Here is a 121,896-nt window from a genome sequence, read left to right as displayed (position 1 = left end):
GATGCGAAGCATACTAGAGTAGAAGTACTCCCAGATACACTCGCAACTTCATCCTTAACCTCGGACTCTGTGGAGGAACGCTGCTGTTTAGCCGCGTACTGTGCACGTCGCTTGGCAAGCCGAACTTCTCGTTCTTCGGCCGTTTCCGTGGCTCTTTGTAACTCTTGCGCTTTGCGGTCTGACGAGCGGCCCTTTCCTTTCCCGCCATCGCGCTATACAACTGGCCTCGACGAGAGTGTGCCGCTCTTTTATACAGCGGTTATGACGCCAGTGCCCTAGCGGGAGGAACGGGAGTTAGGCCGCAGCACCGGCTGTGCGACCGCAGGCGAGCGCAAGAGTTGAGCCCGGCTTGCAGCTGTTGTGACGTCAGTGCCCTAGCGGGAGGAGCGGGAGTTAGGCCTCAGTACCATCTGTGCGACCGCAGGCGAGCGCACGAGCTGAGACCCGGCTATGTAGCTACGCGGCCGCAAGCGAGCGCACGAGTTGAGCCTCCGCTTTTGCAGCTGTTCTGACGTCATATGGTAGCTCCGCGGCCGCTCGCGGCGCAGCAAGGAAGAGCGTGGTTGCGCGGCTAGTATGCTTCGCATGAAAGAGCTTGTTGGTACCGTGAGTCAGCTGCGCAACGCTTCTCCATTCAAAAGTATTTCAACTTGGTAAAAGACCGCTTACTTAAAAGAGTTTTCGCATGCTCGTGTGACAGAGGCATCAGTTTCCCACTTGGGCGTCGGAGACGCACTTCCTGAGATGTCCCACGCAAGGTAAGAGTACTGCTGCTAAGATTAGCGGTGATAAGTTCACTGGAAGATTCGGATGGAAGGAAGCGGGCACAGTTGAAGCTTGAAGACAATTTGTATTTACCAATATATTTTGCAAGAAATAATGTATATCATGCAAGGTGGAACTGGAATACCGGTAGGGCGACCCTGTCAGGGAAGAGCTGGCGGTGCATGGGACATTACGTTTCATCCAGAATAACTGGTCGGCCCATCGGGGCGATGTTTCTTATCCCTCGGTGCCTCGCCCTAAACATTTACAGTCGAGTTGTTACTTAGTGGCTTTGAGGATGGTCCACCAGCACACCAATCAGCAAACTTGTACGAGGAACGTCGCGGGAGTGGTGCACTGCATATTAAACCATCGAGCTCCCTTTCCTCTATAACGGCAATATGTAAGTACTCCTCTTCCTGAATAAACATGAAAAAAATGCAGAGCGGGTATCAAGCTTAAAGTAACCGTACGTTGCGCAAAATGCCATACGAGCGCCGCGCATAGCATCGGAGCGCCAACGCAACAGGAGCAATAAAACACTAACAAGTTCGAAACACTTGTAAACTGAGGCGGCCGGATGAAATAAATGCTTTGTCACCACGTCTCAAGAACGTGCAAAGGCAAAACCACCGGATCATCCGCAGGTGTTGCGATTGCTAGTCATGCGTCCCCGAATGCTGCTGCCAGTGGAGCCCATTACGTCACGCGTGTATATCGCGTGTCGGAATGGTGAGTAAACCACTTCCTGGTGGTCCACATCTCCTCGGCTCCTCGTACTTCCCAAAGGGGTTCCCCATAGGTCCCACGTTCTGGGGCCGAACGCAACGACACGTTCCCCTTTCCCCAAGCCGCGCAAACACGGCGCATGCTGGTTCGTAGGCGCATCTGGTCACCGGTGACGCGTTTGTTCCCCTCGATCATTCCTGAACACGGGCCGCTGAAAGATCTTTGGAACCCTGGGTCGCGGACGACCAAGGTCGTAAACGCGGCACTTGTTGCTGGCCCTGATTGCCGGTCCTCGTGCCGTGTAGAATCGGCCACTGTCGTCAGCGGTTCGCCTTCATCATCTCGGGGTGATACACGGCGGTAGACACGCGCCAATGAAAACCCATTATGCAAAGCTGTTTCGCTTGTCAAGCAAGGAACCCCGACAGCATGCTGCCAGCCTTCCCTATACCCTTATATATAGCCATTCCGCTCGCCTGCACCAAACACTACAGTAGCTGAAAAGTAGAAACATTCGTTATGAATAAATGCAGCTGTTCATTTTTGCTAATTATTCTAGCACCATCAATAATAGTGAAATAAAAATTTATCTTTACCTTCCTAACCTTTCTATCAGAAGGAAGCAGGTCCGCCTGCGTCTCTTTCATATAATCTTCTTTACGCATTATGAATGGAAACGCAGATTGTTCTCGCCACTTTGTTACCTTTCATCACGCGTTGACCATAACATTAAAGTTCAAGAGCCGTTCTCCCAGACCGGCATGTACTTCCACTCCTGCGTGCCGAAGACATCATCCGAAAGCAATTGCCTCCCCGCCTCCATCCCCAGCAACCTTGAGCATGCATCATTCAAGACTGCCATGTTGAACTTGTAACAGCACTTTTCTCTGTAACGCCACAATGGCATTGGGTATAAATAAATTATTAAATAAATGTGAAAGTTCATGTGCTTAGCTGCCGCACACATCAATGCGCAAATTCCTTCATGCCGAAGACAGCCTCTGACTGGAACCACCTCACCACCTCCAATTCCGATGAACTTCATTCATGTTCACCATTTCTAAGTTTATTGAAGTGCTAACCACTCCTCTCTACAACGCCCTAGTGGCCCTGAGAGTACCTAAATAAACAAAATACAATAAATAAAGTGGTACGAGTACCAAGGAACGACGCAAGTAATCAAGAACGCAGTGAGCTTCCTTGCTTATTTTAGTGCGGAAGCGCTACTAGTCTATCAACCTGAATTCAGCATCTGTCTGGATGAAGCTTCTCTATACATTCCCGCGCAAACGGAAAATAATGTGTGACCAACAGTGGAATCGAACATTGGCCGTCAAGCACAGCAGCCCGGGGCTGTAACCATAGGCCACGATTTCGTGCATGCTTTTCTCCTTGAAAAGCAAGCAAGCAAGCTCTCTGAAATGCTGTGCGCGCGCACCCATGTCACTTCCTTGTCTTCCTTTGTGACAGCTAGAGCACGACGTCATGAAACTCACCCGTGCTCCTATGAAATGTCCATGCGTGCCATGCCGTTTGGTCGCTCCTCCCTTACGCCTCGCATCGCCTTGCTTTGCCTTGCGCTCAACGACGCCCATAGGCGTATGGCATGAAAAAAAATATCACAATAAATAAAAGCAAAAAAACAAGATGGCTGACTCGTACTGGCTGACGCGTGACTACTAGTGGTGTTTTTGTTGAAGTAGCGCAGTCTTACCCGCGCCTCGTTTGCAGCCAGCGTTGAAAACGATGTGCGAAGCCCCAACAAGAGATAATCGTGATGTGATAAGCGCAGTTGACTTGCGAGTTTTTTTTTTTTTTTTTGCCGCATTAGTCGAACTCGTCCTGAGCAGCGGTGCGTAATCTAACGCCAGTGCAAGGTGCGAGTGGCATCCGTGGCCTCGCTTTCGCGCGTTATTATTAGCAGTTGTGAGGCATATGCAGGAGACATGAGCGCGCCGCCAATGCCGGAAGAAACTCGTGCAGCGGCACACTATGCAAATCACCACCGCACAGGCAAACCAACTAGATATGTCGGCTCTGTGAGCGGCTAGACGAAGTGAAAAGCAAGCACGGGCTGACGGTCCGGCGACACATTTTGTATTCTTAGGGGCGATAGAGCAATCTACGTCGCTCAAGTGCATGTCCAGAATGAATAGCGACGGCTGAACGTCACAAAAGCTATCGCATGAGGCCTAGCATATTCACCTATGGCAAGGGAGTGGGTCATATAGAAAGGCAGGCGGACGGGCAGGTGGTGGATCATTGATTCGCAGATGAACAGTTTTCTGACTCAACAAACAATTCAAGTTCATTCAAACTTGCCGTGCAATCCTTTGACATGAGCCACAGAATCCACAACGCTGCACGGTTGCACCTTTCGGCAGCTAAAACCTTGGAAACTGAAGAAACCTGGGACAAAGCTACCGTTGCTCGCCCATGCGAAGCCACCGCAGTATGCAGGTCTACGTGTGTCTGGCCGTGTTCTTCAGCGTGGTGACGTGTTCTCAGGCTCAGGTCGCGCTACTTCCGAGAAAAAGAAAGTTAGTTGGATTGAAGTTTTAATGCTCCATTAGCTAAACAAATATAGGATGTGCTTCCTGGCACTTCAAGACAATAACGGTACCCACCACATCAGTCACACTGAACGTAACTTTTTATGATACCCCAAAATAAGATTCCATTGTGAAACGGATTCGGAGCCGTTGAAGCCCCTTACAGGACGCGGCAGCTACGGCGTTCGTTCAGCTGCGGTCTCGTAGGATGCTCCTGTAATTTTACGGTCTTTTTACAACAGCATAGACTTTAGTGACAAAGAAATGTCGTTCACTATTGATAGCTGTAATCACCGCCCAGATTGGAACGCGCAGCGGCAACACTTGGTTGGATACTCGGATGACGCCTGTAATGCGCTCGTGCTCCTATACCTGCGATAACATTTTGTTTCACTGGCCTATGAGCAGTGTCATCTCTTATCACCCCTCTTATTCTATCTCTACTGTGATTACGTTGCACTTAGGTTTCGTATGTAACCGCGTGGTTTCTGGTGAATGAAGAGTTGGAAGTTGGCGCCCGTATATGTCGTTTTTCTCTGACTTCGTCCTCGTCTGCTTAGCACCGTAACCGTTTTCTGTAAGCTTTGTTTTGCTATTGTGTTTGTGTAAATTCACTATGTACATGTGTGACATGAATACAGTGAACTAGCATTAACGCAAGTGCACGTGTGCGAGACAGCAGCAAGATTAGACGACGACAGTAACGACTATTACAAATAATCGAATTCGTCTGAACGAGCGGCCCGCAGATACGAGATTGGTAAGAAACTCAGAAATTAAATGCTGGCTCACAGCACCACGTGGTATCACTTAGAGGACACAAGCGGGTGACATGACAGTAATACTGCAGCACAACTCGTAGCCTGTGTCCTTTTATCGCCAGTCGCGTTGGTGGCATGGTGGAATCTAGGCTTCACCTTCGTGCCCTTCGCCCCCTAGGGTGGCGAGATGTATCCAGGGAAGTACGCGGCCTGTAAGGTGGGCAACACAGCAACAAAGAACGCCAAGAAGAATGTCAGAAAGGCTGAAATAATCTCCTGGATGGCGGCAATAGAAAAGAAACCTGCCACGAGTAACTAATTAGGAGTTAAAAACGAAATCCGGAAATAAATAATTTATGATAATTCAAAGGGAAGCGCATTGCTTTTCGAGGCGAGATTGGGATGCCTTAGAAGACGCACCTATAAAGCAAGATATAAGAAGGAAGAAGAAGGATGTGCTTGCTTCGGTAAAGTTAGGGAAACGATGGAGCATGCTTTATTAGAGTCTGAAGACGCCTGCCCAGCAGTCGATTTAGGCATCACTGGCCTCCTTGAAGCCCTTGGGTTCAGGGAGAGCAGTGGATAAGTAAACATGTCCATAATAGAGATTATTAAGAGGTGATTGGGAGATTGGGAGAAGAAAAGTAGGGAAACGACAAAAGGCGGAAACGTACAAAAACAAAGTTCGCAAATAGGGGGCAAGAAAATTTGGTTGTGGCAGTTCGTAGTGTTCTTTTTCTTTCTTTTTTTCTTTTTTTAACGTAGGTAGGGCATTAGGCAGTATAATAGCAAGAGCTTGGTGGCGCAACCCACCGCACCGTTCCAAAGGGGACGCTCATAACATTCATCCATTCATATTGGTGGTTCAATCGGACTGACTGGTTCACAGAAGCAGCTGAATTTATGAGGTCCGGTTACACACAGCTTTTGCTTGTCGTAAACAAATGTGATACAGCTAGGCACACACTGCCCGCTTGTGCCATCGTTTTCCCACACGTGATACCTGTCGTTGCGAGGTTTCCGAAGAGAAGTACCACGTCCATAGTTTCGCACTGGCATCTTTGGGCGCTCCTCGCATTATCTTTATACCTAGAGTGACGCGATAAAATGAGGTGCGCTGTCACTTCATCCCTATCTCACCGCTAAGTTCTTTAGTAAGACTCTTGATTGATCGACTTTATAAGGGGGTTTACACGCCTTCCAACTTTGTAATGCAAGTCATAAGACCTTTCGAAGAGGTCCGGAAAGTCTAGACTCTAGGATTTGTTAGGGCACTTATACGGAAAGGGTTTTCTGTTGCCCTTTTTTTTCCAACTTTGAGCGTATTAAAATGGCTTAATGGGCTTGTCCCATGGTTCACATTGTTAAGACTTGATCGACGAGGAAGTCTTGAGGTCTTGGAACCTCATTCATTTATTATCATGAATTTCTTGGAGGGGGGGGGGGGGGGGTCGCTTGTAGTTTTACACCTATGCGATAAAGTTTCAACAAGCGCGATACGTTGCATCCAAGGATTTTTTATTTGGTTTTCAGTATGACTAGACTAGAACGTGATCTACATAGAGCAAGGAGATGCAATGCAAGCGCTTACGCAAGCACCTTTGATTTTGATAAATACTTTCCCATTCCATGCGCAGAGGTGTAGAGCAAATAGGAGGAACAGTTTTTGTATAGGAAGTTAGCGACAGACGCTGACTAAGTGAGTCGATAAAGTCGTGTACTCACCGCAATCTTTCATCATGGGGCAAAGAATAGTCGTATCACTTATGTCTTTGAGTATCTTTCAATGCCTACTTGAAAAAATTGTAGAATTTATCAATAATTTCCATAGTTTCTGTAAGTGAAGCGTGTTTATGTCTACCAAAGTTCCTTGTCACATTTTCGCGTGTTGTCTACTGTTACGCGCGGGTCACAATAATGCAGAACGAACCTCTCACCACAACCAAAGTCGAATTGATGGGGATATTGTAGGCCTCACAATTCAGGTCAATATTCAAATTAAGCACTCATAAATAAACCAAGAAAATTGTTCTTGGCGTTAATATAACAAGAACTAGGAACATCGGTTACAAATTATGAAAAATATGAAAATAAACAATACGTTGTGCGGACGGCGTTGCAAGCGTCACCGTTGACTTGTGTGGGAGATTCGGAGAATAAAGGAAAACCGTACGTATTTTTCAGCGGCAAAATAGAAAAATACATAGGCCTAGCTTGCATCTGCTGTCCGTTCCACTAAGGCCCGTGTATCTACCGCGCACTCATGCAAGCAGTTGTAGCAAGAATAGTGCCCCTGGCTAGATACAGCTGATTCAGCGGATAATGACGGTGCATCTTCTTGGCTTCGTCGGCTTTGTATACAAACACCTAGTACGTCTGTGGGCGTGCCGTCGAGACCCTTCGCACATGGGCCGCGTGGGTGCCGAGAATAGCAGAATAGCACGACGGTGCTGACATTGACACCAGTGGCAACGGCACAAATGCGCGTCGAGCATCGTTTTAAATGAAATTAAAGAAAAGTTATATTGGTCACTGGTCCTGATGGTGGCGCTTGGCGTGTGGACAAATGCCTTCGGTATGCGTAGGTGAGGCAACATCAACTACAATATAGGCACGAACGAAAGTAAAAAAAAAACAGATAAAGCATGCCACTTTCACGGAAAACCCTATCGATAAGACAAAAGTAATAGGCAACTCGCAAGCAAACGCAGATCTAGGAGCAGGTTAGTAAAGCTGGCAACGTGCACACCAACATCAAATCTCCCCTCCAAAATATGTGTGGTTACGTAAAAATTGGCCTTTAGAACATGCTTGGTTCCCTTCGCGCTATTGTCTGTGTGGAACAAAAGAAGTCCAACGTATTTGTGTCGTTAGCCCATTGCTACCAGCTTTTCTGCGACAACGCTCGCTCGTCAAACTCTGCTCTCTTCAGTACACGAAGAAAAAAAGGCATCGTACTCAGTAGATCCTGAAGAGAATAGAAGATGGATGTCCAGAAATGCCGAGAACAAAGAAGACATACCTTGAACACCTGAATTTCTGGCAAGGTCCCAAAGTCCGTCTGGACAAACACGCGCCATCTTCTGTTCTTGGCTGAAAGCACAATGAACATGCAAACGAGTGTCCTTCTCCTGTGACATATTTTAACTGTATTTGAAAGAAAAACCACCTGGCTTGACTGCCACGAGTACTTGTTTCAGAATTTTAGTTACTCCGACGATATCTGAGGTAAGAATTAGATTTTAGGTGTATAGCCAGCCAATGGTGCTAAATTTGTTGCCATGATATTTATTGAAAGCTTTTAAGACATATGGGGCGCAAAAGTGGACGGCATTGACATTTCACAAACAGGAAAGAGCCGCGGCCACGTTTCAAGCATACTTAACACGGAAATGTTCAATCTAGTACTCAACAGGCTATAATCACTGGAGAGCAGAACCGTGCATGATGCGAAGACTTGAACTTTTAATGTGGACCTGGTCTTTCTGACAGGCAGATATGCACTAAGACTCATTCCAAGCATGAAGCTAGATATCTTGCAGCGACATGTGCCCCACTATTCTATATTATCTTAGTAAAGTAGGAAAAAGAATACAGGAAGTGATTTCGAACTTCTCGCACAAAAATGAACAGTTAAAAAAAATGATTCGTTTTCATTATTTATATTCATGTTATTTTGGAAATTTACTCGTTTACGCAGAAGCCTAATATTTTGTCAGGTATCTTTAGTTTAGATTGCACAGTATTCATTAAAAGATAACAATGTTGTGGGTCTTTGCGCAGGTACACAGCAATGACTTTGAGTTACATTTTCATCGCGCTTCTTGGATATTTTGCCGGTACGGCCACGTCTCAGAAAGGACACAATGGTAAGTAAGCAATACATTTCTAGTAATGTATAGAAATGGGGTTACAATATATTTATGAGAAAGGTTATTTGAGGCAACACAGAATTAAGAAACATATCCCCGCACGGCATTGTGCAAGTTCAGTGAGAGAATTCGTGAGACATCTTTCTTAACGAAAACACAAACGACGAGAGTAACGGGTATGAAAACGATGATCTTTTGTTTATCATTGGCCTGCGTCCTAAAAAAAATTAACGGTAGCATGACTTCAGAAAATATTTGTTTACATAGTATAAAACATGCCAGTGTTCAACGTGATACTTCAACGTCGCACAATCCTCCTGAAAATATTTGACAGATGTATAAAAGATAGCCAGGACTTTGAGTACGGTTTAAGCTGACGGATGTATTTTCGTGAGTAGAGTTCGTAATACGCTAATCGTTCTGTCAACGCCACGAGGACGTGTAGATCTCAGCCATAGAATATATATAGGAGTACCAGATGCTTACACCAAGTTTCGCGCACCCGGCTAGACCGTCAATTGCTTCTTGGCTTTATAATTAAGAAATTCATATTTCGTATCTTATAATGTGTTTAGTGTATTTAAACGAGCAAATTTCTTAGATAACATGAACATAAATAATGAAGAACAAATATTTTTTCGAACTGTTTCTTTTTTTTTGAGCGCAAGAAGTTCGAAAACACATCCTGTATTTTTGTATGTTTATAAAATACAGGTATAAACTGATAGAACTAGTAATTTAGCCTAATAAAAACTACAGACTCAAAAAAAGTGGACAATGCCAAGCGCTTGTATATGTCCACCTCTCTTGCATCTCTGGTTCTTATTGCGCTAAGTTAGTTTGTTCCATTATGGAAAACCAACTAGCCCAACATTCAACTCTTCTAGAATGTAAAAATAATTTATGCCCCATAGGTATTTACTAATTTAGACTTCTTTACTCATGGTCAATGCGTATGTTCTACAGTGCCAGACTTTACTCCTTTCGTCGACCATCGTCTTCAACATGGCGTGCCCACGCACCTTCCGGACTACCCTCTCCACCCTTTATTCCACCACGCCTGTGAATCAGCTGAGTGCCCGGTAGGGTATAAGATATGCTGCCTTTTAATCGGGGGCAATTGCGGGTGCAAATGTGGTAAGTACATCGTAGTTTTGTAAATGTACCTTATTATTGTTTATAACGTTTGACAAAAGTAGATTTTGACGTACAAACAGATATGTTTAAACAATATCGACACTTCAAACTTCATTGAGAGCGAAGTTGTGGGTACAAAATGACGCTGAAATGGGGAACTAATACAGCCAGCTATTGACTCAAGCTTTCTCAGTGGAGATTTCTATGCTTCCGGTAGTAATGTTTACCGATTTCTTACGTTTGTTATGGTAGGGAAGTGCTCGCTTTTCAAGCAACAGTTGCCTACTGGCACCATTATCAACTGTGCAATTTATGCAGATGGCCTTCTCATATTTTTAGCCCCTTTTTCAGTGCAGATTGTTTGTGGAAGAGAGTAGCAATTCCAGCGACACCTCGTTGATTTTACTCATCAATGACTGTATACGACAAGGAATAATTTGAAAGCTGAAGTCACAGCATAAAAATGTTTGACTAGAAAAGGTGATGTTTAATTACTCAGTGCATTTCTTATGAAAGAAAAAAATATATATGCTCGTGTTATTTTTTAAAGACAACTGGAATTTTCATGCATCGCAAAAGAAATTACATTTAATAGTGCACGCAATATTGTTTGAAAGGGCCAGAAAAAATTCGCATTAGACACCAACGTGCAGTCACGCCAACGCGCAAGCTGCAAGCGTTAGCTGAGTTGCAATCTGTCTGGCCGCATAGCAAGCTAGTCTTGGTATCGTCGTCGCATATTGGGCACAAACATTTAGACGCCGGAAACAAGCAATACAAAAATATTTCTCACATGTTGCATTCCCAAACGCGAAGACGCGCACTTTCCCCCCATTGAACTCTCAATGCGTAATATGTCGCGTTGGTAACTTCCAATGGGACATCGTTAGAGGCAGACATCGACCGCGTTGGAGATATAAAATGTCTCTTCGACAATGTGGGAATGTTGGCCAACTTCCAAACACGTTCCGTAAGAATAAGTGAATAATGCTAAGTGGAAGCAGATCAGAATAAAAACTACGCGTGCGCCCCCGCGATGCGCTACGTTCAACAAAATATTCTCGCGAAAATTCATATGTGAAGTCACATTAAACTAAGAAAATAAAGCTGAGGAGAGAACTGGAAAATTTACTTGTAATTTTTGAAATGTAGAATTGATAACGAAAAGGCAAACGAAAGACGCTTTATTAATTACTTGGCGCACTGTATATACATTACAGTAATCATGTTGATGACAAATATATTTATCAAGGGATGGCTCGAAGGCCTATAATGGGGAATAGAAAGAGGAAGGGGGAGGCGTATGCAGGGCCGTCCTATAAATAGCGCATCCTTGGCGAAAGCCAAGAGAGAGTCGAGAATGACCTTGTCGAAATCCATCGAGCCAGTTGCCGGTCTAATCCACTCCTCGTAGGACGACACTCGCACCGCCCTCAGGTGGTGGTCCCGCTGCTGAGCGTGTCGCTGGCACTCCCAAAACGGATGGGCTGCGGATGGCCGCGTGGCCATGTCGCAGTCAGGGCACCTGTGTGGCGCCTGGAGTGCTTCTTGGTCCGGGGAGGCTGTGGCAGGGCCGGGTTCCTGCGATAGAAGGGAGTTGGGAGAGGGAGATGGAGGGTGTCTTGCCCGGCGTGGCCGGTACTGCCGTCACCGCTCTAGCACATCCGGTGGGAGGACAAAGCCGGAACGGAGCCTGTGCAGCAGCACCTTCCCCGACCTGGGAAGACCCGCGGGAAGTGAGTCTGTGTCTGAGGGCACACTCGCACGGAGTTCCCTCTTGCGTCGGTTGGCTGCTGCTCTCATAGCTCTGTCTGGGTCACACGGGGCTCCATTTGTCGTGCTGCTTGTTCTGGTTGTGAGGGTTTCTGCAGGATCCCGGGAGACCACGCGGTTGGAAAGAAGGGCGCGCGCCACCTCGCTGGCTCTCTCATTTCCCTCGATGCCCTGGTGACCAGGGATCCAATCAAGTGTTGCAGTGACCCCGTGGGCCTCGGCACGACGGAAGCCCTGCTTGACTAGGTGTATTTCCGATGATGCTGTGTGGCGCAACTTGCAGACATGCAGCGCATACTGAGAGTCGGTGTATATATCGATGTGTTTTGCTTGCGTGGTGCTTGAAACTCAATCTAATGCCCAGACTATTACGCGGAGTTCAAGTTCCGTTGGGTCGTGGACATCAGCAGTTGTAAAGATAGAATGTGTCTCACAAGAACCCACTACGTGGTAGGCGACTGCTCCCTCGCTGGTGCATGGGTCGAAAGCTGCGTCAGTGTGCACTTGTTCATGGCTTGGCGGTGCTTCTGCCAATGTCTGCACATGACGCGCAGCGAATGCTGCCCGGCAGTACGCATGTTGGGCGCCCATGTTTCGGGGCGTTGGTGTAGTGTCGACGGCCGCAATGTCATCCCACGGTGAGATGTCGGATGGCAGTTGTGGCAAAGTTGATGTATCCTTTCCAATGTAGGCCAGTAGAGTCCTCCCTTGTCTGTTGTGCTCCAGGCGTTCCTCGTGTCCTGCCTTCGATGCTTCGATGGTTGCACGGAGGGTAGGCAACTTCGCATAGCGATGTAGGTCCTCGACACGTGCATGTTTTGGGAGCCCTGTGATAACACGGAGAGCTGATATATGGAGTACCTCAAGCTGTGCCCAGTGCTGAGCAAGCAGGTCATAACAGCGCACTCCGTATATCGCTCGGAATGTCAGCAAAGCAATAACATTACAGTAATAAAAAAGCTTTCTTCAACCTTTTTATTTTTAAGGCGAAGCTTTCTTTTCCTTGTGATTCGTACTTTAGAATGACGTAGGTAGGTAACTTCTTGTCGTCCCTCTCGTTCTGAAAAAGAAATCAATGTTTGAATCCAGCTTCTACCGTCGAGCAATGTAGTCGGTTGCTGCGACCATTTGGCCACTTTCTTGATCACGGTGTTTGTTTGAGGCCTGCATGACTCCTGCGGGAAACAAACGAAGAAACGAGCTAAGAAGTCCCTTCTAGTTTCACACCAATGCTTCCACCGTTCTAAACCAGCCAGCTCTTCGGAACACTCGACCGGTACCCCGCGCCAATTTTTCGTCTTTTTTTTTGCTTGCGACGGCTTGCACCTTTTAAGCAGCGTGTAAGACTGCACCATCTTGCGGAACGGCCCAATTTGCACAGTAATTTCATCGTTGCAAATTATGCTGTGTAGAAACTGTTCAATGTTGTTCAAACTTCATCATCCTTCTTGATAGTCAAAGCTAGCGAGTATTTGCATTTCTTCTCCGAAATACAAATGATATCTGACGTAACTGTTCTGCGGAAACACGCAAGGTGGGGAGAAGTAATTAATAAAGAGAAAATCAGATATCCACCAATTCGTAGCAATTGCTACAAAGGAAACCCATACCGGTTCCTCGGAAGAAAAGCCTCGCAGTTGAAGAAAAATTCGACCTGGTCAGGGAATCGAACACGCGACCACTGCCCTTCCGTGGCAGCCGCTCTACCATCTGAGCTGACCAGGCGGCTAGCAGATTCACAACTTATCTAGTACCCTATTGCATTTATGCCGTCGGTTTATGTAGAAGGCCGGCGTAAAAATCATGCCATTGCAGTCATACGATCGTTTACAACGAGCTTCTCGTAGTGCTGGTGTCGTCACAAACACATATACGCTTGTGACATACACAAGAAACTACTCAATTCACAGGAGCACGTTGGCCAACCTGGTTTTGTTTGAAGAACTCCAAACAATGCTGGATGGCCAGGTACTTCCTAAATACTCAGCGTAACATAGATTACCAGAGCGCGAGGGATGTACACAATATTAAACACGATAGCGTTGAGAGCCCCGTGTTGCGGAACATACGGCGTCGGCGTCAGGTGTTGTCCGTTAGAGAAAAATAATCCCGAACCATGGATCTCGAACCTTACAGGCCCTCCTGGTGGCGCAGAGGCGTTACTAAACTAACTGAATTGCTCAAATTAATATGCGTTAGAAAATTCGTTCAGTACGACTTAAACAGAAACTACAGACATGATGCTGTCGGTTTGTAGTTTAAATATACGAAAGAACACAAATCTATGACGCGGAAACTCAAACGCAAACCACTTTTCGAGCTGCTGTTTGAGGCCTGTTTTAGCGGGAGTGGCGCCCCTCACTCGGTTCGTTGCCGCAGCATCATCCAGATGCGCTCGCCTCTCCCCAGTCTGCGACCATCCTAGTGCCCAGAGAGGGGGGGGGGGGGGGGGCAGTAGTAGAAGAAAGAATAAGAAAGCTCGCCTACGTGCATAGCGTTCACCACCAGCGTCTCCAAGAAAACATTATAGTCACTTAAACTTCAGTTGCGGGGAAGCGTTAGAAGCAGTCTTTGAATGGTATCGCGTTCCACTCGTAAATGCGAAGCTTAGGCGTCCTCCAAGTTTTAGATAACCAAATCGTTATAAATTGTCATAGAGCCCTGATATTCTTCGAGACTTGTGTGACATCGCCTCATTTCATGGTAAACGATGGGCTTGTTTGGCATGGAAATCTGTCTACAGCTAGCCTACTGTTAAAGCCCTGATGCAAGTAGATGTAAGTCAATTCCCTGGAGTCTTAGATTTATGGAAATGAGCGCAAGTATGTACATACAATGGCGAAATAAAGCCTAAATGCGTTCGTGCAAGGCACAGAGCCTTGACCGTGGTAGGTGAATGGATTACTTCTATGCGATAAAGGTACTGAAGCTGCGATTTCAAAAATGCGGCTTGGGGAATAAACCTCTAAAAATCGAACATCCTCCTTGGCCGCCCAGCCTCATTACGCATCACAATTTTCCTCGCTTCTCCTAACGAGTCAATGCAGCACGGAAGCTTGACCGTCGGAACATAAACGCCGTAGTCAGCGCTTCGTTTCCTTCGTATACCGCAACGACGGTAAGCAGGCTCAGCAAGCGTGAAGTCCAAAAATTTGTTTATTACACGCTACTTTGACTTCCATCTCTTAATACAGTATTCATATTTGGACGATGCTTCAGGATGCAAAATAGGAGAGGTACATAACGCTTCAGTACCAGATATCACACCAAGTATTTCACAAATTTCTACATAGAAGATGTGAGATATTACCCTGCATAACGGGCTATTTTTGTTACCTGATGCCATCACTGTTAATGCGAGGAACCTAACGTTGCTAATGACACGTTAAGTAATAAAGCGTGTCTGTCTTTTTTCAAAGAGTTCTTTGAATACTCAAGAGCCTATGTTATTTTGTTTTTGTTTTCAATTTCAGTGCCAATGCTCCACCACTGCAGCTACGCATGGGAAGATGAATGCCCGTTGCCACATCGCCCTAACTGTGCGCATACAGACGCAGAAGACCTCTGCCACTGCGGTGAGTACGCATTGGATTGTGCTAGATATGAGGGACCTCTTGCGACCACGGAACAGCTTGGCGCGAATGCTTGGTGTGTGAGCTGTACAGCATATATGAAGGCGATCTCAGGGCGACAATATATATATATATATATATATATATATATATATATATATATATATATATATATATATATATATATATATATATATATATATATATATATACATGTATATATATTCCGTCCCGTCTGACGAAATGCATTCCCGATCAGAAATGACAGCGCTGCGCTGTCAGTTCTGACTTCTAGCTTGAAACTACTCGCTTTAAACCACTTAGAATTGAGCGACACTTCTAGCTGAAACTACTTAGAATCCAGCGGGTTGCCATATTTCTTATTCTCAGAGATTCTTTGTCACGAGCTACAAGCAGGTGTAGAGTGTGTGTTGCCTCGATTTTCCTGTTGAAGTAATATAGACTATTATTTCCATTTTATGCAGCACGTCTTAGGGAATGTTGCGTATTTTACCAATGTATGCAAAACGCATAAGAACGGTTCTCGTCATGTGAAACTTTAAACTTAGGCATTATTTAAAGAAGACTACTGAGTAAGATTTTGTCAGACATTCCATAATGTCTGAGTAGGTTGCATGGTGTCTTGCTTATTCACTCCATATCGTAAGTGTCTTATTCTTTATTAACGATACTGCAAAGAACATTCCTTGAATTTGACATGTGCTCAAGCTTCGTGGAATGGCAGGCTGGCTCTCCATGAAAACCTGAGTGACCAGCTTCATTCAGGTTTTGAATACCTTTATGTTTGCTTTTTAGATCGCGTAGCTGTAAGGCGCATGATTACGTCAACCTTTCGAATGGTTCCCCACTCCCAGTGTCGTCGCAAACGTTGGTGATATCTGTGTCAGGACATGAGCAGTCTCCAAAAATATGATTTCTAATTATACTCACGCTCCTTAACTTGGAAGCCTTGCGAAGCATGAGCACTTCATTCATGGTAAGGATACAAAAGCTGGTGGCATTATAACTTATGCGCTCCACCTACCTTACATTGGCTGGATTAGCTCTAATCTTTGTAAATGTATGACAGCTGGAAAAGTGCAGTGCACATAATCAAACTATATAAGTTATTAAGTGAGGTATGGCGCGGTGTGTGGCAACCAACTGCACCGCATGGTTGGAAGAATGTAATTTGTTGCCATAGTGAGTGGCCCTTGAGGCACACTATATTAGTGATTACATCATCATGCCGCCTAGGAGCGCACATACAAATAATAAAGGACAAAACTGTGATGGTATCTTGCGCGCGTAACAAGCGGAAAGTGAGGAGCATACATGTTGCCTTTTTCTATTTATTTAGTCCTTACCGTGCTTTCTTCCCCTTTAAATTTGCAGACTTTGCTGGATTCTATGCAGTGCTGGGCTTATCCAAGTAGAATGGCCCGGCTTTGCGGTTGAATCAACATGACAACCTTCCATGAGCTTCGAATGTATCCACAAAGGCTCAGAAAACGCTAAATAAACCTCCGGCTTTTGGCTTTGTCTTCTTTTTTTTTTTGTACCTCGGTAAAATACTTTTACTTATTTAGCAGTAACTCGACAAGAGCAAACGTAAAACCGGAAACATTCTTTTTCTTCTCAATGGGCTGTAATGTACCCAATATTCAATATTCCTGTGGGAATGTTTCGAGCCGTTGTTTACACTTGTGTGTCAAATCGATAAATCAAAGCAATGGCACGTTGAACATCTATGTTATCTTTTCAGCGTTGCAATACCCTATGGATTAGCATGCCTACGCCTCCATATTGCCGATTGTATTGCAGATTTATGCCCTAGTACGAATATACCAACACATTAATTTCGAAATGCACCAAGAGACCTTCTTACTGAACCGCAAACAAAAGTACTTTTTTTTTACTGTGGCTCTACAGGAATTATAAAAAAATGAGTCTGCAACAGATATAACATGAAACATCTTGGGCACACAATCCGTATAAATGATTTTTCTTTCAGAGAAAAGAGGACAAGGCAAAAGCAGGAGCCAACGCTTCGACAGGTGAACTTGTCTTTTTCCACTTTTGAGAAAGACAAGTCCACTAGCCGAAACCTTGGCTGCCGCTTATAGCTTGTTTTCGTTTTGCTCATCGTCAATTTAAATCTCCCGCCTTTCCCCTGCTTTCGCTGTATTTCTCTTTTAGACGAGAGACAGCGCGACACCCTCACTGGCGTAGCGGATTGCGCTCTTTAACCTATGGCTGACCGGAATAATAATAGCAGTTGCCGCATATATAAATATAAAGCGGTAAAAATGTATCAATAAAATCATCTAGAAAATCCACCAAATATCTTTATGTAGTTATTCTGCGCACGTGAAAAAGTCGTTCAGGTACAGCGGAAGGGAAAAAAGGTTCAGGTGAGGTCTCTCGTTCCAGGACGTTTGTTGCTGCTTCCCGCGTTTTACTTCAATGTATGTACCGGGTGTTTCAGCGAACACTTTCAAAAATGTTTAAAATTGCCTGTGGCATTCTAGCCCATGAAATGGCCTACTTGACTAGGCGTACATTAGTTGCAGAAGTTAAAATGCATATTGGAATATTTAGGAAAAATGCATTAAGTTTTTAACTAATTGCCTTATGTCACTTATTTCAATTTAAAAATTTTAGCCTGGGTACTCATAAGGTGGATTCGTTTGGAAAGAATATTCAGAATGAGGTCAAGTTCGAGACATTAATTCTTCTTGTCATTCAGACAGACATTCTGGAATGCTTTCACGTTCCATTTACTTTTGCACTCCAATATATAAAACAACGTTTTGTTTAGAAAGTAAGTGGAACGACTGGTGCGTTTTTACCGCAAGTTTGACGACACATATCTCCTAAATCGTGTCCTCCACGCAGTTATTTTCAAATGTATATGCCTTGTATATATGTAATTTGTACATTGCAACATGTGGCATAATGGGATTAGCTAAAACTTATTTAGTGAATCTTTGTTAATTATTCAACTACGCATTTCAATTTCTTGAGCAAGTAATGTCCGCCTCTGCGTGTAGACCAGGTCACAACCTTGAATTGTGCTATCTGCTATAAGCAATTTAAAAAAAATTCGAAGTGTTCCCTGAAATACCTTTTGTGGTAAGTAAATAGCTTTGCAGAAATGCTCCTATAACAACTTTGTGGAGGCATGGATACTCAAGTTACACGAGTACACAATGAACTCCACAACGGACATCTAGTGGAAGTTTCGACGATGTAGACTGAAAACCTATTGTTCAGCTTGGGTTACCCTAAGACCGGTTATGTTTGCCCAACTCCAAGATTATGGCACTTTTTAAGGCACCATTGCTTGGGACTTCAAGGACTAGAGGGTTCAGTAAGAGCAGAGTAGCAGGAACAACCCTTATGACAATGCTGTTCGCTGATGTCTTTATTTATCTTGAGAGTATCATGCGTTTGGTTTCACATACGTGTTTTTGCCTCGGGATAGGGTATTGCTTTAGGCGAGTTAGAATACGCATTGTATGAGGCCAGATTTGGAGCACAAAACACCGGACATGATAGATGACGAGACATACGCGAGCGCGAACTTGAAAGTGAATTTCACTGCTGGGCAGGATGGAGTTACACAGTCATAAGAAGCTGTAGGCCCGGTGAGTGGCACGAAAATATAGATTGCGTGTGTCGGTAAGATTCGCATATTAAAAAAAAAAGCGTTATCGTGCCCAGCACGAAGGGCACAGAGAAGCTAGTATGGCCCCGGATCTGGCGATGGATCGACTAATTCTTCCTTTGTGAACCCAACTGAGGCCCCACTGACGTAGTTCATTCCCAGGCGAACAAGCTCTGCAGCCTCAAGTATTTTTCTTGTGGCTTGGTTGGCGTTCTTGGTCATCATCGCGCTATCTTCAAAAGCAGGTTTACACACCACAATGCTGGCAATGAATTGCCTTGGGCCGTTCCATTATCCTATGAATCTTATAGCCATGCTCGCGAAGCCTATTTTTTAGATGTTTCCCTGTCTGACGCATGCACCTTTTGCCCAACAATAAGATGGTCATGTGCAGAATGTTTTGGGCTTTTCTTTTCGGCATACTCCAGAACTTCTTCACCAACTTCACTGCATGTCTTGCACAGTGATACCATGTGTGAGACAGTGCAAAACCGTCGATACTTCAGCGCGTTTGCCAATCATTTATAGACAGTGGGAAATGCGTTGATAGCACACGATCACAGCCTTCTTTTGTCTCTGCTTCTTGCTGCTATCGGCTATTTGTCGGCCTAATCTTGCGCGAAGCACGCTTGATGGCTTGCGGTAGCGGCTCCACGAGAGATACTATGAGCGCGGCAGAGTAACCGATTTTCTCAAGGCGGCCCACCTGCATCGGGAAGCTGCCTTGCACCGTGCAGACTCACAATTTCTGCAACACATTCATAAGCATTATTTCTACACTCCTCAAATGTAGAAGTTGCAACTACTCGATGAGCATGGCACCAGAGACAAAGTCTGAGAAGAAGGGTCTATTTCTTTTGTGGATTATGAGTTGATGTTCTCAGAGTGGCTTGTCTGCTGGAAATACCAGTCACGTGCCTAGATGTATCCTACACGCGTCATACGAGAACTATCCTACAGCTCCTTGCAAGAGAGGCATGACATTCATCTTCGACACGATCTTGATGCGAAAGTGTTCGTCCTTTGGCATATTACTAAAATTCTCCTAAGTTGAGTATAAAGCTGAGTAATGAACACTTGCTTACATTTATTGGTATTCAGGTTTCACAAATGTTCATATTAAATAGCATTTTCATAGGTATATGAGAGAAAAAGAAGCGTTTCACAAGAATTTATATCTTTATAAAAAGAAAATCAACCCAACCATAGCTAAGTGCTACAAAGGACACCCATGCGGGTTCTTCGAAAGAAAAGCCTCGCGGTTGAAGAAAAATTTATCCTGGTCCAGGACTCGAACCCGGGACCACCGCCTTTCCGGGGCAGCCGCTCTGCCATCTCAGTAGTACCTGGGCACTTCTTGAAAGAAAAAATTACGCATTCCTTGTATAATAAAGGAAGTGCAAAATTTTTTTGTGTATCCTAAATTATAACATGAAAAATAAAGACAGCATTGTTAAGAGCGAAATGTTGTACGATATGACGTGCTTTTCCTTCCTTTCAAAAACTCTCAAAAACACGCATGCGCAGAAGAACTGAAATGTGGGAGAGTGACGTGCACAGGTGGAGGCGATTTAAAATTTCCCGTTGACCTTACCTTCACTTATTTGACTGTTTGTTTCGGAGAAAAAGGAGTGAAGATATTATCGGAAAAATACTAGCTGCAGATCCTCATGTAGGCGGAGCGCAATATATTGTGTGTTTACCATCCCTTACAAAAATACCTATTAACGCTCTTTAGAACTCCTACCTACTTTTTATTTACTGACAGTCTATTTACATTTACATTCTAGTAACGTTTGTTTATACACGGTAAAAATACTTCTTTGTTACTTTTTTATAAAGAATATTTTCAATACATCTTTAACAGACTTTCTTCTTACTTTTGTGTAAAGAATGTTTTAAATACACCGTTAAAAGACGTCCTTCTTACTTTTGGGTAAAGCATGTTTTAAATACACCATTAAAACTTCCGTTTTACTTTTGCATAAAGAATATTTTAAATGCACCGCTAAAAGACTTCCTCTTTACTATTGCATAATTATAAAGAATCTCTTTATTACACCGCTGAAAGACTTCCTTCTCACTTTTGTATAAAGAATATGTTAAATACACCGTAAAAAGACTTCCTTCTTACTTTTGTACGTACAATATTTTAAGTGCCCGGTTAACATAACTTTTTAGCTTTTGTGTAAATAACAACTTTAGTACTCCGTCAAAAGGCCTTGCTTTTGTTTAAAGAATGCTTTACTACACATTATCAAAATATTTTTCTTCTGAAGGACATGTATCCTCAAAACGTCCACAGCTCGTACTGTTTGGGGAAAAATATTCTAAATGGGAAGTAACTTGAGAGTTCTCGATAAATTCTTTCCAACACACAATAATGCTGATACATGACATACTCAGGAATCAAGCTCTTTGTTTGAAATAACAGTTTCAATCCAAGTCAATGGCGGACTGTTGACGGAGTGCCACTAAAATGTTTAAAGAAATGTGTTCGTTAAGTCTTAGAACTAATCTTTTTAAAGGTTCTACTGTACTACGCGAGCGTGCGGTGACGTCAGCACACTTCGAGAAAATTTGCTTGCGCTACGCCACCTGATTGGTGTGATAGCGGAGTACTGTGCTGGTCGCGCACCAGTTACGCAGCTTTATCCAGGCCTTGGGGCTGGTTAATTGAAGGCTGACTTACGCTTTCCTTCCAAGGGAAGGAAAGCGTAGCAGAGGGCGGCAGAAAGTTAGGTGGGCGGATGAGATTAAGAAGTTTGCAGGGACAACATAGCCACAATTAGTACATGACCGGGGTAGTTGGAGAAGTATAGGAGAGGCCTTTGCCCTGCAGTGGGCATAACCAGGCTGATGACGATGATGATTACGCTTGAGCAGTGACACCACGCGCTTGCCGCACGCGTGCGGTCGTGCGGTAAAAGTGTGCATTTCGCACACTGGTTCACAAATTTTGGTATACACTGGGCTCGCACATGCAGTGTAAACCGAAATGCGTGTACCAGTCTGCGAAATGTGCAAGTTCTCACCTAACCACATGCGTGCGGGCAAGCGGGTGGTGTGGCGTGGGGCTCGAGTGTAAATTGACCCTTACCACGCACTGCTATTGCAAGGCCACCAATTACCATTGCAAAGAGATAACCAGATCACTGCACTCCGCGATATAAACAGTACGCCCTAAGCTGGGACGTGTGAGCACAGTAGCGTCACGATATTTGTTAAAAAGAACAAAGATATCCCAAACTCACGGTAACACGGCACTGGAACATTGTCGCTCAAATATCCAGAAGGCTGCAAAATACAGCTGCTGCTGAGTCTGCGCGAGTGTCGACCTGAGTAAGTGCACAGGTCGAATAGAAACAAAAGATGAACTCTGAGAAAGATGTTGCTTTGTTCGCACCCGTGCTCGCACGTTTTCGTCCCTGCCTCCTACCGACAGCTTCTGTACATTAAAGGAAACTAATAGGACGTTGCATCAAAGTGAAGGCAAATTAACTATGTCAATCGATCCGCTTTACGGCGATGGTTGCTTGCTGTGTGAGAAAACAGATCGAAAAGGGATAATTATGCAATCTTAATTTTCAGTGCTTTCGCTTCATAACACGGGGACTAAATTCTGAACTTCGACAAGGTGTTGCGGTGCCCTTACGGCATCCGTAAGTATGGCATTCCGGATACTAGGAGCCAGGATATCAAAGGCCACGCTTTTACCGTGCTTCGGGCGTCTGAAAATAGGTAACGTCACAGCCACCACGCTTTGGACATTAATTTGACAACAAAAAATAGTTCTACAATAGACTTCAGCATTATCTTGCACTACGCGCCATGAAGCAAATTTTTGTCTTTGAAAGCGACAAGTGCTAAAGGATGTTTTTGTGCAAAATAGAATACCCAATAATTTACCCTAAATGATTTCGTTTTTTTATTTTCATTATATTTTGAGAAACAAGTCGGTTTTCAGAACAATAATTGTCTCGAAAGATAAACTACACAGCACCTAAATGCACAACAAAATTGAGCCGGCGGTCTTGTCAGGCTCTTTTTCAACCTCGGCCATAAGGTACATTCCTCCCTCTAAGTACAGTTCCCAGAAAGGGATGCGCACACAAAGGCCCGCCGCACCTGTCACCGAGAGGCGTCGAATGACTACATATCAGTCAGCCTTCTCAAGGTAGGAGGGGGGAGCGGATCATGATTCGGCATAAAGAGGGGCTTTAGATCCTCGGTGGTCAAGGCGAAGCGGGTGGTTGTAAAGGACCTCGCATGCCGCTCCCGCGCATGCGCACAAATTTGACAGTCGAGGCAAAGAGGGAGACCATCGCAATCGCCACCAGTTCCTTTGCGACGCCGGCATGGTAGGGTCGGAGCGATGTCGGTGTTTGGTCGCTTATTGTAGCAGCAATCCAGCTATTTTATTGCTGTTTATGCTTATGCTGCGTTGTGGCTGATTCATCGATGCGAGCCCACCGGCAATGTGCTTGTGAAGCCCACGGCGCTTCCTTCGTTCCGTGATGTGAATGTTTGGGCAACTTCTCTGCCAGCTGCGATGCAATATCGTGTGAAGTGATTTAATATTGGCAGTGTCCGTGTTTTAAACTGCACACTGCACAAATAGCCAACAGCTGTTCCTCAAGACAGCACTGCGCGGAAGTTTTGTCTGTATCCAAATTATAACGAAAGGTATGTTCTTTTCCGTCATTTTTCGCACGCATATTATTTTGATGTTATTTTAATGTCAGTTTCTTATGCGGCATTTTGGGAAGTTATTATCACGCGAACTCTAATGCCGTTGAATGTTTCAAGAACTATTGTCTGACATTTTTTAGCTACTCCGCGTTATGTGGTTCGCTTGAAGTTGCTATAAGCACGAAGCGTACAAACAAACGTTTTCACAGCGTGTCGCGATGACCTAATGTGTGGTAAATATTGTCCCAGCATGTACATGCTTTTTCCTGCTTTGGTTGTACAGGATGAGAGATATTGAAATATTGAGCGTACAGTTTCACGGTTCACAATGACATATGTTTCAGTGAACCAGTTCACAAAGACATAGGTTGCACTGGCTAGACAAGTGCGAGTGTGAAAAAAAAAATCATTCACACTTGTCTAACCACTGTAACCTATGTCCTTGTGAACCAGTATTTTTAGACACTGATATTTTGTTTTCGAGTAAAAATAAACCAACACGTGAAATTACAAAAGCGTTCCATATAATAAGGCGTGCTTAAAAACGCATCAGTCAGCCATTGGTTGTTATCACTGACAAATAATTTCTATCCTTGAGTACTGCTTCAAGCTCCGTAATCTGCTTATATAAAAAAATGGATGACTGGTTTTGAACATGCTCGGTGCAGCTAGCTGGTGCTTTTACGTTCTTTGTCTTTCCAAAAATAAACAGGTGAGAGTAAGTTCTCGCCTGTCAACCTTCTCTGCTTCCGTCTCTATTGTGTGCACCACAAATTGCTCAATAAAAAACCATGCACTTCACTTCTTGAGTGAGTAAATTATTTATGCCGATACTTGGTTAAGAAAACATTTTGGGAAACCGAAATTATTCGGGCCACAACTTTGGGAGCTATACCAATAGTTTTAGGCTGTTCCCTTTTTTGCGGAAACGATCGGAATGCCTCAAATCACCGCCCAGTTTTCGTTTAATGGAAAATAAATGTTTGTTCCATTTCTTCGCAGGCCACTGTGAATAAACTTGTGAGGATTTGACTATCTCGAGAATTTTTTTGCATATTGCCACATTATAGGTGGTGATTTAGGAAAAATGTTTGTTCAAATACCAGAATAAAAAAAATTACTAGGCTATAGAGAAAGTATGTCCACGAATTTTATTTTGTGAAGCTATCACTCCACGAAAGGCGATTGGCTTACAAGGTATCGAAGCGGGACAAAGATATTCCGAAAGATTAGGTTTAGCTCATAAGGATTGCACAGAAAAGCATTTATGAGAATGGTGTTTTAGTTTCATAAAAGAACGGTTCCCTAATTTAGTCGAAAGAACACGGAAGCTGAATAACTGAAATATTCCTTCCTAATGGATTCCAGTACCTAATGAAGTGCGCCAAAAGCTTCGTTTTTGGAATTCCTAGGTGCAAGTGGTGGCGAACTACAACTAGACTCTATCTTTACAATATTTTGTAATAATTTTCTAGCAGAACAGTCGTTACACCTTCGCTGGCGCTATAAAGCCTAGCGCTCTCATTATTGCAGCTGCTTGTCTAAAACGAAAAAAATCTATACACATTGTTTTCCATTTTTAATGCAGAACAGCTGTTTTATCGTTCGTTCTTCTCGTTTCATTCGAATGTGATAGCTCCAGAGAGGAGTGTATTTTTTCTGCTGTGGTCGTAAGCCCTCTGATGTCTTGCACTAGCGGTTAAACAAATGTGGTTTATATATATGTGCTTATTATCGCCCTCGTAGTTAGGAAGAGGCTGTAATTTATTAATAAATCACCATCTACATTGTGGGTAAATACGAGGAAAGCAGGAGATAGAAATTTAAGACGATGAGCGAAACGAGAACAAGGTAAAAGTGAGAGCCAATGATTCGACAAGGGGGCTTGTCTTCTTCAAGGCGACATATGCTTTTTTTAAAGCATATGCCGCCTTCAAAAATACAAGTCCACTTCTCAAAACGTTGGATCCCGCTTTTACATTGTTCTCCCTTTGCTCATCATTTACAATGTGGTAAGGCAGTTATTAAGTATTTATTTTATATATATGGATACGTGCAGGTGGTTTACAGAATACTGCGGATAGGTACCTACGAGCTGTTACTTAGCTTCGCGAAGAGCGACGATTCCGTTTTTGCACAGGTAAATTGTCAGTGAAATTGCGACTGCCAGAAGTAGGTTAAAACCAAAATTGTGTAGTTTGTAAATTTTTTGTAAGGTTAACGTGCCAAACAAGTGCTTTAATATTTACGAGGAGAGGTAACTAAATACTAGAACTACGTTTGTGGCTGTGCTTTAGCTCTACCTATATATTCGTTATTTATTTAATATGTACTGACGGCACTGGGCAGTGGGCATGGTGCTGGTGTGCTTGTGAAAAAGAAGACGACGAGAAGTGCTTGCTTCCCTGTTACGATATAGCGCCGACCTGTTTTAAGCCTAGCGCTACAACCGATAACTAGTGACCCTTTTGCTAGGTGAACACCCCCGTTGCATTTGGTGGAGGTGCTGGGTTTCTCTTCTACATCCTGGAACTCCGCAGCCGAACGCTACCACCACCTGTTCCAATGGATGAACCAGGACCGTCCCAGGCTGCTGCTCCCGTGCCCCCCACCATCGTCTGTTCTGGCGTGATCCGCCAGCGCGATCCGGCTATATTTAGCGGCACAGACGACCACGACGTGGAAGACTGGCTCGCCGAATATGACCGTGTAAGCGCCTATAATAAGTGGGACGACCGCGCCAAGCTCACAAATGTCATCTTTTACTTGACTGACGTGGCAAACCTATGGTTCCGCAATCATGAAGCCGATTTTACCACCTGGTCCGCTTTCACGGCGACTTTGGCAGAGGTCTTCGGCCGTCCCGCCGTTCGCCGGCTTCGCGCTGAGCAACGCTTGCGTGGTCGAGCTCAACGCCAGGACGAGACCTTCACCAGCTATATTGAAGACGTCCTCTCGCTATGCAAGCGCGTGAACTCATCTATGGACGAAGCTGACAAGATCAAGCACGTCATGAAAGGCATCGATGACCATGCCTTCCAGATGCTCGTCGCGAAGAGTCCGCGGACGATTGCCGAAGTCATACAGCTATGTCAGCAGTATGACGAGCTGCGCAAGCAGCGTGCTTCAACGCGCGCTGCTCAGCAGGACACCACGGATCTATCTCCGTTGGATTTAGGCCGCGACGCTGCCGACATCTCTGCTTTAATGCCAGAGATAAAGCAGTTTATCCGTCTGGAAGTTGCCCGCCAACTCTCTCTGGCGAACAGCACACCCGAGCCGTCGACAACCTTGGCTCCTTCGCTTCGCCACGTCATTCAGACCCAAGTTGCCGCGGCGCTGCCATCTGCCCCTCCTCCGCAGCCTGCAGCTGGGCCGCTAACGTACGCTGACGTTGTCGCCCGGCCTTACGCTCCTCCGGCTGCTGATGCCTACCGGGCCACGGGAACCTTCCATGTGCCGCCGCCACCTTCACGCCCGATGGTCGTCCCTTACTCGGCCGCTGGAGCCCCTGTCGTCAACCCGTGGCGTACATCTGACAACCGGCCAATATGCTATTTCTGCCATCTTCCGGGCCACGTAGCACGATTCTGCCGCCGTCGCAGCCCCCGTTTACCTGACAGTGGGGGCGCCTCAAGCTGCAGGCCTGCTCGACTTCCACGTCAGGACCCATCTAGCCTTCCTCCGGACTCATCTTACAGTCGCCTCCCTTTCGATGCCCGTCGGTCACCTTCCCCACGTCGCCGATCCATTTCCCCGATGGTTCGCCGACCCAGCCCAGCCCGAGAGGAAAACTAACAGTCGCAGTTCCAGAGGCAAGAACTGCGTTTACGTCGAACATTTCAAGGCCTCATTCTAACCCGGCGAACGAAATTGAACTCTCCGTAGATGGCGTCACCGTACACGCACTTATCGACACCGGAGCCGCCGTTTCTATTATTAGTGAGAAGCTTTGCCGCAATTTGAACAAAGTGACCATTCCCCTTACCTCTCTTTCTCTGCGTACGGCAACCTCGCATCGCATTCAGCCTTCAGCGTCGTGCACAGCCCGGGTTGTCATTCAAAACGTTATGTATGTTATAGAATTTGTCGTCTTATCGCGTTCGTCACACGACGTTATTCTTGGATGGAATTTCCTATCTGTCAACCAAGCACTTATCGACTGCGCTCGTGCCGAACTTACATTATCAGTGCCGTGCTTCGACCCTGACGACCATTCTTCTCCTAAAGTTGTTGCCGCCTCTGACATCGATATCGCACCTTTCTCCGCCGCTCTGGTTCCTGTGTCATGTAACTCTGCTGCAAACTCATCAGTTCTGTTTACACCGTCGGCCACTTGTGCGCGCCGCCGGAACTTTCTGCTTCCGTTTGCTGTCGTCACTTTTTGCGACGGTTCTGCTGCCCTTTACGTGTGCAATCCGTCCGCCTGCCCATCATCCCTACTCCGCGGCGAGTGCCTGGGTACCGCTGAAGCTTTCGATAGCGTTCTCCTGGCCACCACGTTTGGTGCTACGGCATCACTTCCGATTTGTTCCGTCACTCCTCCCGCCGCGACTGATGCCCCTGTAGACGTCTTCGCTCGTGCCGTCGACGCAGAACTCACACCTGCGCAGCACACAGAAATTATCAAGCTCCTCCAACGCTTTCGTTCCTCATTTGACATTGACCAACCAGCCTTGGGCCGAGCGTCCGCAGTCGTTCACCGTATCGACACCGGTCCACAAACACCATTGCGCCAGCGTCCGTATCGTGTGTCGGCTGCTGAACGCCGTATCATCGACCAGCACGTTGACGACATGCTGGAGCGTGGCATCATCCAGCCCTCTAACAGTCCCTGGGCATCTCCGGTTGTCCTCGTTAAAAAAAAAGATGGCTCCATTCGGTTCTGCGTCGACTATCGCCGCCTTAACCGAATAACGCGCAAGGATGTCTATCCTCTGCCGCGCATCGACGATGCCTTGGACTGTCTGCAGGGAGCGGAATTCTTTTCCTCGCTGGATTTGCGCTCCGGCTACTGGCAAGTGCCAATGGCAGAGGCCGATCGTCAAAAGACAGCCTTCGTAACGCCTGATGGGCTATATGAATTTACTGTCATGCCGTTCGGCCTCTGCAACGCGCCTGCCACTTTTGAGCGAATGATGGACGCCATTCTTCGAGGGCTGAAGTGGAAAACGTGCCTCTGCTATTTGGATGACATTGTGGTTTTTTCCACCGACTTTGCGTCGCACCTCAACCGCCTCGAGCAAGTACTTGCGTGCCTCTCCACTGCAGGACTGCAACTAAATTTGAAGAAATGCCACTTCGGCGCTCGTACACTTACTATTCTCGGCCATGTAGTGTCAAAAGACGGTATCCTTCCGGACCCCACAAAACTTAGCGCCGTATCCGAGTTCCCTAAACCAACCACCATGAAAGAGCTTCGCAGCTTCATCGGCCTGTGCTCATATTTCCGACGCTTCATCCGTAACTTTGCCTCTATCATTGCCCCCTTGACGCAGCTTCTCACCGGCAGTTCTGACCTATCAGCCTGGTCCTCGGCGTGCGACGACGCATTCCAAGAACTGCGACGCGTTCTCACCTCGCCTCCAGTGCTGCGACACTTCGATCCCTCTGCTCCAACTGAGATCCATACGGACGCTAGTGGTGTCGGGCTCGGCGCTGTTCTTGCACAACGCAAGGATGGCTTCGAAGAGTACGTCGTCGCGTATGCCAGCCGCACCCTTACCAAAGCCGAGGCGAACTACTCGGTTACTGAGAAGGAATGTCTGGCCATCATTTGGGCTATCGGCAAATTCCGTCCTTATGTGTACGGGCGTCCATTTGACATCGTGACCGACCATCATGCCCTATGCTGGTTATCTTCACTAAAAGATCCAACTGGTCGGCTTGCCCGTTGGGCATTGCGCCTACAAGAGTACGACATCCGCGTTGTTTATCGCTCAGGCCGAAAGCATTCAGACGCAGACGCTCTATCCCGGTCACCCCTGCCCTCTGGCCCTGTCCACTCGTCTATTTCTACCTGCGGTGCCTTCGCCCTCAACATTTCCGACATGCCATCAGAGCAGCGCAAAGACCCATGGATCTCTTGGCTTATTGACTTCCTGTCCAGCCAGTCGCCAGCACCGACCTCTCGGACGCTTCGTCGCCAAGCCACGCACTTCATCATTCGAGATAACCTGCTGTACCGCCGCAACTACAATTCCAGCGGCCGTAAGTGGTTGCTTGTTATACCCCGACACCTACGCTCCGACATCTGCGCCACGTTCCACGACGACCCACAATGCGGCCACGCTGGTGTATTAAAGACATACTCTCGCCTCCAGCTTCGGTACTACTGGCGCGGTATGTACCGTTTCGTTCGCCAGTATGTCCGGTCATGCCACCTATGCCAACGACGCAAGACGCCACCTCAACATGCCACCGGCCCCTTACAACCTTTACCATGCCCCGCGCGCGCGTTCGACCGCGTCGGCATTGACTTATACGGTCCGCTTCCCAACACTCCAAGCGGCAACCGCTGGGTTATTGTTGCTATCGACCACCTCACGCGGTACGCTGAAACTTCAGCCCTAGCATCTGCCACAGCAAAAGACGTCGCCAGTTTTATCCTTCAAAACCTGATTTTACGCCATGGAGCACCTCGCGAATTACTGAGCGACCGCGGTCGCGTTTTCCTCTCAGACGTCATTGCAGCATTGCTAAAGGAGTGTCGCATCATTCACCGCACTACCACGGCATATCATCCTCAAACTAATGGGATGACAGAACGTTTCAACCGCACCCTTGGTGACATGATGGCCATGTATGCTTCATCTGACCACTCGAATTGGGATCGCATTCTACCTTTCGTCACCTACGCTTACAATACCGCCACGCAAAGCACCACTGGGTTCTCCCCTTTCTTTCTCCTTTACGGACACGAACCTTCATGCACTATGGACACGATTCTACCTTATCGGCCAGATGCCTCGGAGTGGACGACTGTTTCTAGAGCGGCTGCTTACGCCGAGGAATGTCGCCAGCTCGCTCGTTCGTTCACATCCCAGGACCAGTGGCGCCAAAAGCTTCGCCACGATTCATCCACTACGGCTACGTGCTTTGCGCCTGGCTCGCTGGTCTGGTTGTGGGTGCCCTCTACTCCTCCAGGCCTTTCCTCCAAGCTGCTCTCCAAGTACCACGGTCCTTATCGGGTACTGAAACAAACATCCGCAGTCAACTACCTCATCGAGCCAATTGAAACGCCTTCCGACCAGCGTCGTCGGGGCCAGGAAATTGTCCACGTCTCCCGGCTCAAGCAGTGCCATGACCCCCCTGTGTTCCCCTGTCCTTAGGTCGCCAGGATGGCTACTCTTTCGGTGGGGAGTGATTGTACTGACGGCACTGGGCAGTGGGCATGGTGCTGGTGTGCTTGTGAAAAAGAAGACGACGAGAAGTGCTTGCTTCCCTGTTACGATATAGCGCCGACCTGTTTTAAGCCTAGCGCTACAACCGATAACTAGTGACCCTTTTGCTAGGTGAACACCCCCGTTGCAAATACATTGTTTTTACCATTGTTCAGGTTCTCTAATATTTCAGACTGCTTTATGGACATAAACGAAAAGTGCAGTCAGATTCCTCTCAATACCAGCACGGCGTGATGAGGCGTTGTAGATACATCAGGTATTTGACAGGTTTCTGCAAGCATGTTCTTCTTCCCAGAAAAAGACTAACGTCTGTATAATCTAGTTTTGAGTTCGGATGGTTCTAACTGAGCTTTCAGCTTTCAGCCTTGGATAAAAATTGTTCGACATAGTCGGCTAAGTGACTTCCAGAAAGTACGTATCTCCAAGAGGCATCTGGTATGCGGACATTTGTATCAGTAATGGCCGAATATGGTGGGGAGCGTAAATCTCTAGCAGGATTACTACACGTGTTTGCATAAAGCTTTCGTTTGCATAAGTATGCGCAATCGTAATGTTGCAAATTCAATCCACGACATATTAAAAATTGCTTTTAAATGAAAGCTGAGTTCATTTAAGTTATAAAAGCATTTCACAGGTTGATATGAGAGGAATTCACGTACCTTTCGCTGGTATCTTGCTTGCCTCGCTTTATTGCGTATACGGATCGCCGATTTCAAGATGTAAGTATACAACTTCATACAGGTGACACTGAAACATTTATTTCTTTGTGATTGTTTATTTGCTTTGTTCATTTTGGTTCAAATTACGTATTGTCAGATATTAGGTGTTGCAATTCATAGTTGCCGAGAGTGTAAATCTTGAAAATGTGTATATCTCTGTGGATGATGCGGACGTGTTATCACCGTGCATGAAAACACCAGCGTTCCTGCTGAGCTGCTGTGTGTAAACACAGCTCTGAGCGGTACGGGCAATACACGTCAAGGTTACGTTATGTAGTAATTTATGGGGCGCTGACTTAGGCTGACCGTTTCCTATAGCTCGAGGCGCGATGCCTGCAACACCAGTGACGCTCCCCATAACTCGAGCGTCGTGAGACGCTTGGCAGCGGCCTGGGCTCAACCCTCGCAGTCGTACCTACTTAAAACACTGTCCGAAGAGCCACGCAGAACCATAAACCTTGTTATCGCTGTCAATGATTCGCTTTTCGGGCAATACTGCAAATTTGTCTAAGTGAAAATGTCATAAAAACAGCTGTTAAATTCTGATTCAACACCGTCATATGTTGGTAGCTACATTAATGACGCTCAATTCGTGGTCAATTGTAACTAAATAGTGAATCCATAGTACTACCAGGAAGATGAAGTTGCCCTGCACTAGACACTGCAGCAACCCGGGCCTCCTTTCTTGCATTAATGTTTTGTGGGGGAGGGCGGGGGGGCGGCGGTGAAGGGCAACGTTGATGAGAAATTTTTGACACATATTATTTCTCAGCTTAAGAATTGAAATATCTGTCCCTGATCGTGATAAGGAATAACGAATGGCATCCACATACAATAGCTCACGCACTAGTGAGCATTGTGACCTAACCTGAAATAGGTTATTGTGCCGCGCGCTTCAGTAGGCTCCAATGAAAGAACTCAGCATGGAAATTGCGGGAAATTTTTGGCGTTCTGTAATTATTTACTCTTAAACAAACAGGTAAAATAATGCGGAGGATATATTGCCACGCGAAATAAATCCATTAGGGGCCCTCTCGGATGGTCTGAAACAAGCGATGCAAATGCAGTTAGCCACAATATCTTAAAATTTAATTATGGGGTTTTACGTGCCAAAACCACTTTATGATTATGAGGCATGCCGTAGTGGAGGACTCCGGAAATTTCGGCCACCTGGGGTTCTTTAACGTGCAGCTAAATCTAAGTACACGGGTGTTTCCAATTTCGCCCCCACCGAAATGCGGCCGCCGTGGCCGGGATTCGATCCCGCGACCACGTGCTTAGCAGCCTAACACCATAGCCACTGAGCAACCACGGCGGGTAGCTACAATATCTTGTCTGCCTCCTCATCTCGCCTCCAATGAGGAGGCGACCGTAATTTTTTTGTGTGACATGATGATGGCAGTGATGGCAACGCATTTTTTTACCCATTGGTGAGCTAGTGTGCTCTTAGAATGAAACTAATTTGGCGGTAATAACGAATTACAAGTATTGTTTTGGTTTCAGAACACAAGTTTGTAAACTCCGGCTTAAAAGGGAAGAGAGCTTTTATCTTACTACAAACTTTTGGAAAGCCTTGCAGTACTGATTTCCAACACTTCGAATATTTTAGTCAGTGAAAAAATTAACGCACACATTAATTCATGGTATCTCAAGAAAAAAATTTTTTCCTTGTTAAATTATCAAATCTGCACAAAATATAGCTTTCTGTAAGAATAAGTGACTTATCAATTCAAATTGGCGTTTCAGATCCCGATGAGTGCGAACCTATGCATTGCTCTAAAGGATATGCGGTTTGCTGTTTCCAAAGCGACAGAAACTGCTCCTGTAATTGCGGTAAGAGCAAGAGCGCTATGAAAGTTGGAAATTTAACAAAAAGTGTAATTTGCATTGGTGTGTCCAACTTTCTGATCTTTCATGAGGCATGGAGCAGTGATGTCTTACAGCAGAGCCGTTAGTAGGGCTAAAAGCGCTGGAAACTGTTATATGCGTGTTTGACGGCCTCCTGACAGAACAAGGTGATTGATGAAGTTTATAGTTTAACTGTGGGCTACGTTTGGGGCTATGCACCTGAAAATTCTTAAATGTATTGCTTAAGATGTGGCTACATAAAAAACGCTAAGCAATGCTTTTTATCCGCTTAGAGGTGCTACATGAAACTTACAAAAATTTGCCGCGGATCTTCTGGAAGCAAAAGCAGCAGCAATTTTTTGTTGCATAGAACCATTGCTACGTTACGGGTAACGAGCGCCCAATGCTAGAAGTCTGTAGGGTAAATAAAGCCTTTGCAGAAACACTTACACGCGTTGAACACCTTTGCAAAGTTATGTTACAAACCCAGCGTACGCTTTGTCCAATGCCCTCAATGAGTTGTACACTCCAGAAATCTTGCACAAAGATTGGAAATCTTACGCCTAATGTATGTAAGAGCGTCAGATAATTACAGTTCTTGAAAAATATTCCTTGAAGAGACACTAAAGCAATACACTAAATCAGTTTAGAGGGATAATGTGTTATTTGAAAATGCTGTTTTCGTTTATTTCAAAATAAGAGGTTGAATGTTAGAAGCGAAAGGAAGTTCAACACTTCATTTTCTGAATTGCGCGTCGAATCCTCAGCCCCGGTAAATTACTGTGACGTCACCTATTTTTAGGAATTCTTTTTTCGTATTTCGTATTTTTTGTATTTCGCGCTGCCTCGACAAACATTCCCCAATATTCTCGTGTTCAATGTTAGAGTGCTATGTAATGCAGTGATGACTGTGTTTACCGCTAAAGAATTAGCAAGGCCCTAAAGGATGCTGTCAAAATCAATGACATCACAGCAAGTACACGCGAGAACTTCAAAGAGGCGTCACCACCCATGTCTTCTTACTCAGATGTTTCTGGCTACTTTATCATGTGCTAGAAAGCGTTATATGGTAAATCATAATCATCATCAGCCTCGTTACGCCCACTGCAGGGCAATGGCCTCTCCCATACTTCTCCAACTACCCCGGTCATGTACTAATTGTGGCCATGTTGTCCCTGCAAACTTCTTAATCTCGTCCGCCCGCCTAACTTTCGGCCGCCCCCTGCTACGCTTCCCTTCCCTTGGAATCCAGTCCGTAACCCTTAATGATCATCGGTTATCTTCCCTCCTCATTACATATCTTGCCCATGCCAATTTTCTTTTGTTGATTTCAACTAAGACGTCACTAACTCGCGTTTGTTCGCTCACCCAATCTGCTCTTTTCTTATCTCTTAACGTTATACCTATCATTCTTCTTTCCATAGCTCCTTGCGTCGTCCTTAATTTAAATAGAGCGCTTTTCGTAAGCCTCCAGGTTTCTGCCCCGTACATCAGTACTGGTAAGACACAGCTGTTATACACTTTTCTCTTGAGTGGCAATGACAACCTACTGTTCATGATCTGAGAATGCTTGCCAAACGCTCCCCAGCCTTTTCTTATTCGTCTGATTATTTCAGTCTCATGATCCGGATCCGCAGTCACTACCTGTCCTAAGTAGGTGTATTCCCTTACCAATTCCAGTGCCTCGCTACCTATCCTAAACTCCTGTTCTCTTCCCGAGACTGTTAAACATCACTTTAGATTTCTACAGATTAATATTTAGAATCACTCTTCTGCTTTGCCTCTCCAGGTCGGTGAGCATGCATTGCAGTTGGTCCCCTGAGTTACTAAGCAAGGCAATATCATCAGCGCATCGCACGTTACTAAGGTATTCTCCATTAACCCTTATCCTCAGTTCTTCCCAATCCAGGTCTCTGAATACCTCCTGTTAACACGCTGTGAATAGCATTGGAGAGATCGTATCTCCCTGTCTGACACATTTCTTTAGTGGGATTTTGTTGCTTTCTTTATGGAGGACTACGGTACCTGTGGAGCCGCTATAGATATCTTTCAGTATTTTTAAATACGGCTCGTCTAAACCCTGATTCCGTAATGCCTCCATGACTGCTAAGGTTTCGACTGAATCAAACACTTTCTCGTATTCAATGAAAGCTATATATAAGAGTTGGTTATATTTAGCACATTTCTCTATCACCTAATTGATCGTGCGAATATGGTCTAATGTTGAGCAGCCTTTATGGAATCCTGCCTGGTCCTTTGGTTGACGGAAGTGTAAGGTGTTCCTGATTCTATTTGCAATTACCTTAGTAAATACTTTGTAGGCAACGGACAATAAGTTATAAGATTGGTCTATAATATTTAAAGTCTTTGGAGTCTACTTTCTTATGGATTAGGATTATGTTAGCGTTCTTCCAAGATTCTGGTACGCTCGAAGTCATGAGGCATTGCGTATACAGGGTGGCCAGTATTTCCAGAACAATCAGCCCACCATCCTTCAACAAATCTGCTGTTACCTGATCCAACCCTGCTGCCTTCCCCCTTTGCATAGCTCCCAAGGCATTATTTACTTCTTCCGGCCTTACTTGTGGGATTTCAGATTCCTCTAGACTATTCTCTCTTCCATTATCGTCGTGGTTGCCACTGGTACTGTAGAAATCTCTATAGAACTTCTCAGCCACTTGAACTATCTCATCCACATTAGTAATGATATTGCTGGCTTTGTCTCCTAACGCATACATCTGATTCTTTGCTATTCCGAATTTCTTCTTCACTGCTTTTAGGCTTCCTCCGTTCCTGCGAGTATGTTCAATTCTATCCATATTATACTTCCTTATGTCAGCTGTCTTACGCTTGTTGATTAACTTCGAGAGGTGCCCCAGTTCTATTCTAGCTGTAGGGTTAGAGGCTTTCATACATTGGCGTTTCTTGATCAGATCTTTCGACTCCTGTGATAGTTTACTGGCATGCTGTCTAACGGAGTTACCACCGACTTCAATTGCAGATCCCTTAATGATGCCCATAAGATGCTCATATCTTCAACACTAAGGTCCTCTTCCCGAGTTAAAGTGGACCACCTGTTTTGTAGCTTGATTCGGAAATTCTCTATTTTCCCTGTTACCGCTAACTCATTGATCGGCTTCTTATGTAACAGTTTCTTCCGTTCCCTCCTCAAGCCTTGGCTAATTCGAGTTCTTACCAACCTATGGTCACTGCAGCGCACCTTGCCGAGGACGTCCACATCTTGTATGATGCCCGGGTTACCGCAGAGTATAAAGACTATTTCATTTCTAGTCTCGGCATTGGGGCTCTTCTCCGTCCACTTTCGGCTATCCCGCTTGCGGAAGAAGGTATTCATTATCCGCATATTATTCTTTTCTGCAAATCCTAGTAATAACTCTCCCCTACCATTCCTAGAACCTATGCCATGTTGCCCCACTGACTTGTCGCCAGCCTCCTTCATGCCTACCCTGGCATTGAAGTCACCCATCACTATAGTGTATTATAGTAAATAGTAAATATACGTACACATAGTAATTATGTGCACTTAAATTCATTTTCAAATTTGGTGGGTACTAGAGAAACGATGTGTGGAGAAAAATATCTGGTTGATTACAATGGCTACAAATATTCAAAAGAATTCACATTTTCCGAAATTATTGTTATATAAAGCTCCCATGCTGTCTTGATTGATCTAACCTAGTCACAGAGTTTACACCTAATGGAAATTTCGCGCCCACTAAAATGCGATCACAGCGGCTCAGAATTCTTCCTACAATCTTGTAATCATCTCACCACTGAGGTAACCATCTTACCACTCCCAAAAAATCAGACAGTAAAAATATATACCTCGTTAGCAGGTGCACTGTCGTCTTAGTATTGGTGCGGAAATTTTTGGTTCAATATGTCGCAGGTGGCTCTTGAATCACTTCTAGTTTCCTGTTTTTTTTCTACCGGTGCGAACATAGTCATACTAAAGCAGCGCAGCATTAGCGCCAATGTGAGAATGTAATTTTTTTCTGGGTTTCAGCGCCGAGTACAACACCATGTGAAACTATTTTTGAAAAAAACTGCCCTTTACCTAAACGGATCATGTGTACTGACATAAGGTCAACCTGCTTTTGCCGTAAGTAATGACATCCTGTGTATTACAGAAAAACAAATTAAGAGAACGGCTCATGTGCATCTCGCAGATTTTTCGGGAACAAAATGTGTGTATATTTTTGAGAGTGCAATGTAAGGGCAAAAACGATTCGGGCAAAGCTTATTCGGCGGGAGAGTTTATTATCGCGTTTATAAAGTGGGGGCACACGTGTAATTTGGTAGGTTGAGATTCATTACTGAGAGGATTGGTGAAGTTTTCGTTTATTGGTATTTACTTATGTAACTATGACTTCAACTTGTTACGGCGTGATGCGGTTTAAAGGTCGCTAGAGAGAACTGCAATAGCCGTGTAAGAGCCGAAGCCGAAAGACGTCATGGATGAGTTGGTTACGGCAGCTGCGCTCTACTCTCACGCTTTCGTCTGGACAAGCAGCCACGTGACCTCCACACGTGACCTCAACTGTCACAGCTGCGGTGCTCCGGTGCACGCTACTAACACCGACAAATAACCCCTCGTTGCGCAATAAGCAGTCGTTGCAAACGAATACAGAATCGAGGTGAAGGGATCGCAGACTCAGGTTCGATTCCAATCAGTACCGAAGCTTTTCGTGCCTTTCTTCTTGTTCTTAAGACCACAGGAGTAAAGAGGCCAAAATAACCATAGAAACAACAAAATGCGGGGAAGTCAGCTAATAATGTTAATCATAATAAAATACAGAAAATTGAAGCATAGTAAACCTCAGGAATCGGTTTATTACTTCGCAAAACTAAACCTTCCCAGCCAGCTGGATATTAACCGTTTGATGGCAAATATATTCCCCATTGTATATTCGCCATTGTCACTGATAATTGCGCTAATGTAGCAGGACGAGAAGTAGTCAGGGAAAAGCTAATAAATTTATAGCATGGTTTGCAGAAGACTCAGTGATGCCGTCAAAAAAGGGCAGCCGATTTTTAACTGCCAAACCATTTGCGATGCCCACTACATTACTGCTGTTCACAAAATTTCGCAAAATATTTCTTATTGCTTTTCATTAAAACAGTAAAGCGGACGTTCCGATGATTTGTGATTTACGTCTTGGTGAGGAACATGATGAACTGTTCCTAAATCACAAGACAATGTCAAAGATCCCTAATCAGCTATTTAGAATAAGAAAATTATAGCTAACCACTCACGGTGCATGCTCTCATAGACATATCTATCGCATTGTAGGTCCCTCAGCAATGTAGTCGTTCTTTCATGGTTTAGAAACAAGGCCTAATCGGCAAGTAATATTGTACAAGGCTTATCCGACGAACAGGACTTGGTTCGCAGTCTTGATGAGTCAAAGAACCTTTTTTTTTTTGGCATGTTGGGGTCAGCATGACGAAACCGCCAGATTATCTGGTCAAAGAAGATAGCTAGGTTTTCTTTGGGAAGCTGCGCCTGATGGCATCAGCCCTATGTCGCCGAGCGATGCTCGTAAAAGCCTATGGTCCTATGAAAACAGGTCCTATGATGTTATGGTAGCCTCTCAATTCCCGAACCATGTGCAAGCAGCATGCTGGTGCTGCACCACCCTTTAAAGAAATAGTCTGTGGCGTGCTCTTCGGAGAGCAGACTTCATTACGTCAACATCTAGGGCGCAAATTCCTCAAGGAGAGCCTGCACCAGCTGTGAATTGACGTGGCTGCTGTGCCAGCCCTTGTGCCTTGCGAAACCGCGCATACTACGGTTCTAGGCGCCGCAAAACAACACTGTAGAACTCGCGGAATATTATATTCACCGCCTAACGAATGGCGTCAAAAAGATTGTCCGCGCTTCTGTCTTCAGCGGATGTTAGCCAGCCTACACAAAGCAGTGGCCACGTGCTTCTCCAGAGCGATGGCTCTGCGCATGTTCGTGTCCTGCCATGCTACGGATTTGGACGCACGCACAATATATCATAACGTACACCTACTCAGTCAGACGTTTTCCTTGAATTCAGATTCGGGAAAGTGAGGCAGCATTTCTTCATACCTTGATTGCGCTCGCGGGTGCGACCACACATGCCATTTACGGGAGCACAGCAGAACGGCCGTGGCCACGAGTCAATCACACTACCTTTCAACGTTCTCTCTTTTGTGTTCGAGTACATCAATGTCTTGTAGCACGCCAGGTACTTCCATCTGCTTAACGTGAGGCGCCGCTTGAAAATAAAGAGGAAGTTGTCGAGCGCTTCGTCCCCATCGCAAGATGCAGTCTTCCTCAACAACATTGCACAATTCGCATCACCTGATAAAAGCTGGCAGTACGCAAAAAAAAGCAATAGTGCACACAGGGCCCTATAACGTAAAAATATTCAGTATGTTGTTATTCCAATCTCCTGATGAAAAATTTCCGTAACCGCCGAATTAAGCATCGGGCGGTGACCCGCAGGGTTGTCTGAACAGACCAACCAAACGCTCTCCTCGTTATAGAAGGTCACTTTTGTCTGCATTAAAAACGAATAACATTGCCTACGGTGAGTGCATTGTCTTATCTAATTGGTTTACAAGAGGCGAGGAGCACGCTCAAGTGGAGAGGGATTCCATAGGGCCGAGTCAGTCCACTGAAAATCGATAACCGAATGCGGAGAGTGGTGCCGGTGTCTACGATTGGTCCCCTTTCCCTTACTTAGCTTGAGGAGACTGGTCTATAATCGTGGCGGCATGCAACGGAAGGTTAAGAATGCACTGAAACGGACCCTCAGCAAAGTAGAGTTGGCAGAGCGACATCGTAAACGTGCCGAAAGTGCTCGGAAACGTTTCACTGCCACGCAAAAGTTTTATTGTACGCAACAGAACCATACTCTCCGGCATGTGCGAGCAGACAGTGCCTTAGCGATCGGCGAAAGCCATCTTTTATTCCTTTCGGAACGGGCACCTTGCGGCTATTCGGAAAAAAATTCAGTTTTCTAGGGCGTAGAAACGCATCTTTGATGCGTAAACGTCACTTCAACACGGTGATTTTTCACGGTTTTTTGAGGTCGCATGACAGGCAGGTGAAGTAAGTACAGCCCAAAAAATTTTGCCCAATATCCGACGCCTAATGGCGAAAAGGCGTCTAATCAGAAATAACTATTTTATTTTTGTTCGGTCCAATCATTCATAATCAATGTGTATGCGTCATATCAGATGAGGTGCCATCATGGTTTTCTTGACGTCGCGGGTTAGATAGGCGAAGTGGAGGTATTTCAAAAAAGTTTTTGACCAATCGAGGAGGGCTGATTGCAGAATTGGAATAGAAAAGTTTGGGATAGCTTTACGTTATAGGTACCCATAGTCCCGCAAAAAAACACTCGAAATGAACAAATAACAGGGATCAACGCTAGTCAACAACGCACACGCTCACTTAAACATACCAATCCAGGCATGGATTGTCTCGGCTTTCGTACCAACCGTAATCTGGACTTTGGCCAGGAGTCGGCAGACTTGCTCTTACTACTGCCAAAGGCGGTCAAAGCAATTGAATCCGTATGCTCAGAAAGTTCCGACGGTAACGCGGCGGACATAGCCTAGAGAAAGTGAATATTTATGTCAATATAATTAGGAAGAACAGTTAAACAATTATATTTTCATTAGCAGTACTGAGTCTCGCGTGACCTGCTTAACAGCTCCAGAACGGCACTAACTGAGCAGTGGTTTCCCCATGTAACACATGTCCATCTGTAGTTGGCGGTAACCACAGTTCAGTCCTGTAACTAAAGTGCGTCTTAAGTTTGGTTAGCAGGCCTGTGTAACTAAGATGTAAGAGCAGCATACTAAAGAAAAAAACATACCGCAGGCGCGACGGGGCAGTGTACTATTAGGCGACAGCGGTGGTGACTTCGACAGCAGCATAATTCACTGTTATCGTACAGGAACCTGTGAGGCCTCACTAACTCGATTAACAATTCGGCGTTGAAATTTCCTTCGGTGTTATCCATGTCGCACATTTCAACACCACCAAAACACACAGCTGAGTATTCAATGGGTCAGACGTGGAATTCAGATCTAAACAAAGTTGCAGCCGTTGCAGTCGCTGATGTTGCCAGCGTCAGCTATGTAGAATAGCTGTGTTTAGCGACGTATTCGTTATGTCTGATTGGTCTATTTTGCTACGGTGGGGCTCTGTCACCATGCCGGAGACAGAAACGTAGAAGCTTTAAATCACCGGTGGCCCGTATTCGAGGTAAGAACGATTCGGAAAGTCTCTCCCCTGAAAAAATGCAGTGCCCTGATGGTGACGCGTTGTAATGTGTGACAGCTGTGCGAATGAGGCCTAAGAATGCGCACTCGTTAAAACGTTTCAAGACGTTATGTGTGAGTGTTCACTTCGTTTTTAACAAGAAAGCTATATTGTTTGTCACGTTTATATTTGGACTACATAGGTGCGTCCTTTAGGTCATCTGTGAGCAAAAGGTTATTTATTTTTGTCTATCAAGGGCTAAATGGTAATTGCTCTATCTTTCTCCTTTTGTGGAGGTGCAATATTACCCTACCCAAACGTTTCCTCGCGTCCCTCGGAGAAGCAAACAAGTGAATAGTTATATATTCTCTCAGAGAAGCAAACATGTCAACAGCTATATATTTCGAGATATCACAAGGCATACAGAGCGTTTCAGTTCACTTCCTTCGCAAGCTACAATAATCCTCGTCTGCACTGAGGAAATGCAACCATTTTTGTAGGGTTCTCTATCTTCCACTGCAAGACAAATTAGTTTTACTATGAAAGCAGATCAATTCTTATCAATAATTATTGAATCAGCTCAGAAAATAATACACTAAATGATACGTTTTCAATGGAGAATTTGTAGAACCTATTGAGCACTTCTCAAGTGATTTCTTTTAGCAAGGATTCTTGTTCTGCTGGCGCTCGGTTATATTAAAATCATTAGTAACAAACTAGCCGGAATCTAAGCTCTAGTAAAATTCATCAACAAACAAACCAAAAACATGGCGTGCCTATCGTGTTTTGAGACCATTACAAAAATTCTTGTCTGTTTGTGCGTAAATTTTTTTATTGAATATTGACCACCGACTAGAAGTACCATGCCACAATTTTGTCCCCTGCGGTGTGAGCATTGTACATAAAATTCCGCTATTTTATGGCAAGCAATTATCCGACAGACAAGTATATTCGAGACTTATACGCCCCGAAGACATAGTTAAGCCGTAAAAAATAGGACCCTTCCTCACTTGCTTGCACGTTGCAAGGAGTACCCGTGCAAGTGATTCTGCGCGTTTACTAGGGTGCTCGGAATGTACATGCGCAAATAGAAGCGTACTTTTTTTGCCGGCTTGGTGACAGGCGTATGAGTGCCACTTCTCTCTACTTTCAGAAAACAAAATTTCATTTTCAGTTTGAATAATTAGCTTCTTTGAGTGCATTTCACGGATTCTTCTGTTAAGTGTGAGCATCTCTGATAACGAGAAAGAAGTTTTGTTCTGGATCGGCTCGATTCATTGCGCATCAATTTCATATTAACACCCTTTCTATGTCCTCCCTCGTCCTTGTAAAATTTGGCGCCCGTTCCTTCTCTGCAAGTACGTTGCGACTGGCATTACAACGCACATCCTATTTGTGTGAGAAGTAACAGTTTCGTTCACAAATATTTATGGGTGCTTCGTGTCTTTATTTTCTCTAAATATTACTCGAAAGTCTCGGTATCCCGAATTGTCAACGAAAACTACTGCATACAAAGTATATCACTAGACAGGCAGGCGGTAAAAGTGTTCTAAATGGCTACACCGCAAGAACCTCCTAAATAATTAGAAGTGTTGAATCCTATTTGTACAATAACAGTTTGCTTATACACAGAAAGGCCAACATCTTCGGTGATTCAGGATTCCGTGACAAACTGCATGTTTTCAACCTCTGGCGAAGGAAGCGCTTAGTGTCGAGACAGAGAGAGAGAGAGAAAACTTTTATTGCTATCGAGATGGGAAGACTTCCTCCTAAGGTGGAGCCTTTAGTGCAGGGCCATTTAAGCTGAGATACATATCAATACGCAATCCTAAACACTTGCTTTCGCTCAGAACTGGTATACATTTTTTTGACTGGCCTCTTGCAGATCCCGTAAAATGTTTGTCCTGCCATTACGTTTTCAATTAATTAGTTTACAAGTTTATAATTACAGCAGTTTTTGTACAGCATATATAAAGCAAGTGTTATGTTGATTATTTCCAGTTTCGCCCTCTGCATGATAGAGATTACAGAATGACCACTTACTTATGGCTCACCAATGGTCACTGACTATTAGCAACGGCATTATATGGAAATACTTTGTCAAATAATGTAATAAACTTGTTTTCTGAACAGATTGTATTTCTTGCCCCAACATTGTATCCAGTAAAAGCTTTTGATTGTGTTTGATAGATTGTGCTTGTTTTTGATACAGTTGCTTTGCAGCATTCCGCTCCTAAGGAGCGTCAAAAATTAAGGGTAAGTACAGGTATGCTAATGAACTGTACCCTAATAATAGGCCTGTTGAGTGGTTACCTACCAGATCGATATGACTGACCACATACTTGTACATTATTTCGAATAATTTAAGAGCAAAATGGTATTACCAGTGCAAGTAGACATAACAGAGGGCCTAAAAGTGAGATAGGTGACGCACAAACAGGCATCAGCGGTATTTAAATTTTGTCATCAGCCTTGCCGTCATTTCACATATGTATCAATAAAAATATCAATGAAAACCTTCAGCGCATTTTACTGTCCGCTTCAGGGCATAGGGTATTCCCAGTGAAAAACACAGGAACCCTCACCCATAAGATGTAAATATTCAAGGAAGATAAATGAATGGAATGCTTAAGTGGTTATGCCAGCCTTGTTTTTGATTGGACCGGTAATTGCGTATCAGTAAATCGCTGTCGCGGGTAGGAGCATTCAATCCCTCGAAGAGACCAATAAGTTATTTTCACAGCAGTCATCAATCCCCAAATAAAGACACTTCTCAAGAAAATTATACAGCAACGGAAACTTCAGCAAGGCTGTCGAAGCTAAGGTACTGCACAATTACAAGACGGAACTGATCAAATTTGCACCTAAGCTGCCCTTCTTTCATGTTTCATTTGACACGTTGTACAAGAAAATAGCCTTAATTACTTCTGAAATACACTATCACAGCGACAGATAAACATCAAGTCTTCAGGAAACCTCTCCTGTAGGATTTGGGCACTCAAAGAAAGATGCTAGTAATCATGACGTTAGTACAAGTTAGATGAGAAGAAATTGAAAGGACACTTTGTGGTCAATACACTGTTGAATGCGAAAGCACTGCTATCACCGCGTGATGGCTCTGCTCGTTCAGTAGTTGGGTAACTAGTTTGTGAGAAACCTAGTTCTTGGAAAGAGTCCAACCAAAGCTCTAGGGGATGACTCTCGACAAACGTCTTGGGTTCGAGTACCTAATAAAACTATAGTTTATTTACCTTTACTTTAAAAAACTTCGCCTTAATTAACATTGAAGGTTGTGAGTTCAACTCGCACCGAAGGTCGGGGGTTCGAGTGTTGTAATTAACCATATTTGAATTAAATGTGCCTTTAATAACGTCCTCTTATTTAACAATAAAATTTGTTGTATGAGTGTCATAATGAACTCTTTATTAATTATACATCGCCCTTAATTACATCTACCTTAATAAACTTCACCTCACTTATGACCAATGGCTGTCAGTTCGCCTCCCACCAAAGGTTGGTTTCGGTGCCCTAATTAACTGTTACTTAATTGAATGAATGCCACTCTCGGCATTCAGCCTTTCAATGTCAAATTCGGAAGTATTAGAAACGCTGGCCAAGAACATGCCGGCTAGAAGCACTTGAGGGCACAGGCTGAACTTCAGAAGCGGGAGGACGACGTTGATATTAGTAATCGCTACTTCGTATGCGGAAGAGCAACGTTCCGCTTCAAAAGCACGTCGATGATGGAGCGTAGGACACATTCACCGTCTGGAATCTGTGCGGTCAAAGCGACTTAAGTGACTTCCTCAGGTGCCTGACGCACATCTTCAAGTGAACACAAGTGCGGTGGAGCGGTGCTCGGAGCATCGGCGACTTAAGGCAGTTCCAACTGAACGCTGGTTGCGCAGTCGATGAGAGCGGAATGATAGGATAAAAAGTCCAATCCAAGGATAATGTCGGGAGGGCAGTTGTCGATCACAGTAAACAGAACAGAAGTAGGGCGGTCGGCTATACTTATACGCGCAGTACACATTCCAAGTACAACCACCACGCCGCCGTCGTCAAGACGAAGCACTAGGGCAGCTGCTGGGGTGAGGACCTTCTTTAAACGTCTACGTAGGCTCGCGCTCATCACAGATACGTGGGCTACAGTGTCGACGAGGGCTTGGCCAGGTAAGCCGTCTATGTTAACGCCAGTTACACTACTCTTTGCGGGTACAGACAGATGATTTGCTGTACTAGTGGGCAATAAAGCGCGAACTCCGAGGGATGCATTTCTTATACCTCTGTCACACGGGAAGATTTAATGCCGTTCGAATCGAATGGCACTCGCATATAATCCCACTAATCGGGATTTACACGAGAAAATTTAATGTCATTCGAATGGAACGACATTTGCCATCGAATGATTTAGGGGAACTCATTCGCATTCGATTTCGAACCGAATGTATACCCTTGACCCAAGATAGACAACAGCGACACGCAACGCGAAATAATAGTGCGTGCGTCATTAAAGTCAGATAATATTTTTTTAGACTCTCAAAAAGGAATAATTATTTTTGCCGCGATGATATTTTCACCACAGGCTGTGGTCAAGCCCTATTACTCTTTGTATTAGGAGTGTCGTGGCGATCAGCCATATTGAACGTGTTTGTTAAGTAACGGCAGCAATGGTATTGTGTACTGTCGTGGTGGTTCGTCGGTGTTTGACGTGCGGTGCCATGGGTACAGCTGCAGCGGCTGCGGACCCGAGAGAAATTATGTTCCAGATCGTCATTGCAATCATTTGCGAAGGCCATTACATTTTACTGTGTAGCCCCGCAAGAGACCGAATGGCATTCTATGTTACAAATGCCATTCGATTAGAATGACATTAAATCTTCCCGTTCGACAGGGGTATTAGTTTTCCGAAAGGGTGTGGTCAAAAGCCACAGGGGACGAAAGGCGACGTGGCTGCGGCGAGCGGGAAGATGGGCGACGCGTTTCTGGTTAACGAGACTGATGTCCGCGCGGCGATGGTGAGCGACTGTGCCACGTGTTCCTAGCAGAGTTGTCGGTAGACTCGGCCGTGGGCGAAACATTGCGGGCATTTCCAATAAAACGGCTCAGGTCGGTCGGCGTGCGACGTGTTGAGGGCCACGACTTGCGACAGTATTGGGCGACATGACCAATGCGGTGACAGGTGAAACATATTGACTGGCCGTCCGCGGTGCTCCACTCAGTCGGGTTGCGATAACGCTGAGAGAAGAGTTGACTCTGGGGTTGGTGACAGCACAGAGAGAATGTAGGCCAATGTTTCAAAGTTTCAGTCGAACGATGGCCAGCGCGAGGGGAACTGAAAAAGGGGTAGCATCAGGGCTACGCGAATCGAAAGCTGCAGGCGCCACCGTGGCCAGCACACGTATAACGACTCGCACCACGTCCTCTGATGGCGACGCATGCTGCTGTGCGGGCTGATCACACATAGACGTTGCTGCAGTATTGGAAAGTCTGGTGAATGGATGCAGGACGCGTCGGTTTTCGGCCTGCTCAAATTGTCGGCACTCTTTGATGATAGCATCAACTGTAGAGAAGCTTTCGAACATCAGCAGACTAAAGGCGTCGTCAGCGATTCCCTTTAGCCTATGCCCTACCTTCTCAGCTTCTGTCATGTCCTGATCGCCTTTACGACAAAGCGCGAACACGTCCTGGATGTACGAAACATACGACTATGTGGGGGACTGGGCACGGGAGGCCAGTTCCTGCTTTGCGGCAATTTTACGGCCGGCTGGTTTGCAAAGCAACTCTGTTAACTTCTTTTGCATTGGTCTCAGCTGATCTGCTCCTCTTCATGATTTTCGAACCATACCTTTGTCGTACCTCTTACGTAGAACAACAAGTTAGCTAGCATAGCTGTAGGGTCCCATCTCTGGATTACACTCTAACGTTCGTACACAGCCACCCACTCTTCAACGTAGGCGCTATCAGTCGTCCAGAAAGTTCCGGGATCTTGGGTCGCACAACCACAACCGAAGGGGACAGCGTGGACAAGCGTGCGATGGTGACGTTAGAGGCGGCAACGACGTTGATCCCAAGCATGCTCACCGTCATTCATGGTGAGGACGATGATGCGACGTCCAGTGGGGAGCTCCGTTTCCAGCCGTGGTACCCCGCACCTCCCACCAAAATGTTACGGTGATGTTGGGAGTATAAAACTATATTTGCAATGTATATACAAGGAGAGTCGATTGGGTTAATATGGCTGACTAGTAACAGCACGCAGCAGCCAGCGTATCGCGATCTTCTTCTTCTTCTCTCCCTTCTTTCACCCTTCCATAACAATATTCTGAAAGATTAGGTTTAACTTATAAGGATTGCGCAGAAAACCATTTGTAAGAATGGAGCTTATATTAAACAGAACGGTTCCCTAATTAAGCCGAAGGAACATGGTAGCTGAATAACTGAAATATTCCTTCCTAATGGATTTCAGTATTTATTGAAGAACGCCGAAAGCCTCATCTTTGGAAATCCGAGGTGCATGTGGTGGTGAACTACAACTAGACTCTCTATGTGAAATATTTTGTAATAATTTTCTAACAGAACTCTCGTTACTCCTTCGCTTGAGCTATGAAGCGTAACGCTCTCATCATTGCAGCTGCTTGTATAAAAGGATAAAATCAAGACAGTTCGCTGTCTGTTCTTCAACAGCTGGACTATGAGGTCTGCTTTAGTGAACAGCGGAAACATCTGTGTGCGTTCTTCTCGTTACATTCGAATTTGTTAGCTCCAGAGAGGAGTGTTTCTTTTTCTGCTGTGGTGGTAAGCCCCCTGATTTCTTGCACTAGCGGTTAAACAAATGTGATTTATTTATATGACCAATGTCACGCTCGTTGTTGGGAAGACGTTGAAATTTATTCATGTACACCATCTATATTGTGGGGAAAGACGGGGAGAGCAGAAGATGAAAATTCAAGACGGTGAGCAAAAGGAGAACAAGGTAAAAGCAGGAGCCAAAATTTCAACAAGTGTACTTGTTTTGTAAAACGCATTTTTTTTTTCAAAAGCATATGCCGCCTTGAAATATAGTAGTCCACTTGTCGAAACATTGGCTCCCGTTTTTACTTTGTTATCCTTTTGGTCATCGTCTTCAATGTGGTAAAAGGTATTTATTAAGTATTTATTTTGTATATATCTATATGTGCAGGTGGCCTACAGAAAACTGCGGAAAGGTATCTACGAGCTGTTAAACAGCGTCGCGAAGTGTGACCATTAACGTTTTTACACAGGCAAATTGTCACCAAAATTTTAAGATTTCTTGTAAGGTTAACGTGCGAAAGAACGGTTTATTATTCACGAGCAAATGAAATTCAATATGAGAACAAGATGTGTTGATGTGCTTTAGCTCGACCTAAATATTCGTTATATATTTAAGACGTCTTTTTTACCATTGTTCCGGTTCTCTAATGTTTCATACTGCTTTATTGACATAAGCAAAAAGTTCAGTCATATTCCCCTCAATACCTGAACCACGGAATCAGGTGTTGTAGATGTATTAGGTATTTGGCAGGTTTTTGCAAGCATGTTCTTCTTCCCAGGAAAAGAATAACGTATGTATAATTTAGTTTTCCGTTCGGATGGTTCTAACTACGCTTTCAGCTTTCAGCCTTGAAGAAAAATTCTCCGACAGAGTTGGGTAAGTAACTTCCCTAAAATATGTACTTCCAAGAGGTATCTGGCATGCGGACATTTGCATTGATAACGATCAAATATGATGCGGAGTGTAAATCTGTAGTAGGATAAGTGCACGTGTTTGCATAAAACTTTCGTGCGCATAAGTATGCACAATCGTACTGGTGCAAATTCAATCCAGGACCCATAAACAATTGCTGTTAAATGAAATATGAGCTCATTTAACTTACAAAAGCATTTCACAGGTTGATATGGCAGGAATTCACATACCTTTCGCTGGTATCCTGGTTGCCTCCCTTTTTTACTTACACGGAACAGCGCTTTCAGAAGGTAAGTATACAACTTATAACAGGTTACATGGAAACTTTTATTTCTTTGTGATTGTTTAATCGTTTTTCGTTTTGGTTCAAATTACATATTATTGAATATCAGGTGCTGCAATTCATTGTTGCCGAGAGTGTAAATTTCGAAAATGTATTGTTACTTGGTAGTGGCGGTTAAAAAAGCAGCCAAACTTGGAAAGCCGAAACTAGAGTTTTATACTTGTGCCCTCAAAAACAGGCTACACTCAAAGAAAGGCGACAGCGGCGAACACAGTCGGCGGCCGTCGGAAATCTGATCTATGCTTCGGTTTTTGTACATCAATCGCTGAATGTTCCAGACTAAGCGCTGGGACCCGCGTGTCTTGCACAAAGTTCTACTCTATTCACGTCGCGCATACATGCAATCAGATTACACAAGGTTTGGTGAAAGACGGCGGATGGAACTATCGATAACATTCGAGAAACTTCCGATAGAATCAGGCGCGTCCTGCGCTGTGCGATAACATTTGTTAGACGGTCGTACATGTCGCCCGAAAAAGACAAACAAGTACACGTGTCAATATGTATCTCCGTGGCGATGTGAAACGGATAGCACCACGAATGAAAACAACGTTCCAGCTGAGCTGCTGCGTGTAAACACTGCTCTGATAGGGACGGGCAATACACGTCAAGCTTACGTTATGTAGTAATTTATGGGGCGCTGACTAAGGCTGACCGTTTCCTGTAGCTCGAGGCACGATGCCTGCCACACCAGTGACGCTCCTCATAACGCGAGCTTCGTGAGACGCCTGGCAGCGCCCAGGGCGCAACCCTCGCAGCCGTGCTCAGGTAAAACACCGTCAGAAGAGCCAAGGACAACCATAAACCTCGTTATCACTGTCAATGCTTCGCTTTTCAGGCAATACAGCCACTTTGTTTAACTGAAAATGTAAAAAAAAACGGCAGTTAAATTCTGATTCAACGCCATCATATGTTTGTAGCTGCTATAATGAGGCTCTATTCGTGGTTCATTGTAATATAACAGTGAATTCATACTACTACCAGGAAGATGAAGTTGCCCTGCACTAGACTCTGCAGTAACCCGGGCGTCCTTTCTTGCATTCATTTTTGGGGTGGAGGGGGGGCGGCGGCGAAGGCCAACGTTGATGAGAAAGTTTTGACGCATATTATTTCTCAGCTTAAGGATTGAAATATCTGTTCCTGGTCGTGATAAGGAATAACGAATGTCGGCCACATATAATAGCTCATGCAGTAGTGAGCATTGTGACCAAATCTGAAATAGGTTACTCTGCAGCGCCCTTCAACAGGCTCCAGTGAAAGCAGTCAGCATGGACATTGTGGGAAATTTTTGGCGTTCTCTAATGGTTTACTCTTAAGCAAACACAAAAAAACAATGGAGGACATATTGCCACGAGAAATAAATCCATGAGGGGCCCTCTCGGATGGTCTGAAACAAGCGATGCAAACGCAGTTAGCTACAATATCTACTCTGCCTCCCCATCTCGTCTCCAATGAGGAGGCGACAGTAATTTCGTTGTGTGACATAATGAGAGCTTCCTTAGTGACTGCAACGCATTCTTGTACCCATTGGTGAGCTAGTGCGTTTTTAGAATGAAACTAAATTGGTGTTAATAACCAATTGCATGTATTGCTCTGGTTTCAGAACAGGAGTTTGTAAACTCCAGATTAAAAAAAAGAGAGCATTTAAATTGCCATAAAACTTTCCAAGCACTTACAGTACTTATATGCAAAATTTCGAATAATTTAGTCCATATAAATATTTACGCACATCTTAGTTCAAGAAATCTTGAGAAACAATTTGATTTCCTTTGTTAACTTGGTCAAATCTGCACAAAAACAGATTTCTGTAAGAATTAGCGACTCATCAATTTAAATTTTGTGTTTCAGATCAAGATGAGTGCGTATATCCGGAATGCGATCTACAAGATAAAGTTTGCTGTTTGAAAAATGGCACTGACTGCGACTGTTATTGCGGTAAGAGCGAGATCGCTATGGATAATCGAACGTTAACGAAAAGTGTAATTTGCGTTGGTGTGTCAGACATACTGTTCTTTCATGAGGCATGGTGCAGTGATGTCTTACAGCAGAGCCGTTAGTAGGGCTATTAGCGCTGGTAAATGTTAGATGCATGTTTGACGGCCTCCTAAGAGAACAAGGTGATTGACGGAGTGTATATTTAACCTTTGGGCTATGTTTGGGGCGATGCGCCTGAAAATTCTGAAATGTATTGCGCGAGCAGTACCTAAGTAAATATAGCTCAGCAATGCCTTTTATCCGTTTAGAGGCAATACATGAAACGCTTACGAAAATTTACCGCTACCCTTCTGGAAACAAACGCAGCAGCACTTCTTTATCGCAGAGAACCAGTGCTTCGTTACAGATTACGAGCACCAAAATCTAGAATTGTGTAGGGTAAATAAAGCGTTCAACTTACACTTACACGCGTCGAACAGCTTTTCAAAGGTATTTTACGAGCCTAGCGTAAGCGTTGTCCAATGTCCTCAATGAGCTCTACATTCGAGAAAAATGAAATTTTTCATAAAGATTGGAAATCTTACGCGTACTGTATGTAGGAGCGTCAGATAATCATAGTTTTTGCAAAATATTCCTTGAAGGGACACCAAGCAACACACCAAATTAGTTTAGAGGGATAATGCGTTCTTTCAGAATGCTTTTGGCGTTTATTTCGAAATCATAGGTTCAATATTACAAGGAAAAATGAAGGTCAACGTTGAAGTTTCTGAATTGCACGTCGAATCTTACACCCCAGTAAATCACTGAGAGGTCACATATTTCAACATATTCCCCCTTTTTCATATTTCGTATTTTTCGTATTTCGCGCTGTCTCGACGAACGTTCATCAATGTCCTCGTGTTCAATGTTAGGCTCCGTAATAACGCAATGCTGACTATGTTTACCGCTAAATAATTACCAAGGCCCTAAACGATGCTGTCAAAATCAATGACATCACCTCAAGTAGGCGCGAGAACTTCAAAGAGGCGTCGCCACCCGTTTCTTGTTATTGAGCTGTTTCTGGCTACTTTATGATGTGCTGGAAAGCGTTATATGATAAATATGTGCACTAAAGTCATGTTCAACATTCGTGAATACAAGAGAAATGATGTGTGGAGTAAAATATTAGGTTAATTACGATGGCTACAAATATTTCCTAAATTTTTCCTAAATTATTGCTATATGAAGCTCCCAGGCTGTCTTCAGTGATCTAACCTAGTCACAGAATTTACACTTAATGAAGATTTCGCGCCGAGTAAAATGCGGTCGCAGCGGCTCAGAATTCTACCTACAATCTTGTGCTCATAAGGATAGTGCTCTACCGTTGTTGGGCGTTGAAATACAAAACTACTTCCTATATTAGGCATAATAAGCTAGAGTTTCATTTTTGGCAATGAGTACGTACACGAATAAGCTACGTGCACCATAGCCTCCGACATTACGAGCACATGCGGAAGTCGGTCAAGCTGCCCGAACCGGACAAAGAAAACGTAAGTTCTGCACTGGATGTGACCGGCTTCCTCTAATCAACACGGCGCTCGCACAGGTAATGGTTGTCAAGCGTTCCAGCACGGTCGCGGCAGCTTGGATGGACGCGAGAATAAAATTATTTGACGCTACTATCCGATTCTTTGCGAAGTCGCAATTGACGGCTGAACGTGCGCAAGCGACAAAGTGTGCGCTGACGCCAATACAGTCTTAAAGCTGTCTATTCGTTATGTGCACCAGCTATGTTTTGTTGAAGCGGAGATCCTCAAGATATCACTTTGCGCTTATATATGTGCCAAAAACATGTTAGCGCATAACCTTCCAAGACCATATTACCATGTCCTGTCCAATCCCTCGCATCTGCTCGCACGTGAACGCACTTAAAAGTTGCGCCAAAGAAAAAAAAAACAAACGTTGCATGTTCAGCGTGCCATTGCCTGCTGTGTACAACAGTGCCAAGTCTAGATGGAACAGGAATGTATGCACAATGTGGGACGTTATAAATCATATAGCTAATTTTTTATGAGTATACATGCTTACCGCCCAAATGGGAGGCATTGTGAAGGAAATAACCTTTAAGGTTATTTAAGGTCGTATGTGTACAATGCAGGTAACGAGAATGAACGGAAAACCTTTGGTGACCCTTCAATCTTTCCTGAGCAGGACGACACAATTCGCAAGAATTTTGGGTAACGTTGTTGAAAAACACGCGCTGCACTCATTTGTTCTAGCTCCACGCTCATCCTTTAAAACTCAGTTTGCGCTCCGCCATACAAATGAAGAATAATTGAAGACTGCGAAGCATTTGTCTTTCAAAGCGATAGCCAGCCATTACCAACAGTTGTCCCCTACTCGTACGGATGTAAAGCTATGAAGTGACATATCTAGGCCTCTATTTTAGCATAGATAATAAGAAAATTATGGTCTTTATTGAATATACGGCTAATGACGGTATCAATTTATGAGCATGTCTTCATACTATAGTCAAGCAATTTTAATACATCGGATGTACCAAAAAGAAGGAAGCACAAACTGAAACGTCTATCGGCGTAATCTGAGAATAATGTGGAAGCGGAAGGTGGCTATAGTGAAGGCGACCACTTCCGGGCTACGATGAATAGTAGTTAATGTCAGGAATTTCGAAAGTAGTAACGGCGCCAGCGCTTCTACGCACATACCTTTCTGTGCCTGAAATGCGATAGTTCATTGTATGAAGTTCACCGAAGGTTGGTTGCCCTATATGTATCAGGGCCGACAATAAAATTACAAGTAATGTGGTGCAACTTCTGAAAGTTTAGCTGCTTTTGAAATGGCACAAGGCGAGATTATTACTTGTTTTGAACAAGGATTCAGGAACAAGAATGAAAAAAAATTAACGGCTAAAGTAGACCGGATTTGACTCCTTTAGGACCAGTAAACACAGGAGTAAATACGCGGAACAGGATGACACATGTGTCAGTTGCTGAAAAAAATAACGTCTAGAGATAGCCCAGCACATTTTGATGGAATGCTAAATATTCGCTCAGCCATGACAGAAGGAAACGTTCACCTTCAGCTATATTTTGGGTTCAATTCAGACACCAGAGTAAGTGGTCAGTGATCAACAAGAGCAAGAGGGTGCCAATCTCATTATTGGCATATGCAACAATCCGACATAGAGATATAAGTTGTAATGGAGAGAAAAACAACTACGCAGAAACTGCTCTTGTAGTTGCCTAAGGACTCGTAAGCATTGCTCCACTTGCTAATCTCTACTCAGCCCGGTGTCATCAGTGTTTTAAAACTCGATCCAACCAGTACAAACGACAGCGCTGCAGCGACATGAACTGGTGCCAACGGCGGCACAAAGTTTAGTGATGACGGTAGAAAAGTATTGCAGGTGGCGGCGCCATGTGCGCTGATGACGTTCCGATAATGACTAGCCGTTATCGCTCTTTAGCACCTGATTCATCCGCGTCGTTCCCTTGTGAACTGTGATCAACCGCCCTACTGTGGTGGCAGCGTCTTGCGTAGCCGCGAGGGCCTAGTCTTGAAACCTTAGCTGATTACAACCTCGTGTGCTCTGCCTTCTCGCCGCATAGTTCGCGGTGATAACAGACGTGCTGTCCCGCCTCTTGAAAGCGATCTGTGATGGTGGCTCAGTTGGCTCAGTGCGGCGAGTGCTGACAGTTTCGCTGTGCTCTGTGTTCAAGAGAGAGGCAGCATGAAGGTGGATTTACTCGCTGCTGTTCGCGCTTCTTCGAAAGCGATCGTTTTACGGGACGGATGGATGGTTTTCCTCATTGGGCAAGCTTGTAAAGGGTGTAGGACACTATGAAACAATCAATGCAAGAAATGGGAGCATATTGTTTGGCAATCTTGCGCCCTCAAGAGAAGCTAATGAGAATTCGGTGGTGAATTTTTTCTAACTACGGCAAGCTTCGTGATCGTAAGAATAAGTGGCACTGCTTGAGTTCATCTTCTATTTGTAGGTGAATGTTTGTAAATGCCAATATAGTTAGTTTTGCTCAAGTGTATTTGACTGCGCACTAAAGTGTTTGCTGCACGCATAATAGAGACCGACGATGCCATCATATACGCTAGCGAATATGGCACTCAAGAGATAAAAATGTGATATGCGATGACCATGGCCACGTCTGGCACAGCAGTGAAAACGGGATGACTGTTTCAGAACAGCATGCACAGTGGCTGTAGCAGTATACAGCGCATTCCTGAAGAACAGGAGTATATTTTTTCTGATGACCACGCGAGATATAGCTCTTGCAATGCAAAAGTGCTGTTCAATAGATTATTCTACAATGGGTCATGTAGCAAGGAATCTTGTATGTCACGATAACATTTTGTGTAAGGCACTACCCGTCAAGTTTATAATGACTTTTAAATTTCGTGCACCCATACTACAATGCCCTGTTTGCGTTCGTTTGTAGACCTTCCTGCGTTCCTTTGTAAAACCGGTGGTTTGCGTCCCAAATTTTTGGCCTGGAAACTTAAAAGCCCTTGTGCATCTGTCTTAGAGGATGCCGCCCTTGCTTTTAAGGCTCTGAGTGAAATTACTTTACCCTATGAAGTATGTTCTATAAAAGCATAATTAGGTGAAATAGCTGAAAACGTGAAACGCTGGGACAAAAACTGAGTAAATATTATAATAAATATCTGCGAACATACGAACTGCCATTAGGATGTACGAAACAATACCCTTGCCTATTTTTTTTGTGTGATAAACTCGCGTTTACGGACTATAGAAGACTCCATATTGTTTGTTACCTTTTTAAAAGCAGACAGATGTACTCACACGCACACTTGATGCCTTTCGCTACGCATTTCACTCATTGTTCACACATATATACTGCATATTATATTCCGTAAATAAAACGTTGCTAATTATTCACCACGTAGAAGGAAATATGTGGACGTGGATGCACGAACACAGCAATTCAACAAAACAGACGGGCGGGCTAGTTGGTATTGCATGTTAAAAGAATTTTGTGCTTTCGCTTGGAAATAACAGCGGTTGCAAAAGTGCTCAGATACGTGGATGAATATTTCCTGAATTTAAAACAAGACAGTGATTGCACGCCGGTTGCCACATCGTCAATCCACTCCGTTTTCCGCAAATGCCTAAAAGCTTTTACCTTAACATGTCAAGAGTATCTTGACAGACATATTAGGTTCATAGACCTCACCCTTCATGTTTTAAGCACCCGTATATTATGGTGTTATGAGCCAAGATGAAAGATGCTTCTTCTTCCATGCGCATCTGCACACTCGAAATTATTTAAAACGGGCATCTTTAACCAATATTTTAAAAATTAACTTGTGAACTTCTCCATTATCTTGTGCAAAATAGTTTCGATACCCAGGCTTTACGACTCTGCGCCATTTGCAGTTGCTGATTGCGATGGCTAGCTGCATGTTAAGAAAAAGCAAACTAATCTTCCTGGTACCGACTTGCAACCATGCAGAAGTAGGAATGTGGTCGTGGTGCCGTATCTACGAAAGTTGACCACAATCTAAAGATTGAAGGAAGAGTTGCAGTGAGCGTTGTTTTTTCTACCCCAAATAAACTTTCTAGCTTTTGCGCGAAAGTTAATAATGCCAAGCAGAAAGTTACGGCATATGATACAAAACATCCCGAACAGTTTGTTGTCCTATGTATGGAAGGTGTAGCTTACTACATTACATTTTCATATATATATATGTATTTGTATACTGTGACCAGGCGCAATAAAGAATCATTTGTTAGTAGCGTTGTATGCTGCGCCCCTATGTTGTTTCGTAGCTTTCTTTTTGCTAACAATTAGTAAAACCAATTCATATAAAAGCGAGTTTTAGACAAATCTTTTGTGGATTTTGGGGTAATAATCTGACCATTCAGAAAAATCACCCAGTAAAAATATATACCTCGTAAGCAGGTGCACTTTATTCCTAATAAGGGGGCAAAAATTTTTAGTTTATTATACCGTAGGTGGCTCTTGAATCACTTCTCGTTTCCTGTTGTGTTCTAAAACGTAGTCGTACTAAAACTGCGCATCATTAACACGAATGTGAGAATGTTATTTTTTCTGGCTTTCAGAGGCGGGCACAACAGTATGCGAAACTTTTTTTCAAGAACACTGCCCCTCTCCTAAAGTTATCGTGTGTGATAAGAATGGCGGAATTTCAACCTGCTTTTGTGGTAAGTAATGACACCCTGTGTTTCACTGAAAAACAAATTAAGACAACGGCTCTTGTGCAACTCCCTTATTTTCCGGGAACAAAATGTGCGTATATTTTTTTAGAGTGCAGTTTAAGGGCAAAAACGATTCGGGCAAAGCCAACTCCGCGGGAGTGTTTATTATCGCGTTTAAAAGTGGAGGCGCACATGTAATTTGGTAGTGTGAGATTCATTACTGAGAGGACTGGTGAAATATTCGTTTACTGGTATTTAATTATGTAACTACATCATCTTGGTATGGTGTGGTGCGGTTTTAAAGGTCACTAGGGAGAACTGTAACAGCCGTGTAAGAGCCGAAGCCGAAACACGCCACGAATGAGTTGGGTTTGGTAGCTGGGCTCCTCTCGCGTTTTCGTCTGGACACGCAGCCACGTGACCTCCACACGTGACCTCCACTATCCCAGCTGCGGTGCTCTGGTGCACGCTACTAACACTGACAGATAATCCCTCGTTGCGCAATAAGCAGCCGTTGCAAAGGAATAACGAATCGGGGTGAGGGGATCAGAGACCCAGGTTCGATTCCCATCAGTACCGAAGCTATTCGTGTCCTTCTTGTTAATAAGACCACAAGAATAAGGAGACCACAATCTCCATAGAAACAACAAAATGCGGGGAAGTCAGCTAATAATGTTAATCACAATAAAATACAGAAAAATGAAGCATAGAAAACCTCAGGAATCGGTTTAATACTTCGTAGAAGTAAACCTTTCCAGGCAGCTGGATATTAAACGTCTGATGGCAGATATATTCGCCATTGTTTCAGGGGTGACTGATAATTACGCTAAAGTAGCAGGACAAGAAATAGCCAGGGAAAAGATAATATGTTTATAGCATGGTTCGTAGAGAACTCAGTGATGCCGTCAAAAACAAGCAGCTGATTTTCAACTGCCAAACAATTTGTGATGCCCGCTACATTACTGCTGTTCACAAAACTTCACAGAATCTTTCTTATTGCTTTTCATTCAAACAGTAAAGCTGACACCCCGATTATTAGCAGCTTACGTCTCAGTGAGGAACATGATGAACATGTTCCTAAATCACAATAGAATATCGAAGATCCCTAATCAGCTATTTAGTATACGAACATTATAGCTAACTACTCAAGGTGCATGCTATCATAGACATGTCTATCGCATTGTAGGTCCCTCAGAGAAAATGTAGTCGTTCCTTTAGGATTTAGAAACAAGGCTTAATTGGCGAGTAATATTGTACAAGACTTACCCGACGAACAGATCTTGGTTTACAGTCTTCATCAGTAAATAAAGCTTTTTTTTTTCTTTTGGCATGTCGGGGTTAGCATAACGGAACCGGTGGACTATCTGGTCAGTGAACACAGCTGTGTTTTTTTCGATATGCTGTACACGACCGCTTCATCCCTTTCTCGCCGAAGGATGCTCGTAAAAGGCTCAAGGTATGTTTTGCGAAACAGGTCCTATGACGTTATGGTTGCCTCTCAATTTCCGAACCATGTGCAAGCAGCATGCTGGTGGTGTACCGCTCCTTATAGAAATAGTCGGCGGCGTGCTCTTTCGGAGGGAAGACTTCAATGTGACAGAATCCAGGGCGCCGATTCCTCGTGGAAATCCTGCAACAGCGGTGAATTGAGGCTGCTGCTGTGCCAGCCCTTGTGCCGAATGGAACCGCACGTTCTACGGTTCTATGTGCCTCAAAACAACACTGCACAACTGGCGAGATATTATATTCACCGGCGAACGAATGGCGCCAAAAAGATCGCCCACGGTTCTGGCTTCAGCGGATGTTAGCCAGCCGACACAACGCAGCGACCACGCGCTTCTCCAGAGCGATGGCTTTGCGCATGTTCGGGTCCTGCCATGCTATGGAATTTTACGCGCGCTCAATATATCATAACGTACACCTACTCAGTCAGACGTTTTCCTTGAATTCAGATTCGGGAGATTGAGGCAGCATTTCTTCATACCGTGATTGTGCTCGCGGGTGCGACCACACATGCCATTTACAGGAACAAAGCAGAAAAGCCATGGCCATGAGTCGATCCGACTGCCTTTTAACGTTATCTCTTTCGTGTTCGAGTGCATCAATGTTTTGTAGCACACCGGGTACTTCCATGTGCTCACCGTGCGGCGCCGTTTGTTTAGCGGCGAACATAAGGAGGAAGTCATCGAGAGCTTCGTTCCCATCGCAACATGGACTCTTCCTCAACGCCCTCACACAGTTCGCGTCATCTGATGAAAGCTGCCAATACGCAAAAAAAGCAATAATACATCCTAGTCCTGCTAAAACACACCAGCAATGAACAAACAACAGGGATCACCGCTAATCAACAGCGCACACGCTCATGAAGAGATACCAATCCAGACATGGATTATCTTGGCTTTCGTACCAACCGTAAGCTGGACTTTGGCCAGGAGTCGGAAGACTAGCTGTAACTACCGCCAAACGCCGCCAAATCCATTGAATCAGTATGCTCAGAATGTTCTGACGGTAACCCAGCGGATATATTATAGAGAAATTGCAGTATTTATGTCAATGTAGTTAGGATGAACAGTTACACAATTATATTTTCGTTCGTTGTACTGTGTATCACGTGACCTGCTTAACAGCTCCTGGGCGTAACCAACTGAGCAGCGATTTCCCCATGTAACACATGTCCATCTGTAGTCGGCGGTAACTGTAGTTCATTCCGGTAACTAAAGTTCGTCCTAACTGTGGTTAGCATACCTGCGTAACTAGGATGTCAGTGCTGTACCCGAAACAAACATACCGCAGGTGCGACGGAGCAGTGCACTAACAGGCGACAGCAGTGGTGACGTCGACAGCAGCATAATTATCTCGGTTATCATACAGGAACCAGTGAGGCCTGACTAACTCGATTAACAATACGGCGTCGAAACTTCTTTGGTGCTGTCCATGTCGCACCCATTTCAACACCACCAGTACACAAAGCTGAGTATTAAATGGGTCAGACTTGGAACGCAGGTGTAAACAAAGTAGCAGCCGCTCCTGTTGCTAGCTTCAGCTATGTAAAATGGCTAGATTTAGCGACGGCTTCTTGATTTCTGATTGGTCCATTTTGCAGTGGCGGGGCTCTGTCACCGTGCTGGCGGCGGAAACGTATAACGAGGCTCTGTGTGACCGGCGCCCCGTTTACGAGGAGAAAATCGCTCGAAGAGCCTCTCCCTTGAAAAAAAAGCATTGTCCTCTAGGTCATGCGATGGAACGTGTGAGGGCTGTGTGAATGGGGCCTAAGAACGTTTCAGAACGTTAAACTTGTGAATTTTCACCGCGTTTCTAACAGGACAACTACATTTGTCACGCTTATACTTCGAGTAAATAATGGCATGCTATTAGTTAATAACAAATATTAGTAAATGTTAGTAAATAGAGGCACGCCCTGACTTCGTTTTTTAGTGGCGAAAACAAAATGCTCTGTCTTTCTCCTTGTGTGAATATGCTATATAATCCTATTTAAAGGTTTCCTCGCATCCATTGGAGAAGCAAACGTGCGAACAATTATAAGTTCCCTCATTGAAGCAAACGTGTAAGCAATTATATAATTGGAGATATTAGGAGCCATACAGAGCGTCTCAGTTAAATCCCTTCGCAAGCTACAATAATCCTCGCCTGCCCTACGGGGATGCTAATATTTTTGTAGGGTTGACTGTATTCTTGCACAACCTGAACTATCTTTACTATTAGTGTAGATCAATACTAATCAATAATTATTGTGTCAACTCTGAAACTTTTGCACTAAATGATAAATTTTCAATGGGGAAGTTGGAAAGCCTATTGAGAAATTTTCAACTGATTTCTTTTCACCAGGATAATTGTTCTGGTTGCTCTGTTATTTGAAAATCATGAGCAACCAACTAGCCGAAATCTCAGCTCTAGTGAACTTCATGAAGCGTGACCCGATCTCAAACAAGCAAGCCAAAAATATTGAGTGCCTAATGTGATTTTAGGCCATTACGAACATTCTTGTCTGCATCTGCGTATATCATTTTAATTCGAAATTGACCCCCGACTAGAAGTACCATGCCACGCCTTTTGTTCCCTGTGGTGTGATTATTGTACATGAAAACCGTCCATTTTCTGGTAAGAAATTATTCGGCAGACAAGTATATTCATGACTGATACGCCCCGAGAGCTTGGTGAAGCCGTAAAAAACAGGACCCTTCCTCGCGTAGTTGAACGTTGCAATGAGTTCCCGTGAAAGCCATTATTCGCGTTTACTAGAGGGCTCGGAAAGTACGCGGGCATCTATAAGCGTACTTTTTTCGCCAGGTTGGTGAGAGTTGTATAAGTGACCCCTCTGTTTTCTTTCAGAAAATGAAATTTCATTTTCAGTTTGAATAATTAGCTTCTTTGAATGCCTTTCTTGGATTCAGTGTAACTTGGATTCTGTGTCTATTTTTATTTTGCCACTGTACTAATTTGATGTTCCGTAATTTTTTATGTGCGTTCATGCCTGTGTGTATATCTGCGCGGTACCGCTGTCTGTCGGGCCCTGCCAGTCAAGCCCAATGAGGCTTTGGCAGGCCGGATGTTTGTACACCTTTATAATACTTGGCGCAATAAAGTATTATTATTATTATTATTCTATTAAGTGTGTGCATCACCGTTAAGCAGATAGAACTTTTCGACCGGCTCGATTGTTCGTTCATCAATTTTATGTGAACACCTTTCCTTTGTCCTCCCTCGTCCTTCTAAAATTTAGCGCTAGTTCCGGGCCTGTAAGTATGTATCGACTGGCCTAACAACGCACATGCTGTGAAACTATTTATGTGAGCAGTAACCGTTTCATTCCACATCTTTATGGGTGCTTCTAATTTTTATCTTTCTCTGCATATTACTTGAAAGTCTCGGTCTCCCGAAATTTCAACTAATACCATTGGATACGAAGTATATTACCTGACATGTAGGGAGTGTAAGTGTTCTAAATGCCTGCACCACAAGAACCTCCTCAATAATTGCATCCTATCTGTAAAGTAACTATTCGCATATATACAAAAAAGCGCCACATCCTTGGTGATTTTGCAGCGCGTGACAAACTGCATACTTTGCGCGCTCCGACGACGGAAGCGCTTGGTGTCGAGAGAGAGGGAGAGAAAGAAAACATTTATTTCTATCGACATGGGGTGACATCCTCTTAAGGTGCAACCTTAAGTGCAGGGTCATTTACGCTCAGATGCCTGCAGATACGCGATGCTAAACGCTTGCGTTCTCAGAGAACCAATATATATGTTTTGGCTGGCCGCTTGCAGATCCAATAAAATTTTTGCCCTGCCATTACGTTTGCAGTAAATTAGTTTACAAGTTTATAATTATTGCAGTTTTTGTACAGTATATATAAACCAAGTGTTATATTGATTATTTTCAGTTTCAACCCCTCAACGATAGAGATTCCAGGTTGACCAGTTTTTTTATGGCTCACCAATGGTCCCTGATTATTACCAACGGTATTCCATGGAAATACTTCGTAAAATTATGCAATAAACTTGTTTTATGAACAGATCTTATTTCTTGCCCAACGTTGTGTCCAGTAAAATTTTGGATTGTGTGTGATAGACTTTGCGTCTCTGATACAGTTGCTTTGCAGCATTACGCTCCTGGAGAGTGAAAAATTAACGTTAAGTACAGGTATGCTAATGGACTGTACCCGAATAATATTTCTTGGGCCTGTTGAGCGGGGACCTATCAGATCGCGATGATTGACTCTGCACACGTACATTATTTCGAATAATTGAAAAAGCGAAATGTAATTACTACTGCAAGTAGACAGAACAGAGGGCCTAAAGATGAGATAGGTGATGCACAAGCAGGAATCATCAGTACTTAGATTTTTTCATGGGCCTTCGCCTCATTTCCCATATGTTTCAATACAAATATTCATAAAAACATTCAGCCTATATTATTGTCCGCTTAAGGGCAAAGGGATTTCTCAGGGATAAACACAGGAGCACTGACCGTCAAGACGTCAGTTTTCAATGAAGATAACTGAATGAAAGGTTTAAGTGGTTATTCCAGCCTTCCTTATGATTGGATTGGTGATTGCCTATCAGTAAATGTCTGTCACGGGTAGGAGCACTCAAACCCTCGAAAGAGAGGAATTAGTCATTTTCTTCTTCGGCGCTCCGCGCATGCGTCAGTCCCCATCACCTGATGCTCCTTACGTCGTGCAACCAGCAATGGGCGCGGATTCTTATCGCGATTGTTTGTTTCCCTTGCTGTGTCATCTTCTTTTTGAATAATATGACGAAACTTGCTTTCCGAATGTCCCTCCTATTTACAGCTATTTACAACGCATTCAGTGGCATACAAGATGAAAGACAGTTTCCGCGACATCAGCGAGCCTCGTCGTCTTCTTTGCTGTTGGACTCAGCTTCGTCTCTGGCTGTGCTTGGTAACCTGACTCCCGGTGGTGAAGACGTCGTCTCGATTCTCGCTAGATCGTCCGAGTAGTATCTCTTATGGCGGGTGACGTGCACGACATCGGTGGAATGTCAAGATTGGAGGAATCTAGAGGCGTTATTTTATATGTGGTACGTCGGTAACTAGGCAAAAGACACGGGACAGGCCAGCGTAAGTTGAAATTAGGCTTTCGCAAAGGCCCACTCGCCGTGAACATATTCGAAGAAGGACCATATCACCAGGGCTGAAGTGGGCATCGCAGTGGCGGGCGTCATAGAAGCCAGTTGCTTCTTCAAGAACCAAGAGTAGTTCAGGATCGTCAGTGTGCATGTTGTAACGCTACAAGACGCGATCCTGCAGCACAAACATACGCAGAGAAAAGAAAGGTGTATCAGAAGCCACCAGAAGAATGACGTCTCGCAAGAGGGGTCACGGCGTTGCTCATCTTTGATGTTCTGAAACGCAGTAAGCGACAACACGTAGGTATACTCGCTGCTGCAGGGAAGCTCCGGAGCGTATAGTGGAGGCCGCGACAAGCCGTCGGTGTCTTCATGCGATCGGACGCTATTATGAACAGCTGCGTCGGAATACCTCTAGAGCCGTAGAGCCCACCGACACAGACTTCTAGTAGGATCCTTGAGGGATGGAAGTAAGCAAACGGCGTGCATGAACGCTCTTTTGGTTGAAGGCATGATGGTGGGTGATAACTTGGAATGCCGTGCCGTACAAGAAAGCGTGAAATTTATCTTCCGCGCAAACGTGGTAAAGGCACTCGCGTTCAGTATTGGAACAATTAAGCTCCGCTTCGGACAGAAAACTGCTAGCGTGCGCAATAACGTCGTGGCAACTTTGCTGGCTCTGAGCCACAACAGCACCGATTCCACTACCGCTGGCATCGGTTCAAATTTCCCTGGGAGCGGTCACGTCCCAATTGGCGAGAATTGGTGTGAAAGGTGCGCATGGTAAGCTCAGCGAGTGCAGTTGCTTGTTCCGGAGCCGAGGCAGAAGCCGCGTCCTTCTTGAGAAGTTCTGTGAGAGAACGTGTAACGCTGGCGAAACTGCGTACCAGCCGGTGGAAGTATGAGCAGAGGCCCACAAAGGCTTCGAACGTCGTTGGCACAACTCGGCACTGGGAAATTCTTGACGGCGCAAAATGTCTCCGGATCGGGACGGAGGCCGGAAAAATCGACGAGGTGTCCACGCACAGTAAGTAGCCGGTGACCCAAGTGACATTTTGATGTATTTAGCTGAATCCCAGCCTTGGAAAAAACCGAAAGAATTGCCGAAAGGCGGTCAAGCTGCTATAGGCAAAAGTTGTTGAAAATACGGTAATGCCAACTAGATAACACAGGCAGATTGCCCACTTAAAACCGTGAAGGAGAGAGCCCATCATACGTTCGCATGTTGCTGGGGCATTACCTAACACGAATGGCATCACTTTAAACTGATAGAGGCCATCAGGTGTAATAAAGGCTGTCTTTTCACGTACCATGTCGACAACTGCAATCTGCCAGTACCCGGAGCGAAGGTTTATTGATGAAAAATATCAGAATAAAGATGTATATGGCTAGACGATTCGTACGTTCGTCTGTCCGTCTGTCACGTGGACGCTGAAAACCCGTCCGACGCATCCCCATGTGCATGCATGGTGTTGCGCCGGAGGTTTTTCTAAAGAAACGGTGTTCTTGAAAAACTTTGTTTGTCAAGTTTATATTTGGACGAACGGGGGACACGCTGTAGTGACCTATTAGGGGATAAACGATAATTAGTATATTTCTCTTTGTTTGGAGGTGCTATAAAAATGATTTCAAAGTTTCCTCGCGCCTCTCGGAGAAGCAAACGTGTGAACAATTATGTATTTGGAGATTTCGAGACATTGGATTGGAAAAAGTTTTAAACTCTCAACTGGCCTCAAACCACGTGAAGCTTAAGGTCACAGACAACAGGCACGCCTGGCAGCGCTTACTTACTCTTGGCTGCTCTTGCACAGACGCCTTCGCAGTCTTCGCTTCGCGTTGAGCTATTCATGGCGTTTGAAAATTCACGTCTCATATCGCTGTGCTAGCCGTCGGTCAAGCTGGTACAGGGCAAAGCCGGTCCGCGCCACGTAGTGCGGTCAAGCTGGACCATATGAGCGCGAGCATGCAATCAAGGCCAGTGATGCACAAATCAAACGCTGCGCATACGTACGCACTGCAGTTGCATGAAGCCGCGGTCTGCTGCGTAAGGTAGCTACCATGGCCAACGTAGCATACCGCGACAAGTCTGCTGGCTGAGCGCACTGCGGCTCGTTAAGCACAAAATCGTAGATAGTGGCGTCTACGTGCACATCCTAAATCAAATTTTAACTGTGCGCCACGGTCACATACTGTTGTGGGCATTCCCCGTTCCGCTGTAGCCTTCACAGTGCAAGTCACTGAAGAAGGAGCGGAAGCACCACGACCGGGATATTTCATTGTCAATAAAGTAGCTTGTGGCGAACACTCTGGGGTACTTTCTTGCGATATTAAGTTTGGAAAGTGTTTCTGAAATAGTCTAACTTCAAACGCGTTTGTTGACTTCGATAACAAGTGGTTCAGGTCTCCTTTAGGATGAATAGGAGGGAATCAGTTGCCCTACGACGGTTACCTGGACTTTTTTTTCGAGAAGTTCATCGTATGCGCTGATCGCAAGAAAGGTTTCTGTTCGAGCGTCTGAAATTTCGAGCCTAAATTTGAGGTCACATGAAAGCTGATGTGAATACGTCCACTGTTCTTGCCACACTAATATTGTCGAGATTCAGCAAAACTAATAATTAAGCGATGCCTTGCAGAGGGGCACAAAGCCTTCTTGCGCTTTCAATCACAGTTTGAGAAACGAGTGGCTCTTGCACTGAACAACTAAGTTCGTCGTAGTGTCACTCAATGACGCTATATTAGATGTCACCTTCAGAGCAGTGCCCAGAATGTAATGCGCTTACTTCAGCGATGCTATTTGCAAAAGCTTCCTTACGATGCCAATGCGATTCGATGCAATTGTAGTGTCAGTCTATTATACACCTATACCGTCCTTGACCTGTTAACTCGAACAAGATTAAAGTTAGTTTTTTTTACACTAGCGGTAGCAATGGGCCTGATGGGCTCCCTAGGCGTTGTTGCGGAAACGCCGATCAACTAAGCCGCACCCATAAGTTTTGGGTTGTACAAAACGCGATGGTCCGCTTTTGAATGCACGTTATCACGGTATATCTGCTCGTCTCAGCTGAGCTGAGGAGGTAATTTTGAAGAATTTCGTGCATGGGAGGCATTGCGGCACGCCTCCCGTCGCGAAAGAAGACAAACGCCGCGCAAAATGCGTGCACTGCGCACGAGAAGTTTCAGACGCCGTATCGGTGCGTGGACGAATTCAGTGCCTGTGCTGCTCAAGTAGCATGACGCCAAGCCGCAACAGCAGACTGCTGAAATACGTGTGTATTCGCTTAAGCATGCGCACCAACTCAGAACCGTGGCCCAACAACAGTGAATTAGTTAAGTAATGAAAGTAATATAATAATCTGCTGGCGTTAGCACCTCATTCAGGTTGAGCGGCTCTGGTATGTCTTGACGCTGAGACTGCGGGCCACATGCATGCTTATGCCGCAAAAGTGAATTTCAAGACATGGCAATCTGTAAATACTGTGATTGAGTGTCTATCCATAGCGCTGGATGACGCGCTGTGGCTCTCTTTTTTTTATCGGAGGAAGAACGACGCAGCCGCAGGAACAGTCTCGTTTGTTGTCATTCCTTTATTTACAATATCATATAATGTGATAAAGTGTGTTTAAACACCGCTTTTTACGTACAGTTCCCTATTCCATTGCTGCAATTGACGGTGCCACGTCAGTAGATGCATTCTCTTTCGCTTTTTCTTTCAGCAACGCGTTCCGAAACAGATTCAATGGCTCTACATGAAAGTTCGCTTAATTAGGTGGGCCATTTCACCATAAGAAATTACTTTAGGTCCTGTAAATTCATGTACGTGACAGTTTCCTAAAAAAAGAAATAATCCGCATGTGCCTATAGAGACGGCTGCGTTTTTCATAGTTAAGCTGAAATTTCATAAGATGTTTTCATGGCTAAGCACTTTCGACGAGAAGATCCACAGGCTGCTTACTCACAGCAAACGCAGGTGCTTTTTCCGATAGCTTAACAACAAAATAAAGCAGTAAATGAACCCTGAACACACAAATCAAGCGAGACCGGCTGTATAGGGCCCCCTGACAGCGAAGCTTAATTCGGGGAGCTGCGACTGGTATACTACCCATCCAATTTCGTCTATCGCGACCAAGTCATGGCACTGTGTGTTGAAAATTCCAGCGTCATGACAACCCTCATGACAATTCACCATGCACCAACAACGGCGGTGACGATGCTTGGTCATAGCGCGCTGCTCTGCTCAGCGCAGTCTGGCGTATACTCTCCGGGTCTTCCCGCCTCCAGCACGGTTTGTCGGACAAAAAGCGCCCGCACTCTATGACCTGTGCTGCACTCGGTAGCGCAAAACGCCCTATCTACGTGTCGAACACTTTTCACGTGCGAGATGTACGCACAAAACGAGTGAGACTCGTGTTACTCTACCGGTCGGCGTATTTTCATACTACACAGTTAACTTCGCGGACCGCCGCCAGATCACGCCACGGTGCGTTCAAAACTCCAGTGCGTCAGCCCCATAAACTTGAAAAACATCACAGGGTCTCTAATGTGGCATATATGCGACTTGAATATGTAGTTCTTAATGGCTGCAATTTTTACACGGACATGGTAAAAGGTTCCGTAGATATTCCGTAATAAATGTAAGCCAACGACGTAGTTTTTTCGCTCAGATTGTTTCACTTCGCTCAATGTTTTGCACTACTTTTCCGGGAAAATGTTTTCTTACACTTAATTTATATTGGCAACTGCGTAGCAACAGTCTTCGCGGCAAAGGTTCCAGGAAACAAGGCTCATGTCTAAAGAAGTCGAATTGGAAGGAAATTCGAAAGCAACACCTGAGTTACAACGAGAACAATGCATACGTATTTTGACGCAAGGGGCATTGTTCATTGCCGCAATTTTTTTTTAGAACTGTGCTATTGTAGTACACGTCATCTCGCATACTGTACTGCTAGCGATATCCATGAGCAAGAACGTTTTCTAGGGCTCTGTATGTATTTATTGTCAATAGTGAATTCCCTGTAGTTGACGCAGGTACACAGTGTAAGCATATACACTCCTCTTTGCATTGATGCTATTTCGTTTCGTTTAAGTGCGGCCTGCCAATTATCAGTGTCCGTGAAATGCTCAAATCTTACAATTGAGGAGTCATCTGCATGTGGAGAAGTCCTTCGCGATCGCTTTTTATAGTTAAAAGAAGTAACGAGTACACTCACAGAAGTGATCGACAGGTGAGATGTTTATCTTCTTTTATCGGCCGTCGTGTTATATTTTTGGAGCATTTATTTTCACATTCATTTTGCTTGATTCGATTACATTGATATACCGCAGGTCCCCCACCCCTGCCAGAACCAATAGCAAAGTGTGCCATAGAAAAGAGCTAAATTTGGTTCGCGTTCGCTGATAAAGCCGAAGTATCTGAATATATTGGAGTTGGTGATATTGATACGATGTACCTGAAAATACTGATACTAGTCCCATGACTGCGTAATGTAGTAGAAAATATGGTTGGATCGATCTAGTGGAGATGAAAGTATTAAAATGTCGGAGGTTGTAGCACTTTTATAGGATAAGGCTATGCTCATCTTGCCTATTCCAGGCCAGCCTTACTTACACTGACCTTTAACTTAAATTAGCAACTTTGATATATTTCTGTTAGGCGTGTATCAACCAATACATTCCCCTTTTTTGCGAATTAGATCGAAAGCACATCTATGTTGTGTAATCAAGTATCTACGACATTTAATTGCCCATGTTGCTAAGCAAGAGAAATATTTCGTATCTGTTTCACCCGACTGCCGCTGTGTACTGTAGGGCTAGATAGGCTTGTCTTATCTTTCTCGTCTTGGCTCTCCGCAATCAAGAACGTGAACCAAAGTCAACTCTATTCAAATTACAACTGTTCATGTCATTGCGCACCAGAATTTTCACAATTCACCGACATGCACTAAAAACACAGGGCTTTTCAGTAAAAAAATAATATGACGATTCCTCTCACTGCTCGAATCAAAGTTATGCGAAGCATTTTCCAGATAGCTAGCTGTGGCATCATCCCTGCAGCAGTGTATCTCAACGAGCTCTTTGACTCTCTCGAAGACGTCGAGAAGGCGCTCATCGTAGTGTTCGCAGTTACTTGCTTAGGTCACATAGAAGAAGCGCTTGACTAGCAGCTCGATCATTGCGGAAGACGTTTTACGTACTATTCAGTTACTCTGTGACCAGTAGTAACGCAGTAATACGCCATCGTAAAGCTTCCCAAGTAAACGACTGAGAAATAAAATGTCCGAGTTGACGCATTTCTCGACAAAACCGCGGCCTTCCAAGAGCCTGTCTGTGAGCGTCAGGAGCCGGTTGGCGTGCGCGGTGTCGGAAACATGCTGTTCGTGCAGAAGCAATCAGCACATGGTGTTCCACAGCTGACATACCCTGATCTTCTTACGCCCTCCACGACGATGCCACAATCAGACCGACAACGTGAACATGCGCATATATCAAACAGCTAAATTGTTAGGCACCGCCCGCCCCGCTGGCGTAGGAGGCTTGATATTTATCTTGGCCATCTTGGCTGGCTATTTAGGAGGCTAGATAGATAGATAGATAGATAGATAGATAGATAGATAGATAGATAGATAGATAGATAGATAGATAGATAGATAGATAGATAGATAGATAGATAGATAGATAGATAGATAGATAGATAGATAGATAGATAGATAGATAGATAGATAGATAGATAGATAGATAGATAGATAGATAGATAGATAGATAGATAGATAGATAGATAGATAGATAGATAGATAGATAGATAGATAGATAGATAGATAGATAGATAGATAGATAGATAGATAGATAGATAGATAGATAGATAGATAGATAGATAGATAGATAGATAGATAGATAGATAGATAGATAGATAGATAGATAGATAGATAGATAGATAGATAGATAGATAGATAGATAGATAGATAGATAGATAGATAGATAGATAGATAGATAGATAGATAGATAGATAGATAGATAGATAGATAGATAGATAGATAGATAGATAGATAGATAGATAGATAGATAGATAGATAGATAGATAGATAGATAGATAGATTAAAGACTCCTGAATGCTCCATAATAAAAAGCGTTTGGTTACAACCGCTAGGCACTACTGAATATGTAGGTCCTATGTACTTTCCTAAATTTGAAGCTCTGATAACTCAGGAACCTCTCTGCTGAGCACTGTGCCTTGATAGACACCGCAGATAACTGTAAAATATATTATGTATATAAAATTTTTATTTTTATTGTCTCGTAGGAAAGGTAAAATGACGTGCTAAACATTGCGCGCTCATTTGTTGAACTTATTGGAATGTCCTCAATAACCGAGTGAGAAATATGTACCCCGCACGGGTTCCTTACAGCCGAACAATGTGTATGAATTTACGCTTGGCAAGCCTACTGCTGCTCGGATTCTTTGCAACTGTCGCAAGAAGTCAGAAAAATATCAAAGGTATGTTTATTTTATGTCCATTGCTAGCAGACTGAGGCTCAATCCTACCTGTGCCGTTTCCTCTATGCTTGTGGTACGTGCTTTCAATGACACCTTGACAGCTAAAGAGCTCTTTTCGCAAACACCTGGGGTGACTGTTCATGTAAGTACTTCATACAGGCAGGACGCTCCAACACTTTGGAAGAGATGAAAATGAATTTGCTTGTTTAGAGCAGATAACAATACAATGAAAAGGAATAATTATGTACTGTAGAGAATATGTAAAAGATCTCAAATTCTAGCATGAAAAAAGAAGAAATAAATCGCATTTGACTAGCAAATATATAGGGCCTCAACCTACAAGTGCGAAGATTTAATTCCCTCTTTCGACATTACTGGTTACGGTGTAGGCTTTCTTTCTTTCTAAAACCTAAAGACCGACAGATTCGATGAAAACTTTTAAAGCGTTATGTTCCGAGATACGCCTATTAAAACGCACCTCCCTTGCATTTAAAGGCCGAAGTTATCACACAGAAATAAATTAACTCAAACCAGATGTCATTACCTTGCTGCTGTTACCGTTCACTATGCCACTCTTAAAAGCTAATAAAACATATAGCGACTACGCACTGGTTATGGTATTAGAGTAAAATATTCGTTTTCCCTTTTTAACGAATTTGCTTTCGTTATCTCAGAGGTTCGCCGTTTTTGTCGAAACTGCCGGTTGTCAGTGGGAAATAACGTTACTGCACGTTATCCTTTAGAGCAGACATCTGGCAATGCAAACGCGCATCACATGTATCAAACAAAATGAATTCGTGTTCAAACTACATAATCGCGTAATTCAACACGTGAATAACAAATGCTTTCTTATGTGTTTCATAACCTGTCAAAAAAAAATGTGCTCACCAATGTGCATAAAACACTTCGGCGAGCAGGACTTGCCTAGCTCGCATAAAATTTTTATTACCTTAATGAAGAGCGTAACATTGAAAGCATTGTATACTCGGCAGAAAACAATCAGAAAGCAATGATGTGTTAGCTGTAAGTTAGCTCTTGAAGTCATCAGCACTATATTCAGTTACCATTAAATCTTAACATCTTTCAGGTTTTCTAGTAGGTAGCATAATACTTCAGTGATAAGCTGCAAAATGCTGTTTTCTTGAACGCAAGCTGGCAAACAAGTCTTAACGATAAACCACACAAATAAAACACAACGACGGAGGGAATCATAGAGAAAGATAAGAAGAAAATGCTGCGTTGTCAACCAAGATCTCGCCTGGTTGGCTACTGTACGCATGCAGAAGAAGAAAGAAATATAAGAAGAGGCGTTGAGTATGAGCCAGCAGATAAATGTTCTCTAACGTACATGTTAACTCACGATGAACTTTAATCCACTAGCCTTCCCTAATCAGGGTTCAACTTGTCCGGTCGTGTTCACAAAAGTGCATCACATCTTTGGTGGGCTTGTGCACACTTAAAAGTCTCCGACCAAGGTCCGAGGATCTAACCTTCGGAGAGAGTTGGGAGCTGTCGGTTAGACGTTGCTATGGAATGTGATCTATAGTCTCCTCCCTTGCAGAAAATTTGCATACGATGCTGTTGGCAATGAATTTTGGGAAAGAATGAGCAGTCGTGAGTGCGGCGCCGAACCTCCGGAACTACACTACAGTTGTTTCACGACGAGAGAGCCCGATGTCAGGCGAAGCATCATCTCAGGGTGCAATGAATAGAACGTGAGTTAGTGAAATCCTGCGAATTAAAATGTTCTACGTGCAAGTTACTAAAGTTGCCACGGTGCATACTGCATCGGTATGCACTGATTCTGCTGGTGAGTCGAGCGCACTGTTTCGTCTGCTTTGTGAGTAACATCACGGCAGCTAGGAACACAAAGACGGAGAGTAAAAGACGAGCAGGTAGTTTGAAGAGCGTGGCAGACAGACTATAAAAAAAACGAAATAATGGTGGGGATTTTATACAGCAACGTATGTTTTCACCATGTATAAGGCACCAAGAATTAAGCACTGCTGCTCGCCTTCTTGTCGTTCATGCTAAAACTTGATTTCATTGAATTTTCGTAAGTATGATTCAGTCATTACAGTTCATTGACAGTTTTAACAGAATGCAATAAACATATCGCCACTTGCCTGTTTCTCGAGGCTTCGTTTGCGTAACTGTTACTTTTCGGCATGGTCGTGTAAAATTGAAGGTAATTTTGCAACACAGCCTGAAGGAGATAGTGTCACTGTTCTCTTAAAGCTGGATTACATGAACCGGTAGACATTACTGGCACAAAAAAATTGAAATGCATATTGGACTAAGTACCAAGAATTGGCTATTTCACCTTTAATTATTTATTTTAAGCCAAACAGTTCAATTTGCGTATTGCATCGGGTGAGGTTGCAAGGAATATCCACTTAGAACCGATTCTAAGCGTCACACGAGTCAATTAAGGGGAAAATGAGACATCCATGTAATCGTAGCAATTGCAACAAGGGAAACCCAAACGGGTTCCTCCAAAGAAAAAGCCTCGCAGTTGAAGAAAAACTGGTCCTGTTCCGTGACTCAAACCCGGGACCGCCACCTTTCCGGGGCAGCCGCTTTACCATCTGAGCTAACCAGGCCGCTAGGAAGTGGCAGGGCGAAGTCAAATTCGTCAGCAACTCGAAGCAAAGGCAAGACTTTTACGTAATAGTTCTCCGGAAACCCGCAATGTGAAGAGAAGTTATTAATTAAGGAAAAAAGGAGACATCCAACAAATCGTAGCAATTGCTACCAAGGAAACCCAAACGAATTCCCCGAAAGAAAAAGCCTTGCAGTTGACGAAAACAAATTACGGAGGTATACGCACGAAACAAGGCAAAAATTCACTATGAGTCTACCTGCAAAAACAACTGGACCGCCCACGTGTTTCGTTGCACACTTTTCGATTTATTTATTCATTTCGATTACTTTCCTGACCGGAAGGCATTACAGAAAGAAGTAGTAAGTACAAAAATAACAGTTCCTAATTAAACTATAATAGGTTTTAAAGAAAGGGTGACAACACAGTATTCCTGAAATTGCTAACGTCAGAAATGGCAGCGATGCAGGAACGAAGGTCATTGCAGTTGGCACTGCTCTTGAGAATGGAAGAACGATAACACATTTTCCCCGTAAAATACCGAACACCAACTTTAAACATGTGATCGGAGTGGGATGAAATGTGTGAAGGGCGAGCAATAAGATGATCCTTCAATAATGGGTTATGGTGATACATTTTGTGGGAAAGACAGCCTGAAACATTGACGGCGCATTGAAAGGTCCAATAAGGTAAGTTTTTTTTTTTTTTTTTTTTTTTTTTGCACGGATATTATGCTGGCATAATGAGAACAGTTAGATAAGATGAAACGTGCTGCGCGATTTTGGATGAATTCTAGTATGTTTATCTGTGTGATTTGATAGGGATCACGTACTGTGGATCCATTTTCTAGCTTTCGCCGCACTGATGGTTTATAGTGGGTTAGCTTTATCGGCAGAGGCGCAGCAAAGAAATTTCTACGCAAGTATCCAAGAACCCGGTTAGCGTTATTAGGGAGGCGTTCGATATGCGTATGGCATGAGAAGTTACGTGAAATATGAACGCATAGGTATTTGTACGAGTTGACAGATCCAAGGGAGTTGGCGTGAAGTTTGCGTGTTGGTAGTGTTGTTTGGACGATGCGATACATGCATTGTTTTCTGTTCATTAACTTTTAGTCGTATCAATCACTTATTCACCAGTGACATGTGCTTTTGAGATCGTCTTGAAGCTTATCAGAATCAGCGTGGTTAGTTTTTTGCGAGAAATAACCCAGTAATCTGCGAAAAGCCTGATAGTTGATTGGAAAATGCATTTAGGAAGGTCGGTAATGCAAATCGGGAAGAGAAGTCTCAGTACGGATTCCTGGGGCACACCCGATGTTACAGAAGTGTGAGAGGATGAATAGTTGTTAGCAGAAACATACTAGGATTGACTAGATAGAAAGCTTTTTATCCCGTTTAGTACCTTGGGGTCGACGTTAGGCTTGTTAAGTTTAAAAATGAGGAGATTATGTGAAACAGTGCCGCAAACTTTCGCATAGTCCAAGAACACGCAGTCAACATTGAAGCGCACGTCAGTATCGGTAAATAGCTCATTAGTAAAACGCGTCAGTTGAGTTTCGCATGAAAATGGTTCCGATCAAAAAGGAAACCGATCACATGAGGATGTATAGTATGTCCAATATTTCACATGGTATACTTGTGAGTGATATAGAACGATAGCTATGGGGGGAATGAATGCTAGCTGATTTAGGGAATGGAACTGCCTCGCCAGCCCTCCAATCGCATGGAAGTACTCAGGAACCTAGACTGGGAAAAGAGCATTGAAAGCATGATGGGACAATAGAGTTCAGTAATTTACCAAATTTTACTGTTGATTTAATCCTCGCCTGATAAAGAAGAAATCTTGAGGCTTTCAATCCGCTTTTGTATGCCGACCCAATCTATAGTATTGGAATTCACTTTGGGGATGAATATCTCGAAAAAGGCTTCATCCTAAAAATTGCTTGCACCTCATGCCCGGACACATCATGTGTAATTTGTACGCTAGGGTTGACGAGTGGACGAGTTGGTATTGCATTGTAAAAGTGGTACAGCGCAACATACAAAGGAAGAAACAAACCAAGCCGGCCAGTTTAACCTTGCATGACAGAATTGCGCCTTCTGTGACTCATGATGGTGTAGTTGGTGTGAAGTTTTGTGAAGTGCTGTGATGACATGTCCTGATGCTTTCTTGTAGCTATATATTTCGTGCAACTTGCCAATAAACCAGTTGGAAGTCAACGCTCTGTTTCTTTATCTGGCCTGCTTGGCATGTTCCTTCTTTTGTATGTTGCGCTGTGCCAGTTTTAAAGTGCGATTTGTCGATCTCCTTAGGCTTTTTCAGCAAAATCACTAGAAATATCTGCCACAGGCGATTTTCAACATTCTGTATGCTGTAGAAAAACATCCGGTATACTCTTACCAACCGGCTTTAAGTCATCGGCCTTAAAACAGCAAGAGCCTTAGAAGTCCTGCTCAGAAAAGCAGCTGTTCTATGAAGAAAGATGCAAATTTGTTCCAATAGCGGTTTCAGGCTGCGGCATCTCTTGCTTGTCGGCTTGACGTAGACATAACGCTATTTTCTGAAAAACAGCTGTTCTTTTTATAGCCTTCATTCAGTGCTAATAAGTCCGTCTTTTGTCCGTTTCGCGCTGGGAAAGCTTATTTCGTGACGAAACGCTAAAGTTGAGGAAAAGTTGAAGCAATTAATTTTGCTTCTGTGTATTTGTTCGCTGCCACTTTTAACATGCCATGCAATATTTCTTCCACAGACAAGCCTTCTTGTCCCCCTACAAAGTGCCTCCAGGTTGCGGAACCGGAAATCTGCTGCTTCGTAGGTGCACATAAATGCGCCTGCCACTGTGGTCAGTAGTTCAGGAATAAAACAAAGTTGAGATACGTACTAACGCACGTATTAAATGATCCTAAAGGGTAGTATTTATTATGTATGTTACTTAATGTGATGGGCTCTGTGTCAGTCAGGTAGACGCGTGAACGATCGCAACATAAACCAATGAAGTAAACATCGGCCAGAATTACGGCAGATTTATTGATCTGCAATGCCGTATGCCGCGTTTGTAAGCAAACTTTGAAGACCATCTTTGCTTCGCAAAAAAGTTGTGGCAAACTACTCAATGTATTTGCTGCCGCCAAAATCATAGGCTTAATGACCTGTCTACACTCATGCCTTCAATTGCGCCATCAGGGGAAGCAAATGTGATTTTTGGGAACTTCACGTATTAACACCTGGAGGAGGTACGTACGATCATATATAAAAATAACTGTGCAAGTGTACTATAGCATGCTTATATTGTGATGAATATGAGGCCACGACAGCAGAGCGTGCATGCGTCGCGGGCGACCCTGCGCATTCTCATTTATCAATGTCACGTTTCCCAACTACTCGTACATTTTATTTAAAACTTCGGGCGCGCTGTGATGCCCATTTCTGCACACTCCACAGACTTCAATTTTTCTGTTCGAATGGTTTCCAAATGCTTGAATACTCGTTATATTACTGTAAAGAATGCGTGACAAACAGTCTGATTTAACCTGTCTTCCTGCGCAGCGGCTCGCTGGTCCTAACATTAAACCACTATTGCTCGTACACTTCTCTCGCACGTGTAGTTCATGCGTCACGGTAAGTTTCTCGAATTCCTCCCTCGTGACAGCTATAGGTTTGTGAATCTTTGTTAGGCTCGACTGCTTTCGGGATGGGCCTCCATTTACAGAAAGAACACTGCATTCTCTGCCGGACTAAATTTTTTCGCCGAACCTACAAAGTTTGCGAGGTAGACTGATATTGCTATGACTGTAATAAAAAAAAAAAGAAATTGTAGGGTAGCTACCATGTGTCTCCATAATTCGGCTTTTCTGCTGACAGTTAACTACTACTGCTCCTATTTCTACGGGGAATGAACTGATGGAAAAAAGGTAGCATGTTATTGATCCTGGATAGAGACGTTCTGGCACAGGTCTTCCAAGTCAGTAGCGTCATGCTAAACCAACCTGAGAGAACAATACAGCAGCGTGTATCTAGGTTGCGGAGGGAAATTTTTTCTGTCCGTAGAGCCATCAATAAAGATGAGAAAGGACCACAAAGCCTGTAAGAGCGCTGTTGTGATAAGAGATCACATATAAAACAAAGCAAGCATAGCTTATCAGTTTCCAGCCCGAGTGGTCTTAATAAAGCGTTTACATCATGGGAATGTGAACGTCTGACTAAATTAAAAAAGAAGGGTCCCACAGATTTTCTCAGCAATAAATCAAAAGTTTTAATCACGAACTGACAAGAAATCAGTGTGTTGTACCTGTGGCGTTGTTCTTCAGACTTCCTAATTCACAACTGGGACGGTGTTAAATATGTCCACATGTTATTTCAAGACGACCTTTCAACCACCGAAGGCAGTTTAAACGCATCCGGCTGCAGGCTTAAAAAAATTGTGCGCAGAGGCCCATTCCCAGCAGAACGCGACGCATTGATATTTATAAATTTTCTGCCATAGGAAGATTTGCCGGTGGCCCAAATCAAGATAACATATAATTATGATTGGTCGCATTCAGATTTATGTTAGACGTGTTCTTTATTTTTTCGCTGTAAGTTATTTTGCCCAATATATTACGACTGCTCTTGAAATAATTGAACCGGAAAGGATTAACCCTAAACTGACGCGATCATCTCGGTGGCTTTTTTGTTTACGTGCTTCCTAAGACATTGTTGAATAGAGAAAGAATTCTGCGATAAAGATGTGCCCTTAGAACAATACGGTTTTCATTCCCCAAATATTATCTAGCCTGTTTTTCGTTTCATTTTGTCGCAACCCAACTAATGGATAGCTCGTTTTATTTTTAGGCGTCGCAACAAATTTAGAGCCGTGAAATACTCATTTTCGTATTTGATTATCAATTACGTAATAACAATATAAGAACCCCCGTTTTTTGTTCATCGAAAAGCACAGTTTTGCGAAAGAAGGATTGTTATTTGTAATACAGTGTATTAGAAGGTAATAATAGTAGTACTAATAATAATGGAAAGTAATAGTAGGTAATAGAAGGATTGCCAATAGGAGGACTATAATTGTGAGAGGAAGAGATTGGTATACCCAATTTGCTCTTAGAAGCATATAAAAATATAGAAGCAATAAAAAGATATAAAGATGATATGCTGGCGTGCACTTGTAATGACGACCGACCAAGGTGTAGTTGTGTTTCTGTTTTCTTGTTTGGCGGCTGTTTGTTGTACCTTTAAACAGAGGAAGTGACTTCCATTGCTTGATAACGTCCCCCGCCCCCCCAATTTTAGTTTTCCGGGATTGAGGTGGAACTTATTGTCTAGCGTGCTACAGTTAGGATTAGTATTATATGCAGAAACGATATTATTTTTTATTTGTTGCAGTTAAAACTCCAAGACACTGTACAACTGAGTCAACAAAATACTGTGGGAAGGCAGCCATACCAGTTTGCGCCAAGGAATCAGGCAAAACGATCTGCCAGTGCCGTAAGTGATTTGTTTCAGACTTACAAGACAAACTTTAAAGAAAATTCTGTCAGATCTGGTTAAGGCACTTACCAATTGCTGGGTTACCTGCTCTACCTTTACCAAAGTACTCAATGCACAAGGCACGCAAGAAAGAACGAAGGAAAGAAAGAAAGACAGAAATAAAGGAAGAACGAAAGAAAGAACGAAAGAACATTCACGCAGGGCATAAGGTGCTCGAATGTGTTGTTGAGGAGGTCGACGTACAGTGTCATACGTTTACTTAACACTGCGGCTCATTATGTCTTGCAAGAAGCTTATGAAGACTGACGTATGCATGGCGTATTATTGCTGACGTACGGCTACCGCACTAGCACGCGTGCAAGCAAGCTTTCACCGTCACGGATGCTAAAGTGAAAAATCTTTGTGTCTACCTTATTTTTTGTAGCGCGAGCTGAACAAGGACAACAGAAATGCACCTCTGTAACACACAGCGCTAGTTTTCAACACAAGCTTTATTTCCAGTTCACGTCGCTATGTATACACCCTCGAACCTTCATAGAGCACGTGTAAAATTGTGAAGAGGGGAATCGCGAAGATGTGTTTCAGCGAAGCACTGAAAAAAAAAAAAAATATGCCAACACCTAATGCGTGATAGGTTCGAATGGCAGGCCTCGCATTTAAGCAGCGCTGGTTACCCGAGCCACATGCTGTGTCAGTCGCAAAAGGACTGCTTAAGAAGGCATAACAAAGCAGTTCGGAGCAGGCGCATGGTTCAAGCACTGACATGAACAAAGGAAAGGTTGCTGTCATCGCCTACATACACGGGTTCTCCCATATAGTAAAGAAGATTGCTGGAAAAAATTAAATTATGGGGTTTTATGTGCGAAAGCCACTTTCTGTTTATGAGGCACACCGTAGTGGAGGACTCCGGAAATTTCGACCATCTGGGGTTCTTTAAAGGGCACCTAAATCTAAGTAAACGGGTGTTCCCGCAATTCGCCCCTATCGATATGCGGCCGCCGTGGCCGAGATTCGATCTCGCGACCTCGTGCTCAGCAGCCCAACACCATAGCCACTGAGCAACCACGGCAGGTAAGATTGCTGCAAGGAGCGGCATCAACGTTGTATTTTCGGCGCCTAAGAAACTGGTCAGCCTGGGTAGAAACACAAGGTCACAAAGAATTCCACCTACCACGAGCGAAAAATAACATAAAAACAAATTATTTGATTGCATCACGGGTGTGGTATACCACATTTCTCTCGGTGTGGACGAACCTACATTGGTCAAACAGGCAGATGCGTGAATGACAGGCTACGAGAACACAATAACAAAGTAAACAACTTGGCCGCTGACGGCTTTCTTGCCATCCATTGCCAGAGATGCAAATGCAAACCTAGATTTAAAGAAACAGTCATCATGAGTAGAAGCAGGTGTGCGATGACGCGCTTGATAATAGAAGCTAGACACATAACATTTGGTGACACATGCATCAGTAAACCTTCCATTTCATTGTCCTCAAAAGAACTCAAGTACCTTTGTTCGCGGTGAACGTGTAGATGTCTGTGAATTTGTGAGTCAAAAATTGCTTACGTGTCCTTCGCAGTTTATATATTTTTGTTCATCTTTACCGAAATATTACACGTGCTGTATGACGGTTCGAGGGTGCATACATAGCGACGAGAACGGGAAATAAATCTGTTGTTGAAAGTTGGCGCTTTGTGTCTCAAATGTGCCTTTCTTTGGTCCTTGTTCAGCTTTCGCTACAACAAAATAAGATAAGCCGTACCGAGAAACCCCTACAGTTATCGTCATAGACTTTGTGTGTACACCAGCAAACACAATTATACGGACCGTGGAAGTAGGTACCAGACCGCACCGGCACGCCTTCTGTCGGCGGGCCACCTGCAGTCAAAAATGGCCTCATGGCAATGGTGTAAATTCGCGTGGCACCATATCGGCCAGATTTCCATGCTGGTTTCCCTGGCGAGGTAACGCTGCTCGCCGGCTAAACGGCAACGGAATGCCTCTCGTTCCGCTCCAGACATCATCACCTCTGTTTCACTGAGAGGATGCGGCAGTTGGCTCGCTTGTCCGTCGAGCATCGCAATTCTTCTCTTATTGCGCGGCCTACTGCCTTTTCTCGCGCCTTTTGATGAATGACGCACAACGCTTAGCTTTTTATTGTGGTATTGCATTATTGGAAAAGCTTCCAACGTTTCCTGCCACGCACTGAAGCCTGCTTTTCAATCAGTGTCCTTTGTCGCGAAGGTTCAGTGCAACAGAGTGTCAGCATCATTGTATCTAAAAGCAACAGTAGCACATAGGCTAGACGTAAGAATTCTAAAGAGACAAATCTGCCGGTTGCCCCCTTCGCCGGTTACGCAACGTAATCTACACTCTAGGGGCGCATGTGAAATAAACTCTATAGCAGCGTGTGGTATAATACTGCGCTGTTCTTGTATTTTGACCCGTGTTACTGTTCCCGCAGTGTCATTGGGAGAAATTTACGTGCATCACTGGCTGTCGTGTTCATTGAAGCGTTAGAAGATAATAGCTGCGCGGTGCCTCTATTGCAAGCGAAAGTCTTCGTCTTCAAGTCTTCAAGTGGTACATAAGGGCCCCATCAGTATTCAGTGGCAGTACATTTGGGCGACAGCAACATTGATGGCAAGACATTGTTTGATTACGCGGCAGTAAACGTTGGAAGCGTTTCCGATTGTATAACGCCGCTGTAGAGAGCAAGGCATTCTGCGTGAATCATCAAAAAGGCGCCAATGGAGGCTGTTAGCCGCATGGCAACCGAAGGAATTCAATGCGCGATGAACGTGCGAGCCAGGTCTGCCACAGCCACTCAATGAAACAACGGCACAGATCCGACGGAGCAATGAACACGTAGTCAACGAACAGCGTAACCTCTCCAGGGAAAGCAATAGGACACGCCGGCAGATATAGTGGGACGCACGTGAGCACCATTGCTTTGGCGCAGCGCTCTACAGTACAGCCGCCAGGAGTCGCGTCGATGCACTTCGCGTCGATGCTCTCATGGGCAGTGTTTGCATTTCTTAAATTGTATTTTACGGCCTGCCTTCCACTACTAGAATATGCCTCTGTAGTGTCAAGCCCAACATGCAAACCTAATTCCAACCTCACTGCACGCGTCCATGATAAATTGATACCTGTTTTCAAGCCCCGCTTTTACCGTTCTGGTGAGACTAGTCCAGCCATCTTCAGGATACTAAACTCACACCTCTAAAATATACACGCATCAGCCACTCTGTTTTCTCCATGGCACTATATATTCTCCAAAGCTTCTTGATTGCGTGCAACTTTCCTCATCGCAATGGCCTACGAGGCAGTATTTGTCGTTTCCTGTGCCGCCTTGTTACACTAGGGACTTGCACATGTTTCGGCAAAAAAAAATGTAATAAATGGTCTGCCTGTATTAACATATCGAAGAGGTCGTTTCCTGTGTTTTGTATATATGTAGATAATACTGTCTCCTAAATAACTTAGTTTTACGCCTGCCTTCTAGTATTCTGTTTCCCGTTTTCTTTGTGTTTCCCTATCTCACATTGTACTGCCGGCCGCATTTCTCTTCTGTGTTCACTTACTTCTGTGTTCACTTACGTTTTAAGTGAACCAGTACGAAGGTCCTGGTTCACTAAAACGTGTATTGATTGAATGATCAATACTTTTCGTATGTATAATTGTTATAATAATAGAGGTATTATTTATGCACCAATTTATGCTGAGGTTCATGTTTTATATCTATTGTTATCCTATCAATGTTTGCCTTGCTTCTATTACCTTCATTACTTTTGTTTCATTTTGTTTCTGAGTGCGCTGTATTCAGACCTCCCGTTGCTGCTGGACGGTGGAAGCAGTGGGCTGCCCACTGCGAACATTGTTCAAATCCTGCTCATATGTGTTCACACGAACTTTTCTGTGTGCACTGGTGCTCAAGCATTGCAATTATGAAGGGCAACACAGAACGGCGAATCTTGCGGGTTTCCCCAAAGTGTGCGGCAAGAAAAGTAGAAGCCGTGCGAGACCCAGGCGGTTATAATTGTTCTAATGTTAATGCATTCCCCGGCCTCCTTAACAACGGGTGAGCTACGAAAATTTTTAAATGGCACTGCTGGTTAAAAACACTATGAGCACGATGCTGTGGATATTGCCTCTCTGGGTCTTTACAGTAATTTTGCCAAAAGGTTCACAAATTATTTATTGTCTGGCAAAAACAATGTCCCTGCTTTCACCGCTCTTTATTATGGGTGGCCAGCCATGGTGTAATTTACTTACGACGTGAAGTTAATATGCCTGTTTATCTGCAGACGAAAAGAAAACATGGCAGTGGTTTAGTTTGGCAAAGAATGTGTTCATGTAGTAGCAGGTATTCTAGCGAAAGGATGTACCTATCACTATGGAGGTATGCTACTCATGTGGTAATTATTGCACGAATCAATTCCATGACGCTGTAATTTATCATCGACGTGCAAATAACTTTCCTATTTATTTCTGGAGGAAAAGTAAACGCAGCAATGGTTTAGTTGGGGAGAGCATATTCTAACAGTGTAACATGTATTCTAGCCCAAAGAAACACCTATCACTATCAAAATGTAAAACTAACGGGGGGAATCACATTTGATAATATACATCTCCTCTTCCCTTATTTTCCTTTGTTGGACAACGTCATGCCTTCGACACCGTGAAGTCAATCGTGGAAAACAGAAACCAGAGCTTCCACCCAAAAAGCCCGAAAGTTCAGGTAAGCTAAAAAGTAGAAAGGAAAGTACAAAAGTATTTGTATCTGCTTCATACAGCAGTAGTGCACAAGGTACCTTTATGTTTGTGCACTAGTAGGATGGCTGAGACGTGGCACAAGAAACACGTTAACGTTCACATTTCGTAATATTCAGGAAAAATTACCTTTAAGAGGCAGCTTTAGCTCGGCCGCTCTTATCTAAATGCATGTAAAAGGATCATTCCTTTTTCTCGGCAACCACTGCACCAAATTTGGCAACGTTTGTTGCATTTAAAAGAAAAGTTTAATATCTAGTGACTGTTGGTTTCGAATTCTTTATCTAGATTGCCGATATTTTTTTGAAAAGTTGCAAAAGTCGAAAATTTTCAGAAAACCAAACTATAAAGTTCACAACGCCGCAACTCAGCTATGAAAAATGATATCACAATTATGCGAATTGCATCTAATAGTACATCTGAAGAGGACAGAATTGATATGTTGCACATGAAGATCAAGATCTTTAGTAATATGCAAATACCGCCTTTGTGGAACCCTTGTAGACAACGTAACACATTTGCGTAAGAAATAAAATACCATATCGAGTTTGTCCGCTTTCAATAATCTAGTGGGTGCCGTTTACAGAACCGCGATATACGTTCTTGATGCTGAGCTACTAATTTATGAAGTGTGTGCTTCTATTTTTTGTAACTTTTGAATTTTTGAAAATATTCTTAACAAGATTAAGGCCCTAAATGGAAATTTCGCTTCCAAGAGTCAATAGAACTTAAATTTCTCTCTCAAATGGAACAAACTTAATTAAAATTTGTCCAGCGGTTATCTTATGAAAACGTTTTTGATTCTTACATGTATTTGAATAGGCCACGTCCGAGTTGGGCTCAAGCTAAAGCTTCCTCTCAGGCACAAATTACGCGCAACAAAGCCTCCACCACCCATACGCCAACATTGTAAAAAAGTGTTGTATGTCAATTTACTTGATAAATGGTACAGTTGCGCCCGAAGGGCGAAGCACTGATTGCGATAGCAAATTATTAAATAGCTGTACGAATTAAGGACAGTATCTTTATCGGCCGTGTAAACTTGTAAACATTCGCTAAATAAATTAAAAGTGGTAGAATGTGCAAGCGCGACTGAACGAGAACGTAGAAAGACACACATAGACAGCGCTGTCTCTGTATGTCCGTTTTTTTCTACGTCCTCGTTCTCTGGCGCTTACACATTATATCATGGATTCAAACCACCTAGCCCGCCAACTAAATTAACAAGCACGGTGCCACGCGCGCACAGGTAAACATGAACACATCTTGCTCGATGAGTGCGGAAACTCGCTGTCAAAATTCTAGAGTGAGAAATCGTGCTGCAGCAAGGGAATTGGTCTTCATCCATCTATCGCTTGAACGCGTACGAAACGTCGAAAGCGCAGCGCATACGAAGCTGCCGGCGCGACGCGCACTCTGCAAACATCGCCGATCGCTTTGAAGATGAGGCCCGCGAGGGCGCGCACTTTGACTACGTCGTATATAGATTTCAAGATACACGAGCGCCGGCAACGCGCCCCTACGGTGTCCGCCAAAAGCGCCTACTACGGCGTCCGCGATTCGCGTGGCCAACGCCGCAGTAGACGCCGCGGGAGAAGAACGCGGCTGCTACTTTCGCGGACTTAGCTTCACATGCTTTCACTGACACGGAAGCTCACGGCGACGCCGACATCAGAAATGCGCCTGCAGTGTCCATATAATTGCTGTTTGAATAATATAGTACGCAGGTGCAAGCAACCTCACCTGCACGTTAGATAAAATGGAGTCTCATCACGCGTGCCAACTTTAAATGTGCAAGCTCAGCCACTGTTTACGTACATAATTGTACAGCAGACTACGGTTTGTTTGAAGCGGTGTGATTTACGTATCCAACCATTTCCAATGCATGCGACAAAAGAAAGTTCGTCAGAGTAGGTCCGCTACATGCTACGGCCAAGCTCATCGCACCAATCAGTGTTTGGTGCAATTCCTGGTCGCCGACACCAGCGCAAAAAGAACACATAAAATAACATCCTTGGAAATCGTGCAGAGAGCTATTTTGTGTCTTTTTGTCGTTGTGGTGGAGGATTGGAAATCACTTCTGGTTTTCACAAAGTCCTGAAGATTGCAACTAAATTTCGAAGCCAAGCATTCGCAAATCCGGTACGTAATTCAGCTCCTGCACGCGAGTAGGAAACATAACATTCTTTAATGAAGTTTTAAATATTGACATAATAGTTCTGCGGAAACACGCAAGGTGGGGAGAAGTAATTATTAAAGGGAAAATCAGACATGGATGTCTGATTTTCCCTTTATTAAGTTTTAAATATTTATTGTAGGGCAGATGTAATTGAGAGACTGAAGCAGGGCAGCGGTCAAGTCCTGTTTACTTAGCGCAGTTTTATTTCACCGTGCATGGTTGAAATTTAAATACAGAAAATCATCACAAAAAGAGAAATGGAGGTCACCCAAAGGCTAATTGTATCTTTACCGCTACTTTCGAGATGTATGGCCTAAAGCGTGCTTCAAAGACATTGCCGCTCAAACAGACAGTTTCACATGAGCGTGCATTCTGTTGCTCAGGAAGACCTTATCTGCAACGCTCATTTGTGGTCAAGGAGGTTTCGGATCAGCGTATCCCAAAAGTGTTTCTATTTTAGGATTTCTCTTAAGCGGACAAGATCTCCGTATTGCTTGGCTCCAATTTGGCCACTCCAACATATTTCCTAAAGGGAATATTCAGCGATGTAACAAATAACGCCCAAGTCTTTAGTAAATTGTCTCAATCAGACAAATTTTGCGATATACTCCGTATGATATTTACGTCTGCTGCCGCTACACTTAAATTATACGCAGATAGAAACTCCGAAACATCTGCGCTCAACTAAGTGTCGTAGAAAGGTGTACATGTAGATCTCTGTTCTAATACATCAGATAAACTAAGAAAGAAAGTTATGAATGACAACGAATTCAATAGATACGTTTGTCTAGCGTTCTGTTTATGCAAAAATTTTTGTTACTCTCATTCACATAGAAGATTGGCTAAGGGACGTATTATCGGCGTCATAAGTGACTTACTTCTCGCTTGTTTCTAATAATACTTATAAATTGCCTCACGGGTAAATTAATCTTCCTCAGGCCAACCATCATGTAAACTGACGAAGTGCTATAATCCTGCGATGCCGCAGAACTGCTGCTTGATGAGTAACGGCCAGTGCTATTGCAACTGTGGTAAGTGTTATTAAAGTGTGCTTTGATTTAAAACTATTCACTTTACTTGCCTAGGTGATACAATTCCAGCATTAAGCAGTGACACATGCCATTAACATGCGCCACTTTGCCTGCACTGTGTATTTCTCAAAAGTCTTAATTTCTGCCTAGATATTAAACCCGTAATAGCAATGATTTACATCTAGGCCTGTGAAGCATTCAACCTCGAAGAGTGTCGAATTGTTTTAATATCTTTCGCTGCATTTATTTACCTTTTGAAATTACAAGCAATAAATGCACAATCATCTTTTCACATAACTTACTGTGGTAAATAGGGTGTATGAGCGTTCGCCCTAGGCCGCAGGAGTGTTCAAAGCTTTCGGTCTTTGCTCATTAAAACACAAAAATAGATATTCCTTCCTGTAAAGAGATGTGTTGATTCCTCGCTCTTCTTGTGCTCCTTATCTCTGCAATAATCCTACATGAAAGGGGAGATGTCTTCGCGGGTTTAGGAGGAGCAATCTCCACCGTGGCCTAATTTGGAGAATGAGAGAGAGAGATACATTTATTACGGTAGGCCTGAATTTGAACTTTGTGCTCTACAAGTATGAAGTTCCAATCTATAATACTTCGCCGCACGTGCATCATTTGATAAATATGGGGCGTGTAACAGTCATGGCAGGAATTCACTAAAGTATGACCATTCTTGTCGTTGATTGCAGTGGCGGCTAAAACGGAATGCAAGTCCGTGTGGGCCAAGTCTTGTGGCGCCAAAGCCGTGCCGGTTTGCACGGTTCAAACGCAAAGAACCATATGCAAATGCAGTGAGTGAAAATCTTGTAGTTACAGTGGTCCTACATGACACGTGCAGTACTTTAACGGTGGTATCTTGTAACTTTAGTAATAGATAGCCTTATATCATTTCTCAGTCATAAGTATTACAGGGCACCGTCATCAGTATAAGTTTTCGATATACATTTGTAATGTTAATGGTGTAGCGATTACTTCAGTAAAAAACAACTGCCGCGGAGCTTGAAATTCATCAAGTTATTTTACATATCTGATTTGGCCTACGCCAGATATCCCAAAACCACTTAACATATGCTTTCAGTGTGTTGAACCAGGCTCTTCATTTTCGCGATAGCTCAACTACTCTTTTTTCCCGAAGCATTTCACATTCGAGTCGCATGCGAATACTTAATCATCGTTGAATCCAATACTAACCGGCATAGCACCACGATAACCTCTCTGCATAGGGAGGAGAACAAAATGGGGCAATACTTTAGTGTAGCAAAATTTATATAATATATACTACGTGACTTCCAAAGGCCATCTATTAGGTCTGGCGAACCTCTACAGGGAGCCGCTCCAATAAAGACTCATGAATTGGAGGAAAGCATTGTCTTAACAACGTTCAAAAATTGCAAAGAGGGGATTATCTTACAAACACTACGGTTCACTTAGAGTGACAGGTAGTTCACAATAAAAAATATAGCATATATTGGTATATATTTCAGGTTTCTAATACCAAGAAAGAGAGAGAGAAAAGGTACAGAGGTTAACGAAATGCTAGTGTTCTACACCTGAAATGTAACTTTAGAACCTATAAGACGGGAGAAAACCCTAAGAAAGCACCTGGCGAGATACTCATTTAGTGATTTGCGGTTTAAATGTGTAAGCATTCTCCCCGTGCTTTAATTAGAAAGGAATTTACACACACTAGTATTGTGCAAATTACTGGTGAATCTCTCACGCATAATTATATATGATGACATCTATGGTAGAAATGAACTAGACACGAAAGGGAAGCATAATGGCGTAAGCAAGGCTCTGCTGGCATCGCGCAATGCGCGTCGCAGACAAGTTGCAAATAAGTGGCTCAAGGCATACACAACGTCGTCTTCTACGGGCGCTTGAAGTGGCGTTTCACATCAAGAACTTTCCTTTTTTTTTATAGTGGCTACTATTTGCCTTAGGTCATAATGATTGGCGTGTATGGTACGTATGCAGCAATGTCTCTGCTGTGTCTCAATTCAAACAGTATTTTGTGTTATCCGTTGTCATGTATCGAAAGATGGGAGCATAGCGGGTCTTGTTGTTTTCTATTCAAGATTTTCAAAAAAGAAAAAAAAATAATGAAACAAATGAAAATACTGCCCTCAGGTGCGTTTAATTCATGCTTCTGTCAAACTGTCGCCCATTTCGTGTATCTATTTAAAGCGCATTGCTCTCTTCAGACGGGTCATACAGCTCGTTTAACCAAAGAATTTAGTTTATCAAACGAGATTCGTAAAGTCAATGATATCAGCAGGAAGTACACACCGAAAATCGCAGCTATGTTTATCAGAACAGCGTAGTACTGGCGGATTAGATGCTTTATGCGCCCATCTTCCTATGGATTTCGATACGTCGACGAGAACAAATTCAAAGGTAAGCATCCTATACATGATGACACTCAACAACCTTTTGTTTGCACGGTCCCCTTTAGATTCAATATTACGTCTGTAAGCCTAAACTTTCAAATATACGCTTGGTCAACCTGTGTGTGTTTCTTTCTGTGATGTCTCTCATTTTTTTTGTCGGCAAGGTAGTTTCGAGGTCCTGCTTTCTTTTCTTGAGATGCCCAACTGGGGACGTGGCTAATAGTTGTAGTATTAATAATATTAGCTCAATCTTTGTCAAAAGGGCCTTTCACACGTGTTACATTCTGCCACTATCCACAGGGTATGGCTAAGAAGCGCAATTAAATACATTTAGGTACAGAGGTGCCTGTCGAAATGCGATATTGTTCAACTCAATGAACACCCAGAAAAAAACTGGAAATTAAGATATTCAGCTCGCATATCAAAGAGATATAAGTTATTGCTTAACAACGGCATAAATAAATGCGCAAAGCTATGTTGAATACTCGTGCCACTGAGCCAACAAACACATACTGACAGCAGTTTCCGCCATGGGTTGTAAAAATGCGAACAGGAGGGTGGTTTTTTTGTACGTTCCAGGAGACAGGTTCGTGATCCATCTTCAGTAGTGTTTGTAATTCCAGGTTACGTATGCCCCTTTCATTTAGTACATTCCTTTGCTTTTCGCTTGTTGAACGAACCATGCAGGAAAAAATATTATCAAGCACTAGTCGAGGGATACTGACGAACCGTACGCTTCTAGAAAACTCCATATACTACTTTTATGAGAATCACCAAATTATTTAGGAGTGGGTCGTTCCGTCTGCAGCGATGGCTGGTGCCGCATTCGAGTCGCTTTAGCATTTCGCCTTGGAAACAGCCATCCACCGAGAGAAGTAGTCTAGCGTTGCTGCTATCCGATTCCCAAGGCATGCCCAACTCCTAATAGTTTTTTTCTACTTTGAGGTGTACTGACCACCACCAGCTAATCTGATCACTTTTTTTCCACAGTTCCAGGCCAACAATTGCCAGCACTTCCGCCTAGTACTGGTGCCGGAAAACCAGGACAAGGTGGCAATGAACAGGGCAAGAGCCACTTCTAATGCGATTATCATTATTTGTACACTTGTGGCGTTTCGAATCTATCTATCTATCTATCTATCTATCTATCTATCTATCTATCTATCTATCTATCTATCTATCTATCTATCTATCTATCTATCTATCTATCTATCTATCTATCTATCTATCTATCTATCTATCTATCTATCTATCTATCTATCTATCTATCTATCTATCTATCTATCTATCTATCTATCTATCTATCTATCTATCTATCTATCTATCTATCTATCTATCTATCTATCTATCTATCTATCTATCTATCTATCTATCTATCTATCTATCTATCTATCTATCTATCTATCTATCTATCTATCTATCTATCTATCTATCTATCTATCTATCTATCTATCTATCTATCTATCTATCTATCTATCTATCTATCTATCTATCTATCTATCTATCTATCTATCTATCTATATATGTGCGCCCACACAGTGACCCAAGTTGTATACTACCTTGAAGCACTCGGATTGTGCTCGTGGTCGAGATGCCGGCATGGTCGTTCTATCGTTGTCATTCCAGCTTTGTTATCTTACTCTCGCTGTGCTGTCTTTGTCACGCATTCAATTTCGACCCAGTCACCTGACTTGTCTAAAGCTTGTGTCACTAGGTATGTGCTCTTAGTAGTGATGCCATAGTGGTCCTTGCGTCGTTGTCATTGTTTGTCAGCCGACTCTCCTCACGTCGTCATCGTCACACAGTCGTCATTCATTCGTTGCCACACTGCCATCGTGAAGCCGTCCTTGTCACTCCATTGTTCTTACTCTAGCTTCATCATCCGATTCTCCCAGTGGCGTTTTTATCACGCCGTGGTCGTAACGCAGTTGTCGTCATATAACCTTCGTCGCTCCATTGGCGTTAATTATTCGGCATTCTGTCGCAATCAAGCTGTATTATTTCTTCGTGGTTATGCCACCCTTGACATTCCAGTGTCATCCTTGCACCTTCGTAAAAGAGTTACTAAAATGCACTTATTGTCAAACTCTCGTCATCATGCCGTCGTTGTCATGCCGTTGTTGTTACTCAGAATTCGTCATCCGACTCTCATTGTGCCGCCGTCGACGCGCCATCGTTGTGACGCACGCTTCATGATACGGTCGTTATTACGCCGTTGTCCATTCATACACCTGTCATCCCAATGTCCTTAAACCTTTATAATGCGAACCTCGTCAATACGTCGTCGTCATACAGTCGTCGTCATGCTATCGTCATCAAGGAGTCATCATTGCGTGGCGTGGTTCTCATACAGTCATCGTCATGCATTCATTGTCATACCATTGTCATGATGACGTTGTCGACATAAAGTCTTTGTCGATCCATCGACGTCATTTTTTTCTTTTTCAGTATTTTATAATATTGATTTTTTCATTCAATCGTGATTGTACCACCGTTGTTATAACATTGTTGTCATAGTCTCACTGTCAGACATTCGCTATTGTGCACCCTGTGTCATGCCGTCGTCATGCCATCGTGATGGTGGCAATGTCATTCCGGCGGTGTCCTTCATTCGACGTCATACTGTTATTGCCAGGCCCTCCTCGTCATAGGCTCGGCGCTGTTAAACTATCGTATTTATGAATTGTCATACCAGTGGTGTCATCCCGTTGTCATCAAATTACCTGTGTCGCTCTATCGAAGTCATTCTTTCATCGCCCTTTTATTATCTTCTCTCCATTGTCGTCATGCCGTCATGCTCATGGGTGACCTTAGGAAAGCAATGCCATAGTGAATTATAGTGAACGAAAGCAGAGCATGTTGCATGTAGCCGAAGTAGCGGCATTGTCGTTATGACCACCATGCATGTTCAGGAAATGTGGCTTAAGAAAACGGTGTGCCGCTACATAGCTCAAATGCCAATAACACTAGTGTTAATAGTCATCGTGAAATGCGTATTGCCGTAATTTATTATTTTCCCTTTCCAATTACATCATACCAGAAGTAACTATTTACACCTACACACCTACCTGTTGCTCTAATATGAATAGTCTTTTGAAATATTATAAATCAGCTGTTTGAATTTGACGCAAACACGTTACGCATTTCGAACCTCTCAGCAATCACATAATATGGACATTGGAAAATGTACGGTTGCCAATTTTGCTAGCAAAGAACAAGTTACTTTCATTTGCGTTCTCATATAGCCATTAAGAAGCGATAATTCTTACCACACGATGTTGCGTGCGAGTGAGTACCATTTATATAAATATAGTACAACTTATTTTATCTTCTTTACAATTTATAACTCAGGTGGTACTCTTCCTTCTTCATGTCCTTCGACTCAGTGCACTGCGAAGACAAACAAAACCTGTTGCTTGGTGACCGAAAAGGGTTGCAAGTGCGTTTGTGGTATGTATTTGGTGCCATTGCACGACTATCAATATTGCACTTTAATTGACGCTAGTGCTGATTGTTATGAATACTTATAAATAACTGCTTCTGTCTAATGATGGCTGGTAGATATCGCGTCCGAAACAAATACTATATTTCAACAGACACTCCACATCCCTAATTAAACTACGCTTTGCCCATATTTACATTTGAACACGTATATTGTAAGGGACGTCGTGTTAAATGTATTTCAAACCCTTGCAGTGTTTCAGAAGAAAATTCAGTATTTAAGTTAAAGGTGGGCTTTTTTACGTGAGTTGAGCAAAAATGTGAGCGTCCCCTTCTGGATTGCTGCAGCCCTTCTTTCGCTCATGCGATGGTGGCTTTGCTAGCTAGTCCGACTGTCCGTGTGGTTATATCTTGCGTGAATTAAAATATGGGGTGGAGGTGTAAGTACCAAATAACTGTTGAAGCGTGAATACAGCATATTTTCTCTGTAGAAAACACAACCTGTTATTACGATATCATCGAGAGATGCTCAAAAGACAAGCTGCCGCGAGAACGACAATGAAGTTTGTCTGTGCCCTTGGGGCGAGCTAGTGTCGGCCTGGCTGTCTGGCTCCAGTGTAAATAGCCTGTAAATAGCATCTTTCTTCTGTGTCTTTCCACACGTAACAATATTGTTCCCCATGCAAATACTACGATTTTACCTGACGGAGCTCCATGCTGATGGTTTAAGCATTAGACTACGCAAAAAGATACGTTAAGGCGGCGATATTGAAACACCTACCCCACGCCACTGCACATAATGACCGAGGCCTGTTTGTCGATATTGACACCATACCGTTGTGTTCTAACATCCTGCGTAAAATCTGTTGTCTAGTGCACCCGTGTGCACATCATATTTATCTCTGTTTATTTGTGCTCCCGGCGCTGTTATAATGGAAGTGCAGTGGTTGTGAGGTATTTTCAGTGACCATTTTAATGGATTTAGCATATGAGACACCTAATCAGGCTGCTTCCAACCCTTTAGACATCTGCGAGGCTGGTCATGCTACATGTTTTATTTGGAGCAAAACTAGATTTTCAATATCCTGTGGTGCGCATAAGGCAGTTACGCGCGATATGATGCAGATTTCCTGGCCATGTAAGCTTCGTATAAGACGAGACCCATGCGCGGCTGTCGTGTTAGGCATTTCGTAATTTATATATTTCACTGCGTGGTTTTAATCAACAACGGCCGGAAGCTTTATCTAGATATTTCTTTCCTTAGGTATTTTTTGCTGTTTTTTGTCATGGCAGGTTATTAATACCTTCTGTGAGCAGCTGGCCCTTAGGCGACCAATTATACTAGGCACACACCGTTATTAAACAATATGCATCGTACCTCCCAACCTTTTTTTTTTTTGCAATTTCAAGTTAGCTAGCCGAAGTTTTGTACTGTTTGTGCTCTTTGTTATTCGTCAAAGCTGCAATACCCGGTCTACGTGGCAGGCTGCAAATGTATTAAAGTTATAAGCTAAGCTGTATACCTACATTCCGGAAATTGGGCTGTTTTTGTTCATGTCAACTGTAAGTTTATCTACAGTATCCCATTGCCGTAGATGAGAGTAGACAGAACCATCGCAGCATCGGCATGCTTAAAAATATTGCACTGTATCTTCTAATGTTTTCAGTACACTGCAAAAAGTATGAACTATTTCAACGTTCCCCCCGTGCTGCTCTAAAAGGTTATAGATAGCGCATTGATCGCTCAGTGGAAGACATGTCTCTAGGCAAATCAATGTTTAAGTAATTAACAGTTGGCGAAAAAAAGAGGAGAAGACGGGATAGACAGGACACGGCATTGTTCTCATACTGACCTAAGATAACACGCGTGCATTGCTCTGTTTAAGGTGGCTGCGTCCGTTTTGTTCTGAGGATCATAATCAGAGATACATGCACGACGGCATATGTGATGAATTTCTGCATATCATTTCCTTACAGTAATGGTCGTGACAAGTTGTTCGATGGCATGGAAAGAGACGTGTAAATCACCCAGTGTGACGAAATGCGACAAGGCAAACGGCGAGCGAATGTGTCAGTGTGGTAAGCGAAAACTTCGTCTAGTTACTAAAATATCCAGTCTGAGGGAAGGCCAAGATTGTGCTTTATAGCGCCAGAAAAAAAAAAAAACGGCAGCGCGAGTCAGACGAAGATTGCGACATAAGGCAAAAGGAAATGTGCTCATTCCATTGTTCTTTCACGAAACGCTGTTTTAGGCAAAATAAGTCTGCCATCTTACATCATATCAAAAAGATGAAAAACCGCCGTAGATGTCAAGGGTGTTTAAAAATTACAAACTAACTATAAGGCAGAAAAGGCAGGTGCGATTTTCACAATTCATGTCCTCCACATTCATTTAGCTAAATATTCAATGTCACCAGAATTTTATCGGTGACAACGTTATGTGAATGAAATGTAGACTGACATTACAAATCTACTTACAAGTTTCCTAATTTAAAAAATTAGGGTATGGGGTTTTACGTGCCAAAACCACGATTTGATTATGATGCAGGTCGCAGTCGATCAGGCATAATTTGTACCTTCAGGGGTTCTATAACATGCACCTAAATCTAAGTATACAGGTGCTTTCGCATTTCGCCCCCATCAAAATGCGCCGCCATGGCCGTCATACGATCTCGTGACCTCGTGCTTAGCAGTCCAAAATTAGTTTCTTTGCAGGATCTTTTCGCGGATGCGTTCCGCACTCCAAGTGTCCGATCGACTTGCGCACTGTAGATCCTCGCTAATATCTAGCGCGCTATAACGTAACGCTATTCCAAACTTTTCTATTTCAATTCTGCAATCATCCCTCCGGCATTGGCCAACAACTTTTTCTAACCACCCCCACTTCACCTGTCTGTCACGCGAGGTCACGAAAACCGTGGTAACTCCCCATCTGATATAATGTGAACACAGTGATTATTCATGACGGCAAAGAACAAAAAAAAATAGTTATTTCTCATTCGACGCCTTTTCGACATTAGACGTTGGCTATTGGTCGAAAGTTTTCGAACTGCACCCACTTCACCTGTCTGTCACGCGACGTCACAAAACCGCGAAAAGTCACCGCGTCAAAGTGACGTATATGCGTCAAAGATTCATTAATATGCGGAACAAAACTGAATTTTCTATGAGTAGCCGCAGGCTGTCCCGTTTCGCAAGGAATAAAAGATGGTTGCCGCCGATCGCTCAGGCACTGACAACTCGCACCTGCCGGAGAGCATTGGTTTATTTGCGTACAATAGAACTTTTTGGGTGGCCATGTAACGTTTCTCTAGCACTTTCGGTACGTTTACGACCTCGCTCAGTCAACGTTTATTTGCTGATGATCCTTTTTAGCGGCATTCTTAACCTTCCGTTACATGCCGCCGCGATTTTCGACGAGCCACCCCAAGCTAAGTAAGGGAAAGCAGACCAATCGCAGATGCGACACCACCCTCTTCATCCGGTTGTAGATTTTCAGTGCACTGGCTCGGCGCCATCGAATCGCTCTCCACTTGAGCCGTGCTCCTCGCCTTTTATTGTCGAATTAGATAAGACAATTCGCTCAGTCTAGGCAGTGTAAGTCGTTTTTAAAGCAAACAAGAGTCACCTCATATAAACGAGGAAAGCATTTCACAGGTCTCTTTAAACAACCCAGCAGGTTACCGCCTGATGCTTGCGTCGGCGGTTACGCAAGTTTGACGTCAAGAGGTTGGAATAAAAACATTGTAATAGTTTTACGTTATAGGGCCCCTGAGCACCTAATATTTCTTTCCTATATGAAAACCTCTTAATGAACAGTGTATCATAGAGGTGAAGTTTGAGGTTTGTGTTGCAGAAAAGACTTGAATACGTTTGTATTTTTATTATCAAATTCTGTTTTTTCTCTAATGCCGTCATCGGAAGGCATATGAACTATATACTTTAAAAGGCCGCTTATATGCTTATCCAAAGAAGGAGCCCTAAGTTTACGTTCAGGATGAAGGTAGAATATCACCTTTCCCTGTCGAAACCTTGAGCTTTTATATTGTTTTCACAAACAAAAACTACAAGATTGTTTAAAAATTTCGAGCTTTAAACATGTGTTATAGCCCAGCTCCTAGGTACCCGTTCCTACGGGGGGCGTCGGCGTATCTCGGCGTACTTCGGCGTCGTACCGCCCAATCGAGCGATCGAGCACAGCGAAAGATGACAGCGAACGCGGGGCGCAGCGGGAGATGAAAGAAGAGAGCGCGAGGAGGAAAGCGATGGAGGAGTCTACAGTGAAAGCTCGAAGCGGAAAGCGGAGGAAGGCAGTATGGCGAAAGTGTGAAGAGGTAAGCTGAGTACCGCACGAGACTACGAGATGACGCCAGAGTATTCGTAATCTGATTCTTGGCGTGACACGAATTGTGCACTACTTTCAGGAAGCCACGCGGGTTCCAGCGATTACGCTAGAACCATCGACGAGTCATATATAAAAGCCGACACGCTTCACCTGCAGATCCGTTTTCAACGATCGCCGACTTCGTTCACCGTTGTCGTTGCGCTTGAGCGTTACTTGATTTGCAACGCTTCCCTCTGTTTGCAACGTGCCGCACAAAACAGATTGTCCGCGCCAACTGATGTATCGCGAAATGAAAACACGCATAGAGCTGCACTCATATTTCGCATTGGGGAGTGTCGCAATTTTCAGTGAATTTCTTACGCAGTAAAACTTCTTGTAATACCGATACCATGGCTTTGTTGGCTTGCACCAGCATTTAGCTCTCTATCACACCTTCCGAGTGCTCACACAATGAACAAGCAGCCTTCGGGGCAGTATGTATACACAATGCGACAGCTCTCCGACATCGCTACCGAAGTATGAAAAAAAACACATGCCGAGCTCAAAACACGCACGCTCCACTAACGGTCGCCGATGAGTCGTTACTGCGTAAAAGTATGAAGAGATTTAACAGTGAAATCGCCACACGCCTCTCCTGTATATTTGCGTTTTCCACAGCAGATGGAATAATAGTAGTGACAGTGCTAACTAAGTTGCGAAACGTGAATTCGGTATTGATGACCAACAGCACGAACTTGCCATCCCTTGATATCTCTTATGTCACGAAGGAAGTTTCTGTTTCTAGCACTTTATCACTGTTTACTCGATAATGAGGACGATGTGGTGGTGCACATTTAGGAACAGCCAACTAGATTAGTTCCGCAAAAAGTTTCGTACCTGTAGTAGGTTGAAATAATTTTTGCTAATTGAGCCGTCAAGGTTGACACAATAAAAATTTATCAATGTTCTGGCCATGAAATAGTACAAGTCCTGGCAAAAGAAACTAACGGTATGCAAGTCCTAGACGCATTTTGACTGTAAGCTTTCTTTCTTTCTTTTAGTATTTCTTCTTGTGCTAATAGTTTTCATCGTCCATACAGTGTGCATCACTGGAATTTATGTGCCTACCCAGGAGTGATACAATCCACAAGCACGAGCTAAATGTCACGCAAGCGAAGGCCACACTTTGCTATGAGATGTGACTCTTTAGCAGAACCGAACGATGTCATACCCAGTTATGATACGTCATGTCTTTCTCATATTGTGTAAGATAACTGAGCAGATGACTTGGCCTCTTTTACTAAGATTGGATTTTGGGTTTCGATGGATGCTCTGGGAAAAAAATGTCGGGCGTGACATACCAGATTGATTTAAACTGCGCAGCAATAGACAGTATTTCCATGTGTACGTGAAACAGAGCAACGAAGCCACCTCATGGATTCCTGTCCTTGCCTCTAAATATATTGAGGTTACGAAGTCTTGCGAATTATTTAGCAGTCATTCCATCAGTTGCCTCAAAAACTACATGGCTGCGTCAAATCTTGGGTTCAGATCATGAGGTATTCTGGTGCATTGCAACGATAATAAGAATCGTTGCGATACTATTGCTAATAGCACACTTTCTGTCGTAATGATCAGACCCTTCTTGGCGGGAAATTAAAAAAAAATATGTGGGCAGTTTTCACTAGAGGTGGAAGGCTCGGTCACAGAGGAGCCAGTTCCAGCTTTTGCTAACTGTTGCTAGGTTTCGCTAAGTTTTGCTAGGTTATGCAAGGCTTGGTTAGGCTCAGACTAAGCATTGCTAGGTTTTGCTAAGTCCTACGAGCTTATGCATGGCTTAACTATGCTCATACTAAGTGTCGTGAAGATTTGCTAAGTTTCGCGAAGTTTTTGTGAGATCATAAACGGCCAGGCCGGTAAGCCACACAAGCCCCAGCAAGTCCCACGCATACAAGTCACAGTACGTGTATCAGAATTTATTACCTACAGTGCTTCAGTACCTGTCATCATCATCGCCGATCCTGTCCTCGTCCTCGACCTACGACCGTCGTCGTGGTCGTCGTCGTGGTTGTCGTCGTGGTCGGTGGTATCGGGGAATGCTTCGAGAATCACTTGCATAGCAGAGCTCTTCTGTTCAAAGTTCTGCACCTAACTCACCGTGGAGAGATTCACGTCGAACCATAACCAGTCATAGACGCGGCAGCTGTGCCTGAACTTTGTGCCGAGCAATTCACGGTGGAAGCGGCCGTTCGCACTTCCGATGGATTTGTGGACTTGGCCTTGGAAGTTTTCGGTGACGCGCCGGCCGGGAATCGATTCCCGGTGGCACCGAGCATTCAGTCGGCAGCGTTCGTTGTCTCTCGTCCGAAACTCGGAATCCTCGGCTCGGCGATGGCGTTTGTCAGCGACGGCCTCGGCACGTTTGACACGATCGGCTCTCCTTCGTGGATCATAGCATCGCTGAGCGGGCGCCGAGCTTGCTTGTAGGTCACAGAGGCGGCAGCTGTGCCCAAACTCTATGCCCATAAATTCGCGCTGGAATCGGCCGTTTTCCCGCCCTTGTCTCGGCGGGCTTGACACTGGAAGTTGAGAGGCGTGCGCCGCGCCGGTCCGAGATCTTACACGCCTGTGACGTCACGAGTCTACCTTACGCACGTGGGGTGCGAGGAGGTTACGTGACTCGGTACTCTCGCAGGTGGTTGCCAGCCAACGCGAGGCGGCGCACAGCTGGGCTGAGTTTTCTGGTAACGCTCCACGGCAGAACGAAAACTTAAACAGTGCCGCTGTTAAAACTGTGACTGAGGTGCCGATAAATACTCACCTTTATAATCTTCTCACAATAACCGTGTTCCTACCATCGCACTTGATAACAGAGCTTTAACTTGCAGAATTTATTTAGTTTATCACTGTATAGGGAAGGATTCCTGTCACTGACCCTATTTACCCTGGAATGCAAGGACATAATAAAAAAAAAAAACTACACTAGTTCAACGCTAACTAAAGAACGTGTAGAATGTAGTTGCTTAACTTATATTGCGACCTTGAGCCTTCTGTCACTGTCTCTGATATTGCAGCACATCTATAATACTTAAATAGACGGAATTTCTACGTCAATATTTCAATAACTACTTACCAATATATGAGTATTTTCTTTCAATTCACAATAGATTCCAACGGTTTTCTTGGTTTTGTCCTCATGACAACATATTGGCGTTTTCTGACATAAGTGACCTCCATAGCACAGTATTTGTATGATGAACTTTAATGAAGTTTTGACTTCTCCGAGACACCGTTATTACCATTATTATAAATTGTTTTCCTTCAAAGGCCCCAGTGGCGCATTACATAAAGGGGGAGGAAATACAAAACAAATTCGTAAAATGAGAAGCATAAGGCGACAAACGCAGAAGGCTTAAAATGAAAAGTATATATTTAAAGAGCCAAATAAAGAAAAAGAAAGCTTTTGCGTAATATATGAATATTTAAATATGACATATTGGTGCTTGCATAAAGTACTAACTCGTTATCTACATATTTAGGGTTTATTCTCAGCTAAAATGTTTTGTGGGAGTCAATTCCTGTCTTTAATGACACCAATTAACAGTGTCTAATTAAATGAGGCTGTTTAGCCGAGTACGCTCTGAACAAATAAACACTTGGACAACTGCTTTGAAGTACGTGCTAGAAGAAAAAGAATGGTAATACTCAAGCCGAAGGATTCATGAGACGTTCTCTGGAAGATTACATTTGTTTTATGTAATTTTTCCTCAAGCGTTTTTTTTAGCATTGCTTGCTAGCGTCACTGATAATGCGGACTGATGGCACGTACTTGTCTGTCAGCGAGAGCATTTAATTTTTGAAACAAAACCACCTACGTTAGGAGATATATGATCACAAGTTTTCACGAAAATTGTAGTAGAAATCGAACGGCTCTTCGTTTATTGCAAAAAAAGAAATTCTTTTTTTTTGTAATAATGAATGAATTCCGTCACTGGCTGACATATAGACACGGCAATAAATAACTTTAACTACAGTGCTTTGGGTTAGCTTAGACCGTGGGCGCAGTGGAATGAATTCGCGAGTTCGAGGTTTGAAATGAAGACTAAGCGTAAAATTATGACACCCCGAATAGGAGCTGTGACAGTTTGCGTAATCTTTAAAGTGAGCCTCAGGAAAAGAAATACTTTTTAGAAGGTGAATATGCTGTCAAGTTATTCCAGTCGATGTCAGGATAAGGTCGCGGGATCAAATCCCGGCCACAGCGACTACATTTCGAAACGGGCAAAATGCAAAAAACATACCGTGTACTTAGATTTACGTGGGCGGTAAAGAGCTCTAGGTGGTCAGAACTAATCCGGACTTTCTACTACCGGGTGCCCCATAATCATATCATAGGTTTTCGTACGCAAAACTATAATTTATTATATTCTGAGGATATTAATTTGACGTTGTGGCTACAACTCGCGACTCTTATTAATCTACAACTTACCTAAAATCAACGACAAATTTTCTCAACGTCAAAAACATGGGTGGTAGAGCACTATTCACCTTTTTCACCTAGTCACCTTTTTAATACCGACCGCCAGTGCTACTTCTTCACTGCGCCTTGATAAAAACGATCATGCATACTCGCATTGTCCTCTTCATCAGAGTACAGGCGGGGAAATATTTTATCTCCACTGGACAACTAAAACGTCTGTAATAAGATATTAATCATTATTTGCTCTGATAACCCTAAGGCTTTAATTTATTTTTATCCGGTGACTACACGTCATCATTGGTCGCTGACTACGCAGTTCCTCTATGTGGGGCACAATGCGTTGTTCGTCATTCCGCTGCTCTGTAAGTCCACAGACACCATAATAAAGTTATTTTATGACGATTTAGCCATATTTCGTCGTCTTAGTCATCACTTCAAAGCCACATATTCACTTTCTACACTTAAATAGAGTTATGTTTTTCTTAAGGCTATTCTGGTGATTACCCTTGGCAAACACAAATACTGTCAGCCAGGTTATGAGCTTTCTACCAAATATAAGGGCCAATGACAGAACTCGAATAACGTGCTGGTCATTTGTAGTAACTTCAATGACAAACAGCTGTACGGGACTTTGGAATGTATATTATGTACCTAAACCCATTTCAGTTGTACAGTGATCTGGTTTGCAGAGCGCTTATCTTCATAATAACTTGGCATTAAAATGCATGTCCTCCCTGCAATGAGGCACTAAGCGTTATTCTACTGCATGAGTTCACCAAATTATGTGGCATTAAATTGCCTTCCTGCGTTGACAATACTCTTGCCTATAGCGGATAAAATGCAAAAGCACTCGTTTTTATCGAATCGGGTTCGCTGGACATATTTAGGGGAAATATTAAATTTACAAATAATGTTAATTTACCAGAAATTTACTATTGCAACTGCTCTTGCTGCAGGTGAATTAGGTTGATTTTCAGATTGCAAGAGGGCGGTTGCAAGGCTGCAAGCCAGAAATGCATTTTTATATCATCTACGTCTCCCGTACGAAAGCGTAAGGCTCCCCACCACTCAGACGAAGCTCACTGTGCAAGTCGGTGGCGACTTGCAACTGGTTTCACTAAAGCCGTATGATTAATAAAATGTCACCAGCTGACCGCCTGCCACAATATTTCCCAGTAAAGAGTGGCCAACCATCCTAAAACGTTTTTTTGCAACCGTGAAATGAATAACTAGGCAGTGGTGGTCTTATTGAGTGACACATTTTTATTCTTCTATACTGTCCCTTCCCTTGTTTTTCGTCTTGAATCTGCTCATTTGATTTTTTTTATGCTACCGCTCGTTTTATTCAATATTTATTCAAGTGAAACAGCCACAATCACAACAAGGAAAGCATGTTCAAGGAACGCAAGGTGGACTTCAAGGGACGAACTTGGGCAAGTACCATCATCGTTCAGTGACCTCTATCACAACGCTACGTTCACAGGGATTCTACAATCACCTTGCATAGACAAGAAAAGAGGATACATAAAACCGCATCTGAGTTAGTAGAGGGCGCAGGAACATTTCCCACCAAGGGGCACTTTCGCTATAGTAGGAATGCCGTGTATTTTTCGTGGGACGGAAACATTGATTGACCTATTTTAAAAGTACAATGATAACATCAGATTTTAATAACGTCTGTTATGCTTATGCCACATTTTCACTGTCGATCAGTACGAAAATACAACGCAATTGACTTCATGAGCAATTCTATTTAACATGCAAGAGTGCTACCGACGATCTGTCGGGGTGTTAGAAGTGCAGTGCGTTTAAAAGACACGAATCGTAGTCTTCACCACATTAAACCGTTCCCAAGCGACGTATCATTCACGGCTATCTGAAGCAAAGCAATGGCACAGGGGAGTGCACTGCCTTGGTAAATACAATGTAAAAGAATGGTGCGTACATTTGTGTTTTGTTAGGGCCTGAGGGGACTACAGTTTGTCGATATGTTAGCTAAATATTATATTCTTACGTCCATTTACTTTACGCAATCACAAATATCTCACGTGGCTCACATCACCCTCGCAGGTCGTCAGTGTGTTTCCAGTGGCTGCGAGAAGGGGCAAAAGAAATGCTGCTTGGTGTCTGCTCATGGCTGCAATTGTCGATGCGGTAAGCCTTCACTGCCTGTGAAGAACCATGCGTTATAATCGTTCCTTTTGTGTCCTTTGTTTGTTTGTATTTCTTTACTTCTGCAAGATTCACCCACCAATCCGGCATGTGAAACGTGACATTCATTCCACTTTACCTCAAATTTCTTGCGCGAGAATATTTTTTTTAGTATTATAGCTACTTAAGCTAACAGCCTTTTCTATACGACGTAGATTTATTTCTGGAAACCAGTCAACTTTTCCGCCATATTAATTTATTCGATTCTTGAGCGTACTTCTGTTACTGGGACCACAGTGCAGAGGCATATGCTGGTTTTGGTTTTTCCGTCCGTCCGTCCGACCGTCCGTCCGTCTATTTCATTACGCTGACGGTGATCGCTGTCTTCGAAGACATTATTGTTGCAGACAATCCCCGCACTAGCAGAACTACTTATATAGAACTAAACATTGAATTGCACAAAAATACCACCGATAGTACGCCTGGCCTGCATAACAAATGATAATTGAGTGTATAATACTTCAGAAAATGTATTCACTGTCTCGTGGTTTTTTTTTGTATGCGCATATAGCAAAAATATGAACCCCATGATGTGCAACATTGTCTAAAAGAGCTGGACACTCCATGGTGTTTTAACAAATCAGGTCGTAAACACAAGCGCTCGCAACTCGTGCGGATGGTAGCAAAACGCGTGCTTAAAAAAAGTTTATTATTCCACTGCATTTTTCAAACGGGAACAAGACATGCTGGCTGCTGTTCTATCGCGCAGCATGAGTGTCGGTTAACTGAGTAACATATTGCACTGCACACAGATGGCGGGAGCGGTGACGTTCGTGCATACGCTTCAGAGGCCAGACCACAGTGCTGTTGCAAAAAAAAGGGGGGGGATGCAATGTGCCTGCATCTTGCTCATGAGAAGATGGTGCCGGGTTGGCGTGACATTCTTCGCCATCATGATCATCAAAAGGGAGACGATAGCAGAAATAAAGCCTTTCCGGCAATCGGTATGGTGATGCTCCACGTCACAGTTAACCAGAATCGAGAACGACCTAGGAAGCCAGCTGGTGCCGCAAAACAGCACAGGAAGCTTCGGTGACATCAATGCTAACAATGACGGGCCAACGACAACATTACAATTTCGTTCGCTTGTTAGCTAACGCTATGCTGCGCTGCCGATTGCCCGCTATTTGAAATTGAAAATGTACTAGTAGAGAAAGGTACATTTTATTGCACAAACGTCGTACGTTCCGCAGACTAATTTCACTCGGAGTATACGCTGCAGAATAAACTTGTTTTGAGATGAATAATCACACTGACGTACTGGAATACGCTTTACCAATGAGAAAAAAAGAACTTCTTGACGAAACAAGTCATAAAAGGTAGTGAGCTTTCCTGACGCAATTACCTTCGGTTGCTATAATTTTCTTCCCATATTTTTCTGCATCCCCATAAAAACCACCTCATACCCAAAGGAAACTTGACTATTCAACCATTGCGACAAAACACCACCATTTCAGAATAACCGCAATTTTTCTTGGTGGGTCTCTACTGTGAGATGGTACTGTCCGAGTAAATGCGTTCAGAGTTATAGGAATCGCTGAAGCTTCCTCTCTATGTTTGATATGCCTTTAATATCCTTCCGACACTCAGAAAGCGCTAAGTCATTTTTCTAAACCACGAACTCTACGCATATGAGCCATGCCCTGTTATTATGATAACATTTCCCTCATGTAGGGTTTGCAGTTTACGCGTGGTATTGCCGTTCTCTCTGCCTGCTTATATTATGAACATCTGCTCATTTCAATATAAATAGCAATATATGTTTGGTTTCTACTGTTTAGGGGCTGCTCACAAGAATTTCGTTCCCTTAAGTTTCTTCTCTTTATTTCCTCATCAGTTTGCAGCCATGGTTAAACTGACATCGCATCGCAATTTGATTTAAGCTTTGCATAACATCTACCTAGTTAGGCTCGGAAGCAACATCAATTGTTCATGCTAGAATCGTCGTGGAAAAGTGTAACAAGCGAATATTACCGTTGGTTCTGCGTACAATGTAGCTCGCCAGAAATGAAGAGTGGCTTCTCTTCATAATCAGCAAGCATAACTATGAAATGTGTGAACCTCAATTTGGAATTTGCTAAATTTACAATAAAGTGAGAATTCAGTAACTGAACATAATCAATGATCGCCGTTGTTGCGGAAACGAAAAAAGGAACAAAAAAGCGAAACCGCGAATCATTTTGCAACAACTCTGTGGCATCCTCATTCAGTCTTCGCTTACGAAAACATTAACGGAGACGACATACCTCCACCCCCCTCCTCCCTCCATAAAAAAGCAGACATACTTAAATTAGTTATTTAAACTTGACCGTAACACCTTGAGAAAAGATACTTGTGCTACTAATTGCACGAAAGCTTACTAATCATCATTTCTTTTTTCTCCGCAGTATATAATTTAGTGCGGTGCTCAACTGCTTTGCTAGGATCGTGTGCCGACAAACAGGAGCCTAGATGCGAAACCAAAGGTACCGAAGAGGTTTGTGCTTGCGGTGAGTCTAAACTGCCATTTCTGGTGAACGCAATTTCAGAGTAAACGCTGCATGGCATTTTGATTGGGGACTGCTCTCTTTTTAGTGGCTGTGGGGCCGCAGCCATCGTGCATGCTAAATGAAGTGATCTCTCTCTCTCTTTAAATATATATATATATATATATATATATATATATATATATATATATATATATATATATATATATATATATATATATATATATATATATATATAGAGAGAGAGAGAGAGAGAGAGAGAGAGAGAGAGAGAGAGAGAGAGAGAGAGAGAGAGAGAGGACGTCACCAGGCCGACGTCCACTCCATGGGCTGCACCACTTCTTTTCGTCCGTAAAAAGGACGGCAATCTAGGATTGTGTGCGGACTACCGGGAGCAAAATGAACACACCATACCCGATTCATATCGGCTTCCGCGTATTGACGACGCTATGGATACTTATGCAATGTGATATTTATTTAGTCTCTAGGTTTGAAACCGGGGTGTTGGTAGGTAAACGTAACTGACGAGGATATGTACAAGACGGCCTTCCGCACACCTTTCGGTTGTGTGAGTTTAGCCAAATGCCTTTCGCACTGTGACCAGCCCCACGTACGTTAGAGCGCGCCATGAACACACTGCTGGGTTCGCTGAAAGACCACACCTGCGTTGTGTACCTCGACGACATCATGTCTGTCTTTCCAAGGGAACAACACCTGCTAAATCTCGACAAAATACTAAATAGCTTACATGACACTGGATTTCGACTAAATCGCAAGGAAATGCTGGTTTCGGATGACTACAATACCTTCTCTCGATTACAAGATATCTTACTATGGCGTACAACACTTTCATCAATGAATAAAGGCCGCAGTGAACTATCCCGTCCCGGCCTGTATTAAACATCTACAGGTATCTTCGGAATAGCATCGTATTTGCGTAAGTTTGCTTCCGACTTAGCGTCAACTGCTGCTCCTCTAGCAGACCTGTTTAAAGAAGGAGCTCAATTCCAAAGAGGACCATCACAGTACACAGCCTTTCGAATCCTCAAACACCAGCTGACACAGATTCCTGTTCTGTGCCGCATTATTGAAGATTGGCCCTCAGGAGTGCGCAACGATGCAACTCAGGTTGCCGTAAAAGCTGCGTTGGCTCAGCGTGACCCGGACGGGCGAGGGAACGTCGTCGCCTACGCCAGCTGTAAAGTCTCGGACGTCGATTGCCATTACCACTCAAACAAACTGGAGTGCCTGGCTTTCGTTTGGAGCTTAGGCAAGAGATTTCGTTCTGCTTGTTCTGCCGACGATTCTCGGTCGCAAAGGAAAATTCCTCTATTGCATGGATGTTTCAAAAGCAACACCTCAAACACAAGATCGCACGATGGATTCTTCGGCTGTACGACTACACTTACGGCATCCGTCAAAGTGCTGGAGCCGAAACCAGGTTACGGATCGCTGTCGCGAAACGCAATCGAGAAAGGCTCCCCACGGAACCGAGAAGGCTGGATCATGTTCTCCCACCAAGACGTATCCAAATGCCCACCGCTTAGTAAAAGATTTGGTGTGCATTGTGAATTTCCCTACAGATAAGGGACGTAATGTCAGGTTTGTTTTATGGGGTGGTATGTTGTATCATCACCACTGGGCCAAAAAGACGACCACCACCTCCTAGCCATTACTACCTCCTCGCACTCTTGTATTTTGCGGACCATACACGACATACCCGAAGGACGCCATGCCGGCCATTACGCTACCCTGCACGATCCACAATAAAAGCTTTTGGCGGCCCAGAATGGATAAGTATGCGCGCCCGTATCTCGCCAGCTGGGAAGTGTGCCAACAACGCAAACGGCATACTGGGTGTCAACCTGGTTTCCTTAAGCACATTACGCCTCCTGAGACAAGCTTCCACACTGTGGGGATAGCTAACGTTAGACTGATGCTGTTGCTGGCAAAACGCGAAAGAGCATCAGGTAAGACTGCGTCATTCTAAGTAAGAGAAGAGAAACAACACAAGTTCACTGGGTCGGCTCTTCTTCTACTTCCCTAGTGAAATGGCGCAACCCACTCTGGGGGATCGGCCATGAATCTCAGCGCCAGCGCCCATTGCCGCTCGTCATTATAACACACACACACACACACACACACACACACACACATATATTATATATATATATATATATATATTGTCACAAAGAGGACAAGTGACGCACGAACTGCCGTGGGGGTTGTGGGCGGCTTCCTTTAAGGTATTCAATCAAGGGCTGGAGCTCGGAATCTTGGCGTTGCTGTTGAGCAAGGTTTAAAGACGGGAGAGTACAAAGAAAACCAGAATCGTCGTCAGTATCTAGTGGTGCGGGTTCGACGGGGGCGCGGGAGAGACAGTCGGCGTCAGTGTGTTTCTGACCAGACTTATAGACGATGGTCACATCAAATTCCTGCAACCGAAGGCTCCATCTTGCGAGACGGCCTGAAGGATCTTTGAGATTCGCCAGCCAGCAGAGAGAGTGGTGGTCGCTGACGACACGGAAGGGGCGTCCGTACAGGTATGGGCGGAAGTTCTGGATAGCCCATATGACTGCCAGACATTCTTTTTCAGTTGCTGAGTAGTTTTTTTCAGCAGCAGACAAGGTTCGGCTGGCATACGCAATAACGCGCTCAACACCAGCTTGAAACTGTAAGAGTGTCGCTCCGAGACCAACGTTACTAGCATCAGTATGCACTTCTGTGTCAGCCTCGGTGTCAAAGTGACCAAGGATCGGTGGTGTCTGTAGACGTCGCTGAAGGTCGTGGAAGGCGTCGGATTGTGCCGGGCCCCAAACAAATGTGACGTCGTTCTTGATGAGTCGTTGCAAAGGGTCGGCAATTTAAAAAAAATTGGGTACAAAACGGCGGTAATACGCGCAAAGCCCTTAAAATCGGCGGACATCGTGTTTTGTCTTCGGTATCGGGAACAGAGCAACTGCCAGGGCTTTGTCAGGGTCAGGGCGCACACCGGTGCTGCTGACAATATGACCTAGAAATTTGAGCTCCTCGTAGCCAAAGTGACATTTTTCGGGCTTCAGGGAGAGGCCGGTGGTGCGGATAGCTTGAAGAACCGCCTCAAGCCGCTGGATGTGTTGTTCAAACGTGGTGGAAAAAACAACTACATCGTCTAAGTAGACTAAACACGAGTTCCACTTGAGGTCAGATAAAACTGTGTCCATCATGCGTTGAAATGTGGCCGGAGCGGAACACAATCCAAAAGGGAGGACCTTAAATTGATAGAGACCGTCGGGTGTTATAAACGCCGTTTTTTCCTGGTCCCGTTCGTCAGCTCCAATTTGCCAGTACCCACTACGCAGATCCATTGAAGAAAAGTAACGGGCATGTCGCAGGCGATCCAAGGAGTCGTCAATTCGAGGAAGTGGGCAAACGTCTTTTTTTCGTGACCTTGTTCAGTTTGCGATAATCGACACAGAATGTTAGTGAACCGTCTTTCTTTTTAACTAATACAACAGGTGAAGCCCAAGGACTTGTCGATGGTTGAATCACATCATCGTCGAGCATTTGTTTCACTTGATGACGAATAGCATCCTGTTGTCTTTGCGACACGCGATAAGCGTGTTGGCGAACAGGTTGGACGGTCGGTTCAGTGATGATTCTGTGTTTGATTAAAGGAGTCTGTTTGACCTTCGACGTGGTGGCGAAACAGTCGCTAAATGACGATAGCAGAGTAAGGAGCCTCTCCTTCTCGTTTTGGTCTAGCTGTGGGTTGACGTTGATGTGACTGGTCAAGTCCACATCGCTGGGTTCCGGAATCGAGATTGTCGTTACCGAAGCACAGGCGTTGGACTCGGCCACCGTTTCAAAGTAGGCCATGGTGGTATGTCTCGCAAAGTGCTTGTATTCGCCACTGATGTTGGTAACTAGAATCGTGGTTTGCCTATGTTGGAGCTCTACGAGACCTCTTGCGATGCCGACTTCGCGATCCAGCAATATGGTGAGGTTACCTTCGGCGATGCCTATTCCTAGTTGTTCTTGGGGGCATTCAACGAGGACGAAGATGCTACTTCGAGGCGGTAACTTCACGCAGTCATCGACCATGCGTAAAGCCACGCGGTGATGTTCATCCTCCACACTCGAATCCGACGAAACATAGTTAGAAAAAGTCACGAACAAGTCACGAAGGTTAATGATCGCCCCATATTCCTGGAGAAAATCCATGCCCAGTATAACTAGCCGAGAACACTTGGGCAGCACAAGGAAAGACGCTACGAAAGTCGAAGTAGAAATTGCAAGTCTGGCGGTGCATCGTCCAATGGGTTACACGAGGTGTCCTCCAGCCGTAATCAGATGTGGGCCGTCCCACGCTGTCAGCACCTTGCGTAGCCGAGTCGCCAGTGAGGCACTCATAACCGAGTAGTCAGCTCCCGTATCTACAAGTGCAGTTACCGGATAACCGTCGATTGAAGCAGTAATAGCAGCAGAAGTTCTTTTTGCAGTTTCGAATGAAGGCGTCAGCGGTACGTCGCGAGGGGATGGCGTCGGAGGAGGATTTTTGACGGTTCGCATGACAGCGGCCTCACCCCCGGAGGTCGCCGTTTTCAGTTTCCCCGGCGCGGGCTTCCACCGTTGACTCCAGCGGAATCAAAGGCGGGTCGAGCACGGTTAGGTGACGCGTACCGACGAGGTGAAGGCGACCGTGACTGTCTTCGCTGTTGGGCAGGAGGAAGCCGGTTACTTTCTAAGTATTGCTCGATTTCGTGCGGGCGTTCGCCATAGCACGGGCAACGGGCGTCCGGATGGTATCCCCGCAGACCAATCCGTCGGTACTGGCAATCGCGATACATGTGACCAGCCTCCCCGCAGTGATAGCACAACGGACTGTTGTCGGGGGCGCGCCATACTGTAGATTTGCGCGGACCAGGATGAAAGGGTGCTTGCGGATTCGTGTGGTGGATCGGACTTGGGGAGCGTCGAGAAATCCCAACAGGCGGCTGCGAAAAACGGCCCGTCGACGGCGCGCAAGCCCGAAGAGCATCCGCGTACGAGAACGTGGGAGGTTCGGGTCGTGTTGGCGGCGAGGGATGAACCACTTTGCCGATTTCTTCCCGAATGACATCCGTAAGAACCGCGGCACCTCCCAGTGTATATATATACACTGGGAGGTATATATATATATATATATATATATATATATATATATATATATATGTATATGTATATATATACCAAGCTCTGAGTAAATTAGATTCGTGTGTGGATCGTCACTGATTGGGCAGCAGTCGGATTTCGTATGGCACCCTGTAGACAAAGCAAAGCAGGATGATATCATGTAAAAACAGGAAACAATGTTTGCGTCAGGCTGCGCATTGTAACACCCGTCTGCAATAATAGAATGCTTACTCTAGGACTTGCTTGTAATTAGGTTACCGCCTACTTCGTGATTTTTGTTGCGTTGGCTCGCGCCCATCTTTAATCAGAGATTTCACGTACAATTTCCATTGTAAGTTGTACTTCTATTTTATCGGGCACTTTTCATACCACAATATGATAACAAAGAAAACTTTTTCATGTAAATTATATTCTTTTTAGCGCCAGTGATAATGTTTCCGCACGCATACTTTCTGCTATAATGTTTCTATACGCAGCACCTTTACTCCGTTCTAATAATTACCCCAGTGCACAAAGCCTGATCTGTAGGCATAGTGTTTAAGTGCCAAGTAGTGAAGAGTACATATGCACTACATTGCATAAGCAATGCGATACCACGATACCCGGATAAAATGGTACAGCATGTGCCCTTTCAGTTTGCGGTACCAGTACTACTGTGCTACAACTGGTAATGTAACTATCACATAAATCAGTATTGTGCTCGTCCTAGTTAACTGTAGTTTGAAGGTGGCCAGGAAGCACAATCGTATATGTTACAAAACTCTAGGATTAGGTTGCGTAAAGCTTTGAGATAATAATTCCCGAACCTTCCGAATAACTACATTGGCGGTCTATTTAGGGTTGTTCTCAAATGCATAAAACAGTGTTTTAAAGTGGTAAGTAAAACGACAGTGCATTTTCAAAGCACATTTTATGGTGCATATCACGAAAATTTTGTCCTCCACACATTTCGTTGCAATTGGAACGAATTCCTCTTTATCCCTGAGTTAATCGATCTTGCTGTTGTCATTAACTCTCGCAACACAGCAGGCCCCACACTATCTTTATGTAGGACAGCTAGCATTATCATTTGAAGAGATATTTATGATTAATGGTGCTACGAAGCAGTGTAGCCTGTAAAGAGATTATTATGCTGGCTCTAAATGTGGCTCCTCTATGGAAAACAAGGATCTTCTTTCCCCACAAAACAACCAGCAACTTCGTGCTGCATCACATAAAATAACGCGATTCTTTCTTGCCTAAGAGAATAACCAGATTATATTTCTGGTTCAAAACATTGAAGTACGCTGGCGAATAGCAAACACCATTGTGCGTAACAGCATATTGTAAGGCAATAATCGGTGCAATCTTTGTAGAAATAACGTGTTTGTTTATGAACTTCTTTTTGAGGCTCGTGGCGACGTACTCGCACACATTCGTAAAAGAAAAAAAAAATCCTAACAGACCTTCCACAGAGATAGTTGCTACGTTTTTATAGCATGACGGGACTGGAAGTCCATGTGCAGTATTTTCGGGACTACATTTAACCGACTATGTAAGCTTAAAGTTAAATTTAAGCCGGGTTTCGCGCCATCTACGCCTGCTGACTGTACGTGATATCATTTTTGGTTGAAAACAAGAGCAAACTTTGGCTCATTTTTGATCGCATTGAAGCAAACAAAGCAATCATCATCGCTTTGAAGGAGGAATAATTGCGGCTCGTACCGACAGTTTCCCATATAAAACAGAAAATTACACCCATGCGTAGGGCATCTTGTGAGGAAGTCAGCAAGTGGGTAGTTCATTCCTGGCGCGCCAACCCATGTCAAGTTGCCGTGAACCTTTTCATCCGCTAGCCTAAAGACAAAGCAACAAGGATGTCCAATTCTGAAGGAGTAGAAGGTATTGAATAGCTGTTCGTCGAGTCCGACATGCTTCACTTGTTTTGAACTGACAGCACCGAATAGTCGTTATAGTTGGGATTTATATTCGGCTGCTGTATATTATCTGGTAATGTAGACGAACTTTTACGGGTTGTTAATACATTTTTAAATATCTAGTGTATACGATTTCCAAGCAAGTCCTGAATCCTGTCTTCTGTTCAAGTTTGTCCATGTGGATTGTACAGCGTGGGCAAGCTATCCAAAAATAACCTGTTTTAAGACCATATAAGCCACGGCGAACTATATATTGGGCGCTGCCTATTGTCCAGAAGATATCTGAAGTGCGCCAAATTATTTTACTCTAAGAGGTGAAAAATATATATTTTTTGTATCATATCTAATACACCATGCGGTAAGCGGTCACCACATTTACCGGCGTTAATGTAACGTTGTAGCCTTTGGTGCTGTTTTATTATTACGCTACCTGCTTGCTACTTCTGTAACATTTATATTAAATTAAATTATGGGGTTTTACGTGCCAAAACCACTTTCCGATTATGAGGCACACCGTATTGGAGGGCTGCGAAAAGTTCGACCACGTGGGGTTCTTTAACGTACACCTAAATCTAAGTACACGGGTGTTTTCGCATTTCGCCCCCATCTAAATAAATGCTGCCGCCGTGGCCGGGATTTGATCCCACGATCTCTTGCTCAGCAGCCCAACACCATAGCCACTGAGCTACCACGGCGGGTTCTGTAACATTTCTAGCATTTCCATTTTCTGACATATTGGTGACAATAACTGTGTCAACAAACATAATATTCTTTAGAAATGATTTATTTTGGCATTAAATTCGCTACGTTCTGAGAAAACAAATACTGCTCTCCCCTTACCAGAACAATACCCACATGTTGCACAATATATGTCATAGACAAAAAATTTTCATTAAGATAGCAAAATGAATGTATTTCTCGTTATCCACAATAGAGTAATAGAAAATTCTTCTCTCCCGCTTAAGGATAGATGAACTAGCTCTGAAGATTGGCGCCTTTTGAAATTTCAGTGTGATAATACTATGGGAATGTCTGTGCTAAAATAGTGACCGGTGATCTGCTACAATAGTACTGTTTATTATACAGTCCACTTTAAAAGAATAAGTTCATTCTACACAGTTTTCCATTGTCCATAATTATAGCTGATCTACTGAAGGCTTCACAAAATATGAACAAGACCAATAGCAACTCTGTGCCAACGCCGGCAAGACTGAAGGTGACGTAACTGAAGAAAGGCAAGTAACAATATTTCACCCTATCCCTTGTGGTAGCAGAACATTGAGCGAAGTTATGCCATCACTGCGAGATTGCTGACGTCTTTATTATTTTTAAAAGGCCATGGCAGAGTTAGAGCAAAAGCAAGTTGTATTCAAAGGCTATATTCTCGTGCGATAACCTCCGGTGGTGCTTCATGGTCGATATATCTTGTTTATCGCCATTTGGGACGGGTTGTAGCAGACAGACAAAATCATTTGTGGCACAGTGCCGGAAACGCTGTCAGGTGGAACCTCATACTGCGTTTTTTTTTGCTTGATCGAGAGATGCCGCCGCGAATGCTCCAGCCACCCACGCGAGGACAGCAGATCCGACCTCTTCGCAACACCACCCACAGTATATTTTAAGCAACTGAAGTACATACTACTGTGCACAGAACTACTGGTAGCCTGATTGTTTATACTTTGTAAAATAAGAACAGGCGTGTCTTTATTACTAAGTAATGAATAAAGAATAATTGTTTATGATGTATGTTTCAGCCAAATGTTCAAGAAGTTTGCTCATCATGCATGATTGCTTTTACTATTACACGTGTTGCACGTTGCCTGCCTGAGTGCATCGAAGCATTTATTCTATATACGTTCAAGCGTCTTCGTAGAGCATATTGATGGAATTTTTGATGCGCTGCATGTACAGTTTAAGATAGACCTGGGTTATTTGTTTTACATTAAATGATGTAAAAACTAGTGCAACCAAATCACGCAAGATAGGACCGATAGGACCAGAGCGGGGAATCCGGTCTTTCCCTCCGTCTTCTATTCATCGCGCTGTTTTATAATATGTGGCTTTTTTTAGTCGTTTTGCGTTCTACTTTGCAGTACCAGCTTTCTCGATTTATACGTTATTGATATTTGGCAACTTTTTTTTAATCTTTTGCTTACTCTGTTGTTTTATTCCTCTATACCAATACATGTGATTCGAACGGAACAATTTTTTTATTTTCACTGTTCTCTCTGCTTTTTCATGGGCGTATTCAACGGTCATCTTTTCGACACCTCCGAGTTCATCATATCAGTGCTTGAATATGTTCGCAACGTCGTATTGACATGCGCATCCAACGCGATCTTCCCTATTGACACAAGTACCGTTTTATCTTTTCGGGGTAACCGTTTTTCACCGTCTAACAAATGTGATCGCTCAGCGCAGGATGCACCCGCATGTATCGGAAGTTTCTCGAATGTTATCGATGTTTCTACTTGTTGTCAGTTGCCACTGAAGATTGTGTAATCTGATTAGATGTGCAATGCGAAGTGGGCAAAAATTTCTCGCAGAGACGGGGGCACCAGCGATTATTCTGGAACATTCGATGACTCACGCATAAAAGGGAACTCGCTTGAGTGGCAGATCAAATTTTCGACGATCGCCGACTGTCTCTAGCACTATCGCGATTCTTTGAACGTAGCCTGTTTCTGAGGGCACAGGTTCGTCCAATAAAAGGCTAGCTTTGTCATTCTCAGTTATGCTGCTTTCTTCACCTTCACTACTATGTGACGCTATTTTCTGCGTGCCATAGGCAACGAAAGTGCCACATAGGCCATTATTGTGGTCGCGAGGGTTTTAATAATAACGTTTCTTTACATGCATTACAGTACAAAAGGAACAGAAATCGGGACGCATGACGAAGGAAGGTGGCCCACACTTCTTCAGACATCGCTCAGATACAATTTGTCAACCATTTTAAGAAGCGTTCGTTGAAACAGCTCAGACAATAAAGTTTTCCCTAAACCTTTACAGCTCCTTCTCGTATTACTGGGGATTTGAAAATTTTGTTCCTTGGCATGAAACCAGCGACGGTCCACAAGCTAGCTGATGTGGCCGATGAAGGTGAGGTTGCAGAGAAATGGCCAACGACTCTGCTGCCTGTAAAACTGTTGAGTCATATTTAGGGCGTGTTTTCGTTTGCGACTGCTTTGAAAGTGCTGTTGGTCTTTATAGTTTTTTTATAGAAAGCCTCCTTCTTCCTAATCTTCATTCTTTTAGTAACGCAGCTTTCTGCTAACAGCTAGGTCAAAAAACATATAAATGATCCACAAGCAACAGTTGAAGAAAGCGGCACAATAAGATATCCCGTACAATAAGTATTTACAAGCATTTAGGACATTTTCAGTAGACAGCTAGAAGAAACTCACCTAGAAAAAAAGCTTTACGTAAATGCATGTGTCGCGACAAACAGACCAGAGCTATTGTAAAACGCTGCTGGGGAAGCCCGCAAAGTGGAGAAAGGTAGCATGAGAAGAAACATTGTATAATTCGCCCGTCTTTAGAATAAAGCTCCAAAGGTCGTATAATTTCCTTTTTGTGCTATAAATAAAATGTAGCTGGCCTTAAGATACAGGGAGGTTAATTAAACCAAAAATTAAAGGAACGCTATAGCCCATATAGTTGTCCTGCAGTACGCCATAGCAGTATCTGAATACGGCGAATCTCATCATAACGTTCTGGTTATGGCGCGGTAAACCCCAGGTTTTAATTTTATTTTACTGTGAGTGCCAGCAATGTGCTAAAGAAGTCGCAGTTTAAAGGCGAAGCATAGATCACGATAGCTAAATAACAGACGGGAATACGAAGTAATGATAGTAGATTAATCGGCCGCAAACCTTGGAAACATTCGCCCACCAAATGAATTAACAAGCATGGTGCCAGCGCGCACAAGCAAACATGAACACATCACACTCAATCAGCGCAGACACTCGCTGTCAAAACGCTGGTGTGAGCAAGCGCGACCGCAGCAGCAAGCGAAGTGACCATCGTCACTTAGCTTCAATGCAACAGTGGCGAGAAACCAACACGCATTAAGGTAGGAGCCGTCTGCAGGTCCCTTTCGAGATACGTTGCGTGCGACCGCACGCGGCAGTGGAAAGTACGCGCTTGTCGGAGGAATCGAAGACCCTCCCTCTGTCTTCCACACTGCCTTCCCGCTCTCCTCCCTATCGCGAGCGAAATTGAGCCGCGATCCCCAGTTACCCTTGCACGCTAGTCGCGAAATACGCATTTGCGACCGGAGAACAACGCTGCCGTCCCCCCTCCTATCCCTCCCACAGCTTATCGCGTGACGCAACCTCGCTCCTGTAAGCCGCAATCCTCGGCTTCCCTCTCGAGCTTACATCGCATACCACTCGCGGCGATGGTGCTATCCCCCTTGCACTTTACACGCAAGATAACGGCGATGGTAAAAATGCGCCTGGAGTGTCCATATAGATCACGTTTGTCATAACCATCCGCCCATTCTGTTAAACGGACGTCGACAGTTGCTGTCAGTGACGACAAAGAACAGCAAATATTCCTGTCGTCATTTCACCTCTTCATCTTCAGCTTCACCATTGTCACATCGTGAAGAAAAATTAAGCTTCACCATACTTTGAACCCATGGAACTAAAACAATGTGCATTTAGAAACCGAACATGCTAAACAACGACAAGCAGTGTTGGACATTGTCATGTGTCACTATATACAATAAATTAAATTATGGGGATTTACGTGCCAAAACCACTTTCTGATTTTGAGGCACACCGTAGGGGAGGATTCCGGAAATTTCGACCAGCTGGGGTTCTTTAACGTGCACCTAAATCTAAGTACAAGAGTGTTTTCGCATTTCGCCCCCTTCGAAATGCGGCCGCCGTGGCCGGGATTCGATCCCTCGACCTCGTGCTCAGCAGCCCAACACCATAGCCACTGAGCAACCACGGCGGCTGTCGAGGTCTACACAGACCCTCTGAGCAGTGCTGTTTGAGCAAGAATTTTGAAGGCCAGAACGACCAGTATTGGAGTATACGAGTACTACATTGTGGTTTTATCGCTAATAAACCGCTCTTACAAAGATGTTGATGCATTTGGTGCAATTTTTTGGAGCTACGATCAAGAAAGCAGCGTCCGTGCCACACAAAAATCGTGCATGACAATGATGTTGACAAGCGTGAAACCTTGTACGGACCCAAAATAGAGGACGCGCCGAGGATAATGTAGTTGGTGAAAGACTTTTGACAAGGGCTACAACGGCACCTCCCATTGAAAACGCAAAAAAAAAGAAACTAAATTATACGTGATGCTCCACATCGGTGATGTTGTATTAGTCATATAGATGTAAGGTACACATTTGTATTTAGCTGCCATGTCGCTGCTCAATTCTGAGCGTAAGTACGCCGGTGCAATATAATGACTCCTTTCACTAAGCTATATTCCGTTGTTGTATTGGTGATAACATACAGGTAATAGGTTGATTTTCGTGATAGCGTAGGCGCGGCACCACAAATGCAGCGTGCAACACAAACTAATTGAAATTTGTTTACTATCCCTTATGAAGCCGTGACGCCAGCATAGACGCCCACAATGATAGTGCTCCCGATGTTCTTCATTTTAGTCATTTAGTCAAGACGTGGACGTAATGGGATGAATGGTTGTGTAGCTCTTTTTTTATAATGGTGACGACCTTCTTTTCTATTATTCATCGGTTTACTGCCTACACGAGCGTTAAGATTTTAGTTAGACAGTCCAATCTATGTCAAACGTTAATGAACCTGTTTTTATTATATCCTTCAGCAGGCAGGTAAACACCAGAATGTTGTAAACAGTTTCAAGTAGAAAGTAAACTAGCGTTGCTGCTTTCCATTTTTCCATTCTAACATATTCAGAAAATAATAGCCAAATTGCGCCAGGCAAGACACATATGCCTGACATAGATGTAGTCCATTTAATGATTTTGCATAAAAGTTTTACATCATCGAAACTGGGTGAACACATGACCAGCTTAATCAAATATAGGATCTTTTAATCGCTTCGAGAAATGTTTCTAGGAGCTCTATGCGCGAATAGCTACCACAGTTGAAATATGACCTTCCATTACGCACCGCAGATTTAGACTAACAATATTTGCGTACCGAAACAAAACTTGAGATTGAGCCGTGTATCAGCAAGATATTTGTTCTTAGTTTGAAATTCGAACTCTCCCTTTTTTTTTTGCATCATGCGTTATTGACATGTGGTCCTCGGAATCTGCCACAACTACGCAGTTTAATAATCGGGTTGTCTTTTTTTTTTATCAGAAGAGAGAGCTGTGTGCTAACTTTGAATTGAAATTACAATATTACTGTTTTTTCATTTGAGATCTCAAGGTTCTTTTTTTGATTGTTATCACGAGGAGGTGCTCATTCTTGAGAAATTTAGAGCTCTTGGCACATTTTTTTAGTCCCAAACGATGCGGAACTTCACAGCTACGAAACCATTACTTCATGGCTTGTAGCGGCATTTACCTATATATAGGATGTGTACCAAGCATTCAGACAATGCGCGATTAATCTTTCGTACAGTAGTGTGTAAGTCGCACAGGTGGCTATGCCGATTGGTAAATAGACAGGAACGCACACTGAGCTCTTTCGCATGATAGGAAACAAAGTTATTGCCTAGTTCAACACAGACATGCATGCCCAGCGATCGCCGATATATTAAGTCATGCAGTGTTAGGGCTGTCGAAATGTTACCTGCAACGTATCTCTCTCCTTGTTTTCTCTGAGAGCTGAAGAAAGTGGCAGCAGTTTTGTTTAACTATATTGCCAAACTTGAATTCGCTATTGTCCAGAAACATGAATTTATGGTAGGTTAAAATTTCATATGCAAACAAGGTGTTCAGCTCCTGCCAGCCTCTTTACTGAATAACGTTTGCGGTGGAATAATTACCGCTTAGAAAAGGGTTATGAGTTATACACGCCAAATTTGTACAGCTTGTGACAGAGTCGAATTAATTTCGTTTACGAAATCTCCAAGGTCGATAAACCCTAATAAGTGTGCTTGTTCACAAATAATGCCATTCCTCGCAGAAGGAACCTCTGGTGAATGGTCGTACCATAACTGTATTACCGCGGTAGCGTTAAGGGTCCCCTGCCGCAGAAAATCCGGTGTCGGCGTCGGCGGTGTTGTTCGTTACACAAAAATCATCCTGAACCACGCATCTCGAACCCCGCAGGCCCTCCGCGTGGGGCATAGGCGTAACTGAAATTGAATTTTTAAAAGAAAAATGCGCCTAGAAATCCATTAAGCATGACGTACACTCAACCTACAGACATGATAGCATCTGGTTGTAATTCGGAAATGCGA

At 43.8% G+C, this 121,896-nt stretch overlaps 2 protein-coding genes and 1 long non-coding RNA gene across 9 annotated transcripts; all 3 read left to right on the top strand.

Moving 5' to 3' along the window:
• The first annotated feature begins 608 nt into the window (after positions 1-608).
• Positions 609-16,699, top strand: LOC126533818 (uncharacterized). Of its 2 annotated transcripts, none has more exons than XM_055072419.2 (5): positions 609-758; positions 8,591-8,676; positions 9,646-9,816; positions 15,063-15,164; positions 16,557-16,699. In XM_055072419.2, the coding sequence occupies exons 1-5, from the start codon at positions 745-747 to the stop codon at positions 16,595-16,597; spliced, it is 414 nt and encodes a 137-aa protein (XP_054928394.1). In that variant the 5' UTR covers positions 609-744; the 3' UTR covers positions 16,598-16,699. The 2 variants fall into 2 exon arrangements, with proteins under 2 accessions (XP_054928394.1, XP_050036980.1); XM_050181023.3 differs by lacking the exon at positions 609-758 and adding an exon at positions 7,899-8,035.
• An 8,430-nt stretch (positions 16,700-25,129) lies between these two features.
• On the top strand, positions 25,130-63,482 carry LOC126534913 (uncharacterized). Of its 5 annotated transcripts, none has more exons than XR_011895820.1 (11): positions 25,130-25,193; positions 31,561-31,645; positions 33,392-33,478; positions 37,521-37,616; positions 47,720-48,560; positions 48,946-48,970; positions 49,398-49,434; positions 49,676-49,760; positions 51,662-51,748; positions 57,849-57,950; positions 63,349-63,482. It is a non-coding gene; the product is annotated as an uncharacterized lncRNA (long non-coding RNA). The 5 variants fall into 5 exon arrangements; XR_011895821.1 differs by lacking the exon at positions 25,130-25,193 and adding an exon at positions 25,300-25,316; XR_011895823.1 differs by lacking the exon at positions 33,392-33,478.
• A 6,020-nt stretch (positions 63,483-69,502) lies between these two features.
• LOC126534533 (uncharacterized) lies at positions 69,503-117,540 on the top strand. Of its 2 annotated transcripts, none has more exons than XM_055072415.2 (15): positions 69,503-69,592; positions 71,959-72,047; positions 77,402-77,494; positions 80,026-80,127; positions 84,825-84,878; positions 88,028-88,120; positions 88,822-88,923; positions 91,513-91,587; positions 93,874-93,972; positions 95,941-96,042; positions 104,129-104,200; positions 104,838-104,921; positions 107,366-107,467; positions 115,677-115,769; positions 117,399-117,540. In XM_055072415.2, the coding sequence occupies exons 2-14, from the start codon at positions 71,966-71,968 to the stop codon at positions 115,757-115,759; spliced, it is 1,143 nt and encodes a 380-aa protein (XP_054928390.1). In that variant the 5' UTR covers positions 69,503-69,592; positions 71,959-71,965; the 3' UTR covers positions 115,760-115,769; positions 117,399-117,540. The 2 variants fall into 2 exon arrangements, with proteins under 2 accessions (XP_054928390.1, XP_050037750.2); XM_050181793.3 differs by having other exon boundaries at positions 69,507-69,780.
• Positions 117,541-121,896: the final 4,356 nt, after the last annotated feature.

The sequence above is a fragment of the Dermacentor andersoni genome, chromosome 7 (genome assembly GCF_023375885.2).
Source record: "Dermacentor andersoni chromosome 7, qqDerAnde1_hic_scaffold, whole genome shotgun sequence".
NCBI classification, from domain to species: Eukaryota; Metazoa; Arthropoda; class Arachnida; order Ixodida; family Ixodidae; genus Dermacentor; species Dermacentor andersoni.
This window is presented reverse-complemented; position numbering and strand designations above follow the sequence as displayed.

What these genes read in the sequence shown, in the direction of transcription:
- LOC126533818 (XM_055072419.2), top strand. An exon ending in GTCTCAGAAAGGACACAATG is followed by an intron (nt 8,677 to 9,645) that starts GTAAGTAAGCAA and finishes TATGTTCTACAG; the next exon opens with TGCCAGACTTTACTCCTTTC. An exon ending in AGAAGACCTCTGCCACTGCG is followed by an intron (nt 15,165 to 16,556) that starts GTGAGTACGCAT and finishes TTAAATTTGCAG; the next exon opens with ACTTTGCTGGATTCTATGCA.
- LOC126534533 (XM_055072415.2), top strand. Translation starts at nt 71,966, where the DNA reads ATGTGTATGAATTTACGCTTGGCAAGCCTACTGCTGCTCGGATTCTTT. An exon ending in AAGAACCATATGCAAATGCA is followed by an intron (nt 88,924 to 91,512) that starts GTGAGTGAAAAT and finishes TTTTTTCCACAG; the next exon opens with TTCCAGGCCAACAATTGCCA. An exon ending in CGAGCGAATGTGTCAGTGTG is followed by an intron (nt 96,043 to 104,128) that starts GTAAGCGAAAAC and finishes TATTTATTCAAG; the next exon opens with TGAAACAGCCACAATCACAA.